The following is a 128274-nucleotide window of genomic DNA, read 5'->3' on the forward strand; positions in this document are numbered from 1 at the left end:
TTTAACAAAATAGCTCCACAACATTTTATAATATCCTCCTGGGATTGTGTATTTTCAATTCCAAATGAATAGCTGACTCATTCCCAAGAGTTGCAGAGGCACATATTAGCTTAAGGCCTTCTTGTATTCTTGTGCAATTGTTCAGCTCTGTAAATATCCATAAAATATTTCTACAATACATTCAATATATTCAGAAATCATTTTTTACTTAATGCTAAATAAGTTAAAATATACTAGCTGATAAGGAAGAGTAAAGAGAAACTAAATAATCCTTATCTAGTATTTAATGGTCATGGATATCTCTGTACTTCAAGCTTAATTATATCCAAATTCACCAAAATAGAAATATTAAGGAGACTATGATATTTGACTAAGCACACTGCAACAAGGCCAGGTTTTGCCAAAGCCAAGGTTTTGCTGTTTAAAATAGGATGTGAATGAACTTGGATATCTTGGTCTTAAGAGCTCCTGACATGGCTACAGTTTTGCTCCTGTTAACAGCTACAATTTTTTCAGTGCTCACAGAGCTGCTGCTTACACTCAACCTAACCTGAATGTCTAACACAACTTGATACCATTAGGGTTTTCAGTTAGCTTCAAAGTTGCAAAACCTACTTCATACTTTCAGATCAAGCTGACAGATGAAGCCAACAAAACTATTACTACCCTTTAAAATTACATAAGCCATGCCTGGGATGTTCAAGGTACATCTTCTATGGCACAGAGTCAGGATCACTGTCCCAGATATGTAGAATGGATCAAATTCCTCCTTTGCCAAAGAACTTTCAATCTCACCTCTCCTGGGAAGTCTTCAGCTACTGTGCTGGTCAGGATCTGCTGTCTGTACACCATTATTCTGATAATACTGTCTCCGCTTCCTTACCACAGTTGCTTCTCTGAGGACTTTTTCCTCAAGATAAAAGTTAATCTTTCTTGGGAAGGATCAGGAATTTGTTACCATTGAGGTTGGGTGTATCTTGCTTAACTGCAATCAAAAAAAACAGCTGTCTGGTCCTAGCTCCCCTCTGAACTGTTTGTTTGTTTAGTGGAAGGAAAGAGATTTCAGCAAGAGCAAATAACTTCACCCTCAGAGTTATGGACAGCACTATGGAAACACTGCCTGCCTCCCACTGAAATACAGAACTAGTCTGTGGAGAAATACCTACAGTTTAGATTAGATTATCGTTGTTAGGTAAGACAAGTATCACTTCAAGCAATTGAGAGTTAATTTATCCAGGAATCAGAAGAAAGGAGATGGACTTTCTATACCTACTTCTATTAACTTCTCTGAACTTTAATATAAGCAGTCATGTATTATGCAGAGAGCTTGTACACAGTGAGGGATCCAATTACCAGATTTGGGACCAGATGTCTGAAGTTTAGACATGCAACGATTTACTGCACCATTTAGTATCTGGTCCTTAAGATAGGGCTATTTCCCATGGCAGGTTCACAAATGTCATTGCAGTTCTCCTGGGTACCATCAATGTGGGGATGCTCTTCAAGGTTTTCACCCTGTAGCACTTCTGCAGTGATGAGGCACAGGTAAATCTGCAGGCCAAGTTCTGGCTGTGCACCAGCTCTGCCCTTCAGGCAGGTCTGCTTCTCTCATCACTGGACATACACAGCTTCAGGAATGCTGAAGGAGAACCAGCTGCAGCACTCCAGACTCATTTTGTACCACTGCTACTGAGTACTGAGCTAAGACATAAGCACAACTATTTTCCAGCCCCCTTGTGGCAGTATATTCCTTCATTTTTTCATTTTGCCTGTTTTCTGCTGGGTTGGTTTGTTGGAGTTTTTTTGCAGCTTATATGCTACAAGGTCTAGCTATGCTTTCTGCTACAATTATTGACTGACTTGAGCAAACAAAATCTGCTGATCTGGCCTAAAGTGCATATCTGATGGCATATCAGCTACATTCCCTGTGTTTTTTTAATATCTTTCGTCCTACTTTATGTTGCTAAAGAATCAAAGCAGATGGATTCATTAGGAATAAAATCTTTAACCACGTTTAACATCTATTTAGCCACTGTCTTTATGATTCTATTCATTTGACAGGCTTATTTCCTTATCGAGTCTTTATTTTAAAACAAAGCTGCTGTTCTGACACCACTTCTCTACGTTATTGCAAAGTTAATGTTATGTTTTAATAGGATTATTTTATATCAGGAATTCCATTTAGTGTGTTTCATTTTGCTGGGCATCTGTCCAAGATTCCAGATAACTAATCTCTAAAAAGTGACCTACATACTTAACCATTGTCCCATTCATAAGTGACACTAATTGACTCATTTTCTGTTTGATCTATACACAATTTCTCATGCAATTGCATAAATCCTTGTGCTTTATTAGTTTTTTTTATTTATGAAGATTTTTCCCAGAGTAATTCAGACAAAGAAGACTATCCCATATCCTAACCAAAATTTAAGTTTATGTGGACATTGTTAATCCTGGTTTCTTTTGTCCTAAATATAGTCTTCCTGCAGTGCATAATGAAGCCATGAAAGCACTAGGAGGACTAGGTTTATTTACTTAAAATTTCAGCAGAGGCAGGCATCAGAATCAGATCTGTTACATAATCTGATTCTTTCAGATTCTTTAGACTGGCAGGACAGCTATATTTTGTATTTTCAAAACCTTTGCAGAGGAGTATGTGAGGAAATGCCTAAAATTTGTTATGGAACTTGAGAGTAGAGCTTTGATAATTTTATTGTGGGAGTGCCTTCTTCTTGCTTGAAGGAAGCTTTTCCTTCCTTCAAGTTTGAGCATATGCCTTTATTTTTCCTTGGTACACTTGAAAAATCTCTTGGACATTTCTATAGCTATTGCCTTCATGTTAAGTGTGCATCAAAAAGAATAACAAGTTCCCTTGCCACAGGTGGAAGCTGACCATCTTGCTAGAGAAGAATTCAAACTTGAATTCTGTTACCCGAGGCAGCTAGGCTCTGCTAGAAGAGTCATCACTCTGAGAAAAAAAAACTTTGAAAAACAAACCAAAAGAAGCCAATAAAAAGTGATACTTCCAGAAATACTAATAACTTGAGCAAGTTCTCTTTTATGTGGCTTTGGGCAATTGAGCAGTAGAAAGCAGAGGTTCTGTTGTCAGTCATTTACAAAGGAGATCTGGTAGAAATGTATCTCCAGAGATGCCTCTTGACCTGAGGCCTGCAGGTGTGCATTCCTGCATGAGTGCAAGTTTGCTGCTGTGCACACTTGCATGAGTTGTTTCTGTTCTCCTCTCACACCTTTCCAATGCACAATGAGACCTCTGCTGTTCATACAAGTGTGCAGCTGGGTTATGAGAGCAAATCCATTTCTGATCCTTAGGGAGCTAATGGTAAAGTGGGAGATCAAAGAGAACACCTAAGGATTTCCAGGGCTAAAGAAATGTAACATTTATTTGTTTCATTCCTGAAAGTGGGGTGGTGTGAGGGTGTGTAAGACTGGAAGAAGGACTTTGTGAAACTGACTGATCTACTCCAACAGCATGAGCTAATATCAGATGTTGTTTGAGCATACTGTTTGTCACCTCAGGAATGCTCTAGTCTGGGGAGGAGATACACAACCAGATCTAACACTGGCCAAAATGGCTACACTGAACCAGCTGGGACAGCAAATCAGCTTTATAAGCTCTGCAGTCATACACTGCAGTGAAAGAGGATACTGACCCTCTTCAGGCTCTCTCTGTTACAATACAAACTTAACTGTGACCAAGTTAATATTTTGGACTGGAGAAAAAAATTGCATGGCATTTGTAAATGGTCTAATTGTGAAATTATATAAATATTTAATTTAATCTCTTAATAACAACAGTTTCCAAACTGCATGTATTTTCATTTTTCATAGAATAGGCCTATAAACTTACCACATGCAAGTGCATTTGTTGCTCTAGATCTTGACATCACATCTCATGCATTTGGCTAATTCTCTTGAAAGAGTCAAAAAAAAATCCTGTTTAGGTGTTTTGTTCACCCACTTCATAGGTGCTGTGGAAAAACACAAGTATGAACTATCCACATGGTCACTGGCAAAGCATCTGTGGGGGACAGAACACTATATGGTCATAGCTGTAATGTACAACTGTACAATTTATTAGAAAAGTGGAATCTACCTATCCTGAAGAATGCTTTTCTTCATGACTTTGTCTTTACCTTTTCCTGTGTTCTGCATTCCCCCTTTTTACCTCTCCCTTCCATTTCCAGAATGGTATTTCCATTTTCCAGGATTAAAGCCACATTATTTCATTTTCCCTTCACATCCTTAGCTCTCCAAAGATACTTAGGTTTCTAATTGTATTTAATTTCTGTGATCTAGAACTAATAACGGCTGTGCTTCAATAGCAGTATTTGCAATAGCATTTAGATAAATCTTATCATTATTACTATTATTATTATAAATCAAAATTAAATAACTCCCATTTTGTCTTTCATTAAATGGGACTATTGGTCAGAAAGAGACTATAAATTGAAAAACTGTCAATATAATTTTTTTTCCTCTTGAAAGGCTATCAAATTTAAAATAATTTATTTCTAAATACATATTAACACAGGAACAGCAGGAAAAATGAGTTTCTGTCCTCAATGGCTCCAGAACACCCCACACCCCAAATTTCCCCCATAGGATGCAAGAAATTCCCTACTTTTGGAGCATCCTTTGGCTGCTTTATCAGTTTGAAAATAAAGTGCAGACATTTATACTCCACAAGGTGTCACTCTAAAACAGCTGGAAAAAAATCGTGTCCTTTTTGCTTTGAACTTTACCCAGAAGGTCAGAAATTACCCGCATTTCAAATTTAAGCCTGAATTATCAGATTCTACTCAGAGCTACAATAATGTAACAGTATAGGCAGTGGGTATTTTTCTTGTAAGTCGTGTATTTCAAAACCAGTCTATTTTTAAAATATTTGCCTAGCTGAAGTGTGGGGAAAAGAAACAAGTATGTCAGTAACTGTTTCAATTTGGGGGAGCATCCAGCAAGTATTTTATCAGGATACATTGCACTGTCCTTTATTCAACTACCACTGGCTTGTTGAAGACACAGAAAACAACATCAGACCCAACAGCTTAGGTCTGCAAGGTATTCAAGCTTTTTAATAAAATACATTTTGTCTATAAACAAATTATCCTTTTAAACAAATATATTATAATCTACAGACATTCAAACATCCTCCAAAAAAATACAAATAGTTGTCAGCAACAAAACCTCACTTTCTATGGTTCGTGGGCAATCAGTGAATGAATCCTCTGGAATCTAATAGAGAGAATTCCTAGAAAGTTTTCTTGAATCTAAAAAAACTTACATTCCAACTTCTCCTGTAGTAAGTCCATTCCTTCATTGCTAACTACCTCTTTTCATGAACTTCTGAGAGATCTTTGACACATCTATGAATTTTAATTGCTGTAGACCACCAGGTTCAAAACATACTAGAAGAAATGCGATACAAACATGAGCAACTGTCACTTCACAGGAAACAATATTAGTATTTCAGGAAAATGAAAATCATCATTGAAAAAGAACAAAAAATGTATGGAATAGGTCTGATAATGTGAGGGAAGGAGCTGAACGTAAAAATTTACACAAGATACAACAAAAGAAAGTAGAACAGATTTTAAAATATTGACACTTTTCATTCTGTGTTCAATACTGCAGAGTTCTGATCCCTACAGAGACCAATGGGGCTTCTGCACAAAAAATACAGAAATTAAAAAATAAACAGTCTCACATCCAAACTTACCATACCTGCTTGTGTTATACCCTGTAACAGCACTGTTTTCAAACTCTGTGTTCAATCTATCCTAACTTTCCTGGTTTTCTGTGGCTGTACTTCATTAAGGACTATTTCCAATAGCTAGACTTCAGAAAAGCTAATTAGATCAGGCCTCAAATGAGAGAAAAAGAACAATGTCTGCTTTGAAGATCTCAACAGATTTGGGCCACTCATTTGTCATGAAAGATGCAGCTCCAGGCCCGTGTCTGGATCTTTGAAGTAACTGACAACTTCACTGGTAAAAATGCAGGGCTGTCAAGGATTTCAGCATTGTTTTGTTTGTTTGCCAGCTGACAAACTTCAGAAAGCTTTCAGTTCACACCTCCAGGATCTCAGAGAATCTAGTTCTTCAGAATCAACTTCATCAAGCAAAACACCTCAGTATGCATTAAACTTAAAAACGTGTTTGCAGTTCTGTAAGAATTAATGGAAGCTAGAAATGTGATAAATACTTTGCTTAGGGGAAAACAAATCCTTAAGAGAACTATTTTAGAAAAAACAACATCCTTGGTCCAGACTGAGCTTGTTAAACAGCTCTGCAGCAGCTTTTACCTGGTGTGAGTAGAACTACATTGGGAAGGGCTGGAGGGGAGAATCATGAAAGTGAGAATATTAACAGCCTCATTCAAGGTTGTTTGGAAATCCTATTTTTGAAGCCGCAGAACAAAAACAATGACTTGGCTAGATAACCAGATTTCTGAATTGTGACATTTTTATAGCCATAATTCCATTCACAAGATGCATTAATCACACCTGATTTCACTGACAAAGGCTATTAAAAGAGAGGAAAAAGCTCAGCAGTTACCATAACAAAGACACTTCCTTTACTGTTTTTTCCATTCAAGTCACACAGAATACAATGAAGTTTTTTTTCCTTAGTCTACATGCAGCACTCAGCTCACACCCTAGTCACTCTCAGACTCTGTGCATATACACAGCTTCTGCTTCATACTGAACAAGCCTGTTGCAAGAAGGAAGTTCTAACTCAGAATTAAGAAAAAAAAAAAAACTGGGAAAATAGACTAAAAAACCATTAGACAAAGAAGAATAAATTGGTTTTTGCTACCCCCCATTTCAAGTTGGCATGACAGACTATCAAATTGCTCTAGAATTTACCTAAATTATTTTCCTCAGTTATTAAATCAAGCAAATACTAGAACACTTTTACTGAAATAATGAGATCACTGTTATTCTCATCCACAAGGGCCTCATAGTGCCTTACACAAAAATCTCCAAAAAAACTAGACCCCCTCCCCACATGACAATATTTTCTCCAGGAAGGCTGACAAGCAAAAGGCAGTTACTTCTGTCAGCTGCTTAACAGCTCAGCACTCGATACAGTCTTGCTTTGTACACACCCACACACTAAATACCAAGGGATGAAACAGGAAAAAACTGTGGGCAAAATGAGTCAATCCAAACCAGAAGCTGAGCAGACCCCTTAGTTTTCTTTGAAGTGATATTTAATTCAGAAAAAGATCAGACTGAATTTAGCTATTACACTGATGTCTGCAGGGTACCAGTACAGATCAACAATTACATGTGACAAGAACAGAAGGAAAACCAAGCAGGAGACAACTTGCACTCCTCAGGACTCTATCAGTGCAGCCAAAAAAAAAAAAAAATAATCTGCAACTATTCTTGCAAACAGCAAAATCTGTGGGAATAACAATCAAAAAGTCCTCCCAAAGAAACTAAATCCACACCTACTCACACAATATATTTATTTTAATCCCTTCCTTCACTGGCCAAAACAGCTGAGGCTGTTTTAGAGAGTCAAGAGAGATCTGTCTGGATAGTCTATAGAGATTTGTCTTTGCATATCTGCTTAAAGAGGGAAACAGCTATGACTCAAAGCTGTACCTTAAGAGGAAGCTGACTATTACATTCCTCATCACCCACAAGTCTAGGAAGCTGAAGACATTTTACAAGAGACTATTTTACCTGAGGTACATGAAAATCTATTTTGAAAAAAAAAAAATTAAAATCCATGCAGGTCTGTGTACACACACTTTGCCTCAAAAGCCAATTCTCTAGCTGTCTCTCTTAAAGAAATTTGCAGTTGTGTGGCTTCAGCAAGAAAGGAGTTTCATACCATAGAAATGCAGTTTTCTAACAGGAAGGAAAAAAACACCATTTGTTTGGCCTTTTTTCCTGATTAAAAAAAAACAAAATTCTTGTCTCTGCCAAATCAAAAGTTGGGCAGTACTCAAATTTTCTTTTAATAAACTCAGATTCACTTGATGTTTCTATATAAAGAATACTATTGTATTGAAAAGGCCTTTTTCCTGCACCACATCCATCAATGCTTCAGTGTGTGCCTGCTGCCCCCAAAGGCTGAGCCCATCCTGGCTGCACCCAAAGCAGGGCGGGCAGCAGGTGAGGGAGAGGATTCTGCCCCTTCACTCTGCTCCAGCTCTGGGGGCCCCAGCACAGGAAAGCCATGGACCTGTTAGAGCAGGCTTGGGGGAGCACCACAAACATAATCACAGGGTAGGAGCACCTCTCCAATGAAAACTGCCTGAGAGGGATGGGCTATTTCATCCTGGAGAAAAGAAAGCTCCATAGAGACTTCACTGAGCTTTTCAGTACTTACAGGAGGCTTACAGGAGACAGCAAGAGAATTTTTTACACAGGTAGACAATGACAGGACAAAGAGCAGTGGTTATAAAGAAAAGAGGAGAGATTCACATTAGATATTAGGAATGAATTCTTTACTCAGAGATTAGCACTCAATTAAGAGCCTCAGTAAAGATGAGGTTGCCCCATCTGTGGCAGTGTTCAAGGCCAGGCTGGATGGAGCTCTAAACAACATGATTTATCAGTGAGTGGCATCCCTGCCCATGGCATGGGGGTTTAGAACTATATGATCTTTAAGATATCCTCCAACCCAAACCATTCTATGATTCTACTAGTAAAGAAATGAGTATCAACTACACAGATGTGGAACAGACAAGGATTCCTCCTATCAAATTTCTAATTGTAGTTAGTACCAGACACTATTGTGAAGATAAAGTGGACTTTTTACTGAATATATATCTACCACACACACACAAGTTTTTCTCTATTTAAGTTTCCAAATCCCTTGTGAGTCAGGAGCAATGCCTACCTGAAACAGAAAACAGACTAATGACAGAGCCACAACAAACTCCCTTGTTGCACTACAGAGGCTGCAAAATGGACCTGCAGATTGCATTCATCCTGCCCAATCTGAACAGAACCTCTGACTTCTGCTGACCTTAGCACTTCAGATGTATTTTCACAGTAAAGAAGATATTTCAAAGTTTACTTTACTTTTGTTCCAAACCTGCATCAGAGCCTTAGGGGTCAGAGGTATCTTGTTACCTCCTTAAATCAACTGATGTGGCTGCAGAAAGTGAGAGAGAATACCTCTTCTTACAAATGGTGCCACTTAGGTACCTAGGGGGATTTTCAAAATAGTCAAGAATATTATCCTGCATATTTCAAGTAATTTAGGAAAGAAGAAAAAATCATATACATAAACCAACCCACCCCAAGAGGGTCAGAGTGAAGAGGGTTAAATGCAAATTGAGTTTAAATTAAATTAGGAAGTCTCAATGACTTCAGTATGATTCCATTTCTCCTCCCCTTCCATACACTCACACTCTCTCACACACACACACCCTCAGTAAAGCCAATTAAGTAGGAAACAGGCCTCTCCTCCTACCACATCTGTAAGGCCATTAGTTCCAGCAAAGTTCCCAAATACTCTGCTCATAGACTGTACTGGCCAAACAATTAGATCACTCCTGAATTTAAAAAGTACCCAGAAGCAACTTTGCATATACACTAGTTTTTTCAAAGCACAATGGAAAGTTGGCACATACTGCATTTATGAGAGCTGTAATCTGGTTTAAACATGGGTTTATTTTAAAAATCTTCAGCTCTCATCTGTAGGCTACTCCAGAACTCAGTGAATCAGCAAATAGTTACTTATTGGAAAGCTCCCTTCCTTAGGACACCTTGACCACCTGTTTTGTTTGCTGAAATTGTGAAAAGAATCAATCCTAGACTTGTGGGTGATGCACCATCAATCTTCACTACCGGCAACTATCTACAGGTGTACAGGATCTAGAATGTGAAGTATTCAGGATGAACATTTAAATTTTGATATATAGACCTCCAGTGAATCAAATATTCTGCAGAATACAGAAAATTTAAGTAAATAGCAGCCATATAACAGAGAGCATCTTACAGGTATTTACAATATATTTAGCATCATGTCATGAGCTTAGGTGTGCTTTTTTCCCTTTGTCTTCTTTCAGATACTCATGGATTTTAAAGCATCTCAACCAGGTTTTTGAAGGAAATCAGACACTACACAGGTTAAACAACATGGTTCTATTAAAAACTATCTTTAACCATGGCACTCAGTGACAGCAATACAATACTTTTTTCCACAAAGCAACTAATATAAAAATATGCCATAAAATCATCTGTAGACTAGTATGCTAGTACATACATATAATCATAACATTCTTTTATAAACTCTTTCCTGAGATACCTTGGGTTGTTTGATTTTCTTGTATTACTGAATGCATTATCTTTATGATTCATCTAAAACAATTGCAAAATATTTTTAATGTGCAGGACACTTAGTAACATGTAAAAGTAATTTGTAAATACATGGCAAAGACAGCTCTTAGAAATTATGCACTTTTTAACTTTGTTATATTTTTTAACATTTGGCTCCTTGGGAGACAGAAGGATGGTGCATGAAAAACCTGAAATTAAAGCTATGAATTGACAAAAAGCAGGAAAGCATTCAGGAATGTTAGGAGTTGGAATCTATTATAAATGACACAAAGAGAAAGCCGTAAGTCATGTTGGCTATGTATTGTCTTACAAAGCAACTGGACATATCTTAGTTCACAGTATAATAAATATTTTTACTAATCTGTTTTGGAAGAGCAAATGTCTTTTAGGGTTTCAAGCTCCTGTATAAGTTTCTTGTTCTGAACTTCTAGCACTGCAACACGACTCTCCAGACATTTTATGTATTCTTTCTTCCGACGTCGACATTCTTTAGCAGCTTCCCTGCAAAAAGCAGAAGTAAAAAGTGCAAACAAAAAAGCCATTTGCATGCCATTAGAAAGCTCAGCAGAGTATGGAGACTATGACAGAATTCCAAATTTTGGAATATCTCCCAAATCAGTCTGAAAACACTAAGCAAAACTGGGTTCCACAAGGGCCTCAAGTGTCTCTTTCTCAAGTTCATATGGCAATCTGTAGAATTGCTTCCTCTCATGCCTTGATTAAAGTTCATAATAAAGGAGGTCCAAATGAAAGACAGTTATTCTGCTTTATGACAATAAAGATCTTTGAGGGCCTTGAGTTCCTCAATGAGAGTCTTGTTTTGGTTTTCAAGCACAGCCACACGATTTTCAAGACATTTGACATATTCTTTCTTCTTTCTGCGACATTCTCTGGCAGCTTCCCTGGAACCAATACAAGGCAAATGACTACAGGAACAGCCACAATATGGCAAAGACTGGATAAATGCAATTACCTGCAATCCCTGTGGCTCCACAATAACAACAACCACCACCACCAACTGCTGGATTGCACAAACAGAACATCGGATAACAGCCAAAAGCAGTAACATAGTTAAAATATAATCCAAAACATCTAGAACTTGAAACGCATCCAGCATCACCAAATACAAACATGGAACCAATACACAGAAGAATCAAGAAAAACAGGGAGTAATTGATGATGTATTGACTTGACTTGCACTAAACATTAGGATGGAAAGCAGCATTTCTTCTTCCAGTCACATTTTACTTTGTCAGTTTATCGGGAGCATTGTCTTCTGCCATCAAAATCTTAAAACCAAACCCAGAGAATATACTTTCAGAAAAACACAAACATAACACTACTCTCTTCAGATAAAAACTAGATGCCAAGCTTACATGAAGATAAAAACTTACTGCATGTTGTAACAATACGCAATACAATTTAATCCAAACAAATACAATTTATTAGCATTTCAGAACTGTCTGCCTGAGCACATTTCAGCCACACGAGTCTGTAGTTTTTATTGCTGGCAAATGATAGCCTGAAGCCATTTTGTAGTTCTGCTCAAAAGTCTCTAATATTTGAGCTAAACACTTTGGCTAGTGTGTTCAGAAGCATGTGACTAAACAAGCATTCAAATCCAGAAGAAATATTAGAAGTACTGGGAGTCCTCCTTTACTACCTTGGAACATGACAAACTACCAAATTGTGAGAGGCTAACATTCCAGCAAGTTATGAGCTATAGCATAGGCATTAGTTTTAAAACTGAAGGAAGAATAAACAAAAAGGAGGCACAACAATGCAGTGATCCTTGTAAGTAATTTAAAATAAAGGACAGGCATGAGAGCAAAGCAATACCATTAATTCAATTGTAAGACAAGTGGCTAAGCAGTGTATTAGAAATCTGCAGAGCAGACTATTTCTGTTATTAATCTGCCAATGGCAGAGGTGGCTACACATTTTAAAAAGACAGACTCCCCAAGGAATAGCAAGAAGACTGCACAGAGAAAGACTGACATTTACAACACTCAGTCAAGTCCATGACAACTAATTAAAAAATATACAGCAACTTCACACAATGGGCCTCACAAAATGACAGGGGCACTGCAAAGTATCTCATCCCAGCAGCCAAGTATTTGGCAAAGTCTATAATTATCATTCCATCTTTGAATAAGTCCTCTTCACAGCATCATTAATGGACAGCTGCTAATGAGATCCTCAGCTATTTTCCTAAACAATTCTTTGTGGGGATGTTTTAAAATTAAAGAGGCCCTACTGGTCCTTTTACTGTCAGTAGTGGGAGAGGACAGGAAGTAAAATGCAACAAAAAGTGTAACTCTGGATCATCACAAAAATTATCTGATATTGATTTCTGAATCACCTAATATTTTCAAACTAAAAATCCATGGCTTTAAGGTCAACTCTAATCTTCCAGAGTTAACAACCAATACTCTGTCCTAGAAGGACATGGGATGACTGAAAAGAATTTCCTGCCTTCCCTTCATCAATTACAGGCAGTGCTCATAACCTTAAGAAGAAAACTTTGTTATAATGTTTGAGGGGGTGGGGGAGGTAGTTTACAACACTGACCATGAATTATTGTATAGACTTACCTATTTTTCAAAAGTCTCAGCTCTCTCTTGCGTGTGGCCTCTTCTGCCATTTGCTGAGGGCTGTGCAGCGTCCCTGGCGAGGCTGCCATCACCACTCCCTGAGGTAAGGTGGTTGTGGGAGTTCGGATCTGGTAAGCTGGCATGTCTCCAGTGGCAGCTGCAAAAAAGAAACATATTTTAAAACGTATGGAAAAAAAAGAAGTATATCTGAAAATAATAGATTTCTGGCAATGATTTATCCAGGATCCCAGATACATAAATTATTGCACACGTCTGTAATGACACAACTATATTTTTTATCTTAATAGCATTTATTTCCATACTGTCAAGTGTCTGAATTGCTCTAGCATGTGGCCCCAGCAGCCAGCTGGACTGAAAGCTTCCACATGGCTCTCTTCATACAACATGAGGAAAGCAGTTTGAGAAACAGTTCAGGCAGTGACACTTCCTGTTTGCACAATCCCACAAAAGGAAGGCCCTGCATATAAACTGAGGTTTATGTGCTACCCTGTTCTCCCTGTACAGGATTCAATTTGCTTCAGAAGACAACTTTGTCCTCCTTCCTTGTGATAGCAACAGTACCAGCTTTACAGCTTCTCCTCCTCTTACAAAAGCAGTTTGGCAACCCTTGGATAAGGAGTGAGAGCTGCTGCTGCTGCAATGAAAAGGAACAGACGAGTGCTCAGGATGTTCAGGCATTTGTTCCCTGGGCAAGAGGACCACACATGGGATGCTGCAGCATTAGCAGCAACAGGAGGCAGTGGCAGTTGCACAGGAAGGAGTGTAGCTGCACAGTAAATCAGAGGGCAAAAGTTCAGATTCAGCTCCTGAGATTAGCAGTTTTGTGCCCTCCCCAAGCTAAATGCTGATCTGACTGGAAACCAACACCTTTCTCACAGACTCACGTCATTTCTTTGTTTCAGATATACTTGTCCCTACATGAAGTACCTCAACTTAAAAACACTGGGGAAGTCCTAAGTACTTGTGTCTTGTCTGACAGAAAACAAAACCAAACAAAAAACATACTCCTCTTTACATTCTGAGCAAGTATTTACCTATTTCCTTCCATTAATATTTTACATTTACATATGATAGAACAAAAATTCAAATTGTGTCATTAAAGCAACTGTATATAGTTGATGTTTCAGAGGCTATTGTTACACTTATTTTATACTTTAATTCTTCAAAGCATTATTCAAATAATGGAAAAACATGTCTCACAGTTTAACCCCAGCCTGCAACTAAGCACCACAGTCAGTCACTTGTTCACTCCACCCACACAGCTTCCCAGCTGGATGAGGTAGAGCAAACTCATACGTTGAGATGGGAACAGTTTGATGGAAATAAAATAAAATAATAAATATAATGAAAAGGAAAATAACAAAAAGAAAGAAAAATAAATCCAAGAAAAATAATTAATGCAAATTAGAAGCAATTGTTTACCACTCACCAACTGATGGCCATCCTGCTGCTGAGCAGCAGGCCCCAGGCCAGCTTTCCCTCCAGTTTATATGCTGAGCATGATGCCTTAGGTATGGAATATCCCTCTGGCTATCTGGGGTCAGCTGTTCTGGGTGGGATCCCCCACAGCTCTGAGTGCACCCCCAGCCCACTCACTGGCAGACTATGAGAGGCTGGAAAGTCCCTGACTTAGTGCAACTACTGCTGAGCAACAACCAAACCATGAGTGAGCTATCAACACCTCTCTCATCCTAAAACCAAAAAACAGCACTGTACCAGCTAACAGGAAGAAAATTAACTCTATCCCAGCTGACACCAGGTCAACTTGGAAAAATAAAAGGCAGACAAAAACATCTTGGGGAGGCTGACAGATTGAGCAGTTAACTATAGGGGGAAAAAAATAAATCTAATAAAAATATACTATTATTCTTACTATACTAATGTAAGTGCTTCACTAGTTCAAAACAAACAAAAAAAATGGAATCAAGTTGTGCTTGGACTACAATTCCACAGCCATGTCCTGAAATCATTATCAGCTTAAACCCCGTGCACCTCCCCCCCTCCTCAGTCCTGTGGGTAAAAGTGTTTGTGGAATTACAAGATGAACTGGACCAGTGAACTGACCTGGATAATCCCCCAGGGATGTGGGAGGGAGAGAGGGAGGGGGAAATCAGCTCAGAACAGCCCTGTGAGCAATGACAGGCAGCTGCCCTGAGCACAGGGCTTGGTCATCTTGTACATCTACAGGGGAATTGCTTAACCCTTTAAATCCTCCACATTTCTTAGCAGTCCCAGTCACGCCAATGGAATGGTACCTCAGCTCACTAACTATAAAAGTGGAATTTTAGCAACTCTTCAGGCTCACCTTTATGCTGGCCACATTACATACATCTTAGAGACTCTATGGTAAGAACTATCTTTTCCTATCTCATCACTAGATATTAAAGAGATGTTACCTTAATTTGCCATAGCTACAATGAATTAGAAATCCAAGCAAACCATTCTGTAGATGAAGTCATGGTGGGAAAGCTCCACAAACCAGATCACCTCAGCCTGGCAAGACCAACTAATTTGTTGTCTGTGTTTGACTTAAGCTCAGATGGCAGCAAACAGACTTACTGCAGCTTTTGTGCAGAGGACTCAGTGTGATCATGTACCTCCAGCAAGACTTAACAAAAGCAAGTCCCTATCTCAGCTGGGATCAGCAAACACCACTGGTAAATGTTCTAGTCTGAGCAGGTCCCAGTCTCTGCCTGACAGTTGTCTCACTTAGAAACCTGCCAGCACAGGGACACAGATAAACAACTATTCTGGTGGTACTGACCTTGCCAATCCAGACACCACTGTTTAGAAACAGAAAGCATAGCATAGCATTGACAAAGTATCTTTTAGCTGTGCAATAATATATATTTTCCGATATATCATTGCAAAAATATATTTTGAAGATTGAAAAATGTTTTGTGTATTAGCTCAAGAAATTACAATGTAACTGAGTTCCCCAGAAAATGACCTTTGGAAAGATGAAACACAGTGGGATAAATTTAATTTTTTTCAAAGTTATTTTAATCCTAATTATGTCTCTGTATTACAGTGAAGAATACCTTCCATTTCAGCATCTGAGATAAATGTCCTACACACTTCATCCAGACTCCCAGACTTCTTTGGCGATTTCTAACGACACTTCACCAAGGTTTAATGTAATTCCTAAGGTACCAGAAACAGAACTGAGAGTGTTAACAAAGCAACAAACCTGGAGTTGGTGCACTTCCCTATCACACTGCCCGGGGTAATTTTTTTTTTTTTTTTTTTTTTTTTTTACCCCTTAAAATGCAAGGGGAGTAAAAAGTCACTGAAAACCTGAAGCTTTTAGTTGAGACTTGCAAAAAGAAAATTAGGAAAGCCAACAGACAACTAGTGAAAAAAACCAAACATGCATTAAAAAAAAAAAAAAAATAATAAAGCAATCACCTCTTGGAAAAAGTAACTTGCTGAACACTAGAGAGCATCCCTGCACTCTGATCTTTCAGTGACTATCCAAGAGAAAAAACGCCCGATGCATTTGGATGCCTATTCTCCCCCTCTGTGAGTCATAATGGTGGGACTTGATTACCAAGGGGTTTTGAACTTCACCACTAAACAGGCTACACAAGGCACGAATGGCATGAATCATTATCCCTTTGAGCATTAAATACATGGACCCTGAGCAGATATTTATCTCTGGATTAATGAAACAAGCGCGGCAGCAGTGAGCAGCAGCACGTAGGAGCCGGCAGGGAAGCAGTTAATGGCACCGAGCTGCCGGCGGCAATTGAGAGGCAGAAAGGAACTGACTAAATCGCAGCATGACTTGGAGCTGACGTCAATGTGTATCTTGTTTGGAGTTTAACTTTTCCAGTTCCCTACTGCAACACGATTCCAGGAAATCTAATGACGTCAGCCTTTTGAACTCAATTAGCTGAGGAACAGACCATTTTAACAGTGGAGGAGAAAACAAGCAGGCGCTACAATACTTCAATTATTGCCCTCCAATCTGTTTCCATTCAGTGTGTTTTAATACTCGGAGCATAGGGTTGATTTACACGCTAGGCTGAAGCCCATGGCTATCAAATTTGTAGCGTCTATTGCTCAATAAAAAAGGCAGTTGTCATTTTTACAAAAGAAAAAGCAATTATAAACACAGCAACATATATGACTATCACCACAATAAAGAAAAATGCAAAAGTGGAGTGGTGGATTGCTTTCAGCAAAATCCTCCATCAAATAATACAGAACAGTTACTGAATCAATCTGTGCAAAAACTCATGCACTAACAGTGATTTTTAGTTTTTCCCCCCCCAAACAAAACTGTTAAAATTGCCCTGGAATCCTACACTAAGTAGAGAGAATTAGAAGCTATTTGCATGACTTTAGAGAGATGAAAGAATTACAGCAACAGGTTCAAAAGAAAATGCCACAAATATTAACTAAACACTGCACAGACATACAAAAATACCATGTCAAAGGCTAACAAAATTTTTACCTGTTTCATCTCCTGTCACAGCCATGATCAACTTCTGCACACACGATTCTGCTGCTCCTCTACCAGAGCTCAGCATGAACTGTTCCAAACTACCAAGCATGTGCAGGATTACAAGCAAGAGCACTGACATCACAATGACCTCACTTGCTTACCGCTGTCATTAACATGCTCCATCACTGGAACAGCTCCCTGAAACTGCAGCCCAAAGAATTCCTTTTCCAGTAAACCTGTTTTTTTTTTTTTCCTCTTCCATATTGCTATAAATCCTAGCTTTGTTCTTTCCCCCTGAATTATTCATAAAGCTACAGAAAGCACTCACCACAAAGCAGGCTGTTAAGAAAGACCTGAAAATTCACAGCACTGACTGACAGAAATGAAAACGTGGCTCTAGCATTCATGAATGAATCCAAATGATAAAGTCATGATTGGATAGAAAATAAGGAAATTTAAAACAGACATGCAGTTGTTTTCATTGGAAGAGTTCCAATAAAAGGCAGAGAACTCTGTTGGACAGACATGCAAGACAGGAAAGCTTAATAAGCTGTAACAAATGGGTAAATGAAAGGCTAGAGCTCCTTGCTTTGCAGGAAAACCCACAACCCACTCATTTAATTTCAGTTAAAAGCTTCAGAAACTATTAAGGAACACTCCAACGAAGTAAGTCAACCTAAAGCCAGTGGTTTCAGATGCTGTACCAAGCAGAACAGTAACTCTGGGTAAAGGCTACCTCTTCCCTCTTCCCTCCTTTTTCAAAATATGTCCAAGAGATCTGTTTGACTCTGTTTTAAAATATAAATTAAAAAAAAACCAACAGCTCAGCTCTAAGAGAGTTACTCCTTATTTACATCAATGCAAATGAAATAGTTTCAGACCAAGAGTCCAAGCACTGGTTTGTATGTAGGGCACAACAAACTTCTAAGGTGTTTGTACCAAACAAATTCAGACTGGCAATTTATCAACTGTGAAACTGTGCTGGATGGCAGCACTGGAAGCATCAATGTTTGCATTGATGTTCTGTGTTTTACATCCTGTGTTTACAGGAGTGTTCTGTGATTACAGGAGCACTTCAGGATCAGATGTGCAGAAGATCAGAACTAAAGCACAAGAAGTTCAAGCCACAGATTTCAAATATCACTAACAATGTAATGAAACTACACATAGATCCCAACAGAATGATTTTTATATAACTTTTCTACACTCACTTTCACTAATCATCAAAACACTTCCTTCTTCAGCTAGCAAAAAATCCTTAACCCTTAATGTGTTAGGAAACTGCCCAGACACTAGAATTGCCTCTTATTTTGCTTACAAATGTAAACTTGTAGCAAATACAATGTCACTCAATTGGATCAATATATTTGGCACTTTTATCCTAGTATTTTTCCACATCACAGGTTATCAGAAAATACCAAACACAGGGTTTATGTGATCTTATCCATTATTACATGAGATTCATTAACAAATACTTTAGAAAAAAAATTAATACATATGCTATCTGAAAGATTTGGAAACAGATCTTTTCTGTTTCCAGGTATTTGTTATATTCTTTTCTTCTTCTATGATAAAGGAAATAAATTATATGCTGCTACCCAAAATCATTATAAAAATACATATGTAAGTGGTAGGATTAGTAAGCAGAATAATTTTTCTATTATAATCTATGTTATCACAATATTAGGTGAACAGTCAACTACAAAGTGTACATCAATGACAAATGTTCATAACCTGTGTGCCAACAGACTTTCTGGCACAGGCAGGATGAGCTGTAATAAGGACATTTCAGACACTTGTATATTCAACTTATTCCATTGTCTCACCCCATCATAATTAACTCAGGTTTGCTGCATTCATACAATTGTATTGCTGTAAACATTTTCACAATGTTTTTATACATTTTTTTTTTCACTGTAGATGTTTTGTTTTTTCCTAAAGATTTTCTAATATCAATAGCATGTAGAGTAAGTTGAAGCCCTTTAACTTCTCATCATCTCCAAGTTCATGCTTATTTACTGTTTGCTTTGTACTTTTCCCTGTATGTTATGTCACATTTTTGATTATGTTAACAGCTATGAGGCTCACTAAAGCACTGGACTTCAAACCAAAGGAACAGAGAATTCCAGGAAATAAACTTCTCTGAGCAGGGACAGAGAACAAATCCATTTACTTAAAAGTATCTAGATGCTTCCAGAAATAGGATGTAGAAGGCATTCAGTTACTGTCTCCGAATCCATTTTGAAAGTTTCCATCACAGGCAAAACACTTAAAGGGCAATTCCATCTTGTGGAGCCCTTTGCTGAAACTGAGCAGCCCTGTCAGAGAACAGCTCTGTAATGGAGAGTCTGTAAAGGAAAAATCAGTCAAATGGAATTCCCAAGGACTGAAATGCTGCCAGACAAAATCCTCAAATGCTGTGCTTCTTCACAGATGGGAAGTTTAAGAAGCAGCTGAGGAGTTATTCTTTCTGCCCCTGACACCAAAGCTCTGAAGAATCAAAGCAGTACCTATAAAATATTACAGCGAACCTGGAGAGATGGAGGCGGCCTCTGATTTAAGGGATGTGTAGGCACACACACAGAAAACATATTAGACTCATACTCAGAAAAACATGCAGCACTAGAGTGGGAAATTGGTTTGGGGACAGCCAAATTTGGGACTTAAGGTTTTGTTAAGTATGTATTCATAATAACATTTTGGGAAGTTGTAACAATACTCTCTGAACAATAAAAACTTAACATTTGACTAAGGTATTTTCATCTTATAGTCTTAAAGCACTTGAAATGCTTCTGGAAAAGTCTTGGAACAACAATGTATTTTGACATTTATTTGATGATCCTCATCCACTCCATGAATACATATCTAAATACTTCCTAGCTCTTCTCATGGCTTATTTCAGATAGTTGTTTTGGCTCAAGAAAGTATTCATACAGCCCTCCCTCCTACTTCTCTCTGTCAATAAAATATTGTTTTTTAAATCTGTATATTCTCCATAGCTATTAATTTAGTGTCTCCATAGAGAAATCTATCTCCCATTTTCAAAGGTTTTCATCACTTCAAGTGTGCACTTTATAGGACCTTCAAAGCATTCCTCTGTGAGAAAACTAGCTTCATTAAAGGATCTGCTTTCTAGTAACTGCAAGAGCCATAAGTTGAAAGGAAATTCTGCCCTAAACATATCCCAGAATCTTCCAAATTTGTGTTTCATTAACTGCTGAAAAAAATAAATTAGTTTCATATATTAAATGATGTGCACCTTCAGCATCTCACTTCAATCTGTAAGAGTACCTTTATTCCAATTATACATGTCTCAAAATCTGCCAAGGACAATCCAAAGCAGAAAGTGATGTTATACTGCTATTTCATTCTTTTTAACCAAACACAGGAGCAGCCTTACTAAGCAGAGAACCTGAATCCCTTCCTAAGACTCTTTCATCTTGCTATGAGTATTTCACTTAATGGTGCAATGTCAACATGAAATAAGAAACGTTTTAAGAAAAATTGTTTAATATGAAAAAATGAAAACAAAGTAGACTATTAAAATATACCTTGAACAACAACTTGGCTTCCAGGAACAAAAAACTGTTGTGTGCCATCAGATGACTGTGCTGCATATTGCACAATGGTAGCACCTGGCTGAGGAGCTCCCGAATTTGTCACAGTCTGAATTGTACCACCTTGAGAAATTGTAACTAAACAGGGAAAAAAAAAAAAGAGAAGTTAGGCAACAGAAAGACATAACACATGCTAAAAAACATGCAATAAACACTGTCTTACAGGACTCCTGGTCCGCTCCTTGCTGAAGGACCAATTGTATGATAAAATTTAGATAATATTAATACTGATTTCCACAAATATAAAGTCTATTGTGTAGCATATGCCATACATATAACAGATAAAAAGCCATGTTCAACACATTTTATCTCTATGTTTCCAGAAATATTAACTCTACTAAAATAGTTTAAATATGTAGGGAAAAATAATAGCTCCTAGCCATATAAAAGTGATGTTTTAAATGCTAACATAGGAGTTATTTAAAAAAAAAAAAATCTTAAAAGAGTTGTTTATTGACTCTCAGAAAACAATATCCAGGACATCAAGACAAAGGAAAAGAAAGATGTCTAACACTAATAATCTTTTCCTTAGTGTAAGAAAAAGTTTAGCACATTTAACCAGGCTGTACACAGTTGGATGGAGCCCAATACTCATGTCAAAAAAGAAACAGAACAAAGTAGGGTTCTTCCCTCAATGAAATAGCAATATGAAAAAAACAAATATACTTTCCCCATTAATAAAAATCATACTGCCTTCTTGCCATAATCAAGTATTTATAAAAATGCAATTCCCTAGAGACATCATTAATTGTATATTCCTTTTGAAATTAGCATTGCCTTTGTTAAACACAGAAATATCACTGAATCACAGAATGGCTTGAGTTGGAAAGGAACTTCAAGATCATCTAATTCTAACACTGGATCTGTTCAAGCAAGTCTGTGTCTGCCTTGTGCTGGAAACTCAGAGCTGGATGCAGCACTCCAGGTGGGGTCTCACCAGAGTGGAGGGGCAGAATGGCACCCCTTGATCTGCTGCCCACCCTGCATTGGATGCAGCCTAAGATCTGGCTGGCTTTACAGGCTGCAAGCACACATTGCCAGCTCATAGTCAGTGTTTCAGCCACCAGCACATCCAGGTCCTCAGTCCACTCATTGCCCAGCCTATATCCACATTTAGGATTGCCACAACCCATACCCTGGGTTGTGTATTGATGATTGGCATTGGCCTTATCATGGAGTTTGCATGGGTCCACCTCTCTACTCTGTCACAGTCCCTTTGGATGGGACACCTTCTCTCTACTGAGCTTTGAGTCTCAACTGCATCATTCAGCCTGGTGTCACCTGCAAACTTTCTGAAGGTACATCTCCACAAAGATTCCACATCTCCAACCAAAGATACAAAATAATACTGGTCCCAGATGTCTGAAGGACACCACTCATCGCTGGCCTCCACCTGAACATCAAGCTATTGACTAGAGCTCTTTGAGCCAGCTCCTTACCTACCAAGTGATTCACCAGCCAAATCCACATCTCCTGTGTTAATTAAAAGCAATCCTGAAACTTTCAGCTGAGAACCCAATGCCCAAAGAGTAAAAAATCTTTTCTCCCACAAAAGATATTTAAACTATGCTATAAAAGTCATACATAAAAAAAAATTGAGGCTTGCCAACTTCTCTGAATTCATTGTCAGATTACAGTATTTGATGCCATTCCTGAAGGTTCAGCACTGCTTATCTCAATACAGGATTTGTTAGATACCTATGTGAATTTTAGAGATTGCTGATTTCAAATGTTCTGTTTTGGCAACAGCAGGTTGGGTTGAGGACACAGGCTCCAGAAGGCATTGAGGAGAAGAGGAAGAGTGTGGCAGGGGGTAGAGTGCAAGATGTTTCAGTCTGGCCTCCAAAGCAGAAAGTGCCCCATTTTAAGGCAAGACAAAACACAGAGAAGCAACAAAAGTAAAGCATTGTATCCCCTACCCTTCACAAAGTCCAGGACAAGACCAACAAGATTTTTGTCAACTCTACCTCCCAGACAAGTTAAAAAGAGCCAAATTCTGCCTCTCAGAGTTAGCACCAGGAATGGTACATCTACACCAACACAGAACCCTACCACATAAACCCCAATCAGTTTGGCTTCCTAAGTAGTAAAAGTAAAACATCAGCACAGACTGATAAAAAGCTCTTAGCTCCACAGTGCACCTGGGTAAACAATTATATCACAGCTGTCCAGCAATTATTCATTCAGATCCCAACCCAGTACTTTATACACAAAAGTGAATTTACTCCAGTAGCTGCCTCCCTTACTGGACTGAATCCTGCCACATTCCCAGAACACACACTGCCTGTCCCCCATTCACTGTCCTGATCTCAACCACTGCACACACTTTGTTGTGCTGGAGCTCTACTGAAAGCTGAGCCTTTTATGATGAGTACAGGACTTTCCTGGACAGTCCCTGTAGCTGAATGTCATGCAGGTGAATGGATGCAAGCAGCATCTTCTCTTCCAACTAGGAGCGAGGACAGTACTACTACCACTCTCTGAGTATGATCATCAGCTCTAATCCAGAGGAAAAACCCAGATCTTTTTCCCTTCCAAAACTGGAAATTGAACTAAAATTAGTCTTTCCCAAAAGATTTCCTAATTCTTCAATTGTTAAAAGTCTGTTCTAAGAGAGCAAGTAATTCAAACAGATAGGTAAAGATTTAATAATTTTCATTCCCCCTGCACTTTTTCATGCAGATCATCATGACATGCACAAGGAGGCAGGGGGATGGGGAGACTGATTCACACACTCCAACTGAACAAACAACTCTTACACATTAGACCACTACCACAGGTGAGGGAAATAATTTTTTACAGTATTAAACAACCAACATGACAGAACTACAGCCAACAGAGTAGGTGTGTAGTCAGATAAGAATACAAGGCTCCTATTCCAGAGAGCATCTTGTGCAAAACTACCCATTTGCCTGGCAGAAAGGTCACATGTGTGTTGATGGAGGTAGCTGGCAAAGACATTTTATCTGGTCATGTCAGTCTGTCTGCTTCCATAAGCCAAGCCAAGAAGCTCCAAGGAAAAAGGTATTGGGAAACCATGGCAACATGCCATTTTGCCTGGTGAAAACTAAGTAGAGAACAGCCATCAATGCTGTTATTAGACAAAAATACATTTGTTTTCCAAACTATTTACTTATCAAGTTCTTCCAAAAAGAGTCATCCCAGACATCCAGACATAAACACACAGTCAAAATGATCTGTTCAAATTGCCCTTCCTTTACAGGAATAGAAAGAACAGTAGAGAAAGAAAGGAACCAGCAAATGTAATAACCAAACACCTCTTTTAAACCAGGGCACAGTACAGATGGTGACACCACAAGGCCAGCTCTTCATTGCCACGGACACTGCACAAGCTTAACACACAAACTACTGGGTGCCTGCACAGCAGAACCTGGGCAGCCCATGCTGGCCAGGGACAGAGGAGTCCTCAGGCACAGGAATGACAGGCAGAAGCACAGAGCTACTGACAGGAGGTGTGAAGATGAAGGAGATACATGGAGTGACCCTCTGCATCATATACAGTCTAAAATCAACACGGGATTTGCTACATTCCCACCCTATGTTCCTGGTTTTAGCTAACAGCAGTTTCTGAGGATTGCAGGGAACCAACAGGATGGCTCAGAGATGCTTCAGATCTGTGCTTCATATATGTAAAGACTAGGGGTCAACAGTCAAGCTCTCTTCAGTAAGTTCCAAATTAAGACCCTCTTTATTAAAAGGAAATGATCATCCTTGCTACCACCTGCCTAATTAAAATACACAGAATTTGCTAAGGCAAAAGGTATTTCAACTTACAAAACTGAACTTTAAAAAAAATCTAATTAATGAACTCATAAATTCAGCAAGAAAAACTATTTCCAAAATGAAAAGGCTCTCAAAACAAAATTTTTGAGCCAAAACCAAGAGAGTCCATGAAGGCTGACATTGCATTTTGAAGCAATGCCCCATTATGATGAGAATCTTAATTATACAGCACATGTTTTATGCTATAACTATAACTTACTCAAAAAAAGCAGCAAAGAACAGAAATCTCCCAAGCTTGGCTTATAGCCTAGTTTAAATTAAGACACATGTGATTTAATTAAATTTTTCTGGATTCTGTTCTCACATTGTCAGTGATGCTCTCTGTTGCTTCATTTTCAGAAATAATTGTCTGATTGAACAAGAAACCAAAACCTTTGAATTAAGTGTTCACTTGAAGTGTTTAATTCACTTAAACACCTCCCTATCACTATTGTTTATAGGTGTGTTCAAATGAAAATATATTCCCCTAAGAATCACCTCCTGCGAGATATTATGGTCAAAGTACAACTTTGGCTTCCCAGGGGAAGCCATGATTAAACCTAAGCTCTAAAATTTCTTAGAAATCCTAGAAGTTTACAGGCTCACTAGGTAATACACAGACATTATAACACTTTTTTTTAAGCCTTAAAATGGCAAATATATATATTCTTAATTAAATCTAAGCAAAATCAAAAATACAATGCAAAAATTGAAGAAAAATATTTAATTTTTCTTAGAATACAGAAATACATTAATACATGCTGGACTCTGTACTGAATAGTTGTGATTTAGGATGATGGTATTCTTTTCCACAGAAAAGAATACTTTAGATGCTGGACATCACACAGCAAACATTTATTTAAGTCTAGAGCTTACATGAAGGGTAAGAAAAGCAGCCTAGGGACACAAGCAAAATTACTTTCTATGCTGAAAGGATAGAAGCAGTATAGGGAAATTCTATCTTTGCATCATTAATGATTAGTTTAGTTGCATAAATTAAAAATAACTGAAGAATTCTAAGGATGAGTAGAACATAACTAGAGCCATTCTATCCTCTTTTCTATGCCATTGCAGTGTTTTAATAGACTTCCTCTGTTTTCTCATTTCAGGAAAAAAACTTCACAACATTTCTTATGCAACCTTCCTGTCATTATTTCAAGGAAAAACACCTGCACTGTCTGCTTATGAAAAAACATGGAAATCCCCTACAAACTGTACGAGTGTAGCTTTATAAAATACAGAATTTTAAGAACAGCTGTTATTACAAAGTTATCCAAACTGATAGCTGATTATGTCCAAAGAAGCCACAGAGTGCAAGTTATAAAACACTTCTACAAATACAGGAATAAAAATATCTAAAAGCAAATCTATAGAACAGAACAGTGAGCATAACTTTTAACTTGCATTTGGATGATGTATCAAATGTTGGAAACCATGATTTCGGTTAGTTCTGTGATAAAAGTGCAGATACTTAAAAACTGGTGACAAAAAGACATAATTCTTTTAAGAAAGAAAATTGGAACTTAACAAGTAATTTCATACTCCAGCCTTACATTTCAAAAAATTCTACTTGCCATTTCATATAATGAATAGCGCTAATACATAACAAATCACAAGAATTTGAAACTGCAATAATTTGTATCATTAAACATTCACATGAAGGTGTCAACGTTTTTCATTTCAGCTGAGCCTCCCCTCTACATTTTAATGCATAGAAGCTCTAGAACGACTCAATTTAGCAGCCAACAAATACTACAAGATTTAAAGTCGATAATCCCCATGTTAGAAAAAATTAATAATAATTACTTAAAAATACAGAATCTCTTATTCTTCTTCATGAAAATCAAACACCCCTAGTGCATTAGTAACTGCTAGAAACAAAGCTATGCTATGCTCTGCATCAGCACGTAGTACATTCCACACATACGGTATTGCCCTGTGTTAGTATGATACAGGCTGGTTGGCATGGCCACTGCAGAAATACCAGAAGGCGTTCCTTCATCTTCTGACTTCTCTTCTTCTTCAATCTTCGCTACTGCAGGTGCATCTGAGGAGAGCTCATTCAAAATTTTTCTAAAAAGAGAATGTAAGTAATTTTATGTACTTGAAGATCCATACTCTTGAGAAAATCAAAGAACTGACTTTTATCAGACAGTTTTGCTGTAATAAGTAAGCTGCCTTTAAAACCAGCAAAACCAAAATTAAAAGTCCTTACCGGTATGAAGGCCTTCTTGAAAGTATTTCCCTACGTTTTTGAGAATCAATTATCACTTCTGATTGTGCAGCTTCATCTGCAATCGATGCTACCTGTAATAGCAAAGTTCCTGAAATTCATAACTTCATTAAAAAAGAGCAGCAGAGTAATTTTTTTTAAAAACTCCTTCCATGTTTACATATGGGAAGTTTGTTGACTTATTTATCACTAATCATGTGATTTTTGGACTACTTTTTCCAATGCAAATTGCAAATTCTGAAGCTATCCAGACACAGACACTCAGATAACATCTTCCATTTGAAAAAGGAGTAAGTCAATAAAATCCAGGTTACTTTTTTGTGAATGACACTTAGAAAAAGTACTGGAAACAGATTTCTTTAAATATAAAAATATTATTCAATTTAATTAGGTCTTAAAAGTGAAGTCAAACATCTAAAATACAGAATACTGCACTAATGTGCCTTAAATGATAGTACACAATATAAAAGTTTCTTCATACCACACCAAAGCTATTTAAAAATTAACTTTATTTAAATATACACATTTATTAGACTTACTAACACATTCATAAATGCAAAGGCATTGTTTAGTAATGTTGTATGAGTTTTGGAAGTGCCTAAGAAATGCACAGTATCTCATTTTCTCAGACCTTTAGTATTTTCATATGTTCTTCTTCTTTTAAGATTACTCCAGACAATATTAAGGCCTAGGGCTGAATCACACTCTTGACCAGCATCTATCTTACTTCACAGAACTGAAAGTCATTATTGAACAAGGAAAAGATTTTATTTTCTTGGATTCTTTTAACTACTCAGAACTATTGCTGTGGTGAGATTTTCAAATCGAAATAGTGTGAAAATCTTTTCACATGAAGACAGACCAGACTGCAGTTTCAGATTAAGCACTTTGTTAAACTAACACTCAACAAACACCATATAAGAGACAAGAAGAATTCAAGTGTTTGAACCAGCTGCAGTGGAAGCTCAGGGAATACAAGGAAGAGCTCTGGAATTAATGCATCTGCCAATCCTCAGTGTTTGGTACCAGAAACAAAATCTGCCTGACTTCAGTAGAAAATGACTGTCTGGAATGTTCTGGAAATTTATAGGTCTGGGTCAGCTCAACTCAAACCTTTAGAACTCCACCTTGAAAGAACTGCGGGTTATTGCAGAACAAAATTATCTCCTCACTTGTTAATTTTACTACATTACACTTCTGTGTAAAAATATTTAATGTAGCCTCATTTGGCTGGGTAATACACAACAAACATCATTACAACTCTACATCTGCCACCGAGGCAGTGAGAGTTACTTCTGAATGTGTACAGATACACAGCTCCACAGAGAATCCAGGTGACTGTAGGGATCCAGGTGCTTCAAGAAATTTGTATTCCTCCCTTTGCAGGAGAGACCAATGCTGAGCAGCAGAGAGAGATTCTGCAAGACATTTTCCTCCCAAAGTGCCTTCAGCAATCTCCTCATGGATCAATCTTCAAGCCTCTGGCATAACCCTTCAGAAGTAAGATCGTATTGCACAGTCAAGAAAGAGCCTGGGCATCCTAACTCAAAACAGAATTTTCATTTTGCTGGGGCCTGGGGGTTAATAAATTATCTATTTGTCCCAGGACAAATAGTTGAAAAACAAGACCTCAACTTTCTTTAAATTGTCACATTACACTAACAGCTACCAACAGTCCCCCCAGTTTGTGAAGATGGCTGAAGAAGTTGGGAGCAGTCATACTTTAGGAAGAAGGTAAGGATAATTACAAGATTATTTAAGCATTTTAATGTGTGTATTGGTTTTGCACGGCATAGTTTTTGGTAGCAGAGGGGATGCAGAGGTGGCTTCTGTGAGAAGCTGCTAGAAGCTTCCATGATGTCCAGTAGAGCCAATCCCAATGGCTCTGCAGATGATGTACCACTGGGCAAGCCCGGGCCAATTAGAGATGGTGGTAACGCCTCTGTGTTAACATATTTAGGAAGAAATCAAAACAAAGGTTGGGGACACAGTTTCAATTCCAGCCAGAAAAGAGGAGGAAGTGAGAACATGTGAGGGAAACAACATGGAGACACCAAGGTCAGCGGAGGAGGAGGTGCTCCAGATGCTGGTGCCACGATCCCTCTGCAGGCCATGGTAAGACCACGGTGAAGCAGCTGTGCCCCACAGCCCATGGGGATCCAGGGGAGATCCCCCACAGCCCATGAGGGAGGTGCCCATGCCAGAGTGGGTGGACGCCTGGAGGAGGCCGTGGTCCAGCAGGAAATGCATGAGGAGACAGGTCTTGCTCCCAAGTTGGAACAGCCGGTCCTTGGAGGGCTGCACCCTGTGGAAGAGTGACTCATGCCACAGCAGTTTTGGGAGCATGGTTTGCCATGGGAGGGACTCACACTGCAGCAGTTTTGGGAGGCCTGCTGCTCAAGAGATTGGAGCCATGCTGGAGAAATGAATGGAGAACTGTCTCCATGGAGGGGAGGGACCCCACAGTCTCACTGAGGAAGAACTTCTCTCCCTGAGCAGCAGAGGAAAACCTTGGGTGACAAAATGACCAAAACTCCCACATTTTGTCTCCCTGCACTGTCAGTGGGAAGGAGGGAGGGGCTGGAGGAAAAAAGGTGTCTTCAAGGGCTTATTTTACTTCTCATTATCCTGCTCTGATTTCTTAGTTATAAATTCACTTTGTATCTTTAAGTTGAGCCTGTTTTGCCATCGAAGTGTTCTCTCCTGGTCCTTACCTCAATTCATGAAACCCTTTGTTAAATTTTCCCTCCTCTGCCCAGCTGTAGCAGGGGAGGGGGTATGAACAACTTTAATGGGAGCCCGGAATTTTGGCCAGTGTCAAACCACTACAATGTGGAAGAGGACATTTTCTACAAGAAGTTTCAAAAGCTTTAATTTTCATCATGACAAAGAGAGAAAAGAACACTTCAGATCACTCTAACAGCAAACAACCATGTCCATATTGTTAACAAACAAACCATTTAGCTTTTTCCTGGACATCATTCAGATTTCGACTTTACCTATTTCAGCTTCATCTGCATTTGAACAAATTTAACTTCAAACTCATGTTAAGTCTTTCCAAGACCTGATACACTACAGGGAGGAGCAAGCAATAAGTCAAACAACAATTTAAATCTTCCTATAAGTAAAACAACATTTAACAAAACAATAAGGAATGCTATAAATGTATTTTTTCATCTAAAAAACAACAGCATTATGAGAAAAACTTCTGAGCACTTTCAGTTGAAAATGGCAGATGTTTGAGGGAGAGGTCATGCAAGCTTCAACACCAACCTTCAGCATACTTCTTGATTTCTTTTTTAAACTGATGTAATCTCCCAAGTTCCCCACTGTCTGGCAGAGACAAGGTAGAAGTTAAAGCCAAATGATCTGGAGGAAATTCCAGGTGGCAGGATAGTGTACTGAAAAGGATCACAGAAGGGCTGAACACCCTCTGTAATGGATTCTTCTACAGCATCTTCAAGGCCCTTTCTTATCCAGATGAAACCAAAGCAAAATCCTGGAACTAACTAGTCAGTATTAATTGGGACAAAACTTTCTTGTTTCTACCCCTTTGGGTAAGGGTGGACAGCCAGAGTTCACTCAATACAACAAATAGTTGACTTCCACTCCCCTAAGATGACACAGCAGCAGCTGGCAAGAGATCCCTGAGAAATTTCTCCTTCTGAGCTTTGAAAAAAGTCCTCTATCTTTGCATGTATGTCCTGACTACACTGACTAAAGGAAGAGAAACTGGGAATTGCTAATGTGCTTATTGAGAAAAGGTTACTCAGGAAAATTACAGTTAGAAAGAATTCCAATGAAAAAAAGTATTTACTTTGAATACTCTGTTCTGACTTGAAGTTTGATCAAATATTAGTACCTACCACACCTCCTTCCATAGTGATCTAGGGCTTCAAAACCTTGACGTCCCATCATCTACACCTACTGCTCAACAATAAAATATTCATTATCTGATCACAGTTTTATTATTTTTCTCAAATATAAATCCTACTTACACATGTCTTTTTGTCATTATACTGGAAATTTATTAAGAAGCCTCTACCATTAAAGATGGCTTCTCAAGACTGACAACACATGGCTTTTGCTTAATATGTTGCAATGGCCACAGGGAAAACCCTTTTCTCCTAACAGGGAGAGGTGTATCACCTTTCTTATCAGAAATAGCTATTGTATCTGCAAAAAGCAATTCAGCTGACATTTCTCAAACAGATTTCAATAAAACTAGTGCAGAAGCCTTCCCAGCTACAAAAAAAAAACACCAATGGGAGGCCAAGAAATTTCCAAAACACTGCAAATTCATTCTCTCTTGCCTTTTCTACTTTTTAAAAACTCTGAAAAGTCTTACATGTTTTGCACCAATCCCTGTCTTCTAGTTCCAGTAACTTTAAACACATGAACATTTGCCACATAAATGTGTGTTTTGAGGCTGTATTTTTGGTATCCACATCCACAAAAAGCAATATGAGATGCTCTAACAGGGTCTGATAGGGGCTCCAAACAAGGAACCACTTGATACAATATGCTTACTTCTACTAGGCCCAGACCCTTTCCAAAAATAAAATAGCAGATACTTCAATATTTATGAGTTCAGAGTCTCATTAGAAACACTAGGTTCATAGCATTTAATAGAAATTAAAAACTGCAGGATACACTGAAGTAAGGCCGTGTTATGACACAAATTTGCTATTGCGTAAGTTCAGACCCAAGTTCCAAGACAATTTCTTATAAGATAAACAGGAAGCATTAAGGAATTGCTACACAATGCTTGTAGAGCTGCTCCTGGTTGGATGTTTGCCACCTTTCCCCCTGCTGTTTCCTGTGCCATCTGAGTAAATCTTGCAGCACTGGTGGGAACGAAGAGAAACTGAAGATGGGCTGGGAAAAGAATTATGAGGTACCAAGTATTCATGAAAATGTAACAATAAAAAAGCTAACCTGAACAGCTTGCATGTGTGGTGACTGAATGACTGAGGGCTGTGTGGCTTGAATGACACCCTGGACATGAACAGTTTGACCAGAAGGCAACTGCACTAGAGTTACAGCTGGAGATCCTCTTCCAGCACTGGAAGCAGCTACAGAGACCTGCAAAAATTACAATCATCATGTTTAAGTAAGATGCCTTAAGACTTCAGTAAATGCTTTTAGCAGTGATAGCTAAAACAGACTGATTTTGTTGCCACATCTAAAAAAGCTCAGATGTATATAATTATCACACACAAAAATAAATTCTTTTACTAGTAAAAGTGCTAAAGACATCTTTATCTTTCCAAATGGTCAGGAAAGCTTAAAACTGTAGCCTAACAAACTGCAATTATTTGTTTTTTTCTCTCCAGAGACTTTGTATTTTCCTTTCAATCAAAAAAACCCAACCCTCAGCCATCACACACCAGATCTGCTGTTGCCAGCATGAAGGTTAGGAAGAACCTCCAGAAATGTAACAAAACCCACACATATTACTGGAGTGGAATGTCACTGCAATAACATAAAGGGCAGACTTAGGAAGAAAAAAATTATTAGGTAAGAAGTTATGCTTTTTGGATGGATGTCTCAAAAGACATGAGAATTCTTCAGATAGTGAAAAACCATCCTGTTAAATAAAGCCATAGAAGGATTTGTAAACTCATTTAGTTTAACGGACTCTGTTATATATAATTTTATGTATCAAGAAAAGGAGAGCTGGAGTGTATCAGTGCTTCAAACAACAACAAAAATAAAGAACAGCTGAATCTTCTCCAAGCCTAGCACAGCCATAGAACAGCTTTCCCCAGCCTGTGACTCTCAACCCTCAGTGCTGAGGAATAATGGGCTGAGAAACAGCTTTACACCTATGGGCTAAGAAATAGTTCAATATTTGTGATTTTACTGTTAAATCTATTAACAGAAACAAGCAGTGATGCAAAGGGAGAACACTGTGATTGATCTCAATTTATGTGATGAAATATCTCTAAACTCGGAAAAGGAAAACAATGGCAAACATAAACTATATAATAAAAAGAAATGTTGTGGTTTTCAATTAAACTGCACTGAAAAGTCTTATTTCTATATTCTGCACACTCAACAATAAAATCAGACTCAAATATAAAATTGTTATTATTCCCTTCCTAGCTTTGTTCACAGCTCCAAAGGTAACTGCTATGAGCAGTAACCATAAAATGAGATGAGAGTAAGAAGAAAAACATGAAGAATGATGCATATAAAAAAAAATTAAAGAAACTTTTGTAATTTTTACATATTTACACTGAGGTGTTTTTTTTAATCCAAATATAAAAGCAGTTTTCATTCCTGATCCATAAGATACTGCTTGTCTAGGAAATAATTCCCTTCTTAAATAAACAATTTTAACTACTATTAAGAGGCACTGCTATCAAAAAGTCATGATGTTGGTTCAAATTACCTTGCAGAAATAATGTTTCTCGGAAACAAAGACAGGATCTCGTCAACATTCACTATGCAATTGTTCAGTGTTGTAGGAAACTGAACCACTTTTCAGAAAACAGAACAATTGAGGGCATTTTTAACTCTGAAATGAGTTCCTTAAATTATTCCTTAAATGGCATGAAATAGTAACAGGGAAATAGGACATACAAACCTTCTTCCCAATCTACTCAACAAATATTAATATTACGAGAAATTTCTCAGAAATAGATATTTGAGATTAAGCTCCAGAAAGTCTCAAAGATATGAAGCTTCCAAAGCTTACATCCTAAAGCCAAGCTTCAAGCAGTGATCACAGAGCAGTCTAAATGTTTACATAGCATGCTAACTTTTCAAAACATTATAAAGGCAATTTCACCAAACATTTCCGTTTAGTGTTCTCTTTGTGAGAATTGCCGTTTGATACAATACTCAGCGGGTCAGAAAGAACTTTCTGAGTACAGCCATAAAACAGTAAAAGGTGAACAGTTTAAAAGTTTCTTTTTGGTACACAATGGGTCCGTCACACATAATCAGGAAATAATCCAGTACTTGAGATTAAGAAAGTACATTCATTTTAAAGCTCCTTATTCAGTACAACCCCACAGGGAAAAAAAAAAAGACAACTTGATTCAGCTAATACTCTTTTGGACTAAAGTTTAAAGGAGAAATTGTTTTGTTTCCATTAATTCAGATAAGAGATTAAAAAGGGGTTTAAGTGCTAAGGGAAGAGGAGATGGTAGTATTATAAAATTTTCAAGGCTCATATTCTGCATCTCTTTTATAAATATTAGAAATTATTATTAGAATTTTGATTCAGATTTCCCTTTACACTTTTCAAGCTGAATATTCCTGTGTGAACTGACACACTAGGACATTTTCATGCTATCATGCATAAATCCTGACTGAAATAGACCTGGCAAAGAAATTTCTTTCCGACATCAGTGATGAGCAATGCTACCTTTAACATCATTACTTCAAGGACTGGCACAGCAACTGAAAACAATCCACAAAGGCAAGTCAGGGACACAGAGGCTGAGGGGAAGCTTAACACATTCTACGGGTTCTGTGCTCCTAGGCATGCAATACTCACATCCAATAGCTTCAATAAATATCAACCATGCAACCCATAATAGCAGTATGGTCCCATATTTCAGGTATTTGGAAATGTAAGTGCTCCCTCTTCTATGTGGGGAGAGAAAAGTAGCCAGCAAGAATGACCAGGTACTACCTTGCTACTGAGGCACACACTCTTGCAGAGAAAGAGGCTGCCCACCATTTATCTCACTTCAAGATACATGGTCCATCTGAACAGTTATCCTGGATATCCTGTCAATGCCAGATATCCTTTCCCTGCCAAGTACTGGAGAGGTTACCTTCACATTCAACCCCTCATACCCTCAACACTGCCAAATGCAGAACTCAGGACACAGGCCCATCTGATTTCTGCCCCTGCTGCAGACTCCAAGTACTACAAGGACTCTAGAAGTTAAGTGAAAAGCAATTCTGGAAAAGGAAAAGCCAAGGCAAATCCACGCTGGATTTAACAAAAGAACAAAGGATCTGCCACATTTGGGCACCGAGTACCATCTATGAGGAAAAGCTGGAGACAGATGTTTTGATCAATTCCAAAGCTACAGCCAAAACAGCAGCACCTACTTTCAAGGAAAATAAGGTTAGGCTGACTCCAGACATTTGGTCACCATATGCTTCAAGGAAGCACGAAATGATGAAACATCTGCATGTTTATAATCCTCTAACATCAACTTTGCTAAATGGCCAGCATTTGCATTTGGCAGGCTGGTTTAGAGCCTTGCTTACAACAGCCTAGCAAACCCCCACAGTCTCAATCTCCAGGGAGTAAGATTTAACACTGTTTGATATCAAAAGCCCACAAGGACAACCCTCCAAAGTGCTAAACTTGAACGATCCCAGCTTGCAATAGGTACTCACTCCAGGCTCTGAAAACCTCCCTGAAAATCTCCCAATGCTCACTGACAGCAGTTCTCACATTGTAAACCCTGACATATGTCTAATTCAGGGCCAGCACCAAGAGGCCAACAGATGGTATCTCAGACAAGGTCAGCAGACAGCCCTACTGATAGACAACATGACAAGGTTAACAAAAAGTGAATCAAAGAGCAGCCCATCAAGATGTAGGATTAAAGAAAAAAGAAAACACAACTGAAAGTGTTTTTATCAAACCTGAGAAGGGCTAAAGTACATTGATCTTACATTGTTATAGTTACATTTAGGGTAGCTGAGCACACAGCAACACAGACTGGCTTCTAGAAATCCTGAAAAAGGAACACCTAATTTCTCTCTGAATACCATTGCAGATTTAAATCTTCCAAGATGTAAGTTGGACTACCATCAACACTATCAGAATATTCCAATACAATTTTACTTCCTTGTAAGTACAGCTCTATATATAGCAACAGATGATCTGGGCATGTGAGACAACCATGGAGCTCATCTCAAAACAGGTTGAGAAATTTTCCATCTCAGACCTCTGCTCTTGCCTCAAAGACATCAAGCTTTGTACAGGTGTTGGGCACATCTTCAACAGTTTCTAAAGACAGCCACCAATAATTTTACTTTCTTACCTATTTATTCTGGTAGCTGGATCAGAAAAATATTACCATGTCAATGATTCAACTGGCTAAAAGTGACAGATGCAAGAAATGCAACTAGAAACTGATTCTACAGTACAACATTTCATTTTGAAAACAACCATTTAATGGACAAAAAGTGCATCTCATCTTTGCTAGTTTCAAATTCACTTATTTGTGCTTTAGTAGGAAAAGTAACTCTACTTTCAGCAGCAAAAAATCGCAGGAGAATACAGCAATAACTATGACACAAGTGAAAAAAATTGCAAACACTATTTTTTCCTCTACAAATAATGTACAGTAGGTCCTTTGTAGCATTGGAGGTCATCCCATCACACCATAGTGCTCCAGCCCGCACATTCTTAATGTCTCCTCTCTCTCCCAACAGAGGAGACATTAAAATCTTCAGCACAAAACAATCTCTAAAGATTATCATCTTCTGAAGTATTTGGTTCATCCTTTTAAAACTAAATGGCAGGTATTTCTTTAAAAAGCCTATAGAGGAGGGGAAAATAAGTCAGCTGCCCCCCAAGAAGAAGAAAAAAAAGGATGTCCGCCTCCTATGTAGATGTATCCCTCGGCATTTTACTAGTCACTCCCTGGCCAAGGCCATAATTCAATTCAATATCAAGCACATTAAAAACCATTACAACATTCCATCTGGACATAAAAACTCCACCTGTTTTACTGGAAGGGCAGTCACCTGCTGGGACAGATGCCCAGAGAGGTGCTAGAGACTCCATCCTTGGAGACATTTACATCCCAGGCAGACACAGTTCTGGCTGACACTGCTTGCACAGGCAGGTCAGACTAGATAATCTTAAAAGGCTCCTCCCAAGCTTGACCCTTCTACAATTATTTCTTTGATAATACACAGAAAACCCCAAATTAAAAGACAGTGTATTAAAATGGTTTACTTCTGACTGACCAAAACCAAGGTTGAGCAAATATTTTGTGAGAAAAACACAAACAAAGCTGCCATCTCCCCACTCCCTTGGAAATATTTGAAAAGGAGCCCTCAGTTTCAGTGACCAGGCATTTTTGCTCTCAGTAAGAATCAAGTCATTCTTTTCTACTATTTCTGCATATTTGCAACAAAATTAGTAGGAGGGAAAACTGGAAGTTGGCACAAGATGCTTCAGTCACCTGCAGTAGCTGACATCTCTTAACTGCACTCCTACACAGGACAAAGAGGGATAAGAGTTCTCTGCTCCTCTGTAATAGTCAAAATACACAGGCACAGCCATGAATTCCTCAGAAACACACAAACTTCCCATGTGGACCACCACAAATCCAGTCAGATGTCCCATACAGGGGCCTCCAGTGGGCTTTATCCCTCAACACCCAGGCCCAGCTCTCCATGACAAAGCTCCTCACCTTCCAAGCCAGCCAGGTAGGAACACAGGCTAAGAAAATCCTACTCATCTTAAACCAAAGCAGTGTCTCAAAAGGCCTGGCAGCAGCAAGTGCTCTGTCTGGGCAGCTTCACCACAACAAATGCTGGGGGCACAGCAGCCTGAAGGACTGAGAGTGTGTGAGGGCTGCAGGCCCCGGGAGGCAGCGGCTGAGGAGATGCGCACAGGCCCAGAGCCCAGGAGAGGGATGGCAGCACCAACCCTGCTTGTCTGGGAGCCCAAACCCTCATAGAGGGACAGCAGCATCAACCCTGCTTGTCTGGGAGCCCAAACCCTCATAGAGGGATGGCAGCACCAACCCCGCTTGTCTGGGAGCCTGACAGGGACAGCAGCACCAACCCTGCTTGTCTGAGAGCCCAAACCCTTAGAGAGGGATGGCAGTACCAACCCTGCTTGTCTGAGAGCCTGACAGGGACAGCAGCACCAACCCCGCTTGTCTGGGAGCCCAAACCCTGAGAGAAGGATGGCAGCACCAATCCTGCTTGTCTGGGAGCCCACACCCTCAGAGAGGGACAGCAGCACCAACCCTGCCTGTCTGGGAGCCTGACAGGGACAGCAGCTCCAGCCACACGTGCTAAGCAGCTCTGCCAGCTCCAGGACAGCTCTCTGAGCCATCCGACCAAAAACAGTCTGTTTCCAGACTGTTACACCCAGCCTTCAAACTGAGGTGCAAGTTTTGGTTCAGTGTTAATTGAAGGAGATTCATCAATATTTCAGAGTTACTCATTTTAACTGTAAGGTATGAGACCCATACCCCCTACAGCTGAACCTTCACACACAGTACTCAAGCATTAAAAGCAGACAAACATAAAAGTGTTATACACTGCACAATATAGGAGTGCAAAAACTCTCCTGCAGCATTAGGGACACCTTTGGATCAACACTAAAAATCCCAAGTGACAGAATTCACAGCTGTCTTCTCCAGAGACTGCTGCACAAGCCAATAAATTTTACGTATGAACCATCCTATGACAATTTGAGCAGAACTACTAAAGAAGAAATGAGAGGATGACATCAACAGAGCAAATCAAATAAAATTCTTAAAGAAAAAAAAAAGAAAAAGCTGAACAAGCAATATTCCCAATGCTGCATGCATCAAAACCAACAAAAAAAGGTTGATAAACATTTTGCAGTCTACTTTGTGCTCCAAGATCTGACAAAAAAGCAGCTGCTTTCAGTTTTAAAAATGTACCTATAATGTAAATCAAGTATCTAACATAACAAATACATGGCATCAAATCTTAGTAAATAACTTCTAATGATGAAAAAATTTGGTAAGACGTTTTTTAAAATAATTTATTTTATTTAACAAAGGGCTTTTGAAAATCCTTTTAAATGGTCCATACACTTTTCTGAAGCTATAAATCTAAATACTGTCAGAACACTATTCCTCTCAAGTGTTGAGTATTACAGTACATATTTTTAATGTTTGAGAATTGTTACTATATAATCTTCTATCCATTAACAACTAAACAATAATCCATAGAAAACATGTAATGTATACTTTTAGAAGTCCAGATTGGATACACAGGGATGAAACAAAACAAGCACACATTAAAAATGTACTTGCAATTAGATTAAATAGATTCTGTACAAAAACTGGAACTAGGAAAGAACCATGGCTATTTTTATTCATGTTTCTACTTTTGTTATACAACACATCTTCAAGATACACAAACTGTTTAGATATGTTTGATCTTGTAGCCACCTCAATTCCTTAAGACTGTATCCCATCTCTATAACAATCGCCTTGTGAAAGAAAAAACCCTCTTTGTCTACTGATGACTCTTGTCTGAAAGGGCTCCTAAAAATGTTACTTTCTAACAGACCTGATGTTATATTAGTCCTTTGTTAACTATTGAAGGCATATTTTCCAGTATACCTTTGTTATATTTTTCCTATTTAATACCAAGACTGATAAAACATGAGAATACCATAAAAATTGATTGTTTAAAAATCGTAGCAGCTCTGAATATCACTTCATTGATTCTTCTCATCTTTCTACACTTCAACTTACCTCAGATCCTGAGGAAATCTGATTCTGGCCTGGCTGATTCTGAAGGTGACCAGCACTTCTCTCTGTCAGAGAATCCACTGCATTGTCATCCTGTTCAACCATTTCCATGGTCATCAGTCTAAAAGTAAGTACATACATATTTAAATAACTCAATACAGGGAGGTATATCAGGCAGCTAGGGAAAATAATTCCAAACTATATTTGCAGCAGACAGAAAATAAATATATTTCTGTCAAAATGAAATCCTTTCTTCATTCCCCCATATTAAAACATTCACTCATATAGCCAGGAGCTCTAAAACAAGTATTTTGGGGAGTTGCAGGGAGAGGCAGTTCTGGAGATGGCTCTCAGGGAGGGACAAGCAGAGTGCCAGGGTCCCATGCAGTGCTGGCAGTGCTGCCCACAGAAGGTCCCTTCAGCCTCATGGGCTGCTACAGCCCTCTTGAACCTATTCCCTGCTGGCATCTACACTTGAATTGTCTGTGAACTACTCATGGCTCAGGAGCCACAGCAATTCTTCTCACTTTATAGGTTTAAAAGTAGGATAGATTTTATTGAAAACTAAGAACTTGCTGACCCTCATTTTAAAGTAAGAGTTTAAACTTTGTAGAGAAAACTTCCAAATCTGCTACATATCTGCTATATAAAAATGCAATTACCTGACAGCTCCTTTTCGATATTTCTTGGCACACTTAGTCATAACGGAAGGTGTGAGTTTTAAAACAAGAGCTTGGATCTCTTCGGCTCCCTTTCTCTCCTACCAAACCCTGCACTGAAGGTGCAACATTGAACAGGTGATGTCAAACATTGCCATGGCAACAGGTCAGTTTACAAACAGAACAGAGACAGGACAGGGTCAGGCAGAGGCAGGCAGGGCGCCCTGCAGGCACGCTCCCACCTACACCCTGCTTACACAACACTGACAGCCTCAAAAGGAAGACATGATATTAGTGCGAGATTTAACAGGCAGCAAATCTTGGTTCCCCAGGTTCAGTTTCTGTAACTAGGGGATGACAAGCCTGAGGCCAAAGTTCAATTATTTCTGATAGCTACTCTGGTTTCTTCTCAGGACTTCAACTGAGAGACACAAGAGGCAGGCAAGGACTGCTACCCACCTGACTCTGAGGCTCTGGAATTTAGTCTCTGTTACATTAAATCAAATTAAATGTGAACCAAACTCCTTTTGTGGCACTATTTTATAGAACATTCCACAGTCTTTGGAAAGAACAATTTTTATTAGTTTTATAAAAATCAAAATTTTGCCCAAAATAAAGGCATGAAAATATGAAAAGATAACCAGTCAACTGATGTAGAGAAGCATATTTCTAGCTTATATGCCTCAAATGGTACTCTACTGACCAGATTTAACAGTACTATAGCTAATGGTAGTGAAGCTGCAAAACAATTTAACATTTTATGGGTTAACATAAGTATTTCTGCTCAGGGAAGTTACATATCCTATGCCAGTACCAATTCAGATTAGAGTCATAGGGAGCTATTTGACAACTAAAATTTTTCTACATTTTTCTCTTGCTAGTTACCACTAATTACCTTTTTGTTTAGATGCAATCTAATTAAATATCTACTGAAATTTACCAAAGTCTACCAGCTCTGGGGAAAATGTTTTCATCAACTTTTCACCATAATTTTCTATAAGATGTTACCTAATTATAATATTCTGGTTTTATACATGTGCAATATAATAACAAAAATAAAGCAGGGCAGAAAAGTTCTTCCTTTGCAAACTAGGGCCACCCATAAAGTCTCAAATATGAAAGGTTTATGTGGTTCATGTAAGAATAAGCTTCAGAATAGATCAGACACCAAGGAAGAATAAATAATGCCTAGGTACTGGCAACATATTCATTGTAATCTCTTCCTAAAGATGGGAATATAGCCAGAATTAATTCACTTTATGAAGGCCCTGAAGTATTTTTGTATCCAGAGCCATCTGTCACAGAAAACCTATTGTTGAAAAAAACCACAAAAAACCAACAACAAACAACAAAAAACCCGAGGACTGTTATTCCCACTGAGTGCATTTCATAGAAATTTTACACAGAAAGTGTCAGTTTTCATCTTGGAAAAAATGTAGTTCCTGGTTTTTAGCTTAATTTCTCACTGATTGCAGAACAGTATAAAAATGTATTTACTTCTACTTTATCAGGATTTTTCTCCCCAAGACCTTTCATTTGCAGTGCTGCGGTACGTTAGCAAAAAGCTACAAAAAGAGCATCGGTGCAGCAGGAAATCTAACAAAGTTATTCCTCATATTTTGCAAAAAGCAGTTCAGAGAAAGGGGTGTACTTTTTGATTATTTATCTTTAGTTAGAAAAACAACAGCAAGAATGATACATATCAGTGGAGTGACAAATATAATTAAGATTTATGATATACTTGGAAAACTCCAGAATTTATATAGATTTTCCATCTATAATTGTGTATATTCTGACTCTCAATACAAATGATTGCTTAATTGAAATATTTAGTAGGGTGGAGTAAAGTCCGAAAATTTGACTGCCATAAAATGCAATCACTACTCTGAAACACAGTAAAATACTTTTCCTAGATAAGCTCAAACCTGCTTCTTTTTGACAACCTCTGTGACCAAATAGTGACTTGACTTAAAACAACATCCAAATATAAAGATCCACTCACAGCCTAAAAAAAAACAAAACAAAAATAATGAAATATATAAATAATTTTAAAAGATACACGAGCTATCTCAGCATAACACTTCAGTGAGAACCATGACTTCAGACAAACCAGCACATGAGTATCCCAGTGCAGACGTGTTCCAAGATCAGGAGTGACAGACACAAGCATGGGATCCCTGAGCTGCAGGAGCAGGCCAGCTGCAGTCATTTGAGCCTGCAGGGCCAGCGGTGGCACAGCCACTCTGAGCTCTGCCACCGCCCGCGGGCTTGTGCACAGGCACGCCAAGGAACTCCTGAATTTCACACTGGGCTGTCACTGTCTTCAGAGCACTTTTATAACCTCAGTTGTACAGGGGTTTTATTTCCTGTACTACATATCATGTCAACATGAATACATCAAACTTTTTAATACATATGAAGAAAAAATACTGAGCAATACTATAACTACGCTTTTTTTAAAACACCAGCAATACAGACTGTGGCATGAAACTGTTACTAATCCAACCCAGAAAACAGTTTCCATGCATTTCACACTCAACCAGTCTGCATTGCGAGCAAATTCCAACATACTCATTGCTTTTAAGTTTCCAAGAAAGAAAAAAAGAATTTTCTGCCAAGCCCTTAAAATCCTTTATAAAAGTCTATAGTAGGAGTACATATCACACTTAAAAGTTTACATAACCTTCCTTCTGTTTTTAAAGGAAAAGTTAGCAAATAGTTTAAAGTAAGTGGTCTTGGGTCCTGTTTAAAATTATGTTTTTCTTCATTGTATGACTCATTATATACACCTTTTAGTCTTATACTCAGTATTAATACATTTTTCCTTATATTTTTTATCTTAGCTACTTACAAAGACTGAACAATAATTTTAAATACTAGTCTGGATTTTTAAATTAATAAACAAGTTACACCTCTGCACACACATAAAAATGGGACAAAAATGGTTTTGCATAATGAAGCAAAGATACCTGCTTCTTCCTACAATATTGGAAAGAGATCTTCAGCATCTGGGAGGAAGTTTAACTCTCAGCAAACTTGGAACATTTCAATGTATGTAAGTACATGTTTACTGTAGTCACTGAGACTAATGGACAGCAGGTGAGTGGTCAGTAGCACTGACAAATACTGATTAAGAATACTGATTACTAATCAGATAAACACTGATTAAGGTGATGCATACATTACACATCAAAAGCTTCTTCTACTGTGATCAGATGAACCACCCCTGACAGGAGAAATCTGACAATTGGAATCAGCTAGAGGAAAACAGGAAGTTTTTCCTAGAAAATTAAAAGCAATTTACAGCTAAAGGTGTAAATTCTTTATATTTTTGCCCATAGGTAAGAGATGAAGGATAGCACCCCTAGCAAGACACATTCCTTTGCAATAAAGATCACAGGAATCCTTTAACTCCTCCCAGTACTGCTGTTTGTCTGCATATCAACATAATATTTAATGTCTATTGGTGAAATTATACTGCAAAAGCAGATTGCTAAAGTATTTGCATATTGCTAAAGTATTTTGGAAGTGTGTGACTGTCTAAATAAATACCCAGAGGCATTTTTAAAAACAACTTTTTTATTTCAACCATCCTTTATACATCAGGGACTGCTTACAAATGTGGTTTGATACAAAGGAAATCAGTTGTAAGAGGCTAAAAATTATGTTTCAGCCCTTGTTCCAAATCTCTTTGAAGGCTTTTATTCACAGGGGAGTTACTAGAAAGCAAGAATGTGAATTTACAAACACCTGTTCTGCATTTATTGATGACCCCACAGTGAGTGTGGAAACTCTCAGAATACACTTGTTTCAGACACTGTGTTTTGTATCAGCTCTGTTATAACTGTTTAGCACCCTGGTGCCATGAAGGACACCAGTGAATAGGTGATCACAGAAGTCAGTCAAGTAAAATGTGCAACAGTAAACAGACCCAATTTTGAAGTGCAAACTTTCAGTTTTCAGTACCACCAGAAGCTTCATCACTAAGGTTTCAGCGTCTCCTACATTCTTATTCCCCTATTTTCTTCCCTGAACACCTCAGCTAAACCCGAAACCCCAAACTCTGCAAACCGCAACGTGCCATTACTGTGAGCATAGGCAATGATACCTGGCCCCTCGGCACCTGCCAGCCCATCCATGCTGACAGCGCAGGGCAGAGCCGATAAGAAGAGGAACTGAACCTGATGTGAGCGGACACACGGCCCCCTCCAGGCAGGCCAGAGATCAGTCCAGCATCAGTCCCCGTGGAATCACCTACATGCGGCTGCACTCAGCCCTAAAACTGATGCTATCACAGCAGTAGGGGACGCAGACAAAAGTTTCAAGCAAGACTTCGGACTCACAAAACCCACTGCGATCCCTCCCCACCTGTTCTGACCCAGCTCCGAAAGCTCTGTGGGCAAGGTTATAACCGGGAGTAACGGACTGAGGGGCAAACGCCACCGGGCACCCTCGCTCCCCTCGGCCGGGGCGAGACGCCAGGAGGGGCCGTCCGGGGTGCTGTGCCCGCAGCGGGCAGGCGCTGCCCCGCTCCGAGCCGCATCGCCGGGCGAGCCGAGCCGGTGGCCCGAGCAAGTGCTGGAGCCACCGCCTGCCGGGGCCCGGCGAATGCCGTAGCTCCCGGGCCGCAGCGAAGCCGGCGCTCCGGCAGCCCCTCCGGAATTCCCGGGATGCGCAGCCGCCTCGGGGCCGCCCCACAGCGCCGAGCGGGCTCCGCGCGGCCGTCCCTGAGCGCAGCGCGCTCCCGGCTGCCGACGGGGACGCGCCCCCGCCGCCTCCCGCGCGCTCCCGCGGCGGGGCTGAGCCAAGCGCGGCACAGCGCCCCCCGCCTGCCCTGCCCGTGCCTGCCATGCCCGCCGCGCCGCCCGCTGCCCTCCGCGCTGCCCCGCTCCCGGCCCGCGGGGGGTCGGGCTGCGCGCACACGTGTCCCCGCCCCCTCCCGCACTCACCCGCCGCCCTGTACGTGCTGCCCCCGTCACAGGGGGTGGGGGGGACCGGGCCGGGCGGAGCCGCACGTCGTCCTCACGTCAGCGCTGATGCAGCCGCGCCGCCGCGGGGGCGCCGAGGAAATGGCGTCTGTGGGGCCTCCCAGCGCCAGCGGCCGCGGCGGGAGGCGGAGCCGCGCGCGGGCGGCGGCGCCGGGCGGCCGCGGGGCGCAACGGCCGCGGCGCTGACCAACCGCCGCCGCGGGGCCCCCGCCGGCACCGCCCATTGGCCGGGGCGGGACGCGGCGCGGTGCGGGCGGGGCGGCCCCGCGCTGCCGGGGGCGGGGGCGGCCGGTAACAGCCGGGGCGGCCGCGGGCCCGCCGCGCTCCCTGTGCCGCGCTCCGGGTGTGCGATAGCGGGGTGGTGCCGGCCGGGCCCCGCCGATAAGGGCGGTTGGCTGGGCTCCCCCGCAGGTTCCGGCCCTGGCTGTCCCTGCACTGACCTAGGGAAGGGACGCGGCACAACCCCCGGTTGTCCCCTGGGCGGTGCCGGAGCCCTGAGGGACACGGGAACCTGCCCGGAGGCCGCCCCGCCGAGCTGCTGCCCGCAGGTTGTTTTGTAATTCTGCTTAGTAAAAGCACGTTCTTTACATCAATCATTCATGGTATGACATAGTATTTTACATTTATTTGGCTAAGTAAATCAGAAATTGCCAGGGGGCAACAAGCGGGAGCGACGTGCTCGTTTCCCCGCTCGCTTCCACGGGATTACGTGCAGATACCCTGAGTCATGCTGGGTTTGTGCTCTAGGTGTGAGCGCGTCATTTGCCGGAAGCGCAGGGCCCGCCGGCTCAGGGTTAATAATGTTAAATACAATAAACGCGTAAGCCATAAACTTTGTTACTATGGGTGTTTGAACATCGTATGTCTTATTGCTGATCAGTATTTTACAAAGTAGTGTTACAAGGGATAATACTGCAGTAAAGTTTAAATTGCATGTGTATACATCGCTACACATATATTCTGAAGTTATGTAATGTATTTACCCATTTTTATGGTTTAGGTCCTTTTTTTTTTTTCTTGTGAGAATCTGCTCAGTGTGCTAAATAAACATGAAAAACCTAAGTTAATTTCACATAACTCATTGTGATTGAAGAATTGGAGGATGTGTGTGTCAGGATTGGTGATAGGTCCACACAGGTCAAACGCTCAGTCTTATTCATGGCATAGAGAGAACCTGCGTATTGATTTCCTGTGTTTTTTAAAAAAACAAATAACTCTTATCTCTGACTTCATAAGAGATGACTCATATTTATTTGCAAAGGTTTTGTCTTTGAGCGTTTAGTTCTTTAATTTGCTTCACAGGACTTAACAGAGCTATCTAAATTGCAATCTAGTGGAAAAAATACAGAATCTTCAATTATCACTATTGCTTGTGCAAGTTTTCGGTTTTCATTCTACATTTCCTTTGTTGAAATATCAAACACCCCCTTCCTGTTTTGAGTTCTGTTTCCCTCCCTTTGTTGCATATATATTATGTGTCTGTTCTGGGTTTTTAAATAGGAGTTTCTCTTCCCATAATTAATTCTGCTTTAAGATCTCACCCATTACGTACACTATTCTTATGCTCATTCATTAAAGATATGTTTTCTTTTGTCAATTAAAAATATTTGTTGGAATAGTAAGATAATCAAATGAACAGGCAAGTGTTAAACTACTGAGAATTACTCTGCTGAAACCTTTGAAAGAAATTCCAGTTTTGCCTTGTATACTCAAAAAGCCAGAAATGGTTCTTAGGGTATTAGCAGCACCTCAAAAATATTTTTGAAGGTAGAAGTCTTAGTACAAACAGGAAGAAATTTCAAATGAGAGTGTTAAATAATGGAAACCACTGGAGTGTGTTACCTGTAAACAAACTGAGACTTTCCATGAACTCTTAGGGCCTGGATTTGGACAAACAGTTATTTTTTATTAGTTTTCAAGTAAGCCATAAATGCTTTGAAATGTTTAACTAAGAATTTATTACTATTTATACCACTTCTCTCGTAATGAAGTGTATCAGAGATGTAAGAGGCAGAGGGCCTTAGACCTTGGTGATACAAAGATGACTGACCAGATTTGGCTCTTGATGCAGCTCTCTGATGCTGGGGGGCTGGAAAAGGAAGGGAATGACAAGGGCCTTGTGTTGTGCTCTTACTGCAGCAGGGCTGGGGTACCGTGTTTGGTACCTGAGGCCAGACCAACCTGTGCCACAAAAGTGCTCAGTTTGACTAAAAACAGTTCTCCTTAAATTGGGATCAATACCTGATGTGAATCCATTTAATTTCAAATGCTGAGACCAAAAGCAATCCATAAGAAAGCCTGACAAGTCAGAATTTGTTATGATTTTCATCATTTATGGAAGAACATAAACTTGAAATCCAGACTCTTTGCTGCTGTCACAATGACTGCCTGAGACACCTTTTCTCTCTAACTCAAAATGTCCATTGTTGTTTTTTTAAGTTTCTTTCAGCCTGGATCAATTCTTAAGTCTGATCCACTGCACCATGCCACAGAGAGAAGTAGGACCTTAACCAGGGAGGGTAATAGATGAACAGGGGGTTGGAGCAACTTCATTTGGAACCAAAAAGAAACATGGTGCTCTTTGCAGAGAACTGAAATATTTCACCAGTGCACATTACATCAGTAGGAGTGCTATCTCTGTAATTTTCAGACAGCTGATTCTACATATGGATCTCACAGCTATCTTTTAAATAGATTTTTTAAGGGGATTGAAAGAATTTTGTGCATTTCAATTCTAGTCTCATGAAACACCTATTTAGTTTTCTTGTAAAAAAGTTCATGGTTTGTCTTGGCATAAACAACAACAGCAAAATGGATATGCTACCTAGCTTGGTTGTCTATTTCTCTTTAATTAGAATCCAGACATCTGAAGATAATGCAGGTAAAACAGACAGAAAAATAGACTGGTATCCTATTGGAAATAATGGTGATACTTACTGATTAATAATTTCATCATAGGTCTCCTCATGGACCACTCCAATTTCAGCTGATTGTTGAATATTCCTACCTCTACTCTTTCATTGCCTGCAAGGAAATAGAGGGACAAGTGCAGAACTTGCAGCATGTCACAGGAAAGTGCAGTCAACACAGCTACTGTTTTCACAATTTATTTTGTGAATGTGATGAAAATCAAAAGTAGCCAATATCTGCACGCTGCAACAGAGTCCTGATCAGTCTGAAACACAGAACAGATTAGGCAAAAAGTGCACTTTAATGAATAAAAAATTTAAGACTAATAATTTATTTTATCTATTCTTTTCTAAATTCCTAGCAATACAAGAAAAAGATGAATTTCCATTGGCTCACAAATTAAAACAGAAATGTGACACCCTTAGAAAGGCAAACATTGAAGGATAATGTAAAAGGTAAAAGCTTTGTAAATATTTTTAATGTAGTTTTTTTTAATAGTTACACATCTGTGGAATTATAAATATTTTGTAATCCCTCCTCTAAACTGTGTCAAGTTGGAAATAAAACTGAGTAGTACGAGTAGTACAAGAGCAAATTGATGATCCTTTTATTCTTATTATTTGCTACTGCCATCACTGAAACCTCTGAAAATCAATACTGTCTAAATTAGTGCTGTGCTAAGGCACTGCCTTGACTTTGTGGGTTGCATAAGGCAGAAGCACAGGAAGGAAGGGCCTGGAGGAGCCCAGGTCTGGCTTAGGGAGAAGCCTGGCCTAACAGCCGTGAGGCTCTGCAGTAGCTCAGCCAGCTCCACATGGCCTTGTGTCATGTAAACAATAGGCTTTCTTTATTTGGAAGGGTTGGATGTTATTATTGGTGAAGGGGGTATCAAGTACTGTTCTAGGTCCATTTTTAAAATTATTACTACTTTGATTTTCTTGGGTTTGAAATTATTTGATTTTGGATAATAAGTTGCAGTAATGTTATGATATTTTACACTCCAAAGATGAAATACAACATTTTAATGTGGTTTGATTTTCATTTATTTTGCCGTTTTTAAAACTTTTTAAAACTTTTTAAAATTTAAATTTAGAAATTTAAAATATAAATAGATTTTTATATTTATATATTTATATAAATATATAAATATAGAAATTTAGAAATTTAGAAATTTAGAAATTTAAATTTATAAATACAAAACAGGTATCCCAAGATACCTGTTGGTATCAAGAGTAAAGCACTGCAGGAATGTGGCCAGCACTAATAGGACATTGAGGAACTACCTCACACAAAGGTGAATGACATCGAACATTCAGATAATGCAGTAAAAGCCAAACACATACAAAGAGTTCATAATTGTTAAAAATGTTCAGTGAAAATATATATAAAAAAAGAATTTGCATTTAGTTAACACAGTAGCTGTAGACTAGATTTTATAGCAACTGTAGGTTGTTTTTGATGGGGGAGCAGATTGTTTTGGTGGTGGTAAATGGTTGTAAATGACAGTGAAGAGCAAGAATGAAGAATATAAAATAAAAAGCAAAAGCTGCTGAATAAATGGAGCAAGGTAAAGGTGTCTGGGAGCTATAAAGGGAAGAGGTACAAGTGAAAAATAACTAAATGGAAGAGTATTCTGTATAACAGAAGATAGTCAGGCTATTTGCAATGTGTTTATGTGAGAGAGCTTCTGTATTTCTTTCATGTCAAGAATTGTTAGTTCTTAATCTACCAGTGATGCAGATAAATGGCTAAAGAAATATATTTTTCTGAAAAGGGTATATCTTTCATCAAATGCTAGCTCAACTAATTTATCTCTTTGACATGCTATTTTGCCAGCTGGTTTATTTATGAGCTGGTTTTTGTCATTCTATTAGTCTAGTACTTTTGCACATTACAGGAGGTTTCCATCTCCATTAAGTATGAAATATGCTTTTTACTGGATCATTTGAAAGACAAATAGATATACTTTTATAAAATAATTTCACAAGAAAACCCAAGGAAATGGAACGATGCCAAGTTTAATTTGGAAAATGACATGTTAGAAATGGACACTAGACATGTCCCATTTATCACATTTTAGCAGAGACAGATACTATTTGCTCTTTTTCCCTTTTTTCTTTTTCTGGAAATAACAGCTCTGCAAATTCAGCATTATGTTGCCTAAGAGTCATCATCACTAGGGGTTCTGCAGTCACCAAGTTCAGGTGGTTTTCTTCCTTTTTTGTGTATATTTATACGTACTGCACACAGATGCCAAAGAGCTGTATGCTACCATTTTTAGTCTGGTGGTACAACCACTCAAGATTTACATGACTATTTTCTCCAAAACATTGTGCCTAGCAAACAAAAAGCAGCAGGTGCCTTGCTCTCACAGTAGCTGCTCATTAAATCATAGGATTATAAAATCATTGAGGCTGGAAAAGACCTCCAAGGTGATGGAGTCCAACCTGTGGCTGAGCACCCCCTTGTCGAATAAACCACAGCACTAACTGCCGCATCCAATTGTTTCTTGAGCACCTCCCAGGATGGTGACTGCACCACCTCCGTGGGCAGCCCATTCCCATGGCTGACAACCCTTTCAGTGAAGAAATTCTTCCAGATGTCCAGCCTGAACATCTCCAAACACAGCCTGAGACCATTTCCCCTCCTCCTGTCTGGTTGCCTGGGAGAAGAGGTTGACCCCCACCTGGCTACAACCTCCTTTCAAGGAGTTATAGAGAGAAATAAGGTCTCCCCTGAGACTCCTCAAGGCTAAACACCCAGCTGCATCCTCATATGACATTTTCTGTGCACTTCACCAGCTTCATTCCCCTTCTCCAGACAGCTCCAGCACCTCAATGTCTTCCTTGAAGTGGCAGGCCCAGAACTGGACACAGGACTCGAGGTATTGAGCAATGTCTGTGCACTGTGTTGCTGCATCTCTATGAAAGGATTATTTCACTGTGATTCTTAAAAATGATTGTACAGTGGTGCACATGATCTATGAGCCTTTTATAAAAAGCCACTGCTAAAAAGGCACTTGAACCATTTTCTGAAAATGATTGCATAATTTCTGAATCAAAAGGGAAGGAGAGACATTTAGAATAAAATTGCTTGGTTCACTGCTGGTACTATAAGCAAATATATTTCTGGCTCATGACCTGGTAGATGTGACAGAACTTCCTTGGAACTGCAGCTTCCCTTCCCTTGTGTGCAGCACCCTCTCATGGTTCTCTCCCTCTCTCTCTCTCTCATTTCCATCAGCAGGGGTAAGTGATGATGTTTGAACAGTTCCATGTCCTCAGCTCTGTCACCACGCTTCCCTAACTTGAACTAGCTTTGGGATTTTGTGCATATAAGCTAAAGCATTAAAACTACAAACCAACTTATTTACTAGAGTAAATTTCAGGGGTAGTTTCATATTCAAATTAAACCTGAAAGCAAAATCCCAATAATTAACTCAAACCCAGTCAGATGGTGTCTCAGCCAGGACTTCTTCATTTTTAACAATTCAGAAAATAAAGCCACCTAGCAGCTTCTTTAGAAGCTTTCTGCATTCTTTCCCCAAATGCTTAGATTAAAAACATGAACAGAAACCTCTTATATGCCAGGTGGCTTGTTTGTTGGGATATTGTTCTGTTTGGTTCACCCAGCCCATAGCAAGTACCTGAGCCATTGGCATTGGATGCACTTACTGAACAAAAAGGATTTACAACCTTGTAACTGAACACACACGAACTCCAAAATCTTTTACTCTTTTGATACTTCCTATATAAAGCTGTTTAATATCTGAAAATTCCTGTAAGTAGAATAATTTAGGCTCAGTTACTGCATCATAAAGTCTTGGCAGCTCACTGATCTCTAAACACAAGTTGTAAATGTACAATTTTGCTTGTCAATAATGTTGCAGAATATTTTTTCAGCAATTTTTTTGGAAAAAAAAAAGGAAAGAAAACGAACTAGATTTGTTCAGACAGATAATTTACTTTCTTAGCTACAATGACATGAAAATAAATTGTGGCCCCTTTTTAAAAAACAGATGGAGAAAAAATTACATTTGCAATTTTTTTTCCAAGGAATCCTGGGGAAGGATAGAATAAATCTGGGAATTTAACTAAACACTTGATGGCAAACTAATAAATTCTGTTTGGGAGAGTTCAACTTTTGTTACTTTTCCTATTTCATGGACAAAAAGGTGTGGGTTTTGTTAGTTTTGTTGTAGGTTGAGCAAGTTGAAAGTCTTGAACTGCTATTTTGTATCTATTCCGTGCTGCCATCTTGTGGCCAGGAGTGCAGTGAGCGTCTGCTTCTTAATGAAATTTACAGGGGTTAAAGCAGATTAAATAATCATACATTTTAAATTCTTCATAAACTTAAAAAAATATACAAGAATAATACTTAATTACTGCATATTTTTATAATCACAAAAGATTTGTTCCGTTTATACATATATTTTGCATGTTACCACATGAAAGAGAAATACCCACAATGAAAGTCTAGATTAAAAGTAGCTATAATGAAATAAAGGTCTATTCCTGCTTTCATTTATCTTGTTTTCAGAAGCATTTAAAATAATAAAAATTATTTTTACAAATTGTATGATTATCTGCATCAATAATGCAGACTAACTCATCTAGTAAAAATTGAATATTACATGAATATAGCATAAATAATCCAGTCAATATTCTCATTTTCACTTGGACTTCAATTTCTCAATATTCACTTGAAAAAGGCTAATGAATATGTTACTCTAAAAGTAGGATTTTAAATCAAAGACAAGAAGAGCAGATAGTAACATGAAAAGCATTTGCAAATGACATGGTGGTGGTGGGGAATGTGGATACTCAGTATCAGTTCAGACTGCAGTCTAAACCAGCTGTTAAATAAAGCAGTAGGTGCCATAGTGGCACATTTAATACACTGTTTGTATTACCAGAGGGCTGTGGGATTCCTAGTTCTGTACCAGAATAATACAGTGTTAGATGTAGCATCAACATAAACAAAATAGACAGCTCCTTCCAAAGGAATTAATTACATAAGAGTAAAGAAAACAAGTTAATGCAAACAGACAGAGACACAGAAGTATCAGATAAAACAACCGCATATAAACAACGGGAACTCAGGAAATACTGCAGCACTGGTTAGGACAGTGTAGCAGACTTGATAGCAGATGTAATCAAAGAAACATAAATTTGTGTATTTGGTGGCAAAGATGTAAGATGGCATATGCATGTAGTAGAAAATAACTTATGTCACTCACTACTGTTATCAACAATATATAAAGAACTGGTAAGAATTTACTGGGAAGAAGTTGACTTCTCCATAGGACTATCCTGCAAAAACTTCCAGAATTTCCATCTGTCCCCTATCTGTGTTTTCTCTATCTACAACTGCTGAAAGACAACACTAAGCCTTGGTCAAACAGGATTTAAAGCAGTCTGCACATCTGCTGTCATCTAGAAATGCAGCCATCAAGACATGGCTGAGGTAGCTGAGGGTGCCACATTAATTGGTCATGCTTTGCCAAATGGCAATTTTCATTGCTGGCTGTTTTGGGCACATCTGCACAGCAGGTTAATTCAGATTACCAACATCTGGGCTTCAGCAGGTAGGAACAGCCCCACCACAGAGCTAGCAGTGAACTGAATTCACTGAGTCATAAATCATGTATCCACTCACAAAAACATTGGTGCATACACACAAGTTCTAGTCTTGCTCTTGGCAGATACATTATCATTTCTTAATAGACTGTATGAGAACCTTTGTTCTTTTGGAAGCACAGGCAGCACTGTGGGAGTGGTGAGATGACCTTAGCGACACACACAGTAATGCTCTCAGCTTGCTCATCTGACCCCTGCAATACCCCGTTCTGTGCTTTCAGGTGGTCATTCTCTGGAATTCCTAAGTATTTCTCTGTTATTTCCTAAATACATTTCAATCCAACAACAGTTTTTAAATACCTTACATAAAAGCAATAACAAATACTCATGTTCTTCCTCTGAATTGTGACTCCCTAATTGTGCTTCCTCAACTGCAGCCTTGTAGAACAGAATGTGCAGAATAGGTACCTAATTAAAGTCTGTGCTTATTGTGAATATTCATTATTTCAGGAAATTGCTACATGATTCTTCCATGCTGAACAACCCAAATTATTAGTTTTGAAAAATACCTCCTTTCCTGCATCTGTTTCCAGTTTATAACAGTTAACTCAGGACTAAATTTCTTCATATAACAGAAATTTACAAAATATGTACTGGGTAATGTTTGGGTAGTGTATAGTTAAGGATTTTTTCATTAATGGTCATCTAACTTGTGATATCTGATCTTGTACAATTAATACATTCACACAGCAGGGTTAAGAATAGCATTATTAAATTGTGCCAGCATATATTTGAACTTCTAAGAGTTTAACTCACAAGCTTGTGACTAACACTACCACTAAAAAAGAGCCTCCAGTTCTTAAAAAAATGTAAAAGTGCTGCAGATACAATTCAACACTTGCAGAAAATAACAAGCACCCAAAAGCTTAGTTACAACCTACCTCCCCCCAGCAAATAGAAGAGCTTTAAACTCTGCTAGTTTCTGTTAAACTAGCAGAATAGAAAAATAAAGGGGTTTAGGGTGAAAACAGAGGAAGTTGAAGCGCTGTTTACAATGCCTAGAAGGAGACCAATAAATTTAAAAAGAGAACACAAAGGAAAGCATTAAGGCTTAATGATAAAGCTGCAAGTACTGGAAATGAAATGGGCAAGGGCTTGATTTGAAAACAGGGAAAGCAATTATTTTGACGTGAGTTTTGAACAATAGAGAATTTTCAGAAATAAACATTTATTTTCCAGAAGGCTATTGTCTCCTACGGAGAGCTGCACTATGTCCTCTAAACGAAACCCTTTTTTAATGTTTGTTTTTTAGAGCAGAGCTGCTGTGCCCAGTTGCGATCTCCCGGGCCCGGCTCGGCGCCCTTCGGGCGATCGCGGGCCCGCGGCTCCCACAGCGCGCACGTGCGCCCGGGGCACGTGAGCCCGCCCGGCTACTCGGTCTCCACAGCGACTCTACTTTGTTACTCCCGCCCAACAACTTTGTGTTGCCCCTTTCTTTCCGCCGGGGCCCGCGCGGGGACGGCGGCCGCTCCGCCGAGGCAGCCGGGGCCGGGGCGCTGCCCGGGGCGTCCCGCACCGGAGCAGGGCGCTGGGAGCTGGGGAAATTCCCTGCTGGGGCCGGCGGTGGGAAGGGGACACTTCCACCTTCTGAGGTAACGGCGAGCTGCTAACACGAAGCCCGGGAACGCCGCGCCCGCGGGAGAGGCCCGTTCCAGCCCCCGCGCCCCGCGACTCCATGTCGGGAAGGCGCGGGACGAGACCGGTCCCGCCATGGAGGCGGAGTGACGCGTGCGCTGTGACCGCCCCGCCGCTGGGAAGTGCGGCCGCCCGCGCTCGCCGTACAGCGAGGGCCGTACCAAACCCCGCTGCTCCGGCGGGGGAGGGTGCGATCAGAAAGTGACGGAGCGCCGGGACCCGTCGGCCCCAGCTCATCCTGCGGCCGACGGGGAGAGCCCGGCGGGGAGAACGCGGGGGTGGCGGCTCCGCGGGTGAGGCGGCGGCTCGGCGGCGACAGCACCGAGCGGGGCCGGGGGCCGCGCCCCGACCCCGGCAGTGGCGGCGCCGGCGGAGGGGCGGGGCGCGAGCGGCTTTGGGTAATGGCAGCGCTGTGAGGACGGAACGGGGCAGCGACCGCGGCCGAGGGCAGGAGCGAGGGAGGCCGGGCGGGGGTCGCTGACTCGGGCCCCGGGCCGCCAGGTAACGCCCTCGCCCGGCCCGGCCCGGCCGCAGCGCTGAGGGGAGGGAGCGCGGCGCTCGCGGGGAGGTGGCGGTCCCGACCCCGCCGGGTGTGCGTGGGGGCGATCGGGCCCTGCCCCCGTCCGGCCCCGGGGCCGCCGCTGGCCCCCGCCCCGGGCCCCCATCCCCGGCCGTGCCTGAGCGGCAGCGCCCGCTCGCCCGCCGCGTCCTGCCCCGGGTCCTGCCCTTGCCCCGCGGCCAGGGCGCGGTGCGGCCTCTCCGGCGGGGCCGCTCGTTATCCGCTGGCTGCGCCCTCCGCCAGTTTCGCTTTTGTTTTGGTGGAGGGAGAAGGTGGGAGCGGGCACCGGGCGGGGGCGGGCGGCACCGGTCACCTGTTTGACGCCAGTGCTCCTGCCTGTGGCCGCGCACCCGCCACGGGCTTGTGATGCTGCCGATCGAGGGGGTTAAATAGCTTGGAAATTTGGGGCGTTCTTTGATGCTGGACAGAATACTATGTTTGTTTGTGTGAACAAATATTTGCAGTATGACAGTGGTGTGTTTTAAAGAATGAGGCGATGGAAGCAGCATCCTTTCATTATCATGCCGAGTAAATATGTTTCAATAACATCTGTTTACTTTAGGGCTTATCAAACAGGTAAGGCTTCCCACGCTCTAATAGTCTAAACCCTAGGGTAGATATTCTGCCCTCCTATAGTTCTTACCATGATCAATACAAGACATTTAATCGAAGTTGGTGGGCTTATGCATTGCTGACACTGGAGCACAGCATACTCCAAAAAACCCAGTGTCTTACAGTAAAAGTTACACCATACTTGTTTAAATGTCTGTAAAACACACTTAAATTTATATTTCCATGGAAGTTGTAGGAGAATGCCTAGTAACAGTTATCTTAAACTATTTAACTCCAGAATACTTGGATGATCATGTGGATGCTTTACACAATATTAGGTTTTAATCATCCTGAACACGGTGATACTGATTAATGACATTGGGATATACTGTGGGGAGGACTTTTTCTTCTCCCTTCCTTCTTCCCCTCGGTTTTGCTTGTCTTTGAAGAAAGGGCTCTTTTACCTTGGGTGTACCACATGTGTTTCCAAGACAGCAACTTCTAATGTAGCACAAGTACAGCTTTGTTACCACAAGCACTTATTATGATTGTTAATGGTTTTTGTGGACCATGATTATTTTTTCTTGGAGCCAGCTGGAAATGCTCTCGTTTTTCCCATAAGAGGGGTATTAGGGCTTTTTGAAGATTACTGCTTCCCCCTCTCCCATCCTGGAAGTGAGCTGTTGTCTGCGTCTGCTAAGGTCACATTTCTGTGAACCAGTGTGTTTTTCAGCTTACTTTCTTTGATGGATCTTTGTTTAGTCACTTCTCACTGATTTTTCTGTGTAAGCTCCTGCTGACATGTCTGGATTGGATTAATTGCCATGTTACAAATATCACAACATTTACAACAGTTGAGGAGCTTAGTTAAAGGGGTGGGTCGTATGCCTGCATGCTAAAAGTTGCATTTGATTTTACTGCTTTTTTCTTAAACTGAGAAGAGGTGTATCCTGTGAGAGCTGGTAGTGGTTAAGGTAGTAAGCTGGTTGCTAAATAGTTTTTTAGCATGACATTTGATTCTTTCCCTTAGTGAGGTCTGCCCCTGTGCTCAAAATCTGTCACTAGCTTTCTACTTTCCCTTCTGACCTTGAAATTTGGGAAAGACAAGAGTGACTTGTCCATCTGTTTGAAATGGAAATAGAAGTATTCTTTCCACTTTTTATTGTAGTCTTACAAAGTCATGTTTCTGAGCAGGAGCTAGACTTGCTTTGTGCATGGAATGTCACACATCAGGTCCTTTCTAGATTAGTGGAAATAAGGCCTTCACAGTTGTCTTTTTAAAATCACCTTACTTTTTCCCATAGTTTTATTTAGATAAGTTAATGTTGATTTGGTTGGGGTTTTTTTGTTTGTTTTTTTTTTTTTTTTTTTTTTTTTTTTGCAATAAATTTGCTGGTTTTGATAGGATATTACTAGCAAAGCTTCTGTATCTTCAAGGCATATCTTACTTGAAAGATGTCACTGTCCTACTGCACAGTGCAGTAAGCTGTGCACAAGCTCTGCATATTGCCCCTGTGTTTTCTTTTTCACATCCCAATCAAAGCTTTCGGGTTTTGTGGCTTTTCAAATGGAACACCAAAAATGTCTCTTGAAAGCCTGAGGTGAACATAGGCTACAAACTGACAGTGGGAATTGCAGATACTCTGGTAACAGTTTAGTTTGTTCTTACCCCAAATTTTCTTAGATACAGTTGAAACAGTCTTGGAATAAAAGTCAACAAATCAAAATTTACAGGAAAGTTGTTTTCTTCATGTGACATTCTTAAATGAATAGTTTGGTGAGATAATGAGCTTCACAAAGCATGATGCTCTTAGATTAGTTGGTGTTATGTTATAGGCTATTCATGCCTATGGAACATTAATGTTCCTTTCCAAGGCATTAAAAATGAGGGATTGTAGCTTCATTTTGGAGGGGGTGGGTGTTCTTTGTGTCATTGTATCATAGTGGTGCAACTGTGTACAAAGTTTAAATTGAAAAATTCAAAGGAAGTGTATCTTTTTTAATGATTGTGCAATGTTGTCTGACACGTTTAATTCTTCTACAGATTAACACTAAAGCCCCACAATGTCCTTGAAACCACGAGTAGTTGACTTTGATGAAACATGGAACAAACTTCTAACAACGATTAAAGCTGTTGTGATGTTGGATTATGTTGAAAGAGCAACGTGGAACGATCGCTTCTCGTATCCTTGAAGTGAAAAATCTGACTTAACGTGTTTGTGTGATGTGTTTAGCCCAGAGTAAACCTGTGTTATATAACAGTGATCTTGAGCAGCTTGTTGTTAGGCTGCACCTGTTATTAGAACTGTGAATAATTTGAAAGGGATGGGAAATTCTGCATATTTGGGAAGTAATCTATGTGAAAATCATCATGCTGATAAAAAGTAAACTTGTCTCAGTTTTAGTCACTTTTGGGAGCTCTAATACTTAGCTTATGCCAAAGCTGTTCTTACAGGTATTGAGTGTCCCCTATTCTGACAATGAGGTTTTCTTGTATGTTTAAGTGTTTGTGTGTGGCCAGGGAAATACCCAAGACAGGGAGCACATCTTTAAATTTGAGATGTGAGGGATGTTGAGGTTGTTCTGTGTGAAGATTTCTCTCTCTTCTTTGCATTTCTAACTGTACTGATAACTACCATACTAGACATTTCCACAGCAGGGATTTATTAAAAAGCCTTCGTCCTTTCCCTCCACTGTTACTACCTTATCAATCATGACAGTTAAGCTATATTTAAGAATAACTACTCTTTCTGCATTCATATGGTGTTGCTGTTCAAATCACAGCTGTACATACGTTGTTGTAGTGGAAAGGTTTGTGTTTTACATGTAATATTTTGCAAGATTTAAGTTTCAGTGAACTTCTTTTAAAAGAACTATTATGTTTCTAACCAGTTATTCTGTGCCTTGTGTCTATCTATTCATTAGCCATTACAGCATGGTGAATAATTAGAGAATTTTAGGAGGCTTTGCACCTCTTCTGCAGGGATTGGTCACAGCTGGGTTTAATTGCAAGGGAGAAGAATAGTTTAGATTTATTGATTTGTTAATTCTTGTGGGTGAAAAAAGAAGCACCTGAGAACATCCTTAGACATAAGTTTTTACAAGATAAGCTTATTCTGTGGGCAGGGGCTTGACTCCAAAGTCTCATCTCATCCTGAACATGTTAACTATTTCTCAGAATTGCTCTCTCATGTGCCTGTGTTTTGAACATGTGTATGTGTATATGTACATAGTTCCTAGTTCTTGTGATGTTTTGTGGTGTAATAATCTTAAAGAGCTCTTTCATTTAAAAACTTTGTAATTAATTTCTGGGAGCATGACCTGCCACCTTGTACTGAATTAAAGTTCAAGTGACTCCAGAATTAAAAAAAAAAAATTTGAACTAATTAGGTGGGTACTTACATGCTGAGAAGTTGTTTTGCAGTCATTCTTGCTAAGCAGTTTTTGAGGATTACATAATTCAGTCTTTATCAAGTGTTAAATTCTGCAGCTTAAAACTTTAAACATTTAAACAAAGGTATTTAAAATAGATTTGAATATAAACTAAGAATTGTTGCAGGAGATGTTGTGTTGATTGCTTGTCACACTGTTTTGGTTACAACTTCTTATGTGGAGACCTTGCACACGAGTTTGCTGTTGATCCTCTTTTGGGATTTAGTCCAGTTGATTGAACATCAGAAAAGGATTGCTTATGAATAGCAGACTTAGGAAGCAGTCTTGGAATAATCATTTGGCATGTAACTCTTAAGACCTTACTTAGTATCATCTCTTAATTACTTTCCTTGGAAAGTGGCACTATTAGTGCCTGATTTGGCACAGGCAGGAGCCTTTTGGCTTTTTGTCTGTGGCTGAATGGCCCAAGGAGTTTGTGCAACTTCCAGCTTGAGTGTTGGTTGTTCAGTATTTCTGCTTCCTATTACCAAATTTTATGTTTTAACACAAGCTGCTCAATGAGTGCTCAACAACTTGGTGGAACTGGTAGTTCTATACAGCTGGAATAAAAGTTTTTTCCAGGTTTTATACATAAAGAAGACTTTAAGGATCTTTTAAAAAATTGGCATTTAAAAATACGTCATCTTGTTCCTCGTTAACTTTTTATTCTCTCTTAAATTCATTTTAATTGTAGTAGTGTTTCTAAACATCTACAGCAATTCTAAAGGAAATGTTCTTTCTTATTGCTTGAATCAGCACAATAGAAAGATGGCAAATTATTTCAACAAAACCCATACAGGTTATTTCATTGATTATAGTATCAGTTGATCTTTGTACTGTATAGTCAACACAGTGATGTGGAAACAAAGGATAAGATACAGCAAGCAATCACTGTTTCAGTCTGCATCAGTGTATTCTAAGAAGTGTTAGCTTTCCCTCGTGCTGTTTAGGGCAGCTGAGATCCAGTGGAGTATGGAAGCTGACAGTATTTTAGTGATGACAGGCTTGTACTGCACATACTCCACTTCTAGAACTAATTTTTGCCCCACTAGTTCCCCAGAACTTGTTTGTTTTGAGCATAGTGTTTCCTTTGTAACTTATGGTAATTTTGTTGTTAAACATGGCTTATCTTTAAATAAACATTTTACCTCATACTTGAAATGCTAGAATGCAATGAGCTGGGAACCACAATGGTGTAAGAGTTAAAATCTGGAAAAGATCACCTGAAAGACCATATGTCACTTTATTTAAAACGTGAGTCATCCTGATCCACCTTTGACCTTCAGATTTCCTGTTAAGATTCTCTGCAGAAAGAAATGTGTATGAACTTGTTTCATTGTCTGGTAAATGAGTGACAGTTATGTCTCTGTTTGAGGTGGTGTTGGGAATACATTGTATCACTTTCCAGGCTGCTCAGCAGGCACAGGAGTGCTTTTTAGGTTAAGGCTTGGTTAGAGAGTAGTGGGTAATTCCTCTGTGCTTTGGTAACTGCCTTTTAACTAGAACTTTTTTGAACAGGTAGGACATCAAACTCTTCCTGTTGTTGTCTTGGGATTTCTACCCAATAAGTTAACATAAGATCAACAGTACCCAGAGACAGCTGTACTTCAAACAGAATTATTTTAAAAGTATGCAACATGGCCATCTGCCTATTTTCACCATTTTTTCTCCAAATTTGTTCTCCCTCCTCTGAGGAACTGTTTTGCAAGGACCCTATGATGAACCAGAAACTTAAACATGTATCTTTAAAAACAACTGGTTGAGAAGGAAGAGTAAATAAAGTTTGTATGATCGTGATTCTTTCCGACTAAGTCCTGAAATTCTCTACAAATTTTGGTTCTGTTACAGAGGATTGATGAATAGAAATTTCCCCAAAGCTCTACACTGGTTGCCTAGAGAAGTCTTAACTAGGGTGTTTTTTTAACTCCAAGGACAATATTTGTGAGTTTCTATAGCTTTGGCTATAGTATTTTCTGGTTGATAGTAATTTTGTTGTTGGTCCTTCTTAGTTTGGAAGTGCTTCAGTTTCCCATTGCTGGGTAATACCTCTCAAATAGCAGCTACCAAAGCACTCAAGGGTCACAGAAGGGTTTTGATGTTCTTGTTCTCAACAAGAGTGAAGGCCCCTAGGCAGCACTTTGGCTGCAGCTTCCTCTGGCCTTTCTCAGCCTGCAAAACTGCATGCTGAACTGGAAGCACAGATGGCTTCCACCATTAAAGATAAATTATTGAACAGTAAAGGCTTCTTCCTGTTGTTCTATGGGACAACAGTACAGGAAAAATATGCTTTAAGTTTATGGAGTAAAATACCAGTGATGATCAGTGAGATTTTTTTCAGAGATTTTTTTTTTGTTGTTGTTAAGAGAGTCACAACACTTTGAACTTGACACTGAAATTTGGATTCTGGACTCAGAGATAAAATGCATAAAGAAACAAGTACAAATTGAGGAAGAAAGAACAGTTTTGCTTCAGCCAGATATATTCCAGTCTCATGATAGCTTTCTTTTGTATAATTCTAGAGAAACTTGATATCCAGCAAGTAGTATTTGATTTACATAGGAGGGTAGGTGCCTGCTCTAGTGCTTCTGTGATTAAGCTCTTAGTTTGTACATCTGCTGATATTAAGCACAGTGGCAAATGTCAAGAATGAGTACTAGATTCAGCTTTCTTCATTTGTAAGTAAATTTGTTTGCTAGAATAAGGAAAGGCATGTTTGGAAGATGTGCGTTTTCATGAAGGAGTAGAGATAGCATTTTCATTCTTTATTAGGATTATTAAAACTAAGAAACTTGTTCACAAGGTAAAATCAGAGATATTTGTTTGGTGCTTTCATCAAATAAACTGTAATTGCTATATTCTTGTGCTGCTGTGGTGAAGACTGCCTCTTTCCTCTAAATTTCTAAGCTGTTCTTGTTGTAGAGATCTGTAGGTTGTGGTGATTCAGGTAGTGTAGTTGTGGATCAAAAGAGAAACAAATCATATCCCCTTTGCTTGTGAACAAATTATTAAGATTTCTAATTCTGAGTTTAATTTCTCAAAAATACCTTTGCATAATGAAGAGGCTTGTGGCTTGAATTCTATTTAGGATGCATTTGACTACTCACCATCCTTAGACTGAGAAAATTTGTTGGGGAGGGGAAGGTATGAAAACCAATTATTCTTTACAATCTCTTTAATAGAATGTTTCATTCGTCACTGTTTAAATTTGTTTTGATATTTTATTGGTCATTACTTTGCACGCTGGTGTAGTGCAATGGTAGCTACTGTTACAAAGCAGGGGATGTTGCCCATTATGTTGCACAGTGTTTCCATTTAACACTTTTTGCTGTTCTGAGGGGAGTTCTAGCAAAGATGATCTATATGAGTGAAATAATGTTCTTTAATTTAGATTCTGGTTGGGGTTGCAGATTCCAGTTGCCAGATCAAGGGTTTTTTCCTAATTAGTTCTCCTGCATCAGAATCTTCTTTGTTTTAAGTAGTAATTCTATATAAAGAATGAAATGTGCATTTGGACAGGCTGTGTGATGAGAGCTTGACACTGTTCTGTAGATTAGCAGGTGACTCTTCAACTGTCTGTCTTCTACCTCCTTTCACACAGGCAGGTGCTTTTTAGGGTAGGCTAGAGGAAAGATCCTGTGTCTTCTCTTGATTGAAGTGATATACTAAATTATTGATTTCTACCATGGCTGGCTTTATAAAGTGCCTAGGCTTAGTGCTTAAGCCATGTTTTAAAGTAATTTTTGCAGAATTAGTTTATTTCCCACAGTTGTTCATGTGAAGCTTGACCTAATCCTTGCTTGACTTTTCTGAAAGCAAAGTTCTCAGTCATAATTTCTCTTCCTCAAATTACTCTTAAAACTTGATAAAAACCAAAAGTGTAGCTCTGCAAGGCAGTTTAGGGACAAAACCATCTTAAGGGTGGCTTAGCAGGTTGCTGCTGCCTGTTTAAATTATCAAGCACAACTGTTTTTTGTGGCTGTGATCTAAACAGGATTACTGAAATTATAATAATGGTTAAAAAGAATACAGACTTTGTTTTATCCACACCACCATTGTGATTATTTAATTTTCAGTGTCCCCTGAAATTGTTTTACCTGTGGAGGTGAGGGCAAAATGCAGGGACAGTAAGTTACTTTGGACTCCAGGAAGGAAAACTTGAAGTCAGCTTCACTGTGTGTTTGCTCTGCTCTGTCCTTGACTAATCATGCTCTTAATCTAATTAGATTCTTCTTTCCATTAAATGAGAAGAGTGTCAGTTCATGTTGGTGACAAACACAGGATGGTGCCTGAAAGCTGCTTTTCACCTTGAGGTTATTGTATATTATACATGGCAAATAAAGGGTAGAAGCCACATCAGTATGAGGCTATCAGAAGTTTCAAGATCTTAGCTCTAACATTGCCTCAGCATTCACTATTTAAAATTTAATATTGATGCTGTAAACTTGGATTTTGCACAAGCCAATACTTACAATAATTTCAGAAAATTATTCATTTTATCTTTTTTGCTTGATGTAAAAAAACCCCAAAACCTAAACTACATGTGTGGAGAAGAAAGTGTTCTCTAAATCATAAACTTTGTTGCTATGTTTTCACACTTTATTACAAACCTTGACTTTGAGCCCAGAGACATTTATGCTTTGTGTGTGGCCTATCCTGAACCTCTTGGAGAGAGACTTTATACTGAGACTAAAATTTTTTTGGAGAATCATGTACGCCATTTGCACAAGGTAACCTGTACAGTTCCTGATATCCTGATATCCTGATCCTTTTTTTTGACTTTTTGTAGGTCTTTATGAGACTAAATCACAGATGAGTTGCAGAGACACACTGTTTGTATATATGAAATATGTAACACATGTCACAACATGTACACAAATGTAGGCAGGTATTATAGATACCTATTGATATGCAAGGCAAAAGAAATAATTTTCTTTCTAAGCCAACAGTTATAGTTTATGCAATATATTCATTGGCTTCAAAAGCAAGTTCTTTCTTTTACATTGAATGCTTATAATCAAACAAGTTAGAGAAGCATCTTCATTTTGCACATGTTCAGTAGTTTGTCATTAGCCTTCTGTTTCAACAGAAATGTATCTGCTCTAGTGTCTTGGAAACTGATTGTGTATACTCTTAAAAAATAAACAAAAACCTTCTGAAATATGTGAGACATAACACAAACACTTGGGAGGAGAGGAAATAATGGCAAATTATTTATTATGGCAACAATATTTGTATGTCTGTATAGCTGTGAGTTAACTTCTGTTTCATCAGCTAAGACAGCAAATTTCATCCATCATGTTTAGTAGATAGGACAGATGAATGGTGCCTTGATCTAGATCAGTAAAAAGAGAAGTAGATTTAAATAAGGTGCTTATCAGTCTTTAGTGTCTTTATAGGAGGTAAAGTATTGCAAATTCTGCAGAGTGCTGCTAAATGGCCTCATGCTTAGGTACTGAGTATTTGACAAGATAGACTGGTGTCTTAATGGGCAGTTCCACTGGTTACAGAGGATAATTCTGGCACTCTTATAGACTAAATCAATTCACTAGCAGAGAACTCTGCCAAATAATTTCTTCCTCATTTATTTAGTGAGCTGAATGAGCTCACTTAGAATAATCAGGCAGGTGCCAGCACAGTGGAAGCTTTGGGAAGTAGCAGAAAGCATACATCAGGTTTTTAAATTGGCTATCCACTACTTTTCTTTGGAAAACCTTTGCAAAATGCATACAGCGGAGGAAAGCGTTCTCAATTCTGTTTTATCTACCAGCTTTCTTCTTTCATAATTTTTTTACCCTTTTTTGCATTTTTTGCATGGGCTTCTTTGCTTCTTGAGCCACATTTTAAAATTATAAATTCTAGAGAGAATTATAGTTGAATTCCTAGGATCTTGTCCCCCCTCACCAATCATACTCATTAGTTTAAATTGTTGAACTTCTCTGAAGTATGAATCTATTTTGATAAGTTCAGTAGCTTTTTAGATGATGATTTGCTTAAATTTCAAAAAATTTGGGCCTAGATTTGAAAACCCTTGATGGTTTTTTTTTCATTTACATGTATCTGTGCTGTGTTAAACTTGTTTTATTCTGTGATTCTTGGTAAGTATGAGGACTTGTCTATCCAGTAAGACATAGTGGTTTTAAATGGTTGTAGTTGGTCAGCTCTTCCAGTGTGCAGTGCCTGTAGCTGGGTGAATATAAAACTGATCTGTGTCAGTGAGAGAATGGTTCTGTGAGTTGTCCCACCAGTTTGATGTGAGAATATGAACCAGGCTTGTTTAAGCAGGTACTTCTGAAAAGATCAATAGAAAATAATTCAGTAGACAGATTGCTATTTTTAAATGCAAAATAAAGCAAGTCCAGTTGTTCTAGCTGGCTTACCAAAACTTGGTAATATTAAGATGTGTTAGCTTTTTGGTCATTGCCACAATTCTGAATATGCAACTACTATTCCAAAATTGTAATCCCATGATAACTTCCTAAGTATGTGTGCTATTTTCATACTAATTCTGGTGTGTGGGGTGTGTGTGCCTTCACAGAGAGTTCTGGAAGCTGAAGAACAAGTACTGGTTATGTATCACAGATACTGGGAAGAGTATAGCAAAGGGGCAGACTATATGGACTGTTTATACAGGTAAGCTTTGCAAAAGAGTTGTTAAACCTTTGAAATTAACATGAAATTTAACATGATCTGCAGGTTAAGTTGAAGAGTGTTGAGAGAACAATAGATGAATATGCCTCAGGTTAATTTTGGAGAGAATATAGTTATGGTAGCAGAACATGAGCAAAAAGGAATAATGCATCAACAGGTAAGTATCCAAGATGGTTCCTAAAGTTCTTTCATTGCTAATATATTCTGCTTGATGTTGCAGTGCCAAATGTGTTGGTGCTAATCAACCCTGCAGTGTATAAGCTCATAATCCTGGGAGTTCTACAAGGATGGCACTGTACTGCAGTTTGCAGTTGAACCAGCATGGTTTGAGTCAAAGCTTTAGAATATTCTAGTTTTTATGAATCAGTTGGAGTTCGTTTCTTATTGCATGCCTGCTCTGAAAAAAGTACCATAATTTAGTTGACTCTATTGTATCCCAGGCTGTAGTTTGTATAATTCTTCTGCAATGAAAACTGATTAATGTCTACAGGTGGTAATCTGAAAGTTATTTTCGGAGAGATTCCCTTCAAATTTAATTAGGCTTGCATCTCTGCTTCTAACCTGATAGGCAATATTTGAAACACTGCTCAAATGTGAGACACTTTTGAGCAAAATTTTTTAAATGTGAGATCGATCATGTAATTGGAAAATGAGTTAAATCTTTTCTTTCTTCAGTGTTGATTTTGGTTTGTTTTTTTTTACCTATCCTCCTTGGTGCATTTTGCTAGGAAAACAAATCTGGATTCACTTTGAAAATTAAAATCCCACATGTGCTTGACTAAACCAAGGTGATAAAACTGATACAATAAGGAACACTGAAAAAAAACTTCTTCAGATAAATAAATAAATAATAATAAATAAGTAAATAATAGATAAAACCAATGCTGGACATTAGGCCTTACCAGTGTCTTGGTGCTGTAACTGGTTTCACAGGTACTTTAAAAAAATCCAGTCTGTGTACTTTATTTCAAGTGATTGGGAAAGTTTCCTTGTCCAGTAAATTGAAATTAGGTCATAAAAAAAAAACAAACAAAAACCACCCCAGCTGTTACAATTTTTTTGTAACAAAATCCTGAAAACTAAACACACATAGTGCAGCTTTTGCTTTGTTCCATTTTGTCTTTAAAATATTTATATAATACCAGCATATCATGATATAGCAATTTTTAGTTTTACATGCTACTCTGTATGTACTGATGCAAGAGAGAGTAAGTGAGAGTAGTGCAGGACTTTGCTTCTTAGCAAGTTTAATGAGAAAAAGCAGATTGGCAGCTGTTGGCTTTGTTCACATGGGAGAATATGGGAAAATGCCACCAAGGATCCTGCTTAAGGCTGGTGTTTGAGGTGTTCCTAATGTCCTCACAGGTTGTGTATGACCTGGAGGCCTGAAGCCTTCTAGAGAAATCTGCATTTACAGTTCATGGTTGGTATCCATGGCAGCACAGGTTACAGTAAGAGTCTGAAAGTGGCTGCTGTACTCCAATTTTTCATCACTGCGCTATGACAAGTCCTCCTTCTTTGGACTCTGTGGTGTCCTAAATTCTTTCAAGTTCACAGGATTTCACAGTGTGTTCCTCCTTCTCTCCTTTGCTTGGCTTTTGCCTTCATGTCAAGGGTGTTCAGACATCTCTGGTGTGGTGCAGCCTCTGAAGCCTGTATCTCTCAAAGTGCTTCAGTAATCTGGTTCTTTTCAATGCCTGAAACTGAGCATCTCAAAACTCCTGGTTAGATCAGAAATTCAAAAAACCTTCTCAGTTGCCATACTTAAACATTTTTAATATAAGAAATATTGTAAGTGTAGTTGGGAAATATATTCCAATTTTTTTCCCAGTTATCTAGGAGAGGAAAGAATGGTTCCATTGAAAAATGTTACAATATTTGTTCTGTGGGAATACTGAGAGTCAAGAGGAATGTTTTAGCAGGTCTTGCACAGAATCCATTCTGTGTTCTTTATAAAAACTATGCATACAGTAGTAAATACTGAATTTTAAAATAGCATTTATAGCATTTGTTCTTTATAGCTGTTACTTAAAATAATTTCTGAAAATTCTTCTCTTTAAAATTTGTAATCTGGCTGTTAGCTAGCTACTATGACCTGAGTAAGGGATCATAACAGACAAAAGTTTGCCCTGTTAAAATGAGCAGTACTTCTGCATTTCAGTTTGAGAGAAACACAGAACAATAAACAGTACAGGTAGAAGGAAATACTTTTAAGTTAAAAGTTTGCACATATATGTATGTATATGGAACACATGTATGTATGTGTAAGCAGTGCATGTTGAAATGTTGGATTCTTACACAAGTATATTGCTCACCAAGAAAATGCTGACAGTGATATTTCAGGTTCCTGTTTGATCTCTGTTACCAACACTACTGTTTTAATGTGATGGAAATTCTTTTAATGTCATTTGTATTGTAACATTTTTCTACAAATAGCAATGGCATTGGTTTAAGGAGGTTATATATTTTGTGATGTGAAACACATTCCACAATTCTGAACTTAATTTAAAAAGCCTTTTATTTTTGCCTGTTTTGATGAGGATATCCTTATTTCTATAGGTACCTCAACACACAGTTTATTAAGAAGAACAAATTGACTGAAGCTGATCTTCAGTATGGTTATGGAGGGGTGGATATGAATGAACCTTTGATGGAAATTGGAGAGGTAGGTGTCTCTGAAAGTGGGGTTGGCTATAAAGAGTATTCAGAATGCTATGAGTTCAGCTTTGTCCTTGAAAATTTTCACTTTTTTATGTCACAGAAATATTGTACATGTAAGCACTGTTCCCCTTGTAAAATGAGATTACAGTTTTGGTGTAGAAAAATAAGAGTGACCTGGCAGGGAAAAGAAACAAATATGAAAACGGTTGGAAAACTTGGATTTAAAATGTGATAATGGAAACACTTTGCAAATAAACTTCAGATTCTTAAGTGATACTGCTATCTAAAAAACATGTTGAAGAATTAGTATATTTTGGTTTTGGAAGCCCTTGAAATATTAGTTTTTAGGCTTCTATTTCTTGATGTGACAAAGTATAAAAGCTTTTCTTGCGAATCTCAAGGCAGTAAAATTAATACCTGTTCATGACTGGTGTAGGATTAAGTTTATTGCAGTCACTCCTTTGTCCTGAAAAGTAATGGAGACTTGAGTCCTATATTCATGCATTAAATTTACAGCACTATTTTGGTGAATTCATTGCTCCATTTCTTGACCTACAAAGCACTTGGCAAGTTTGTCAAGTCTTTGTTTTGAAAGCATTTACTCTTTCAGTATGGTTCCTGTAGGATTCTATCTTTTATTCTTTGGATTGTACAAGGGCTCTAGTAGAAGTCAAATTATTTGTTGTTCGTCACTTTAGAATGGAAAGAATTACTGTTTATGCCATTTAAGATCACTGAAATGATCTGGTCTTTATCTACCCAAGGGCAAACATGTTTATTTTATGTATTGTTCTCTTCAGTCTCAGCATGAAGTTACAGAAATAATGCCCAGTATTTTTAGAAGCAGAACTGCACCCTCTGTTCTGAAGTTTCTGTCTCAACATCACTCTTGTGTGGTAACAAAACTTTGGGAGCTTTTCAGTAATCTTAAACAAGTCCGTTCTTGCCCAGTTCTTCTGAGGGGTGTAACAGTAGGTCTGTACATGAGAGCAGAGCTGTGTGTGTGAGGTGTGGGCACAGCTTCAAACAGTTCTTCTTCCCCCAAGTGTTCCAGACATTCAGTAATTGTACTAGGAAATATACAGGAGGAGATAAGTTAATGAAAATAGTCTGCCACTGCTTGCAAGTGCTTGCTTTTTTCTTCTCTGTATGTTATGAATGCATGGTGAAGGACACTGCTTTTCTGAGTTGAGGTCCTATCACTGATTTCAAACTCTTGAATTTTCAATGGCTCTGTGAGAGCCCTGAGTTTAAATGCCTTTATTTAAGATGTGCCTTCTGGGTTTTTTACCCCCAGAAATAGATTCTGGAAAATGGAGAAAACTGCCATGTTGAGTACTGCCAGTCTAGTTGGAGAAGTAAGATCAGTCCCTATCCTCAAGTGGGAGAAACTGTCTTGAACTAATACATCCAAGTTGCTGGATTGATCTGTCTATAGTTTATTTGACAAGAAAATTCCAATAGGTGATTGACTTTGCTTCCCACTGGTAGCTCATATGTGAGAAGGACCATGCTAGACACCACATTGCAGAATTGATCTACCTGAGGTTGTTTCTCTTCACCACATATTCACAAAATGTGTCAGTTCTTTGCCTTTTTTTTCCCCTCCTTTTCTTCTATCTCTCCGCAGCTGTTTTCTTTCAGCTGGCTTCTTTCATTCTGTACTGGATGAGTTCCTGTTGTCTTACAGAAACTTGCCTGTTCTCCAGCTACTCTCCTAAGACAACTTTGGTTTCAAAACATGATCTGTGTTTGGATTTATAAGCAAACCTTTACCTCTCCTTTAGCCTGCTTATGGTGCAGTTGTGGCAGGTTTACTTTCTGTATTGCAGTGCGGGTGCTGAATAGCTGTGACAGTTGGAGCAAGTTCATTTGTTTGCTTTTTAGAAAGGAAATTTATTTCACTGAGTGGATCAGATTAGCAGTTGATAGCTATGTGCCTGCTTTCAGTTAAGATATACCTGACTGATAGTTTAATTTTTAAATCTAACGACCTGTTAGTTGTGTCAAAGCTTTCTTAGAAGCAATATTCCCTCTGTCCTTACTGAACTGTGCAGTTTTATTTTTTCCCAGTCTGCTACTTCCTGGCAGGTGTTTTTGGAGGTCTCCTATGTGCAATTATTCTCTGTATATAAGGGATCACTTTATCCCTTTTGGGCTTTAAATCTGACTTTGATTCAAGTGCAAAAGCTCATTTGAACTATTGCAACTGTGTTTTTTTTAAATGGTATATCTTGGGAGCAATGGCTTCACCCATAAGAACCGATGAATTCTGGAATTGATTTGAATTCCATTTGAAGCCAAATGTTTGCTTGCCAGTGACTTTGCTTAAGATGTAAGCATCTTAGTTTGGAGGTGTTCTTTGTGTGTTGGTGAAGGGATTTGTCTTTGACTGTCACCTCTGACAGATTGGCCAAGAGAAATTCCCTTTTGTCACTGAGGCTTATTTTGCAATCATTGTTAGAAATACTGGTGTTTGTACACATTCACACACTTTGGTTAGAAAGGTATGTTACTTACATATTACTGTGCAGAGGTTTTGTTTATGTGTAGTCTCAAAATCTGCCCGTGTAACCAACTTGCTTGGAGTCTTTACATGCATTTGAGAATCCTTGGAGTAGAACCAAGGAATGAATCAGGTCTATGAGATGTGTAGGAAGAATGCAGGCTGGGAAGCCAACATTCACATACTGCCTGACTAGGGAAAGAAGAGCTTACATAACAACTGAATTTATAAATCCTGAATGGGGAATTTTGTCATCTTTGGTACTGTTCTGAGTTTGGTGTGGTGGTTTTTAGGGTTTTTTTAAAATGTACTTTTTATTGATGTAAACCTGTGTTGTGTCCTGACAGCTAGCTCTTGATATGTGGAGAAAATTAATGATTGAGCCACTGCAGGCCATCCTTATTCGGATGCTCCTCCGAGAAATAAAAAAGTGAGTGATTGTTTCTTGCTTTAACATAAGGTGGGGGTATTGCACTTTTTTTTTACTTTGAAAATCTGTGGACTTTGACAGAGCTGTTTTATGTTTGGTTCTTCTAAGGTAACTTCTTTTCTGATGGTGATGGTCTATCAGCTTTTCTTGTTGTAGCTGTGTATTTGTGGCTTTCATGTGTAGAAAAAGGCAGTGAATTCCCTGTAACCACAGAGCAGTGATCTTTTTGTTTCAGCAACCCTTCTTATCAACGGGTAGGAGAGGAGTTAGAATAAGTGTCCAGGTCCCATAGGATGCCTGTTGCCTTTTTCTCCACCTGATGCTGTCTGCCTTTAGCTTTTGTGCTGTCAGTCAAGTCAAGGACCAGACCTTGGGCAAAGATTTGCCAAAGCCAGAGAAGCTGTGTTTGCATGGAACCCAGAACAATTCTTGCAAGTGACAAAGCTTCTGGGTTTCTATTTTTCAGATCAGTACCTTCACTTAACATTTTTGGTGTTTCACTTGAATAAAAAGAAGATAATTAATTTTTTGTAGTTTGAAGGAAAGTTATTGTTTCATTTCTGAATATTTTTTAATACTTCTAAACAAAGCCAAAGAGCTTGAGACTTGTAAAACTTTGATTTAAAAATTTTATTTAACTCCTAAAGAAGCTAATTTATGAATAATCAGAAATTCTGGATCTACTATAGATCTTGTGCATAGTTGCAAGTTTCATCAGTTTCTGCACTCCTACCACTGTTTAGGATACAACATTCTGGAGTTGTCTAATGATTGGGGTTTTTTAAGTGATTACTCAGGTGACCAGACTGGTGTAGGTAAACTGAGGGGGAGAGCTATCCTAGCAGATTAATTTCCTTGAACATGCACTTGGTCAGAAAAAAACCTGTAAGGCATTGAAAACCTAGTTTGTATTTTTCTTTCCTGAATTAAATATTTTATAACAAAGGAGGGAATATGATGTCTCTTTTGGATGGCATTTCTGAAGCCAGGAAGTATTTCTTTGTTTTCACTTGTTGAATCATGGTTCCTTTGTAACCAGGACTAATAGTGCTTTATCCATTTTTACTTCAATTATTTTTACTAAATGGAGATTCCCTAATTCATGGTGAAGAACTTTCTCCTTTGTTACATCAAGCATATTGATGCTGGAGACTTGTCTTACTTAGTGTATATATTTCACTGGTGGGTGGGAGTGGAAATGTGTGTGAAAACCTTTTTCAACAAACATCTGATGCCTCTTAAAATAATGGTCTGTATTTAGCTTGAAACTGATTGCAGCCCTACCCAGGGCCTTTAGATCAAGGCTGTCACTGGCTTTTGGAGGTGTTAGATTTTGAGACTGTAACAAGTTGAAATAATTTGTTACTAAACTATTTGGAAACTTTGGAATAAAACTTCTGTCCTTGTCTCTAATGGTTGGATTCGGATTTTTTCCCCATTCTTTATTAGGGAGTCTTTGTGTGATCTCAGAGAAGTTAATTTAATTCTGCTTCTCAAAATATACATCCAGCAATTCATATTAAGTTTCTTCTAGCCACTTTGTGATCTGCACATCATTTAATAAATTACATATGAGAGAACTACTTCTTGTAGCTGTTTTTGTTCCTGCTGTCATGAAATGCAGTGCTTGCTATGGAGATTCTGAGGATGGCCTTTGCATGTAACAATAGGCTTGTTGCTTTTCTTTGCTGTAATTTCTGTGGCCAATACAGTTTTTAAGAGGCAGTTTTAAAGATGCTGCTGCAAGTGATTTAAATGTCTTTTAGCACTGAGTTCAGTAATTCAGGGATTAAACAAGGTGGATATCCTAAGTTATATCTGTCAGACATGTAAGAATATGCATGGGAATCATATAACTTAAAATTTTTAATAAAATTGCTAATACACGTATATGCTTAAAAACTCATCTATTCTACACCTTCCTCATAGTAGTTGTTTGTGCATGGTTCAGTTTATTACAATGCTTTAAAAAAATGAAATTAGTGTGGATGGGTCAGTTGAACTACTTCATGGTAGGAAGTTTGTGTAGCATAGAACAGTATGTGGAGTTGATAACCAACACTGCAGTAAATTATTGCATGTAAAAGTAGGTTTCTTACTGTAGTGGAAAAGGTAGGGAAGCAGAGCCACAAATTCTTCTTTCAAATGTTACTTTATCAGTGCATTTAACTGGATTTTTAAGAAGACCTCTGACTACAGCCTTGAGCACACCGACTTTTTAGAAGCTATAAGCTTGTGCAATACATTATACTTTAAAACTGACAATAAACTTTTTTTTTCATGAAAATAAAGAAATACAAGTAGTGGCCTGTGGCTCAGCTGAACAACTGATCTAAGATTTTACTGACACCAAAAAGGAGCATGCTGTGCTCTGCTACCTTTCATGTGGTGCTCACCTGGTTCCTTAGTGGCCCAGCTGAACTGCTAATGTGACAGAAAACCATCCTGGATAATGTTTCACCAAGTTGGCACAAGTCAATTCAGCAAAGCATTAGATGAGTGCCAAAACAAAGGAAGAGAGATGGAGGGCTGTGACTGAGCAAAAGGGAGCAGGATTAGCCCCTTTGAGCAGCAGAGAATTCTGAAATCACTTAAGCTTGTCTTGTCTAACTGCACTCCTAATACAGAGTTCTGAGTGTAACACTTTCATCCCCCTCCCTCTAGCCCAAGCATTCCTCCTACAAGGTGAGCTGAGTATTAACTTAAGCATTCTTGTTTCAACACAACAGGAAGCTGACAAGATCTTGAATTGTGAGAAAATTCATCTATGAAATTCTTAAACAGAAATAACTTGGAAATTACTCAGGGGCTATCTCAAATGACAGTGTGATTAGTACAGACTAACTGAGAGACAGACAAACTTCTCTACTAAAGATAACTAACTCTTTCTAACTAACTGGACCTATTCCTGTCTAAGCTGATACATTATCTGTACCATTTGTTTGAAATTAAAGCTATTGGAAATTAACATTTTAAAAAGTGTTTGGAACAGTCTCATCTAGTTGACAATGAATTCTGTAGGTAATAGACCTTGAAAGATCCTTGGTCTGACACAGCAGAGCACTTTTGAGTGATGGAATCTTCTTTTAATGAATTTGATATCTAGTTATTGTAGCTGAAGGGGCTGTAGTAATACACTGTACAATACATATTGAACACTCACTGTTAGCTTGAGACTGAACACAGGAACAAGATGGAGTTAATATAAACCAGCACAACTTTCTTGGGTGTGTTTTGTAGCTTTCTCTATTTTTTGGAAAAATATAACTTGCCACCACCTAAATTAGTGGAATTTGTGTTTCTAGCACTTAATCTTTTTATCCAGATTCCTTTCCTTGTACCCAAGATATCCTGTGACATCCCTGCTTCAACCTGTGTTGCAGCTGCTCTGTAGCTTTATGCAGTTTGCTTGCTGAGTGCTGCCAAGAAAGAAAATAAATGTTTAATAGACTTCTACCTTTGCAGGTTCACCAGTTCCATTTTAGTGTGGCAGTTGTTCTTACTACTACAGCTTTTGTGAAAGTCATCCTTAAAACTTCTGTCAAATTTTTTGACGTTTGCACTACGCATTCCTGGGAGCAGAGTGCCATTGGTGTAAATAAAACCTGAAATGGCTGCCAGAGCAGGCAAGGCCTGTTCTGTGCTGGGTTTGTTTTCATTTATTGCCTTTGAGCATCAGACCTCTGCTTCAACAACTTGTTTCCTTCCTTCCAGCTCTTCCATGGAGCATGTCTCCTGCACTCATGCAGCTCGTTCCTAATGTTCCTTTGTATATTTGTATGATAGGTTCAGCCTTTAGTTCTGTGCCGTCCTGTGCTCCATGGCCCAGCCCTGTGTTCAGGCTGCATGCATCCTGCAGCTCTCTGTGCTCCTGGGCCCCTCTGGGCTGGAGGTGCATGCCCAGGGCAGGTGGGACTTCTCCCTTCTATGATTCTGTGCTGCTGCCTCTGCATCATAAACCAGACCCTGCAGAGAGATGTTGGCAAAGGTGTCATTACATGTACCCAAAGCCAGGTTTATTCTATTGTTCATCTCCCACAACCAGAGGAAATCTTCTTGTTCCCTGTGTGAAAAAAATCAGACCATCCCTGATGGAACCCATCTGTTCAATTCATCTGTAATGGATAATAAAAATGAGACCATCCCTGATGGAACCCATCTGTTCAATTCATCTGTAATGGATAATAAAGCTACAAAAACCATACAGAGACTGTTCATTATCTGTTAAGAGAACTAATTCTTTACACCCGTCCTAAGCTTAAGTTTTCAGATCAGAGAAAACAGTAGTGTTTGAAAGCAATATCAATGATTAACAGTTGTGAATACATGAAGATGGTCTGGTGTGCATAATACAATGGCTGCTGGTGTGGCTGTCCTGGTAAACCTCCACAGCTCATGGGCATCCTCTGGACTTTTTCCCGATTACAAACCAAAATAAATAATATTAGTAAAATTACTTCTCTCCCATTTCACCTCAGCCTAGATGGGTATATGGTAATGTTTGTCTTTGATGCTTAATCATAAATACACTTTTATAAATCATATTTTAGTCCTATTTAACACCTTAGAAGTTAGAGAATATTTTTTGCTGAGTTGTAAAGTACATATGAAAAGTGGAATTTTTTAAGAGCTTTTCACGTCTTAAGAGGAAGTTTGTGCTGTTTTGAATGTTGGTTATTTCCCAGTCTTTGCAAAGGGCTGAACACTAGTCTTTTTAGCATGCAAAGCACTCGTTTTAATTACTTCTATTTTCACCTAAATGGAACTGAAGACAACATTTTCTTACTTCAACTCCTTCATTTGAAGCTAAGAACTTGACTGGAAGATGTAAGGTTTTCCTTTTCTGTATGATGTATGGTTAAATATTGTGACATAATGGGCAAGGTGTGTTATTTATTCCACTTGAAATCTACATGTTGAATAGTAGATATTCAGAAAAGAAAACAGCATGCTTCTTGTTGTGGTGCTGGTAAAAAGGATGGATTTTTTGGAAGGGGCAAGAGCGTGAAGGTAATTTATGTAATAAAGGCTACAAATACAATATGGAAATTAGTGTAGCTTTTAAAGTACTTGCATAGGGTATATAATTTGGAATACTTAGATCCTTAGAAAATCCTTGGAAATTTAATGACCTTTAAGTGCTTTTGAATGTTTATGAATTACTATCTCAACAATTTAAATGTATATGAGAGAAAGAAGTGCATTTTTTATTTTAAGAATGATCTTCTTTAATTTTACCAGTTTGAGCAGGAGAGTTTACTGGAAAATGTTTTCATCCAATTATATTTCATTTGGCTATAAATGAGTTACACCACATACCTGCATTCTCATAAATGTTTTCTTTGTCTATTTCAGTGATCGCTGTGGAGAAGACCCAAACCAGAAAGTAATCCATGGGGTTATTAACTCCTTTGTTCATGTTGAACAGTATAAGAAAAAATTCCCCCTAAAGGTAGATACACATTTCTGATTATGTATTTTTAATTTGGAATGTTAATCTAGTATATACATTATTTGTCCTTTTAAAAAAATTCTCTCTTCTAGTTTTATCAGGAAATTTTTGAGTGTCCTTTTCTGAATGAAACAGGGGAGTATTATAAACAAGAAGCTTCGAACTTATTGCAAGAGTCAAATTGCTCACAGTATATGGAGAAGGTAAGAGATTCTTCAATACACATGCAATAATTAAAATCATTTTACTGATGATACATGTTGTCCTCTACAGTTCTCATAGTTGTTCTTCATGTTATGCTTTCATCTAATTGAAATGGTACTTTTTAGTGACATGGTTAATCTGAACATAGAGTACAAACCTTGCCATGGGTGGACAGTCAGTATCAAAATATTTCATAATAAATGATGACTCAATGGTACAAAGAGTGAAAAGTCAAAAAAAACCCAAACATATCAGGTTGATTAGTATTACTTTCTCACTTCCTTCTTTTCTTTCAATTTGGAGTAGTGTAACATTAGAGTTTTAGCAATATGTGGTTGGAAAAGACTCATAAGTTGTTACAAAACATTATTAAAAATTACATACTCCGAGGTGGATTTACTTTCATTTTGCTTTGTGGTGTATGAAGTTATGTTGTGATTAAATTACTTGTAATTCTTATACCTATTTTGAGAAAACAAAGATTGATACAACACTAGGAGTCAGTTCTTGGTCCTATCCTGTCTGCACTACCAAGATAGCAGAGTTGAGAAGAGGGCTGTGGAATTGCTTTTAAGCTAATGGTTACACACCTGAGTTGAAATTCAGGGGCAGGCTAAGACTTTAACTAAACCAAAAGCAGTTTTGCCTATCACTAGCAGTCTGTAGCTGCACTACGCTCCCTAAACCTCCCTCATATTCACAGGGTGTAAGTGCTTTTATGGCAGTATTCATATGACTTATCTTATGATTAAGCCTATTTCCTTCACTGAGTTATAAAAAGAGCTTTTATTAATAGCTCTGATGTACTCCTGTACCTATTGAGCAGATTTTTGCATATGAGCAGATGGACTTGGAACAGTAAAGTGATTCTTGGAGTTCTCTTTTAGTTAAGTATTGTGGTAAAATTTTCTCAGAAGGAATAAGAAGTATGGTAAGAGAAATTGGGGAAGACTAGTCACAACATTAAAAGGAAAAAGAAATTTCAAGATGAAAACTATGGAATGCTGGTAGACATCTAGTAGTGACCAAGCCTAGTTAGTACTCAGACTAGATTATGTCTATTCAGTAATAGCCTGATTCAGAAGAATTAAAAAATTAAATTTTTCATCCTGCACAAATTCTTTTGTACTTCTTCTTACTTACTCTTGTTTCTCATTGTACATACATACACTGTTGTGTATTCTGGTGCTGTATAGGTTGTCAGCATTTCTTCAGCTTGCAGTTTAAACTCCTCTGTGCAGGTTTTAGGTAGATTAAAAGATGAAGAAATGCGGTGTCGGAAGTACTTGAATCCCAGCTCATATGGCAAGGTGACTCATGAATGCCAGCAGAGGATGGTAGCTGATCATTTGCAGTTTCTACATGCAGAATGTCACAATATTATCAGACAAGAGAAAAGAAATGGTAAGTCTCACTTGTCACAAAAAGACTGGAATGGTTTTTTGTTTTATTCACTTAGCATTGCAATTTCCTATCTTTTTTCAATGGCCTTCTGTGCATATAAGAATTTTCAACTAATGTTACTTATCTAGAAATCTCCATTAAACCCTGAATGACATTTTTCTTTTAGCATGCAGCTAGTTTTTATTCCTCGAAGTATATAATCAAAACCTTTTTTTTTTACTGTTAACAATTCTTCTTTCAGCTAAGGCTCTTTCTCTTTCCTTGTCTTAGTCATCTTAAAAACACACTGAAGTCCTGTGTCCTGTAGAAATGATAATATTTTATGCTTGTGTTTTCTTTTGTAAACCAATGGCTCTGCCTTAACAGATTTCTTCATCATCACTTAACAGGTCAGGCTTATACAATATTTTGGCATCTTTTCATAGCCACTTTTTATTGTCCTGAATCTTTTGTGACCTCTCCTCCCAAATCTTTTTTACAGAAGGAGATGCTCTTGTAGTTAATATTCTCTGCCTGACTAAAAAAAAACATGCTTCCTGATGACTGCATGCCTCTTACCTTTGAAAGAATGCTTATTCTTGCATGAAAGATGGTGTCTCTTATGTGAAACAAATTATTTTTCACAGTCAAACTCAAATTGTATTTAATAATGGTGAGTTCAGTTTCCAGGGAATTTTTCAAGCTTGATCAGAGTTTCCATCTATTTTGTTTGGTTTCTTTTTTGGGGGTGCAGAGAGGCAAAATTATAAAAATAGCAGTTGCTTATTTAGAGCTTTTTTCATCTGAGAAGAATTTCAAGCTACCACTGGAGGCAAATAAAAAGTCAAGAAGATCTCTAAACTGATTTTAGTCAGCTGCTGCTAAGGGATATTAAGAGAGGCCAGGATTTAAAATAAACTGGCACACTATTTCTCCACACTAACCCACCTCTCTTCTTAGAGTCTCTCCTAAAGAAGCTGTATTGGAAGGGTGAGGTAGTCACAATGGCAGGACTCAGGAAACACTGATAATAGCCCTACTCTTTCCTTTTTTTGTTTCTCTGTGATCTAGTTATGTTAATTTTTTGCTTTCAAAACAGCTGGTATTGTTTCAGTCTTTAGAAAGTTCTGTTTGAAATGATGGTACTATTTTAAGTGTTAATTTTTGGTGTTTCTAAGTGTACTCTATAAAAATGTTTCTCTCTTATAGACATGGCAAATATGTATACTCTGCTCCGTGCTGTGTCCAGTGGTTTACCTCATATGATTCAGGAACTACAAAACCATATCCATGATGAGGGCCTTAGAGCAACCAGCAATCTTTCTCAGGAAAATGTGAGTTCCCTCAGGCAACTGAAATGACTGATGAATATTCTTGATCCTCTTTGTTGGTTTTTTTTTTTTTATTTTTGCCTGCGTAAAATTGGTTTGGAATGTGATGGATAAGTTGTAACTTCTCATCAGTATGGTTAGCTGTGACACATTATCTATCCTGAGAGCTGATTGTTTTAATTGTTGTGGTCTAACCAGAAACAACTGCAGCTAGATATTTCTCATTGTTGTTTGATTAATACTGCCAGGGCAAGTAGGTCCTTTTGTTCCATGTATGCATTTTTTTTTCTGAATTTCTCGTAAGTCTGTGGCATTTGCTGTTCTGGTATGTTAGAAGCCAGTGATTCCATTTTGTAAAGGCTTGACATCCTGTCCTGATTTCAATCTGCTGGTTTTCCTAATAGCTTTGTAGTAATTTTGCTTTATATTGTCATGTAATTTCTGAAAATATTATCTTGTTTATTTTACTAAAGTATGTTAAACATTTTTCTATTTATGTCTGTTTAAATTACTCAATTCCATTTTTGTTTCTCCAGCATTGCTGTTCAGAGACAAACTACCAGCTTTTGTTTGACATTGTATTTGTGCATGTGTGCATCTTGCTGTCTAGATCTGTGCTCATTTGGGATGGTGACTTTAGCTATGCAGTGTCTCTGTCTATAATAATGCATAAACACAAGCTGTTGTACCCTCACTCTGTTACTGACTGCACAGGAATGCTTGCTATTCTGTGGCTCCACTGTAACTTCAGTGTGCATACTGCAGTCTTTAGTAGTATAGTTTGCTGTCCAATTATTTTTAGGTTTATTGAACTTACTCTTTCAAACTAGTAGTGTCTACTCACAGAAATATATACAGACCCATGAGGGTGGTGACAATTCACAACCTTTTGTAGATAATTTCAGTGTGAAATACTTGTTCTATTGTATAAATGATGTACTTTGAAACATTTTTGTGTGTGACCTGAGGATGTACTTGGGGAGTAATGCTAAAGAGCCAGTGCCTTTCACACTGTTGCACTTGTGCCTGCCAGCTTGTCTGTGTAGGGACTCCTCCAGCTCCTGTCAGTCATTTCTGTGCAGAGTATGATGCTGGAATGTGGTGCATGAAATTCAATTGGTAACTGCCCTATGGAGGAAAATGTAAAGGGATCATTCAGATTTTCTGTCTCTGAGGTCACTGTGTAGGAGAAGCAGCAGTTTATTATATCAGTTGCTTGATTGCTGTATTTATGTTAGCATTAATGATTTTTGAAAAGGCTAGTAATGGATTTTAGGGGAAAAAATAGATTACATGAGAGCAGTATACACTCAAATCTTGGTTGGATAGCAGGACAGTAAATGTAGCATTGACTTTTTATTTCCAGAACATGCTCTAACATCATAGTGTGAGAGTACAGCAGAATCCATCCTCTCAAAATTCACTGTAGTATTAACTTTCTCAAAAAAGAGTTATTAGTAAAAAATCTACAACTAATGTAGATATGTTTGTGTTAGATACTACTACTTTTCTCACTAACTTGCTTTCTGTTTTATCTACCCTCTTTAGATGCCAACTCAGTTTGTGGAGTCAGTTTTGGAAGTACATAGTAAATTTGTTCAACTAATCAACACTGTTTTGAATGGTGATCAACACTTTATGAGTGCCCTTGACAAGGTAATTTTTACTTAAGTAAAGAAAGCATTGGAAAACAAATTCAGGACCCTGATTCAGGCTCACCAAAACTCTTGATAGCATGAACACATGGTCAATGATAGTTCATATGCAGTCTTTCTTGTTTAGAAATGTAATGGAGCAAAAGACATGCCAGTGTAAGGGAAAATATAAATTAAAGGAGACCATTTTAATACTTGTTTTCTGAAAGAAATACCTTTCTTTTCATCATATTTCAAAACACAAAAATGGTGCCGATCCATTCAGTGCAAATATAATTGCAGATAATGAATAGGCACAATAGGGTGAGGTTTGGGAGGTTTGGTAATTCTTGCATGCATTTGAACTTGAATTTGCTTGCTGAGATTATGTTTATCTCTGAATGCTATTAGTGTTACTTCCACAGAGTCTTTGCTTAGATTTTTCAAGTTGACTGCAAAGAATACCTGAAAACTTAGATTACTTCAATCACTGCCACAATAGGTAACTTTTTCCAGGAGACAGCTGCACTTGAATTGAAATAACAAATTTAGGGAAAGAGGCTTGCTGCTCTTTTATTTGAAATGCATAGTCATGCAGGTATTCAAGATAAGTTCTAATTACCATAAACTTTAATATTAATCATTATTAATTATAACTAATAAATATATTTTCTTTCTTTAGTTTCCTCTCACAGGATGCACATATACAGTTCTTTGCTTTTTTGTGGTGTGTGCAGTAGTTGCAGTTTGTAGCTAATGGCAGAGTCTAAGCTTTGACAGTTATCAGTCAAGGTTAACCTGAAGAGGCACAATGGAGAAGGTACCAGTGATGGTACCAATAGTAGTTACCCATCTGTGTTTGTGACATTGATACAATAATTATTTAGCATTTTAAAACAAATATTTCAATACCAAATACATTTCTCTCTCCATTGCAATTAATGTCATGTACCAGAAGGTGGAGTAACACGAGACTGACAACTTCATTTGCTGGCACAAAGGCAATGTACTTTTTCTAAATACATCAGTTCACAGAATTTCAAGACTGGAAGAGTTCTTCATTCCATTGATCTTTCTTACAGTAAATACTTAAAATATTGATTTGCTGTTAATTTTTGATGGTGACTATCAAAATCACTATTGCTGCCTCCAGTATTATTGCAAAAGATTGCTCCAAGCTTTAAAGAGTTTCCTATTTCTTGCCAAGTCATGCATTCTTTTCTCAGAGGAATTCTAGGGACCTATTAGCAAATTTTGTGATCTTGAGGTATTGTACAGAGGAGTTCCTTGTCAGTTTCTGTTTATAATGATAACAATATTTACCTTTTACAGAGGAACTGTAACTCCTGGGAACTATGATCTTGCAGTATTTTTGATTCACTGTTAGTTTACAACACTAATTTAAATGTGACATGTAGTTTAGAAACTCTGTTATTCTGATAATCTTCTTTTAATTTCTAAACCGCCATTATCTCTTTCCTTTCTCATCATATTCAGGTTTTCTTCAGCCACCATATTGTTTGTACTCCTTCAAATTTCCACTTTCAACAATATATTTTTCTTTTCAGTGTGTGAAAAAATCCAACAACCAAAGGTGCTTTCGTTTCTTACTGTTGTGAACACTTCATATAAGTTTTTCATCTCAACACACATGCTGTTGATGTGCTGCTGCTCAAATCTACTTTATCTGCACTTGTTCCTAAGATTTTTTCCATCCATTCTTTTGGACCATAATATTGCTCTATACCAATCATAATACTTTTGTGGAGTTTCTAATCAGAACTTCATTTTTTCCTTGGTTTTCTGTAATTGTTTCCTCTTCTACTCTTTCTACTTTTACTGAATTCTCAACTTGAAAATGTTTAACAACCAAATTCTCATAGAGCAGTAATTTAACCTTTTTATGAATTGTTTCTTTTTTTATCCCCTTTTGTGTAGTTCAGTTTTTTAGGATCTCAGACGACCTTTGCTCTGAGGATATTTTTTATTTTTTCAAATTTCATAAAAGAAAAAAGTTTAAGTCAATGACAATTTTTCTCTTTGCTCCATGTTTTATGTAGGCTTTGACATCAGTAGTTAACTACCGGGAGCCCAAGTCGATCTGCAAAGCACCTGAGTTGGTAAGTGATGCACACACAGTAATAATTCTTATATGTAACCATCCAGTGAATTGCTACAGGGTCCTTCACATGCATACCCAGCTCTCACACTGGGTCACACTCAGGTGTGTATTTTAGTTCTTACAGCTTAAGCTGCACACACATTTTGTGAGTGTGCAAAATTGCTAAGGTTCTAATTTCTGGTATAGACTGTATTTCTGTGGGTGTAGAATGGATCATTTACCCATGAATGCAGCCCTTGTATTCAGTAGAATGTGACTTATTTCATGTTTGAACTATTGTAGAAATTTGGAAATACCAAATACCTTGGCATACATTTGTTCTCAAGCTTGACAAGTAGTTTTGGGTTTGATTTTTCTTTTTTTAATTTGAGCTGGCCAAATACTGTGACAACTTGTTAAAGAAATCAGCGAAAGGAATGACAGAGAATGAAGTAGAAGACAAGCTTACGAGCTTCATTACTGTTTTCAAATACATTGATGACAAAGATGTATTCCAAAAGGTAACTTTTCCTATTTAATAATGGTTAAAATGTCACATTTAAAGCCTACTTGAAGAATGTGGTTATGCTTCTTAAAATCCCTGTCTCTGTTTTTTTTTTTTTTAATGCAGTTCTATGCCAGAATGTTGGCAAAAAGATTAATTCATGGTTTGTCTATGTCTATGGATTCTGAAGAAGCGATGATAAACAAACTAAAGGTAAGGTAATATTCTTCTAACAGAATAAAAAAATATAGGAGTATGTAGTGTTGAGAGGGAGCAGCAGAGGGTGCCAGAGGTAATTTAGCAATTGGTAAATCTGTTTCCAATAGCTGACAGCAAAAGCTAGTGTCTAGGTTGTCTATGAAAGATAAAAGGCTGAGTGTCACCTAGACATTTGAGATTTTTATGAGGTTTTGGATAATTTTTTTAGCTGTATTCAAGTCATTCATGTTAACCTTAAAAAAGTACCAGGGGCTTTCATAAACATGTCTATCTTTTGATCTTATAAAACAATATTTTTCAAATAGATTAGTGTATATAAGGTGAAACTAAGATAAAGATAATTTTATTTAACAGTGTTTGGTTTTTATTATAACTAGTGTTTTCTGTAAATATAACAACACTTCTGCTGACTAGATTTTCATACTGTATTAGTAAGGGAACATAATTTATATGATGAGTACTGTTTTCACTTTGAAACCTGTTACAATATTTCTTCACAGCAAGCCTGTGGTTATGAATTTACCAGCAAGCTCCATCGAATGTATACAGACATGAGTGTTAGTGCTGATCTCAACAACAAATTCAACAACTTTATCAAAAACCAGGACACAATCATTGATTTGGGAATTAGTTTTCAGATATATGTTCTACAGGTACTAATGTATGTTTATTGTTGCTGAGTTATTTGTATTTACTTTTTATGTTCTGATAACAAATATACAATTTTTCTACTTTATATGGGAACTGATGGCCTGTGATCATTGGGGAATTACTTACTTTCCTAGTGTTTCTTTGTAAAATCAACCTACTAGGTCCCTAAACAATAGTGATAAAAATTTCAGTCTTAATTAATACCTCAGTGGGGTGTGCAGAAGGTGCACTAAAATATGATCAGTAAAACTTCCTGAGTTAATTGATTGTCTTATGACATAATGCACACTATACATCCACTTAAGAATTTTATTTTTTTTCTTAATATATATGTTGTATGAAAATGTTAATGCTTCTATTTTTCCCAATTAATTTCAGGCTGGTGCATGGCCTCTAACTCAGGCTCCTTCTTCTACATTTGCAATTCCTCAGGAACTGGAAAAAAGTGTACAGATGGTAGGTTAGTAGGAGGCTTCCTGCAAACATGTGGAAAATGTAAAATAACTCCAGATGAAAAGTCATCACTCTAACAGAGAAAAACTTGAGCTGCTTTTTTTTGATTGTAACTTATGTCTATCATGTTTCCAGTCCATATGCAATGTGGAAGGGTCACCCAAATACCTTACTGCATTTATGTATGGATTTGTGTAGCTTTTTTACATCTCTCTTCTACACTTTGTGATTGTTGAAAGAGATGCTAATAAATGCAATCAAATGAACTAGGTTGGTTCTTTGCTTCAAAACCAACTCTTAATATTTAGATAAAAGAAGATTCTGTTTCTAATATTAAATCTGAACAGTCTTAATAGCAGATTAAGATGCAAATACAGGTTTCTTGTTCCCTGTTTCATAGAAACTGTTCAAAGTCATGCTTTGTGCAAACTTCTCTAAAGCTCATTTTATGATTTCTCAAAGCAGTAAAGGTTTTGCTTTAGCCAAATATTTTCTTTGAATGTGATAATTTCTGCTTCGTAGAGATATTTTGTTGCTTTTGATAATGTTATTGTATTCTAAATGTTACCTGTACAATGTTTGTTGGAAAACAAAATATTTGTATTGATCTTTACGAAGATGTATTTGATGGTGAAGTACAATTTAGGCAATACACATTTTGTATTATTGGCCATAAGAGATTTTTATAGCTGTTTTTATACCTTACATTGCTATTTGATGTAAGTTATAATGGTAAATGTCTTTTTTTTTTTTTTGTGGTGAAGGATCTTTTTCTTGTACTACTGCTGAATATTAGGACTATTTATTCAGCTCTAATTTCCACTTAAGTGGCACTTGTCTTTAGCAATATAATAGTTCCTGACCCAGACTACAGGATCACCAGGTGTGATGAGATTTTGCTGTCTTTGTGGGTTTAAATAGGAGTATTGTCAGAAAGTATATTGCCTCAATTGGAAAATTGGTACAGAATTGTGTGTCAGAAGCAGCTCAGAGTCTGGGTTTCTTGCCTAATTTCACCATTTTGCCATATTAAAGGAGCAAACTTACTCATGTGTGACCTAGGTAGATAGAGATCAGTGCTTTAAATGAGAATTCCCTAAAGAAACAGAACATGACCTTGAGAGGGGAGTACTTGAAAATTGTCTGACAGTGTCTTTATTTACTGTCCAATTCGATGATTTGACCCATGGAGAGAGTTCTCTTAGGATTCTGGCAAGGGTTTAGAAAGAAAAAAAAAAGTATTGTAGTTGCACTCCAAAGTATCTGAGTGCCTGTGTAACTGGGCAACCTCTTCAGCAGCTTTTTCTGAGACTGATGAAGCTTCCTGTGAATTTATATTTATCTGAGTGGTGTACAAATACTGCTTTTCATATGTGCAAGCTTGTGGGTGGAGAAACACCTAATTCCTAAAGCGATGAAAATTCCCTGTTTTTATGTTCTTCTACAATGTTAATCAGTTTCCAGACCAAATCAGAATAAGCCAAATAGGTGTGTGTACACAGTGTTGGTATTGTGGGGTTTAGGGAGTTTGATCTCATTTTAGGGCAAGGTTTTTTGAATCAGCTGAAGTTCTTCTCATTACCAGAGGCAGACCTTAAATTAAGATTCAGTCATCACTCATCTTCTAAAGGAAAATGCTGTCACAAATGGATCTGCAATGTTTTCATCCAGTGTGATGGACATAAAACCAGTATTTTTTCATTAGGGTGGTAGGATGATGAAAAACTTTCATGAGTTCTATGTGTGACTAACTGATGTTCATTTTGTTTTGCAGTTTGAATTATTTTACAGTCAGCATTTTAGTGGAAGGAAGCTTACTTGGTTACATTATCTTTGTACAGGTAAAAATAAGTGCTTTGCTAAATTTATGATCTAACAGTTACTTGCTAAAAGTTCTTTTCAAATGACAAAAAACATGGGGAATTGGAGCATTATTTTGCATATAAAGTCAATGGACATATTTTGTGTTATAAATTAATATTTAGTACTCAGAATTTCCAAAATTCATGTCTTGTAAACTTGTGATTTACTAAACCCAAGTGAAACTAGAGTTCTATGTTGTTAACTGCAGAAAAGCACTGCAGAACTGCTGAGTTAATAACAATTGCCCTGGAATTGTTTCTGTAGGATAGATGTTCCTTACATAAATGCTAAATAATTTTAAGAATGCATATTATACTGTTTTACTCCGGTATGTCAGTATCTACATAAATACATAATTTTAACTATTTAGTATTTATTATTGTCAAGTGTTTATTTTAGTAAGTGCCAGTCAATCATGTTTTATTTTAAGTGCTTTCAGTCTCAGGCTTTAACAACTGAGCACTGCAACATACTACATGGAGATGAAAACCATAGCCCATGACAATGTAATAAAATGGAAATTAGTTCTGGTAACAGAAGGTTGCTCTTAACTCACACTCACCTTCACACAGAAAATCTAAATTTGCTTTCAAGTAGATTTCTTCAGTGCTTTTTGTTTTTCATGGGAATTCTAAAAATGTAAGAATATGAAACATTTTTGATGGACAAGTATTTTACTTTGTTTTTAAGTCTTTCCTTTAATCACCTTCCTCATTAATCACTATTCTGAGATTCTGTATAAGCTGTTAATTAAAGTTTATGCATTGCAATGTGTTGAGGCTACTTGGAATTTTTTTAATGGTTATTATATGTTTATTATTATTATATATTGCACTATTTGTCTAGTATGCATAGTTAATCAGGGTGGGGCAATTGTTGTGGGCCCCACTGTATATGTGTAAATTCACAGCCTCAGTTGTCATTGTTCTATTTCAAGTGTTAAACACAGACTTGAGTTGAATGTCTGGAAATGTATGAGGAGCTCTGTATGAGGAGGTAGTTTGGCTTCAGATGACTTTTCAGCACCTTTCATCAGTTTATAAAATACTACTTGTATCATTACAGGTGAAGTAAAAATGAATTATTTGTGCAAACCTTATGTAGCCATGGTCACAACATACCAAATGGCAGTGTTGCTTGCCTTCAACAACAGTGAGACTGTCACTTACAAGGAGCTTCAGGACAGTACACAAATGAATGAGAAGGAACTGACAAAAACCATCAAATCTTTGCTTGATGTCAAAATGATCAACCATGACTCAGACAAGGTATGCCACTATGATATTAAAAAGTTTAATGTTTTCAGTCTCGTCATTCTCATACTTGTTGAGGACTTTTTTAAAATATCCATTGTTTACTTTTATTTTTCTAAGCTTTATTTTTGACCCTTGTGTCAAATCTCTACTTATAAGGAAAAAGACAGGAGAAAGTAGAGTGCCTGTCATACAGGCTTTCTATGCCCATAGCAGCATGAAAAGGTAATAATGCAGGGACTCTTCATTGTTTCTGTTGCCTTGCTTTCAAAGTTATACTGAATCACTGGAAGGAGCCTGAGTAGTAAACCAGAGTTTTACAGGGATCCTGAAAAAATATTTGTGGGATTAAGAGACTGAAAGAAAGAGCAACCATGTTCTTCCTTGTGGACAGATTACAGAAGCCACAAGGAGAGCAAGGAGGACTTCTGTGAGAGGATTTTTGCTGCAGTTTGCCATACTTATCATTCCATTAATTTCTTGGAATTCCAGTAATATCTGAGCTTTGTTTGTGATTCAGGCAATGTTTGATACTTCTTTTTCTGACTCTCTCATCCATCTGTGTAGCCTTTGTGATTTTTTTTTTCCAGTACAGCAAATGGCACAGACTTTACTCTGTTAAGTAAGAATTACTGCGGAAGAGCCTGTGCATCCCATACAGACATAGTATGTGCTTCCAGCTCACCCAGAAGGCCCACTGTGCAGACAGTATCAGACAGAAGGAACTGAGATAAGCTTTCACTTCACTTACAAGAAGAAGTCCAAAGCTGCTCTGACAGCTGCTTTTGTTTTTAACCAGGAAAATTTTAGAAAATGGAAAGTGAGATCACAAGGAAGATCTGGTGCTTGACTGAAGCATAGGACATGCTTCCAATATCTAGAAATGAGCTCAGGTTGGAACAGTTGCTGGGAAGATGTCTGTTAAACCATGGGTCAAATAAAACACTGGGAGCTGTTACAGGAAACAGTGAGACCTTTAATAATCTTAGAATGTTGCCTGTTATTTAAAGGATTTACATTTATTTATGTCCATTGTATAAGGTTCACCCAGTTCCTTAAAGCTTATGTCATAGAAGAAGGAATAATACAGCTTTCCAACCCTTTTACTTTCTAATGTTTACCACTGCATTTTCCAGTTCTTTGCCTTCCAGACTACTGTGTTCAAGTGTCTTTACTATTTCTGTTTTCTTTGCACTCCATCCAACAATGTGATAGCAGATCTGTAGACAGTCTATCAGCTTACTTATTAAATAAACAAGTGAGCTTTAGTGGTTTAAGCAGTGGAATTCAATACACAAACTTCTCTTTACCTGTATCTGTGCCAAACAGAAAAGTAGAGTGCAGTAAATGTTGTAGTTTGCTTTTGCTTGTTTGTTCATTTTGTGACCGGGTGTGGGGAAAAGAGCATGAGAAGCTTCACCTCAAAATCTTCATTGGTTCATTCGAATTGTGCTTTTTTGACTTGATGCTCAATACACAATTTATTTTGGTTTATATTCAACCATGTCAGCAGAATAATGCTAGAAGTTAATGTTAGCCTGTTTTTTTGTTAGCTTATTATTTTTCAAGCTCTTGGTCTTTCCCGTTTCATGTTGTATTTTCTATACTATTCCTGGTATCCTGATTTTTATGTACATTGTAACAAAGGCTATTTGTTGCAAGATACAAAATTAGAGTTAATATTAGTTTGAGTGCATATTTAGATAAATATTTTCTGTGTTTAACTAAAATACTTATGCTTTAGACAGTTTGGCAAGATTTCGAGGTCTCAGAATCCCAGTAACTTTATTCTGCTGGAAATTGGTAATACTTGTACAGACTCTTGCCTGGAAACTGCAGAGATCTGTCCAGTCATGCTGTGTTGAATTTAAAGGTGTTTTTACCATAGGAAAAAAAACCCTGAAATAATAATAACAGTAATAACAGTTGTTATTATTATTATTGTCGTTATTATTATTACTACTACATATATATATGTGGTAAAGAATGGAGATTCTGGCAGGAAAAAAAATTTGAAATCTCCAGGTAGATGTGCACTGTGGAAGTTGCAGTTTGTCAGCTTTTTCTGCTATAACATATCAAAATGTTTAAATGCTTTTCCTTAAATTCTGGAAGACAACTTTTGTAAAAATTACGAAAGCAGCAGCTCCTCTTTGACGTCCTCTCATAGATAAATGTAAATCCTACTTTCTTTGCAGGGAAAAAATGATGCTAAACTAGCTTTAAAAATTGACCCGGTTCAAGCAGCATTTTAGAATTTCCAGCTACAAATCTGATTTTTTTTTCTGTATATGTAAGACCCTAACTGTGACTTTTCAAAGTAAATTGTTACTATTTTCTGGTTCCATTCTTGATTTTTAAAAATGATTCTGTATTGCAGGAAGATATAGAGACAGAGTCTACATTTTCATTAAATATGAACTTCAGCAGTAAGCGAACAAAGTTTAAAATTACCACATCAATGCAGAAAGACACACCACAGGCAAGTATTCTTTGGTGTTTCTAGCCTGAATAGCTTAGAAAGCTTATTTTTCTAAAATGGAATTTACTGTTAGTTTGGTGTAAGCAGATATCAGACTCTTTAAGATTTGCAAAAGAAATTTTGTAGGTTTAAAGCTTAAGCAATGCAATATTTTTGTACTTGAAATATAGGCAGGAAAAGGTGAAATAGGGAACAACAAGAAGAAAAAGATGAACAAAATGTTAATGCCAAATGGTATTGATGTTTAGTCTATGTCATGAGACTTTTTTGTTGCTGGTGTTTATAAAGGAACTTACTGCAAGAACAGCAGAACCAATCAACTGTTTTCTTATGGTTTTGTGTCCTTTGGCAACTAAAATCAACTCCTGTGTTGTTAATCCATGTTCTCAATGTATCTCCTAAGACACAGGATTTTGTATGATATAGGTATGTGCTGTCAAACTCAATAAATTACAGTCAATTCTGATTGCTTTTCTCCCTAGCAAAAATATTGTTTTAGATGCCTCTCTCCTACCTTCTTACTGACTTTCATGAAACCTGATATCCTTGATTTATGGACATACTTTTACTGGTATAGAACTACACCTGCATACATTTTGTATTAGTTCACCACTTTTAGTAAAGTAAAAAGTAGAGATTCAAGATACTTTTATGCAGTCTTTATTGGTCTTCCTGTGTTTTGAGCATTGCTGTTGTTCTTGTGTGGCAGGAGATGGAGCAGACCCGAAGTGCTGTGGATGAGGACAGGAAAATGTATCTCCAAGCTGCTATAGTCCGTATCATGAAGGCACGGAAAGTGCTGCGACATAATGCTCTTATTCAGGAGGTGAGAGAAAGTCCTTGAGCTTGATTTCATTAAAATCTTCAGGATAGTAGGGTTCAACATCAGACTACAAAACTCAGCCATGTGGAAAATGGTACTTCAGCAAAATTAGTGAGAATTTCCCTGGAGTCTATTTTGAACTGCAGTACTGGAGCACGAGCTGGGATCCCTCAATCTCATAAATGTGTCTTAGCACCAAAGCATTAAGTTGTTGCTGTTTCCTCTTAGCTGGTTCTATGCCAAGAGATGTTGTACCCTATAAAAATCATTGCCAGAGCTATGGGTTCAGTTGAAAACCTGAATGGGGATATTCTAGTATGGAATTTCCACAGAAGCCCTTAGCCAGTTCTGTGCTCTAATCATTATTTTATTATAACTCCTGGTTTAAATTTTAAAAGTTGTCTGAGTATGGAGACATGCACTTTTTAATCTCCCTTTTCCACAAAGCAGTACAGTTCTCTAGATTTTTTAGATTCCAGATTAATGACCTGTGAACTGTCACAGCCTGGCTTGGAAGGAAGTGCTATTTCATTAGTTTTTTTCCCACTTTTCCATCTGCTGGTTGCCTGCCTAATTGTATTTCTCATTCCAGCCTAACATTTGCTTCTTCCAACTAGTTGCCAGTTTTACTTTCCTCAAACTTCCATGGCTCTTTCTTCAGTTTAATTCATTCTTGCATCTCTGAGCCTTGCTCAGAGAAGACTGGTGGGAGGGGGAATTGAGATTCCTGATTTATTCAACCATTTTGAGCATAAAGGTGGAGAGATACTGAGTAATTTGTGGTGACGGAGGAAACAGTTTACCACACCCACTCCTTAATTTTTATTTCTAAAAATAAAACCTAGCAGCAGCAGGGAGTTTGTAAGCCCAGATGATGCAGTGTGAGACCTCTTAAAGATTTTGGATACTAAGGAAGTGTTTTTACACAAAGTAAGGTTAATTTGAGAAATCTGATTTTGAATATATAAAAGATGAGGTAGCATAGGTTCTGATATTTTTCAGAATCTTTGGTTTTTTGGTTTCCCATTATTTAAACAATCCATGCAATTATGATGAAATTGTGTAAAGATTTGCAATTAAAACTAGAAAATTATAAGCAAGCCCTTTCATCTTTGAGAATACATTTTTCTGCCCACTGTCAAATTATGAGAAAAATTTCTTGAAATGTACTTTGCCTGACACCAGTTTATAAGGGTGAAATAGATTACAATTGCTGTGTTTTGGAAACAAATCCTTTCTGGTTGCTTCTTCCTTTGTGTAATGGAAGGGCCACTTACATGCCCCTGCTGTGTTTTGCTCTTGCAGGGCTCTTGCAGAATAGTAACATTAGAAGATTTCTCTTCAGCTTTGCAAAAAAGGTGGATTTTTTCATGGTTACTCAGTTAGAAACTAGGTAGAAAGTATAGATGTGATATTGTTACTAATCCTGGTGCCATTGTTATCATGCTGTTTATATTCTTAAATATAATGTATCAGTTAAAATGTGCTGTTTGACTTCTTGAGTAAGAAGGAGTATTTCTGAAAGAAGTCTGTTTACTATGAATAGTTAATATTTTCTCACCTCATTAGTATTTTTTTCTTAGCTATAAGGGCAGGATTATACTGTTAGAGAGATATTTGAGAGACTCCTAACCCTAATAGTTAGCTCTGATTCTACCACTACAGCACCACACATTTCATTTAGGTTGAGGTGTTCAAGAAAATACTCCAGGTCCTTGGTAGACCTGTATATGTCAGCATGTGGTCTTTATGGAATTGTTAATTGTGTTAGATGCACCCTGGTAATTTCAATTCTAGCTCAGTGTAGCAGTCCCCTTCAGGGTGAGGTAGCTTTTCCTATAAAATGAGTAAGACTGGAAGAGTAGTGGAGGGGAGACATCAGAACAGTCATTCCCAGAAAATTTTTATTCTGACCATCAGGTATTTCTGTCTATCCTTCTTACTTGTACTGTCTTTGATTAAAAAAACCAACAACAATGAGAAAACCCACACCAATACAAAATTCCCTCTTTTGCTTTCTCTGTCTGAAGTAAATACATGAAATGTGGTGATGCCAATCAGCTTCAGTGGAGGGCTAAGTTTGGTGAAATCTGAGCAGATCTATCAGCTTGTTAGCACCCAGTTTCTCCTCACTTGTGCTGCTGTGGAACATACCAGACCCTTGGCTGTTAGCCCAACAAAACTCACTCTTTTGAGGCTTTTGTTTGCTTTGTTGGGTGAGTTCCACCTGGTGAGTTCTGTTGGCTCACAGAGAGACCCAGCAAACTCTAGAGCTGGGACAAAGCCAGCCATGAGAAGTTGTAAAGAAAACTGAAAATTTAGCTGGAATAAAATAATTTTCTTTACAGAAGAAGTAAGAACTACAGGCAAAATATGTTGTGACACTTGAGTAGTAAGGTCTTCTGTTTAAAAAAATTTCCTACTTACAGATTTGCACATTCTGTTGGTGCAAGAACCCTTCAGACAATTTCTTCCCCTTCTCTACAAGAGAAGTTTTCAGTCTAGAGAAACTTTTAAGAGACATATAAAGTTTTGCCTGAGTGGCAATTTCTTCCACAATGCAAATATAGATTTGTTTTCACAATAAGTAACTTCTTACTGTATTAAAAAATTCCAGCATAGCCAGATGGAACTCACTAAATTGTAGGTCTGTCTTCAGTGACTAAGGAAAGAGAAGTTCATCCTGATTTTCTCCAATTGTGTAGCAAAGAAGGTTAATGGTAGGGGAACTCTACTGTGATAGTAGTGAAGAAATGTGTTAATATTAGATTAATTTTTAACATGGATATTTGTCTTCATTTGTACTGTGACAAATGAAGCAAGTGAGAGAAATGAGGAGATCTGGGGAACATGTGGCCAAAGTAACCAGTGAGCTGACCAGTCAGTTTCAGTGTCCTGACACTTATACTTAGAGATATTTTCTTGTTTGTTATAAATTAACTATTCCAGGGTTATTTAATCCTGTCTTTAAAAGAAAAATATACTGAATTTGCCTTAAAGCCTTTAGCAAATATTTAGATGACATTTATAACTGTGAAAAATAAAAAATAACACCAAAATTGTGTCTTTCTTTTGCAGGTAATTAGCCAATCAAGAGCTAGGTTTAACCCAAGTATCAGCATGATTAAGAAGTGTATTGAAGTCCTGATAGACAAACAGTACATAGAGCGAAGCCAGGCCTCTGCAGACGAGTACAGTTATGTAGCATGATGTGCTGTCCTGCAGGTATGATTGTAAGGAGATCATTGCTGTCACTGTTTGGTGTGTTCCTGTGGGAAGAGGCAGGCCTGTGCCTCCATAATTGGTCACTTGGCAGCCCCTGTTTTTCTGCTGTTTACAACATCACCAGTGCCATGTCATGAGCGTCAATGAAAATGCCTATAGATATTTCAAGCTCATGTCATTATGACATTTCTTAAAACTTTACTAAAAGAATGAGTGAAGTATTGCTGACATGTGGAGAATTGGTTGGGTACCATGCTTTTTTTTCCCCCCTCCCCTTTCACGTTTGCAGTTGATGTTTTCTAATGTATCTTAAGACAAAGTAAAAAAAAAATCACACAAAAAACCTAAATATTGTAATATGACAGATAACCTAATAATTGTATCTACATTAAAATGTAAAAAAAATGACGAACATGATACTGCTGCTTGTCAAATAAAAAAATAAAGTTATATAATGTGTCTGGAATGATTGTAGAGCTGGATATAGCATTAATGTCTGTAAATATTATTCAGGCCTGAAGAGTAGAAATAATGTTACGTGTTTGGGTTTTGGATAACCTCAGAAGTAGGTCTGACATAACAACTAATTTATATAAAACTGAATACCAGGTATGTCATGTTTGATGTGATTATAAAAAATATTTATGGTTCAGTGCACATCTTGTTTTCTTGAGATTAGGCTCATTTACATTCTCGGTGCCTGAAGGCCTCTGCTGTGTCTGTTAATCCCAAACTGTAGGAATATGTTACAAGGGAAAATAAACTGATGTTTGAGGGGATTTAAATGGTGTAGTTCACAAACACTTAGGAATAGTTATCATGAACATCAAAGATAGAATTCAGTGGCTTGGGAAAGCATAAAGCAGGCTGGTAACTGAAAAATGTTTTTTCTTTAATGTATTGGGTAGAAACACTACATGGATGGGTGTCTATGTTTGTTTCCACAAACTCATACTGCTTGTTTCTTGTTTTCCCTCCTGACTCCTATGGTTGTTTTTATCATGTTTTGTTTTCCTCTGCCCCAATTAGATTTCCAGCTGTTAGGGTGAGACAGATCCACAGGCTATTTCATGTCTTGTGTTGTTCACCAGGGTTGGCATGGTGACTGTGCACTCTTAAACAAGCAAACTATAATTTAAAAGTACAAACTCTACCACTGGAAGTGAATGAAATTTAAGAGCACTGAGAGTTTGAACACACTGAATGCCTGCTGCAGAAGAGTTTCCTCATGGCTATGCCTGCAATTATGATTGACAGGATAAATATTAAGTTTAAATGTTCTATTTTTGCCAGATTTATTTGCGTGCATATAAAAATACCTATGTAGATAGATACTATTTGAAGTATTTTTTTAGATTGTGTAGTATCACCTACTAAAAATCCACACATCAAGAAGTAATTTTAAAGAAAAGCAAACCTTTGGAGGGAGCTTTTTACTCTTTTTTTCTTTTTCTGGTTCTTCACTGTATGAAAGGCTTCTCTCCAACTCTTAGATTGTTGCTGTCTCTTATTTCTTAAATGGTATTGCATTCACATACTGTCTAGAGGGTATAGGAAACTTTCTATGGTTAACTAGGAAATGCATCAAGAAGTGGTGCCATGTTTTTCTGATGTGGATTTTGCTAAGGATGAATAAAGGGCAATAAACAATAAAGTGCAATAAACATTCCTTCCATATTGGTGTTTTATCCCACTACGCTAAGATCTAAATTTTTATGTGGATTTATGTCTTCAAGAAGTGAGGTTTTTTAACTAACTGTAATATGGTGCTGTAGATCATTGTCTAAAGTGTTAGTTTAGAGATGTCTCTGTGTGGTGGGACACAGCACAGGTGCTTAGACTGTCACCAGCTGTAGTAAACAGGAGATAGAAAATCAGCACAGATTTTGACTGGAGTGACTTCTAATCTATTGCAGTGTGGAGCATTTCTGTGCTTTATAAAAGAAATTATTCATTACATCTAAAGACAAAAAAATAGGGGCAATATTCTATTACATAACACACAAAAAAGGGAAAATTTATTTCATGAATGCTGAATTAGCACATCCTTTTTTCAGAAAACAAACTAACACTGATGCCAAAGTTTCTGGAAACAAATGTGGTTTATCTTGTAACTTGTATTTGAGTCAGCACATTTTAAGCTTGTTCATAAAAGAGTTAATAAAAGCTTTATTTAAGTGTAGATTCCAGTAGCAAAATTTTAAGGCTGAATTTGAAGGTTTAACCAATTTATTTTCAGAATAATTTCACAGGCAACACAAGAACTTCCCTGCTCTAGCCCAAACGTGCAAGGTTTTAACATTACCTTATCTCTCAATTTTTGCATACCTAAACCATCATTTTAGGTTTTAGGTAAGCATGCTGCTGAGTTGAGACATGTTTAGTGAGTTAAAAACATTCATCTATTTCAGTGCAGTTGGCATCCCCAGATGATGTCTTTCATAATTACACACAAACTCCGTCTTTTCAGTGGCTCTTAGGAAATGTTGTTATAGCTGGGAAACATTATGAATTCTACTTTATAACTCACACCTTCCCCCTCAGGAAAAAAGTAGTGCAAATCCAGACCCCTGTAGCTGGGTTATGTCACTGAAATCATTGCTGGCACACAGGGATGCAGTTTATAGTTGGACCTTCAGCCTGGCAGTCCATACCTTTGGCAAGTGTAGGTTCAAAATATTAAGTGCTAATGGGTATTAACAGGAGGGGCAAATTGTAAGAAAGAGAAGATAGCAAAAAATGCCATACAGTTTTAATTTACTAGAAGAAACTGGTATTTTTTTGTTTGTTTGTTGTATGCCTGTTGACGTGTGACCTGCTAGTGTACAGGAAGCCATACAGCTGAGACACAATGGTTTCATATATCCCATACATGCCTCATATCTAAGTGCATTTTACCTCTGGTATTGAGTACTACTGATCATTCTTGCACTAACTGAAAAGGTGTTTCCTTGATGTTCTAATTTGTCTTGAGACTGATTGTCTAGTTCTAGGAAAGAAAAGTGTACCTGCATTTTAGTGTGTTCATATACACACAAGGCAACCAAAGCTATGAAAGATATTTAATCACCATAACATAAACTGCTTGCAAAGTAGTGAGTATCATTACTTTCCATGAGTACATCACCTTTCCAAATAAACAGAGTACAGAAATTGGTCAGTGGAGAAACAAATTTTATGAACTGATATTTTTCAGTTATGCTTAGAAAGACATTTCTTATGCTTAAAAAAGATAATTTTGAAAACAACCACTGCAACATAGTATTGATATCGAGCAAATTCTAATAATAAATATAAATTCTTTGTACCCTAGGACAGATATTTTAGGACTGTCCATGCTTTACAGATATGGTAAGTACTTGGAGTTAATTAAGGTATCACGATGTATGAAAACATATTCTCCAGAAACAATTGTTATTACACTGATTATTGGCTCTTATTACAAATCTAAATTTGTCTTTACTTGTTTATGGTAAGTTGTACTGTGCTTCTGAGCTGATAAGAAAATGGCATTTTTCAATTTTGTCAGGGAAAAGAAGCGGAAGGGTCAAAAAAGTGTTTGAGTATAATAAGTTTAAAACAGCGCAAGACTTTGGTAAACACGTGTGTGTGATTTTAAAGAGGAGGGGTGTGAGAAATGGATTTGTAAAGGATTCTTAGAACCTGGCTCAAAACTCACACAGTCTTGTACATTTGTATGTAAACTCTGAGATAAGGTGTGCTGACTTGGAAAGGCTGTGGAATAGAAACGACATTGTTGAGAGAGAGATTGAACTAGAAACAAGTTTCAAATGACAGCTTTGCAAAAGGACCAGATATTTTGGAGAATTAGAACTATGAAAGATGCATTGTAGCAAGACTACAGGAGGTAAAATAATAGGTGATTGTTGTTAGAAGTATGAGCAGCATTGTGTGGCAAAAGCTAATAGGCTGAAAAACATTTATAAGGTATTGTAACCAGGAAATAAGTTGTCTTCTAATAGAATGGCATTGAGTTTTACATCTCTTGTGTCTCACCCTTCTGAGACTGATAACAGAATAAAATCTTTAAAACGCCTCTCAGTTGCCCCATTTCTGTAGAACTGGGATTTTCCAGCAAGGGGGGGTGAATAAATATGATGTTAAAAATAGTCAAACATATCCATATACATATATATGCTTGGATGTGCATTTGTTCTTTTCTCCATTCTGCGGCATTCACAATTGCATCAATAAGGACGAGCATAACAAGCAGCAAAAGCAAAGAGGGAGATAAGAGATGCTGGTTGGCATCTGGCAGCCGTGTTGGTGCTGCTCCCACCAGCTGTCCCAGGAGTACAGCACAGCTATGGAAGCTCCCTTGGTCTCCCCAGCAAGCCCAGCCTTGCATTTGCATCTGGGAAGTGAAGGACTAAGCCTCAGTAGTCCAGAGCAAGCCTAAAGGTACTGTTGGTCACTTCTAAAACAGTCCTAGTAATTTAGGGAATTACTTCTCCACTCATGTCTGCACTCTTTAGGATCCCTGTGACTGAAAGCTGAGCGGTGATTTTAGCAAAACTGAAAACTCACTTGTTTGGTTGTTTTGGCTGGACTAACAAGCAGCTGGCATTAACACCATCCTAAGTTCTTCCTCCTCAGCTGGGGTGCTGTGCTGGGTGCATGCATTCTGTTACAGTGTCAGCTACAAAGTACACTTGAACACTGGCAAACTTGGTGTGTGTGACCCCTTTTCTAGAGCTTCTGGACTAGCTGGAAATCTCTGATATTCTACAGAGAAAGACTATATTGGCTTTGTGTGTCCTTCCTTCCACTCTTCCACTGAGATAAATGAAATAACACGCTGGTGTTCAGTAAAATTTGCTCTCCAAATCTTTGATGCAGTTGTATACCATGAACAAAAAATTATGTATTTTAGGACTACAGAAAGTAATATAGGACAAAATACTTGCCAATGTCTGTGTAGCAAAGGCATCAGTTCTTTCAGTCTGACTGTTATCCAACCAAACGTTCGATATATTGGTGTTTACAGGAGCAATGGATACATAAGGAGATTGTTTGGCATGTTCTCATCTGAAAGAGACCTTGTTCTTACCATAATCACTGAACAGCAAACACTGTAATTTTCACCTTTTGGTGGAAGCTGGTGGTTCTGATGTGTGTCAAACTGGCTTTTTCCAGCAGCTGAGAACAGTAGCACTGTTGCTGTCAACAGTCAGAAAGGAGGAGTGATTTGAGGGCAATCCTGAAACTTGGCAGATTGCTGTTGCCTGTCTTTTAATGTTGGTTATATAATCTATAACCTAGTTGGTATATATGATTAAAAGTGCAGTACTTCTCTGGTAGTATTTCACATTATATTGAACAGTTGCAGTTGAGTTTCATAAGATGTACGTGGTCTGTTTTTTAAAAAGCTCTACTCATGAGTCCATTTTCATTTCTTCTTTCCAGTCACCAGCTTAATAGAATTTGTGATCTTCAAAATCTGAGTTTGAGAGAATAAAAGAAAAAAAACTGAAACTCATGATACTGTGTATTCATCTGTATATTTGAAGCCAGTTCAGGATGTTTTATGAGATTTGTTTGAAGAAATGCCAGGCATTTGGCTCCCTCAGAGTGGTGAGATCCATGGAGGGAGGTGCTGCCTGGAGCTGATCAAGAGGAGCCTGTCAGTGGGAGGATATGAATGATCCTCTGATCCTTGTGCTTTGGAAGCTGATGTAGTGCACAGGATCCAGCACATCACATGCTCTCCTCAGGGTTTGGTCTCTTTTAAAGAGAGGCACAAGTGGTGATGCTTGTGAGCATTTAAGAAACATGACACTTGACCTTTTTGAGTCTGTTCTCATTCTTCCCTTGACCAGAAGAGTGCCCCAGTCTTAATAAGGCAAGCAAGGCCTGTCACCTCTCCTGGATGTGTACAAACTTAAACTGGTTGAAGGTAAATCCAAAATGGTGAGCTCTTACCTCTTTCCCATGGCTTTTTGTGTATTTTTCATTGCAATATTCAAGGGACTAGAAAACAATAATTTAGACAAGGGATGTGTAATTTAGTCATTAATATATTCCTGTGGGAGCTGGGGCTGGGGGTGTGGGTTCCCATCAGTGGGCTGGCAACTGAAGAGCCATCTGCTTCTCGGTGCAGCAGGAAAGTGGCAGTGGCCAGAATTCTGTATGCAATCTGCATCCTCTGTGCTGGTTGATGTTCTTAATAGACTTAAGTGATAGCTAGTAATCTAGATAGTAGTAATGAATATTTGAACATTTACGTTTAGGGGTCATCTCACCATCTGGTGATTCAAAATGACCTGGAAATTGAGCTTTCAAAATGATGCTTACAGGTTTGCCCGTATGTTCTGCCTGACTGCCATCTGAAGCCATGAAAAGGAGTCATGTGAACTTCATCTGTAGCCTTGTCTCAGTCTTTCCAAGTGAAATTCTCCCTTCCCCCGTGTGGGTGTCTGCTGGCACATGTTTTAGTGTGCCTGTAATGATGTATCTAAGCCTTACTGCAGCCACAAGTTGAGGAGAATAGATGTACACCCACAAAACCTTCCCTGCTTAAAATCTGAGTCATGGCTGTGAATCAGAGATGTGCCCATTGCAGCTGGTGAAAGAGATTTCGGAAGATGTAACATTCCTCTTGGGAACAGCAGTAGTCTGATTTTGGGCTAAGGAAACCATCCATCTGCATGAAAATAGGCTCTAGCATTAAAAAACCTCCATCCATGGAGAAGACCCCACAAATTATTAGCTGTCATCCATCCTGGAAGGGTTCAAGGATAGACTGGATGGGGCTCTGAGCAGCCTGGTGTAGTGGAAGGTGTCCCTGCCCATGGCAGTGGGATTGGAACTAAGGTGATCTTTAAGGTCTCCAACCAAAACCATTCTGTTATTTTTGAGTGACCTAATTGAGAAACTCCACTAGCTGCTTCTCAACCCTCTTTCCTCAAGGCAGTAGCCTTGCCTGTTTTGGGTGCTCTCTCTATTTCAGAGCACTGAGCATTCAGCTTTTTACAATGTGCATTTTAAAGGACATATATTTGGCAGATAAGATGAGAGAGGAGCAGAGCTTGTGCCCCTGAGCACACCTGGGATTACTGCAGTGGGGAGGGACGGGTGGGGGCGTGCTCCGGCCCTGGCAGCTGGGGCAGCAGAGCACAGAGTTTTGCATGAGGACTGGCAGACCCTCTTTATTCTTTCCCACACCCAGGCACAACCTTTGAAAAGCAGACTTGACAGGCAGAGCTGGAATATCTGCTCCTTGCCTTCCTGGTAGGGTTCCCGTGCGCTAAGGGCCGCGTGTCGGGACAAGCCTGGCTTTGGCAGCAGAGCCCAGGGAGAGCGGGAGCGCTGTCACCCTTTGGGCAGGGGGAAGGTGCAGGGACAGCCTGGCTTTGGCAGCAGGGGAAGGCACAGAGACAGGCCTGGCTTTGGCAGCAGGGGAAGGTGCAGGGACAGCCTGGCTTTGGCAGCAGGGGAAGGCACAGGGACAGCCTGGCTTTGGCAGCAGGGGAAGGTGCAGGGACAGCCTGGCTTTGGCAGCAGGGGAAGGCACAGGGACAAGCCTGGCTTTGGCAGCAGAGCCCAGGGAGAGCGGGAGCGCTGTCACCCTTTGGGCAGGGGGAAGGTGCAGGGACAGCCTGGCTTTGGCAGCAGGGGAAGGCGCAGGGACAGCCTGGCTTTGGCAGCAGGGAAAGGTGCAGGGACAGCCTGGCTTTGGCAGCAGGGGAAGGCACAGGGACAAGCCTGGCTTTGGCAGCAGAGCCCAGGGAGAGCGGGAGTGCTGTCACCCTTTGGGCAGGGGGAAGGTGCAGGGACACAGCCCTGGGTATTCACAGGTGGCAAAGGAGGCTGTGATCTGCATGAACTTAATTTTAATATAGGGACAAAGATCAGAAACTGTGCATAAAAACGCAAGGAAGCATGGGATAAACTTCTTAATCGTGTATTAACTGAGGTGGCTCAGGAAACTGTAGGTTATGTGGGTCATCTCCAGTGACAAAGATGAAAATATGACAGGTAAAATAGCTGGTTTATGCTTGGATTTGCCTTTGACTTTTTAAGTTTTTTTTTGTTGCTGTTGTTGGTGGTGGTTTATAAATTCTTTTGTAAAATAAATACAGGCTTTTGAAAAGATCTTCTAGAAGTTTGTTTTGAAAGAGATTTTTATGGAATATTTAATCTACATTTCCCATCGATGTGCACTCTGGGCTTTGGAAATCCTTCTGAATTCCCTTCCACACTGTCTGAAATGGCCATTGTTTTGTTGCACCTCTGCAGCAGTGCTTGGCTACCTGAGCTCCAGACACAGGAAAGTTGTTTCTCTTTGCAGGGGCTTTTCTTTCTGCATCCACCTCCTCACTGTGACCAGCTCCTTTCATGCCATACCTTCTAGGCTCTAGTGCCTACATAGCACATTTTGTACATGACAATTGTACATAGCACATTTTGTATATGACATTTGTACATAGCACCTTAACACTTCTTTAAAATCTGTGCCTATAAAGGTATGTCACAAGCTTCTACTCCTCTGTCTGCTTCTGTAGCAAGTGGTTTGGCCTAGCCTTCCTTAGAATGTGGTTTTGTTACTGTTGTGCTTAAGTGAGCTCTTGGATACTTAAACCAGGTTTTCTTCAGGAGTTTGCTATGGTTGTGTCTGGTTTTTAATTAAGAAACTAAAAATACCATTAAACCCTGTCCATAAAGACCAAAGTTTTGATACCACTCCTATAGAGCACTGAAAACCAGCATTTAGTGCTTCATGTGCTAGAAAGTTGTATTTTGAATCAACTTTTTGTTGTCCTTAGAAATTCATTGTGGGGTATATTGTTCATTTTTAAGTGTATAAACGCTTGTGAAAACTTCCAATTAGCTACGTGCTAGTTAAAATATGGACAACAGAAGTGCTTTTCAAGCCATCACCTGTGGTATGGAGGAAACAACTGTGACAGTGCATTTCAGTATTCAGACTCTGCTGGAGGCTGCAAAGGCTTTCAGAAATTTTAGAGCAGTTACATTTGATGACAACTGCTCTGAAATCAATATTTTTACCTCATGTTACAGCATGGAGGGGAAATATCCTTCCAGTGTTCTGGTTTTGAACAATGAGATTGTTCTTTACTCAACAGGGACATTGGCTGATTGCGAAAATTTGGGAAAGGTGGCAGAAAGTTATCAAACCTGCTTTTAGCAGTTCTCACCTTCCCCGGAGCCACTGCTGCAGTGTGATGCCCCTGCTGGCTGCGAGCAGAGCAGCACAATTCCTTGTGGCTGTGGGAAACGGGGGTGCTTTCCTCGAAGTGTTCCAGCAGCATCTCGGCTGGTTTAAGGACTTCCCACCGTAGTGACAGCGTGGGGGACCAGCGTGGCCATACATTCTGCTGGAAAGATCGAACACTGAGAAGACAGATGTGCAGAAATGGAATTGTATTGCTTGTCCCTGGTGAGATTGAGGCCAGGTTCGGAGTGCCCGAGGCTGTCGGTGGAGCGGGGGCCCCGCTGCAGCCTCCGGCCAGCAGAGGTTGCTGCGGCTGCTGAGCTGGGTCCCAGCGGCTTCAGCCGCCTCTTCCTAGCGCTGTTCCAGGAGAGGGAACCCTCTCCATTATGGACCCCGAATTTGGCAGCTGCTGCAGCAAGGTGAGCTGCCCGGGACCCAGCAAGGAGAGCTTGGAGGGCTCAGGGCACGAACAGAGTGAAACTTGTGCACACACGCTGGGAAGCTGGAAAGACAAGCTCCTGCTGCTGTCGTGCTTTTAAGATTTTGGGTAGTGGGGTTGGTATTCATAGACTGCCCTGTGCCGGGAACTGGACTTCAGTAATCCTTGTGGGGCCCTTCCAGCTCAGGATATTCTGGGATTTCAATGTTCCTAATGAGTATTAGGATCTGCTGTGATGCATTTCTGCTGAGACAGCTGCAACCTTTTAGCAAATTTGGGTAGGAGGGGAAAAAGGGGAAGGAGCTTTGCATCTCCATCAAGAGTCTTCTCCATGCAAGGACAACACATCTTGCAGAAATATGTACTTTGCTTTTCCACTGGAATCCTGGCTGGAGGTAACCATTTGTTGTTGTGGGAAGGGGAGGCTGGGGGAGAACTGCAGCTTTTGAAAGGTGTTGAGAATCTCTGCCATCTCTTGCCAGAGAAAGAGACAGAGGGCTAAGAAACAAGATAGATGTGAAGTTGTTCACAGACAAATCAGAATAGAAGGGCCCTAGAAAGGTGTGGAAAGATACAATTTTGGGGTTTAAGGGTTTATGGAATGGAGAAATAGGCAGATGCAGAGGTAACAGTGCAGGAATATGTTGTGTGTTTTGATGTGTATAATTTTGTGCATAATTTTGTCTCAGGCAGGAAAAATCCCTAACCTACAATTCACCAGCTGGGTAGTTTCTAAGCACAAGTAGTAACCAAGAAGCTTCATGTCTGATTCCCATAATTTACTCCTCTCTTAATATCCTCATTTCTCATGTCCCTGTTAGCTGCTTCCTCATTCCCAAACCATCTTTCTTTGAGTTCTGTGTGAGTTATCTCATGGCGTCAGTCTCTGAAGCCTTATTGAAAGTAAAGAGCTCCTCATCTGAGGATGTTGCATGTCAGTTAAATGAGGGATCTAAACTTGGCTTAAGGAAGAAGCTGGAAATAGTGAAAGTGTAACCTGAGCGTTACAGGTGCAGATACCAAACTTTCTTTCCTAGCCTTTTGAAATGGCTTAGCAATGTTGTTATGTGAGTTCCAAGTCAGCAGGAGAGAATGGGAGAAGCCCTGAAGCAGAGAAATGGATTGGGAATGGAGCCAGAAATCTATACTTGTCTTAGCATTTGAAACAGGCTGCAGCTAATTGGGGAAGGGGGAGGTGTGACAGTAGCAAATGGGTATAATAAATCCTGTTATTTGAAGGCTGGTCCTGCACCACTTAATGCCTTCTTATTTGTTTTGAGATTTTCTGTTCGAAAGCTGTCTGCTTATTTGTTTTTTCAAAGTCTTTATGGGTTTGTGTTTTTTTCCTATATTTTGTGGCAGAAACAAATATTAAGAAAGGATTTTTAGATGCTTGGATGTAGTAATCTGGTTGGAATAGACAGGGCAACCCTATAGTAAGAAGATTTAGATATTTTAACTTTTTGTATTATGAAATACTTGTCTTTGTTGATTTATCACCATGGTAGGCAGTGCTATGGATCTGAAGAAATGTGAAGACTCATCTGGGAGCAGAAGCCAAAATTTGCCCCAGGCAGCCAAGACATGAGAGTGTGCTTTCAGTCTGTCCTGGTGGGTCCTGAATTCCCTTGTGTTTGACAGCTCCAGTAGCAGGGTTGGAGAGGGCTTGGTCTCAGATGAACCTTAGCAAGGTGCCCCTAAGAGGCTGCTTTGGATTACCCTGGGCTCAGTGTAGGGAACTGAGCCTGGGTCTTCTTCCTGGGTGTGTGCTCTCACCCCCAGGCTATTAAATAGGAGGGATTGGTGAGAAGGTTGCTGGCTTCCCTTGGCTCTATTTTAAAAGGAAGTATCTGCCATCAGTGCACTTCGTGGGGTGCCTAATCTTGTTGTGTGTTCTGAAAACACCCTTCAGACAGAGCCCCTTAGGGGACACTGGGCTCTGGAGCCTGCTCAGGCTGCAGTGCTGAGCTGTTGGGCCCTGCTGAGGCTGAGGCAGCACTGGGCATGCACAGAGTGAGACATCACCTATCCAGAATGTCTGGAAATCAAAAGTGAGGTGCGTTTCTGGGTGAAATTTCAGGATCACAGCTTTTGTCACTATTGGGTTTAGCTTCATAATATGGTTCAGTATTTTAATTTTGAATAAACCTTGACCTAATAAAGTCAATCTCCATCTCTGTGAGAAGCAGGGATTTATTTTGCTTTATAAGTTGAAGCAAAGGTTGAACATATTTTCATGGGCAACCCCATTGTTGGATTAATGCCCTCATTCAATCAGAGCGTGCAAAACACAAACCCTAGGCAGAGCTAAACTACAAAGCAGAGGAGATTTTCACAATGCTAAATGGAGTGAAAGCACCAGGGGAAAAATATCTGAAATCCTCTTACATGATGATTAAAACAAAAACACACACACGCACGAAACTAGCAAAGTCTAAGGCTGGGGTGCCACAGGGAACTGGCAAGAGAACAGCCTGTTCTAGCTGGATGCTTTGTTTGATATTAGATGGAAGCTGTAACAAAGCAAATATCCCAGGGCTGCTTGTAGGTCTCTGAGCTGACCATGAGTCCATTGGCCCCTTTCTCCTTCCATGGTTGATCCCAGCTACCTTCCAGCTCTCAGCACTGCCCCTCTCTAGTCACACCTTCCTTCCTTTTTCCCTTCAGGTTCCCAACCCTCATGAGGTGAATTTCTTGGCCTTTCCATACAAATATCCTTTGTCATCTACAGCTGCACCCATGTCTGTGGATTCCACAGAACCAGCATTCTCTCTCTGGGGCATCTTGCTTGCTTGCACTGGCCTTCTGTGCACACACCCTCTTAGCACAACCAAGAGACATCAGTATGTGCTCCTTCACCAGGGTCCAGCTGGCATTACTGCAGACTTTTAGAAATAGATTACAAAGTCTTTAGGAGTACAACCTCATTTTCTGGCCCTTTTCTTCAGCAGCTGTTCAAAGGCATCTGCATCCCTTTCCAACAAGAATGGTGGCATTAATAAGAGTAGGTTCCACAGTGGGAGACTGGATTGCTGAAGTTGTGTGAAGCTGTCTGAGAGCACAGGGTGGGATGGGACTGCACAGTTTACATTTTGGGCTGTTCCCATTAATGCTGCTCTCCACTGTGCTGTATGGAACCTTACAGGTGAGGAATTATTTTAATTTTGTGGAAATTGCAACTAGTTTATGGGGATGAGGCCAGTGATTATACCCAGAAGATGAAATACACTGTAATGTAATGAGCATGCATAAAACTGCATGAGAATATGAGATCCTAGGTGAGAGGAACTAAAGGGAAAACAGAGAGGATGAAGCTGAATGGCAGAATGAATACCATTAGATTTGCCAGGCTGTGTTCATATGCATTCCCTTTCCCAAAAGGAAATGTATAGGTAGAGGAGAGAATTTGGCCTTCAGGCTTTAATCAGAAACTTGTTAGGCAAATCATGAAGATTTGATAAGAAACATCTATCAGGTGCTTCAATAATGAATGGCCTTGCTCTGCCACATACCTGCTGGTGGCTTGGAGCATGGTGGCAATCCCTGGGTGTCTTTACTCCTCTGGATGATTCCAGGAGCAGAAGGAAGCCATGGTGGCTGCCCAGCTGGAGAAGGTGGCAATGACTCAGGCTGGGCCTCTTGGATCTGCTGCCAGCATGCAAAAACCTCAGGCAATGAGTGTTAATTCCTACTGTGGATGAAGAGTCCATGGTGATCCCTGAGCCCATCCTGGCTTTGGAACCACTGGTAACATGGCATTAATGTGAGCCAAAGCTCTCTCCCTGCCTCAGCTAGGTGTTGGATTTCTCCTTTGGTGCAGCCTTGGCAGGAGGAGCTGCTCTGACTGTCAGCTACAGGAACAGGAGGGGCTGGTCCTGAGCTCTGACCTGCTTGGGAGAAGAGCTGTAGGACTGTAGAGTCTCCTTGAGCACCTCAGGGTTTTGAGGGATATATTTTGATTTAGAAATATTTGAAGGATAAATATGAACAAGGAGGAGGGGTTGTTGTTTATGCTCCCCCCTGAGCATAAACAACATATAAACCATCTGGGGACATAAAAAAGCTACAGTAAGGGACAGTTGGGTGAACCAAAAGAAAATTTCAAGCTGAACATGAGGGAAACCTTCCTTACCATGATTTCTAACTGTGCAACAGCATTCCAGCACTTTGGATGCTTAGACCTAGAATGTAACAAACAGTAAGAAGGTAACTCAAGAGAGGCATTGGGCAGAGTTCAGTGAACTAGATCTCTACCATTTCTAATCTATTTTGACTGAGATGCTGCAGGAGAACATCCACAGGTCTCTGAGAAGCTTTATTCTTTGTCCTTTGCAGATATTGCATGCAAGATCAAAAAGAAATTAGATTCATTGTCTTAAATAAAATTACCCTTGTTTGTGCCTTTCTAAATGGGCTGCAGAGTAGTTGCAGCTATTTAGAAAATTCAATTATTTTCTAAATCTCTATTGAAAGCAAAAGCCTCTCCTTTAAATATTTAGGTTTTATTTTATTGGGTAGACAGTTTATAATAATAAACAGTTTTGCATTTAATAACAAACTTTGAAACTCAATGTGTAGGAATTGTTAAAATTTGTGTTTGTTGAATTAATATAGCCTTTTATCTAGAAAAAAATTCCATTATTTTAGCAGCATGTATAATCCTTTTTTGATGTCAAGAGGTGTCTAACTTCAGAAGTCTGGAGTGTAAAGGTTTGCACCTGAGTTACTCATCTTCTATTCTTGTATAGTCAATAGGAAAAAGAAGGTATTTTGTGATTTCCTCTGAGGTCTTCTGGCTCCTTTCAGAGCAGAAACGCTCCAGAGATGCTCCTGAGTGGATCTCTGCCATGGTGAGAGGAGTGCTGGATGAACGGGTCACTCATGGACACCCACATTTGTGTAGGTGAATGCTGTGCTGGAAGCTTGGCCATGGGCAATGCTGTGAGGGCAAAACAAAACCGGGCCCAAAACCTGGAAAGGACCTTGCAATTTCTCTGAGCATTTGAGGATGTTTAGGGTTGGAACAAGACCCAGGAGCAGCTGTGGGAAATCCATTATCAGGATGCTGTTTGCAGAGGGGGCTGATTGTGATTGGCTTTGGTTGTGGGGGCTGGACATGGAGAAGAGGGCAGACTGAGGGCTGAGCTGAGACTGAGCTGCTCCTCCCAGGGCTCAGGGCAGTAATCCCTCACAAAGCTCAGGCTGCTGCTGCTGCCTCGATTACTGGGAGCTAAAGCTCTGCTCTTTGAGCTAATGGAATAATGCAATTAGGACAAGGCACTGCTCATAAACCCTTATCCTTTCAAGGGCTGGTTGGTGATGAAAAGGAAGCCCCAAAGAAGCCCCTGCCATGGCACCTACAGAGCCTGCCTGACCAAGCCTTGCTGTGTGGAGGGACACCATGGGCTGGCAAGGACAGATCCATGGACAGGAATCAAGGAAGAGGTGGGAGCAGAGGAGAGCTTCACAAAGGTCATGGCTGTGAATGGTGTGGAAATGATGGGCAGGGATTAAGTTCTTTTCAACAAAAGCCATGGGACACCAAATGAAGCTAGCAGGAGCCAGGCTAAATGCAATAAATAGCAAAGTGGATTTTCATGGGATGGGTAATTGAGTGGTTAGACACTTGGCCTAAAGGATGTTGGGACTGCTGAAAGTTCTTGTGGCTCTGGAGGAGACTAGACAAGTTTATGGAACTCTGTGAAGGGCTACTAATACCAAAGAAGGCACATCTAGCCAAGAAATCCCTGAAAAGGCCTGGAGACAGGGCCAATACTGGCAGAAGTAAATATTCTCACACTCCTATCTGGGCTGGTGCTTAAGGAGTGAAGGTGCTGGGTTATAGAGGGACCTTAGTGCTGGCTTGTGCAACCACTCTTAAGTCTTCTCTCACCTCCAGAAAATCATTTAATCTTCCTTAAGTTGGTAACTTTTTTTCCAGAGCAACTTTGCATGTTCCTCATACCATAGAACCATGTTTTCTTTTCCTGTCATGTTATAATAATTATTTGTTTTGCTGGCTTTACTTATATTTATTTTTAAAATGAGATATTCATCTCAGGGGAACAAAACTCATTTAAAAAACCCTTATTCATGCCAAAGCACTTCTGGGAGATCTGTTTTTGTACTTTAGAAGATGCAAAAGTAAATTTAACTCGCTGAGGTCAGTCTTTCATCTTGTTTTCCAAAATAAGCTACAAAGAGCTGTTTACATTATTGTTACAAAGCAATGTGTGCATCAACAGCCTTCAGCTTTCTGTCCTGCCTGCTGGGGCTTCTATTGCCATCTCCATGGGGAAAACAGGGTGGGAGAGTGCAGAGATGGACAGAAATTCATGGGAAGGGAGGGCTGATAGCATGGCTGCAGCACACTGCCCAGGATGAAGGAAGAATCTGTGAAATCTGTATCATTACTCTGCTTGCACGGTGCGAAGAGTTGAGTTGGGAGATCTGTTTTTAATATTTTGAATATGGTGTGTAATTGTTGTTATGCAACTACAATTGTAAAATCCCAGGCAATTGTCTGAAAATGAAGCTGCTTCTGTGTTCAGATTTGAACCCTTGTAAAAGAGATGCTGAGTACTCACACAAAGTGCTGCAGTCCATGAGTGTCTGTTTTGGATGGGCAAATCCTCTACAAAGTGCAAAATTCACTGGCAGTGAGCTGCTTGAATTTCTGGTTGGGAATCTAAAAATCAGCATATTCTCAGCAGTTTTGGCCTTTGTCGTCCTCTGCTTCACAGACTCACTGAGAAATGGGAAATGTTATCTGCTCAGCTCAGCAGAAAATCCAATATTCACAAAGTTTTTATAAATGATTGGCTAATACCATGCCTGGTGCAAAGACACCTAGAGCAGTGTGAGGAATCCTTGGGACTCTGCAGTGAATTTCTCTTTAGTGAAAGAAATCAGTATTTGGTGCCTCAGGAGTCCTGTGACAAGATCACCGTGTGATTGTCAGTCTCAGTTCCACTTGCATTTGTCCTTTTTTTGTGACAGCACAGTTACATTTTACTCCCTCTGCCACCTTTCAGAAATGAACATTGTACAGGCATTTGAAAATGGCACCTTGAGAAAAGCACTGTCCTTCCCATGGGCATGGAGACACAGAGGGCTTTTCTCAGTGAAGCCTTCAGGGATTTCAAATGCCTCTTTTATGGGAGTGATGGTGCTCATACTGCTGAAATGGAAAAGAATTGATTTTAGCAGTATAAGGGGAGCTGGATAAATGCACAGGCAGTGTGAGTGCACCCAAGTCAGAAAGAAACAAACCACAAGAAGCCAAACCAAACCTATACTTGAGTTAAAAGCTATCCTCAAAGAGTGCAGTGAGCTTTTGTCCTTGGTGGCAGCAGGTAATAACACACCAGTGGTGACTGACACCTGGAAAAATGACCCTGTGTGAGGAAGGATCCAGCAGGGTGTGTGCCCTGGGCTGTGTGAGGAAGGAAGGATCCAGCAGGGTGTGTGCCCTGGGCTGTGTGAGGAAGGATCCAGCAGGGTGTGTGCCCTGGGCTGTGTGTGGATGGATCCAGCAGGGTGTGTGCCCTGGGCTGTGTGTGGATGGATCCAGCAGGGTGTGTGCCCTGGGCTGTGTGTGGATGGATCCAGCAGGGTGTGTGCCCTGGGCTGTGTGAGGATGGATCCAGCAGGGTGTGTGCCCTGGGCTGTGTGTGGATGGATCCAGCAGGGTGTGTGCCCTGGGCTGTGTGTGGATGGATCCAGCAGGGTGTGTGCCCTGGGCTGTGTGTGGATGGATCCAGCAGGGTGTGTGCCCTGGGCTGTGTGAGGATGGATCCAGCAGGGTGTGTGCCCTGGGCTGTGTCACAGCCTGCTGGCACCCCTCAGCACTCCCTCCCACAGGCAGTGTTCCATTCCTCACTCTGGAAACCAGGCAAGGAGAAGGAAAGACCAACCACTGTCCTGGAAAACAAATGTTCATTTCTCCTTTTCCTGGTGGAGAACACTTTCTGCCTGGTCAGTGGATGCCAAAATTAGCAGGGAATGTGTAGGGTGAGCTGAGTAATCTCCAGAGGGAAATGCCTTTGGTGTGACAGCACAAAGCCAGGATGGAACTTCAGGTTGGTCCCTGCAGTGCTGTGCTGGAGTGGGATGCAGGAGCCTCTCCCAGCGCTGCTGCTCCTCCTGTGTCCTCCCTGCAGGAATGCAAACCCCAGGTGCTGCAGGGTGAGACATTCATTCAAATCTCTGTGTTTAAGGCTCCCATTTGTGTTATTTTCTCCTATTTGTGTTATTTGCTCTTGCACTTTATTTAGTTTATGACTACTGGGCCAATTAACTATAAATTCCTGAAAATAACTTTTGAAAAGATCTGGCTTGTCTTTTTTGGCTGTCAAAAATAGACATGATGCATAGTTTTAATGTCAGCTGAATGTATTACTGAAAGGATTAGAATTATTCCAAATTTTTGAAGATGAGTAAGAAAATTACCCTTTTTTTCAAATTTATTCTCTAGCAACAGCAGTTTGAATCAATATGGTAAAAAGTTTCTATTCATCTTCATAGTTTTTGGACTGCTGTTTTTCCTGGTTTTGAAGTAGCAATCAGTGAGACTGTTGTGGATGCCATGTATAGCACAGACTCCACTCCACACTCTTTTCCTTTGGGGATCATGGAAAGCACATGGGCTTGCTGCCCAGAGATTTACCAGATGACATGATCAATCACCTTGTGAGACTTTTGTGTACCCTGCAAAGCTCTTACTTTCTCACAGAGTTTGTTATTCTTCATACAATTATATCAGACAAGTTGACATAACAAAAACAGATTTAAGGCCAAGAAATGAGATTGCTCAGTCCACTGAGCCATTGCTTTAATTCCTCTTCACCACCCACCTGCTACTCTTTTCCTTATTTTCTTGTTTTGCTGCACAGCCACAGGCTGAGGCTCATGCTTAGTCCAAATAATTAAGAAAAAAAACCCAAAACACCAAAAAACAGGAGTTGGACTTTGCTAAAAATGCTCACAAACCTGCTTAAGCAGGCCCCTACAATCTCAGTAGGATTGTCACTGAGCTATGGGGTTTTACTTTAGGCTGAAGTGATGCAATCCGGTGGAGAACATTGGCTCTCAGATGCAAATCTTGCTGTCAGAAGTATTTCTGTCTGGAGTGCATCCTGCTCACTAACACAAGGTTGGCACCAGGGGCATCTGGGACTGACCCTTCAGAGGGAATTTGGATTAGCAGTGTGTGAAATTCCATTCTTTGGGAAAGGTGAATGTTGTCTGGTTTTGTGCAAAGGAAAGCGAACTGTATTCAAAGGCAAGTCAAGATGTTCTCTGTGTTTGAAAAACAAAAGAACACTAAAACAACCCCTGAAAGCACTACAGTAAGCAAACTAGAAGAACTTACAGCAGATAAGGTGTAGTAGGTCAACCCTCTTGTGGGAGATGAGACCTTTTGGATAGTCACACAAACAAACCATAAAACCTGTCTGCAGTTAGGCAGTACAGCTTCAGTGATTACTCAAAAATATTTGGTTTTTGAGTTCTCCCTGCTGGTGTCGTTCTGCTTATGCAACACTGAAGTCTCAGTGTTTAGAAGTCATAAAAAGCCATTCCATTTGATCTTATATCAAACACAAATGGAAAGCAGAGGATGCTGTAATTCACCTGCTGCCCCTGCAGTCATGCTCTGTGAGATAATCTGGAATTCCTCAGCAGAGACCCTGAAGCTGCCATTCAGCTCATCTGATGGTCCTGATATGCTGAAAACATTCATTCAAAATATTTAAATGTAGATATGTGATTAGTTTGAAGGTAAGCATGTTGTCAGCCAGATCATTTACTTTCATGTAATCTGTACCATTCTGTCTCTGGACTGTCATTTTTTCCAGGTCTGCCACATGTTGTGTGAGGGTACCTGAGACCTGTGATTCACCAGGTGCAGGGTACAAGTCAAGGGAAGGTTTTTGGAACTGGACTTCTCTAGGGGAGACTCTGGGAGCTACACTTGGTAGCTGAAATCTTCTGTTTAAATGCAAGGGCCACACAGCATTGGGTGCTTGGTGCTGCCTGGCAGGACAAGAGCAATAGCAGCAAGGTGTTGCTGCAGGTGGCAGCTGGCTGTGGGCTTGAGTTCAGCACAGCCTGCTCTGATTGATCAAGGGTAACATAATTAATAACTCTGGTAATGATACACTGGGGCACTCACACCTCAGAACCAGTAGTAAACAAATATCCAGGTGCACACCTCCTTTGCTCAAAATTATCCACTGTTATAGGAATACCTTCAATTGATATATATATGGTTCATATTTTTAAAACCCACCCACTTCTGTGTGGTGCTGTAACCCATGGAAGTAGGAATCCTGTCCATAGTGGTTTCAGCCCTCCTCTGGTTTCCAGCTGATGTGTTGAAATGACAGACAATGTAAAAGCAGTCAGAAAAACCAGTTCCTGATGGTCTCATTATCATCTTTCTTTTCCCTATGCTAATCAGACTTTCACTAATCATCCTTTTATCAGTCACCCCAAGTTCTGCCTCTGGCTTCTTTCCATAATCCCTTACTATTACTGACATTTGAGAGTCAAAACTAAGCTGCTGCTGTTGGCATCTCTGCTGTCAACTTTGTTTCAGGAGTCTAAAACTGGGTGTGATCTTTGTCTTCTTGCTGCTCTTGAAGGTATATATCAATCATGTATCAATTAATTTGGTGGATATGTACAAATTTCCTTCTTTTCTTTGTGCCCAAACTACCAAAATCTTTATGTGAGCATCTTGTCCAAAGTCCTGTAACCTTCCTCCCCCCAGGATGGAGTTTATGTCTGACTGCTAAGTTAGTCTTACATCTCTCCAGCACCAAATTTGGGAAGGTTTCCTCCTGCCTGCTCCCACCCTGATTCCTTCCCCTTCCCTGACCCATTCTGCCCCCTGCCAGAGCCTGGGTTCAGCCTGGCAGAAAGCTCCCTATGCTTGTTGCAGGATTGGCTTTGTGCCTGTTTGGAGATTTGCATGTTCTGACCAGGGGTCCAGCAAGCCCTGGAGCCCCGGCAAAGCAGGGGCAGCAGCAAGGAATGGGAATGTGCAAAGTGGAGAATGTTTTCAGGCTGAGGATTATGAGCCCAGCCAGAGCTCTGCTTTGGGCTTTGCCTTCAGCCTGCACTGCCTGATGGAGGCCCTGCACAGTCCCCATGGTGTGGAGTGTCCAGGTTTGTCTCCTTGCCTGTCACTTTGGGCACAGTGCCTATTAATGTTTCTTTCTCATTTCAGCATACAAAGTTTAAGCTTCTTGTCTTCACCTCAAATGCCTTCAGAGTTCTGCTCCTCTCTGTTATCTTCTCCTCTCCTAACCCATAACCTTCATTTTACCAATGATACTTTCATTCTCCACCCACTTGCCTTTTTTTTTTTAATATAGAGACATGTATGCATCCACATATACACACATTTGTTTCCTATATGCCTGTATGTGCAAAGATCCTTTCGTCAGCTCATCAGCAAGGTGGAAACCCTCTCCCCAAAATATGCATCTTTATATGAAAATAATTAATAACCATAATGTAGGACAAATAAAAGAAGCTACCTATTATGGCTTAGATGGGTAAGGAGAGTAATGATTATTTAGTTTAAATACTCAGTCATTCTCCTCAAATCTCTTTTACCTTAAAGAGTCAATTTTGTGCAACAGGGATTGTGTATTGCAAGTATTTTTGGGGCCCATTTCACAGTAGGGACCTGACTCTAGTGCTTATACCCAAGCAGAAATATTTCATAACAACAAATATAAATCAAGGGAGTAAAATAAAATGACACTTGTCTTCAGTGCTTGAAAACGGAAAATAATCAAGAGTGTTTTTTAATGTTCGGCTTTTCTGAAAAATTATTTTGCATTTTTTTGGTTTTTAGGGTTTTTTTTTTTTTGCCTGTTCCGCAGCCTGTGCTGGCAGCAGCGGAGGTGTTCCCATCAGACAAGTTTTCAAAATAGAACTGCCACAGGAATTCCAGCTGTCACCCTCCTCACAATGTGGCCTTTGTTGGCAATGCTCTGGGGAGTATCTTCAGCTTCTCATTTAGGAGAGGTGGTGGTTGTCAAAGAAACCCCTCACTGATGCCTTGTTCCATTACTTGTTATATAAAACACATTTCTCAGTGTGTATCACAGATCAAAGCATGGGTGGTTGTCAAAAATTTTGAAAATAATTTTGTCAAGAATTCTGAAGAAAAGTACAGATACAAAGAAAAGATGGGCAGCATTCAGTAAATTCAGGTTTGATCTGGCCTTCATGAGGGGCACAGCAGCAGAAGTAAGGGCAGAAGGTGAAGTATGGAAGCTTCCATTCATAGTGCTCATCTCTGAGGCTGTCGGGGCTTCTGGGCAGGGACTGGGTCACCTTAATGGGCTGGATAAATTCCATGGCTGTCCTTTGTATATGCCATGTGCTGTAGTGTGCCCTATCTAGCAGCAGGAGTCTTTTGTATGACTTTCACTGGGTAATTGAGTGTGTGGGGGGTCAAATATTTGAGAATATCCATCAGCTTCCTTCCCTGACCAAGGCAGGAACAGAGTTCCAGCAGGCAGCTGCTCTGCTCCCTTCTCCCTGACACCGCACTAATAGAGCCCACTATTTATTGTCTGGGGCCTGTACTTTTTATTTTTCACTATTTTATACCACTTGTGTTGTAACTATGATAGTTAGGCTTATAAAAGAAGGAAGGTTTGTAACTGCAAGAAATATGTGTGATTAGATCAGCTGATATAAAATGTGGTCAATCTTTCCAGTCTGCATGCATTTCAGCAAGTCTGATGCAGATAACACTGGAAATCCATTATTCCCAGGCTGCTGATATATCTGTTGGAGCAGCAAAACCGATCTAGGAGTCTTCACCTTTCCAGGACTTCTCACTCCTCCCCATCCCTGCATTGACTGTTCCCTCAGAATGGGACTATACTGTAAAGCCAGTGAAGTTCTGCAGGGCATTTTGAAGTAAACAAACAAAAGAAAAAGTAATCTGTAATTATGTTAATGAATTAGTCTGTTTGTTGGAGAAGTGATTTTACCAGTGAGTTTCAGTACCAGGAGAGCTGACAGATTGAAATGAAGAAAAAGCATTTGCAGCACAGAAACAAGGAAACAGAGATGAGATGCTGAGAGAATTGCAATGAACATAAATCTGATGTTCCCATTTATTCTCTACTATTCAATACTGCATCATAGTACAGTCATATTTAAACCTAAATGTTTTGTAAGTCTCCCTTCAGAGTCAGAACTGAGAAGGAGTCACTGTTTTGTGATATGTCTTGGAGAGGGATAGATGATAACTCTGCTTTTTATTTATAATTCTGATGAGTTTGTTTTGGCATGTAGAGGCTGACAGGTTTCACCCCTGCACGCTCTCCAGGAGCTCTGGCACTCTGCACAATGTGCATCCATCACGGGCTGCTGGAAAGGCTGATGGCTGAGGAATCAGGAGTGTTTCTTGTAGACCTTCTGGGGGCAGCTGGGTGCTTTTGCATTTCTGATTCTGGCAAGAAGTGGTTGCATTCAGCCCTCTGATCCTTTCCTTTTTTTTTTTTTTTTTTTTTTTTTAGTCTGAAAGATTGAGTGTTGGCTTGAAATCTCTGAGACTGGGCTCTGGAGAAAGGTCTGTCAAGGATGCCTTTCTTCCCTCACAGGCTGTATTTCTCCTCCATGTGGCTGCCAGTTTGGGTCAATATGTGACAAACAGAAGTGCTTTGTTATTGTTAATGGGAGTTTTCTTACTGCATGTGGTGTTTGCTAGAGAATGAGCCTCATTATTTCTTATGTTTCTCATGCTCTGACATGAAGGTTGCATTTATGCCTATCAGCTTTGGGGTATTTGAGCCAAAGTACTGCTGTAAGGAAAGTAGAAGCTGAAGTTTATCATAATTTATTATCTTCAAAATTCTTTGCTTCCTCTATTTCTGCCCCCTCAGAGTGGGTAGTTATCTTAAATGTGTCTAAATTGAGACCTACACAGCTGTGCAAATTGTGCAGCAACCAGCAGTTTCAGGTGTCCAGAAAGGAAAGCTCCTTCAAGAGCAGGGTTAAAAAAAGGACATATTTAAAATTCTTTTGACCCTGCATCATAGCATGAGCAGCTGTCACCACATCTGACTGGGAGCCTGAAGGATTAGAAGGAAACAACTTTGTTCATTGCAGAAAGAAAAGTTTTTATAGTGATTTTAAGCTGTTGTGCCTAATGGTGGGAGCCCTTCCTAATTCCTCATCACCCCCTTGAGCTTTATGTCATCCCCAGCTCTGACCTTGTCTATAAAACTTTCTGCCTTCATGGTTTATTTAATTTTATGAGGATAATTTTGTTTTTCTAAACTGCTGTCTCCCAGCACTTATGTGCAGATTTCCAATCCTGTCTGCATTTAGGGCTCCATTAGAAATTCCAGCCCAGCCCTGGCTGCCCATCCCTGTCCCTCATGGCCACATCTCTGTGCTGGGACAGGGACCCCCTCATCTCAACCTGAGCAAACCAAGACAAAGAGAAACAATTTGAAATAATACTCATAGTGCACACAAGGTCACTTGTGTTAAATGTGGCATGGATATCCTTTCAAAGGGGTTTTTAAACTCCATTAAGTAGAATCTATTAATATGGGATGCATATTGCAAGTAAAAGTGTGTCCTCAGCATGAAAGCAAGCCCTAGCAGCTCAAGGAAGTGGTTAAAGAATGGTAGAGCAGGAAGAAACACATGTATTGTTATGAAAAACATATTAAAGAAAGCTCCCTGACTAGATTCAATCCTGATGCCTTCTTAAAGCATGTAGCAAAAATAGCTATGATTCTCTCTCCCTAGTTTTCAAATTTCAGGAAATAGCAAGTTAGAAAGGGGGAATATCAAGTACATACAAGATCAGGAATTACAGGTTTGAGAGGGAGAAAATTTGATTCAGCACTGTTGTGTGATGCTCTTTTCTTAGTTTGCTTCTTCTAAGCTAGCATTGACACTCTGTTTCCTTCTATATATTTTGCTGATAATGCTGGTGGATTTATATTGGGGAAGAATTTCACTGACTGCACAGTAAGAAAGTGTCTTTGACATTTTTTGGTGAAGCTTTAGCAAAAGAATTTTAAATTTAAACTTTCATCTCAGACACTGCTGTTTCTGCTGCTGAATTCAGAGAATAAAACTGTCTTGAAAAGAGTGGACCGAATTCAAAAGTGAGTCAGTTTTAATTGCTAAGTAAAATAAAATGCAAAACCCAGAGAATTTAGACATATACTGTAAATATCTCAAAATTAAAAATTGTCTTTTAGTACTTTAGTTACAAGATGTTAACATTAATAATTATGGTTAGTAGTCCCATTAATAGTAGCACAAGATGTTACTATTAATAAAGAAAAATATTTATTAAGTTTTCTAATAGTTGTCTAGTGGTTTTGGCAGTGTCCTAGTTTGTATTTTAATACACGTATTTAAAATCAGGATTTCCGTATTTTGCCACATTGTTGACATTTTCTTCTCTCTGACTTGTTGGTTACTGAAGATGTGGACAGGTAGTGCTCGCACAGTCAAACCTTGCAGAGATTGAGGCAGAATTCCTGCCAATACCATGTGGTATTGTGGGCTGAGTGAAGCCTTCCAGGAGAGAATCACTCAATAATTGATCTGCATCTCTGTCTCAGTGAACTGTCATGCTCCACTTCCCCTGCCTGTGCTTGAATTCTCTGTCAAGTGATGGCTGCAGCAGCACCTGGCTCACAGGACAGGTGGTGCAGCTGTCCTGGCTCCACCAGGTTCCTTGGACACAGCCCTTGGAACACAGTTGCTAGAGGCAGGAAAGCTCTTTTGATCAATCTACATCCATTTTGTTTTATTTTGTTTTATTTTGTTTTATTTTGTTTTATTTTGTTTTATTTTGTTTTATTTTGTTTTATTTTGTTTTATTTTGTTTTATTTTGTTTTATTTTGTTTTATTTTGTTTTATTTTGTTTTATTTTGTTTTTTTAAATTTTGTTTTTTTAAATTTTGTTTTTTTAAATTTTGTTTTTTTAAATTTTGTTTATTTTTTATTTATTTTATTAAAATTTTTAAATTTTATTTTATTTAATTTTTAAATTTTATTTTTAAAAATGTTATTTTATTTTAAATTTTTAATTTTAATTTTTTATTATTTTATTTTTACATTTTTTTATTTAAATTTTTTTTTTTTTTTTTTTTTTTAATTTCAGAGTCAAAGCAGAACATGAGGATCATGTAACCACCTCCCCAGCAGTTTTCTTTAGCATCTCACCAAAGTCTGCACAGGCATTTAGAAGTTATTTCTTGTATTTTTAAGCTCAGAGGGGTTCCTGTGCTGCCTCCAAGCAGCAGCTGGCCTGTCAAACAGCAGAGCTCAGCCTGGGGAGGCATTGCAGGCTCTTTTCCTGCTCTTGCTGTGCTCCCCAGGGTCATGCCATGGGCTCTGTTTCTGGAATGCAGGATGAGGTGCTCATTCACCACTGGGGAGAATATTTGTGACATGGTTGAAGGGAGCAGCTGGTTCTTGCTGAGGTCCCTGTAAAATTTATTGGCAAGGGAGTAGCAGTGGAAAGTAAATTTCTTGCAGAAGTTTTGTTTCAAGCACTCCATAGGTGACTGTGGTGTTTCCTGTAGAAAGAAATATTTAGGAAAGTATTTGTGTCCATATAGAAAATTGCCTTTATTCCAAAGTACTGTAGGTTTTGCATGTTTATTTTAACCAAATAATGAATTTTTCTCTGAGATTAATTAAAAGGGTCTTATCTGAGATACATGAGGATCAGTGCTGGGTATCCTGCCATGGAAGGGTGACAGGGAGTTCACTTGGCCGCAGCACCAGATCAGCCTCTGTCCTTCCTTCAGCTGTGTCCTTCAGACCAGGTGTTCTTCACAGTGAGATATCAGACTTGGGGCAGAAGCCACAAGAGATGCTCAGTGCACCTGGAGCTGCTCACTGGGATGATGCTGACACTTTGGGGCTGCATTGGTGTTTTATAGGAGCAGGAAAGCTCAAGTTCTTGGTAGTGAGGACATAGCATGGAGGTGATGATGCAGCACAGTAATTACATGGCATTGAGTTATTTTATTTTTTTAAAAGTGGGTTCTGGGCACATCTATGCAGGCTTTTTTTGTAAACCACAGTGAGCTGCCAATCACATTTGAAGGCCTGTCCTACAGAGGGAGTTTTTCAGAGCAAATGTTTGCCAAGAGCTGGGCAGCTCAGTGCAAAACTGTGAGGTGGCACAGATGCACAAAAAAACCCCCAAAAATCCAAACCAACAGACAAAGTTGGTGCTTACTGTTTCTGTGATTGCTTTGATTGCAGTATCAAACCCCAAGGGATTGCCCTGAGAGCAGACTCCTGTGATTCTTACAGTGGTTAATTCCTGCTGCCCCAGGGAGCACTTCCATCCCAATCTGCAAATGTTGGTGAAGTAACTTTGAGGAAAAACCTAAAGCAGTGCATATAAACCATGTAATTTGTAATTGTGTATTTTAGGAGTTTTCAAGCAGATTCATTAATTGGGAAAGACAAAATAAATTTCCTAATTGTGAAGTTCATGGACTTGCTGTTTACAAATTTGTCACTCTGCAGCTACCAGTTATACCTAATATAGCACATGCACTCAATGAGCTGTCCCCAGACACTGGGAAATGACTTAATGCTTCTTCATCAGAAAAAAGATATTAGAGAAGGAAATATAGACTTTGGTTTGGGGTTGAAATGAGTTCAAGTTAATGGAAATAAATAAAAATTAAGCCATAAGACTACAAATTATTGCTCAACTGAGCTTAGTGAAAACAGGAAATCTAAGAAGCAGAAATGTTTGTCTGTGCCACTGTTTTTTTTTTTTTTTTTACATGATAAATGTAAATGTGTCCTCTGGTGGTGATGTACAGAGGGAGTGGATGGGGAGAGGGTTTCACCAGCAGCCAGGATGGGCAGGGTCAGGCTTCTGCAGGAGCTGGGCATGGGAAAAGGACAGTGCAGCCTTCTGAGAGCAATGCAAGCTCTTTGAAGGGTAGCTTTTACACAAGAAAAAGGGTCTGGGGGATTCATTAATCTCTGCTGCTGCTTTATGGGCAAAAACCACCCCAAATCCAGCATACAATAACCACCAGGGCATTAGAGATGTGAAACTGAGAAATCTGTCAGTTCCAATGGGGTTCTCCAGATAAACACTAATGTTGCTGTGCTCACAGTCTGGCTGCAAACCTGCTTGAAATTACATGAACCAATCAAGAATTTTGTTTCAGATTGTATTGATTGGTGATATATTCACTGCTGTATGGAATTTGGGGTTTGTTTCCAGTGAATGAGGGGGAAATCAGCCTAATTTCTTTAGCAACCCATTAAGTGCATAGCCAATACCCAGGTCCTTAGTTTTATTACTTTTGTTTTAATTTTTATTTAGATTTTTAATATATTTATGTATATGTATTTTCATAAGTTTTATATATATGCTATATATAGTCTATATTCACTTAGTCTTATTACTTTTATTGGAAAGTAAAATATACTGCATAAATTTGTGATACTATTTTATGTTTATTGAAATCATATCTAAAATTCTGTTATCTGGAAGACAGTAGGGATAAAACAACAGGAGGTGGTTCCTTTTCACAGCCTCAGTATCTCAGTATTTGTCCTCCCAGCCCTCTGGTCAATATGGAATTTTGTTGCCTTTTTTATGTTTTAAGTAAAGAGTTTCGGTCTTGTTTCATTTTGGCCTTCTTGCTGCCTTTTTTGCTTTTCCCAGAACATTTCCACAAGGCCATAGACATCTGCATCTCCTTTCTACAGTGTTCCTCAGCACCACCTACATTGCTAAATTTCCAAACACTGCAACAGCTGTCTGATGCAGTAGTTTTTCTCATTTTGGCTAGTTTGTTCCTGAAAGGAACTTACTAATATTTCTTGGTTCAAGACTACTGTAATGTTCATACTCTGCTTCTGTCAGGTGTTTTTAAACCTTCACAGTATTAACATAAGCTGTAATTTTTTTCAAGAGCTCCTGAGAAATGTTTTGATTGATGATCATCAGATGCTCTGTGCTTGGCGGGACAGATACAGCTGAGAGTACATGGAACCTGTGCATTCCCAACCTCACTGTGCTGGGTCCTTCATTTTCTGTGTTTCCAGTGAGCCCTGGGCACAGTGGGGCTGGGCAGCAGCTCCTGGGCCCTGGCCTGGCCTTGGGCTGCCCCCCAAGCTGCTCCTGCTGCTTTTCTACCAGTTGAAAGTTGCTGGGATTTGTTAGTCCACTCCAGATTCCTCCCAGTGTCCACTGTTCCTACTGGTTCTGACACATGAGAATTTTATAAAGACACAATCCTGTCCAATTCACAGGAGGTTTTGGTGGAAAAGCAGTCAAAGGTTGTCATTCATCACCCCCAAGGCCCTTGCCACATGTTTGTGCGCCAGCAGAAGCTCTTTGCTGTGTGCCTGGGAAATTGATGTGTTCTGGTCTGCCTTAGGAGTGCAGGGCTGCACAGCAAAACAAGGGAAAACATGCATCTTTGCAGGAAAAGTAAGAAAACTAATAATAAAAACTAGGAGCACAGAGAATCTAGAGATGAAGGAATATTTTTATATTTCTTTAGGTTCATCAGATTTTAGGTACAGCAAAAAGTGTGGCATTAGGACCTGCTGTATGAGACAGAGGGGGAAAACTATCTTTTAGAAGATCTCAAGGTGAGATGGGATAGCAGCATGATGGAAATCTTTTCTTGGTAACTAAACCTGCAAAGAAAAAACCTTTTAAAGAAAGCCCATTTGCTGAAATGGAAGACAGGCAGTAGAGGGGGTGGTGATACGTGAGAAACAGTAAGAAAGAAAACCCAGCTGGGAAAAGGAACCACCAGACCATCTGTACCAAGAAAAGCATGCACATGGCATCCTCTTATAGAGGCAAATCCCCACAGAAAGGTAGAACTTGCCATTAGTTTCAGAAAAGTATTTGTTTTAGTTTGATTTTAAAACTTGTAGAACTTCTACATGCAACAAAATCACTGATGTTCTACCAGGGTCTGTCAGAGGTTTTAAAAAGTAATGGGCAATGCTAGAAAATTTTAGACAGCTCAGAAGAGAGGAGCTGCTTTACTTCATGCTTTCATTTCTTTAGGAGATCATTTCAGTATCTGTTTTTATGGCACAGGAAGGTGTGGGGTGTCCCCTTGCCCTGAGGGAGCTGAGCTGCCCTGGGAGCACCAAGCTTTTGTCCCAGCATCTGGTGGCAGTGAGGTTGTCACTGTGTCACATATGCTTGCACTTTGCTGCTGGGAGGAGCTGAAAGCATTGCTCCCAGAGAGAAACCAGGGGGCTTGGAAAATGACATGTGCAATTCCCCTTCACTGCAGCTCCTTTAATTCCTGGAGTTTGGGATGTGCTGCAGTAAGCCAGCACGTTCCTAAAAATGTGCCATTGTAAACAAACACATGGTCATACACTGGCCCAATTCCTTTGTTTTCCTCCATGGGGTCAACAATATTTTCTTGGATGCAACACAGCTTGATGCCCACAGGCTAAGCCTCAGTGCCCTGAGACAGAAACATGAACTTTAACTAAGGGCTGAATAATAAAACAGCCAAGGATTTCACCTCTGGGGCCCTTGAGCAGAAGGTCACTGGGCTGACACTTGGAAAGAGATGTTTGTGTGCTGGAGGTTTGTATGTGTAAATACTGCAGTGAGTGTGACTATGCCCTCTGTGCTATGGTTTTCCCAGTGTTCATGGACACTTATCCAGTCTCTTAATCAAATGGTTTTAATGGACTAAAGAAAATGAGTGTGACAGTGCAGAGTTTGGTGATGAGAATTACAGTAGATGGGCTAATTCTGATTAGCCTGGAGGCTTTAAGTCTGCACTAGCAGTTTCTTTTTATCCTCTAGCACTGGAGGATCTGGAAACATGGAAATATGTAATATAACATCAGTCATATAAATATTTAGTGTGGTGCTGGAAGCTGTGAAGAAATGCCATGTGGAGATTGACACTAGAAATACTCAGTCTTCTGTAGTGTTCCCAAAAACATCTGCTCCCAGTTCTGAGGTTACAGTCGTGAGCTAGATGGATCAGGGCTCTTGACACAGCGTGGCAGGTTTTGTGTCCTTATCCATGTGGTGGCTCAGTCTGGCTTGTGGCAGTGGTGCATTTCCAAAGTGCTTATGAGTTACCAAAGGAGGAGGGAGCAAAATGTGTGGATTGGAGGGTGAGAATCAGTGGGTCTTTTGATGCTTCCATTAAAATTAAGAGCCAGCTTAAAATTGCTACTTAAGTGTTAACAGAAAGGATGTGTGCAACACATTCATGACCATAACTTTGTAGTCAAATGTGTATTTTGACTGAGAAATATTATTTTCCTGTTTATTGCATTGGAATCTAGGTGGTATTTATAGAATCATGTAGTTTGTGTTTTTGTAGCCTGGCCCACACTCTGTTTGTGCTCCTGGTATTAACCTGGCAAACAAGGATTCTGATTGCAGTACAGATATAGAGATGGTGCTGCTGGGAGCAGAGTAGCACCCAGAGTTACTTTTGAATTGGCAAGCTTAGAACTAGTGACACACCAGATCACAGCCATTGATGAAATTCAGCTGATGAGAAAGATGCCCAGCTTAGATAAGTGTTCTAAAAACAGAAACATAACTGTCAGCACGTGCATTTATCTGTAATATTTAGTAGTTCCAAAAGTTTATAGTACTTCATTAAAGTAAAAATGTCAATTTATGTTATGGCTTGCTAGCAAGTGTGCTGATGAGTTTTTCAGAATTTTCTGTGTACTTTTTATTTCCCCAGGAAATAAAGGAGGGCAAAATTTGTTTGAAGCCATATCACTCAACTTACATTAAACCATGTAATCTAATACAATATAGCTGTTGTGTTTCTCCACAAAGTTGATTTATTTGCTTCTGGAAAAGCTCTTCTTTGGGAAGGATGTCCTGTAGGAATTTTGGTCCTGTGTACTGTTTATTCTTTGTTACCTGCTGCTCCTGAGTCAGGGAGATGGAGCAGATACTCAGAACTGCTCAGGGAGATGCCTTCCCAGGATGCTGCTCCTGAGCACCTTTTGGGTTTATAGCACTGAGACATTCCCAGAGCCAAAGGAAAAAGGAGATTCAGAAAATTATCTCAGGATTAGAGTGCTATAAAAGTGATCCTCATGTCACCTTTCCAATCTCTGACTTGCAGCCTCCCGTTGTGCTACGCCCAGCTGCTGGCCCGCTGCTCTGCTTTGGAACAGCCTGGTTGCAGGTTGGGGCAGGTTGGTTTAGGCAACACTTGCTTTGAGAAGTCATTGCCATGCACACACCCACTGCTTTGTCCATAAATAATTATACGTGCATTAGAGTACTCTGAATCCTAATTATGACATACATTTAGTAAAATTGAATGAAATTGTGTGTCCATGTTATATTTGGAAATGGGCTTGGTTTTTCTTTAAGTTGCAAAAAAAGCCTGAGAGAGGCTGATTTCACTGATAACTTTTACAGTTCTCTCTTTAATCCACCTGTTGTGTCTTCTTGTACCACTTACGTGGCAGGAATTATTTCTATAGACTTTGAAATGCACCCAGTGCAGCTGCTCATCCTGAGCCACAGACACTGCTGTCTGCAGGGCAGGAGGCAGCCACAGAAGGGGCTGGCAGGAAAGCAGGGCACTTTATGAACCCTCCCTGTCTTGTATGCCAGCCATGCCTAGGAGACCCCTCTTCTTGTTCTTCCTACCTGAATAGTACATGCAATGAGAAATATTCTGTGTGCTGCAAATAAGTCACAGTAATTCCAGGGTTGGTGTCACACTGAGGAAGAGATCATCCAGTTCTTAAAGATAATGGTAGAATATCTTCACATGGAGAAGGAGGCATTTTTAAATCTAATAACTTAAATGAAAAGGCAGTGATCATGGAGCTTACAGCTCTTAAAATATCTGGCTCTGCCAGTGACTCACTCCATGGCCCTAAATGCCCCCCAGACTTCAGCTTCCTCCTCTGTCAG

The 128274-nt window shown here is 39.2% G+C and overlaps 2 protein-coding genes across 17 annotated transcripts; one reads left to right on the plus strand and one right to left on the minus strand.

Annotated features, from left to right (window-relative positions):
• Positions 1–10117: 10117 nt before the first annotated feature.
• On the minus strand, positions 10118–45275 carry CREM (cAMP responsive element modulator). 12 transcript variants are annotated; one of them, XM_058807165.1, is made up of 9 exons: positions 45092–45158; positions 40146–40258; positions 39487–39604; positions 31964–32110; positions 27008–27099; positions 26720–26865; positions 20944–21087; positions 12922–13078; positions 10118–10828 (listed from the first exon to the last, which is right to left on the minus strand). In XM_058807165.1, the coding sequence occupies exons 2-9, from the start codon at positions 40184–40186 to the stop codon at positions 10684–10686; spliced, it is 990 nt and encodes a 329-aa protein (XP_058663148.1). In that variant the 5' UTR covers positions 40187–40258; positions 45092–45158; the 3' UTR covers positions 10118–10683. The 12 variants fall into 12 exon arrangements, with proteins under 12 accessions (XP_058663148.1, XP_058663139.1, XP_058663166.1 ...); XM_058807156.1 differs by having other exon boundaries at positions 10118–11229; XM_058807183.1 differs by having other exon boundaries at positions 10118–11229; positions 26777–26865; positions 45092–45136.
• Positions 45276–55478: 10203 nt separating this feature from the next.
• On the plus strand, positions 55479–96041 carry CUL2 (cullin 2). Of its 5 annotated transcripts, none has more exons than XM_058825222.1 (21): positions 55479–55607; positions 58470–58608; positions 64482–64584; positions 66393–66487; positions 69065–69170; positions 72020–72102; positions 77458–77554; positions 77647–77757; positions 79000–79162; positions 80351–80475; positions 82021–82128; positions 84167–84226; positions 84600–84728; positions 84839–84925; positions 85432–85584; positions 85961–86038; positions 87810–87876; positions 88964–89166; positions 91532–91633; positions 92343–92459; positions 95535–96041. In XM_058825222.1, exons 2-21 carry the CDS (start codon positions 58490–58492, stop codon positions 95664–95666), a joined length of 2238 nt encoding a protein of 745 aa, XP_058681205.1. In that variant the 5' UTR covers positions 55479–55607; positions 58470–58489; the 3' UTR covers positions 95667–96041. The 5 variants fall into 5 exon arrangements, with proteins under 5 accessions (XP_058681205.1, XP_058681197.1, XP_058681223.1 ...); XM_058825214.1 differs by lacking the exon at positions 55479–55607 and adding an exon at positions 55707–55815; XM_058825240.1 differs by lacking the exon at positions 55479–55607 and adding an exon at positions 55750–55815 and having other exon boundaries at positions 58483–58608.
• Positions 96042–128274: the final 32233 nt, after the last annotated feature.

The sequence above is a fragment of the Ammospiza caudacuta genome, chromosome 1 (assembly GCF_027887145.1).
Source record: "Ammospiza caudacuta isolate bAmmCau1 chromosome 1, bAmmCau1.pri, whole genome shotgun sequence".
Lineage (NCBI taxonomy): Eukaryota > Metazoa > Chordata > Aves > Passeriformes > Passerellidae > Ammospiza > Ammospiza caudacuta.

What these genes read in the sequence shown, in the direction of transcription:
- CREM (XM_058807165.1), bottom strand. Translation starts at nt 40,186, where the DNA reads ATGACTAAGTGTGCCAAGAAATATCGAAAAGGAGCTGTCAG. An exon ending in AGATTTCCTCAGGATCTGAG is followed by an intron (nt 32,111 to 39,486) that starts GTAAGTTGAAGT and finishes TAATTTTTGCAG; the next exon opens with GTCTCTGTAGCTGCTTCCAG. An exon ending in CTGAGACTTTTGAAAAATAG is followed by an intron (nt 10,829 to 12,921) that starts GTAAGTCTATAC and finishes TGCTTTTTGCAG; the next exon opens with GGAAGCTGCTAAAGAATGTC.
- CUL2 (XM_058825222.1), top strand. Translation starts at nt 58,490, where the DNA reads ATGTCCTTGAAACCACGAGTAGTTGACTTTGATGAAACATGGAACAAA. An exon ending in ATGTACGCCATTTGCACAAG is followed by an intron (nt 64,585 to 66,392) that starts GTAACCTGTACA and finishes GTGCCTTCACAG; the next exon opens with AGAGTTCTGGAAGCTGAAGA. An exon ending in TTATGAGTGCCCTTGACAAG is followed by an intron (nt 82,129 to 84,166) that starts GTAATTTTTACT and finishes TGTTTTATGTAG; the next exon opens with GCTTTGACATCAGTAGTTAA.